Source organism: Podarcis liolepis, assembly GCF_965112155.1.
Source record: "Podarcis liolepis genome assembly, chromosome: 1".
Lineage (NCBI taxonomy): Eukaryota > Metazoa > Chordata > Lepidosauria > Squamata > Lacertidae > Podarcis > Podarcis liolepis.
Window position 1 is genome coordinate 135,982,567 of NC_139554.1, and position 144,179 is coordinate 136,126,745.

The 144,179-nt window shown below is 43.5% G+C and overlaps 3 protein-coding genes and 2 long non-coding RNA genes across 6 annotated transcripts in view; 1 reads left to right on the forward strand and 4 right to left on the reverse strand.

Annotated features, from left to right (window-relative positions):
- The window catches only part of LOC310693607, a 107,963-nt gene extending 81,190 nt beyond the window's left edge, over window positions 1-26,773 (reverse strand). The window contains exons 1-2 of the long non-coding RNA XR_014519269.1: window positions 26,179-26,773; window positions 25,828-25,930 (exon numbers count right to left, since the gene is read on the reverse strand). This is a non-coding gene — a long non-coding RNA (uncharacterized lncRNA). The remainder of the gene's footprint in view (window positions 1-25,827; window positions 25,931-26,178) is intronic.
- LOC310693481 lies at window positions 1,434-3,010 on the reverse strand. The gene is made up of 3 exons (XR_014519194.1): window positions 2,842-3,010; window positions 2,395-2,443; window positions 1,434-1,910 (listed from the first exon to the last, which is right to left on the reverse strand). It is a non-coding gene; the product is annotated as an uncharacterized lncRNA (long non-coding RNA).
- A 7,374-nt stretch (window positions 26,774-34,147) lies between the features above and the next one.
- Window positions 34,148-64,688, reverse strand: UBE2F (ubiquitin conjugating enzyme E2 F (putative)). 2 transcript variants are annotated; one of them, XM_083475361.1, is made up of 10 exons: window positions 64,534-64,688; window positions 62,908-63,041; window positions 56,391-56,420; window positions 56,001-56,066; window positions 53,668-53,735; window positions 46,817-46,887; window positions 44,708-44,765; window positions 44,121-44,153; window positions 41,337-41,399; window positions 34,148-36,137 (listed from the first exon to the last, which is right to left on the reverse strand). In XM_083475361.1, the coding sequence occupies exons 2-10, from the start codon at window positions 63,023-63,025 to the stop codon at window positions 36,087-36,089; spliced, it is 558 nt and encodes a 185-aa protein (XP_083331487.1). In that variant the 5' UTR covers window positions 63,026-63,041; window positions 64,534-64,688; the 3' UTR covers window positions 34,148-36,086. The 2 variants fall into 2 exon arrangements, with proteins under 2 accessions (XP_083331487.1, XP_083331488.1); XM_083475362.1 differs by lacking the exon at window positions 56,391-56,420.
- A 3,362-nt stretch (window positions 64,689-68,050) lies between these two features.
- MREG (melanoregulin) lies at window positions 68,051-107,130 on the forward strand. The gene is made up of 5 exons (XM_083475206.1): window positions 68,051-68,319; window positions 77,682-77,841; window positions 103,266-103,356; window positions 104,224-104,387; window positions 105,628-107,130. Exons 1-5 carry the CDS (start codon window positions 68,213-68,215, stop codon window positions 105,760-105,762), a joined length of 657 nt encoding a protein of 218 aa, XP_083331332.1. The 5' UTR covers window positions 68,051-68,212; the 3' UTR covers window positions 105,763-107,130.
- Window positions 90,148-100,340, reverse strand: LOC310693467 (UDP-glucuronosyltransferase 1A1-like). The gene is made up of 5 exons (XM_083475643.1): window positions 99,237-100,340; window positions 98,025-98,156; window positions 95,562-95,649; window positions 92,656-92,875; window positions 90,148-90,803 (listed from the first exon to the last, which is right to left on the reverse strand). The coding sequence occupies exons 1-5, from the start codon at window positions 100,143-100,145 to the stop codon at window positions 90,506-90,508; spliced, it is 1,647 nt and encodes a 548-aa protein (XP_083331769.1). The 5' UTR covers window positions 100,146-100,340; the 3' UTR covers window positions 90,148-90,505.
- Window positions 107,131-144,179: the final 37,049 nt, after the last annotated feature.

A 144,179-nucleotide genomic window follows, 5' to 3' on the forward strand; every position in this document is an offset into this window, starting at 1 on the left:
AGTACTAGCACAAGGACACGGGGGGGGGGGGGTAACTTGCAACATGGGAACAGGCGTTTGTGGTGGTGATTGCGTTGGCAGTTGAAGCATCAAGGGAGGTGCCCGTACTATGTCTCCATGTTGTGATTTGGCATTAAAAGAGATTTGATTAATGTGGGAACTTCCACTAGTACTTCCAAAGGGTGGGAGGAGTGGGAAGTGGGGAAAGATCCTGTGCCTTTAACAGCAGGATTGGATATGATCCATGCTATTAAAAGCCCAAAAGCAAGCCAGGAGGCTCGCCACCGCCTCACCGCCATTGCCTGCAATTGGCAGCCCTTCAAAACAATTACTTAGTCCCATTGACAGTGTTTTTCTTAAAGCAATATGATTGTTATAGATTCTGACCAATAAAACTTGCTAATGAGAAGTAAGCTGAATCGCTACACAACACTGACTATAGATGTACTCAACAAACATAATTCAACTTTATTCTCAAAGCAATTAAGAATCTGTGCGATTCACAGACACTAAATACCTACCTATGAAAATTCATTTGCTTCCAGGGTAAACTGGAATGAACCAATCTATGCCTTCATACTTACTGATTTGTTAATCAGTGACAAATGAATCCAACTGCAACATTGTTTGCCACCATTACGAAAGCAAAGCTGTTGCACTAGAATGACCACGAGAACCATTATGCCCATTAACTTACTTTTTCTACGTTTCAGACTATTTCTTCCAGAAAGATGCCTGAATTTCCCTTTCCCTGTCTTTTCTCTAGGGAATTTCTCCAACATGCTTTTTAATTTTCAGTAGTGCAGGGCAAGAACAAAAATTAGGGCAATGCAGAAAGTATTGGTGCTATGCAGGGCTTTTTTCCAGCCCAAACTTGCCAGAACGCAGCTCCGGCACCTCTCAGGTGGGCACCATTGCCAATATAAGAGAACAAGGGAGGAGGCATTCATGGTGAGCCCCAGCACCTCTTTTTCTAGAAAAATAGCACTGTGCTATGTGATTCTGAGTAGTTGAAACAGTAAACACTTGCACTAGTGGCAACATCCAAACTGTCTTCAAGTGTGGCCCCATGCAGAGCACATTACAGTAATCTAACCAGGAAGAACAATGGGAAAGGAATAAACTACGCCAGATCTGGTGTAGTGTGCTCCCTGGTTTGGAGAAATGCCAGGGAATAGAGATGGAATTGTTTGGCCCTGTGGACATTGCAGCTCTGACTAAAGTGCAATGGTCACAGACATATCCATGGCAGCGGGAAGGGGAAGTCAGATTTCCCTCTCCAGTTTCAGCACTTCATATAAAACTGTAGAGAGTGAGGTTGGCTATCGCTTATTATCCTGGGTTGCCCTCAGGACCCAAAAAAATGAGCCCCTGCAAAAATTGCAAGTGATCTATTGTGTTATGGAGAAACCACAGAAACTCAACACTGAAACTGGGTGTCGCTTATTAATTTTATGTGACACCAACTGCTATGGTATCAAAGATGTAAAGCCTGCCTTCAATTAGCCTGATTTATGCTATCATCATCTGTAGAAGAAATAAAGTAACATAGCAAAAAACAAAACAGGATAAGACCAAAACAGTATCTGCCTCTTCTAAACGACACTGGTTTTCTTGCCTCCAAAGAATGACATGGGGCAGAGCAACTGCCTTGCCTTCATCTTCCACTCCATTGGGCTGTGTGTCAAGGAGCACCTTCTTGGGAATCACAGTTCGCTCCCCTCCAGAGGAAAGGTGTGGTTGGCTTCCTGGACTGGTGGCTCCCTGCACCACTGCTGCCATCCCTGCAGGGAGGGCGGAAGTCTCAGCTCTCACCCTCAGGGGGTTGGTATTCTGCACGCTGCTAGCAGTGGGAGGGGATGGTGTGCTGGACAGTGGCTCCTGGGGATGTGGAAGAGCAAACTCTGGACCTGAAAAGATGAAAAGCGCTCATAAGACCATAAGAGCCCAATCTGGTCCAGCAGCATGTTTCGCACAACAGTGGACAACCAGATGTCCCCAGGACACAAGAGACATAAGCTCTCTCCCTCAGATCATTCACATTCAGAGGCATACTACTTCATGAGTGTTGGCCATTTGATAGCCTGACCCATTGTGAATTTGTTTAATCCCTTTAAAGACCAGTGAAGCCCACATCTTGGAGCAGCCAATTCATGGCTTGACTGGGCACCATCTAGGCTCTCCCACCAATCAGCTTCATGACGGCCTCCATATGATCAGCATAAGACTGGCTGATCCTGTCACTTGCACCACACAGTCATCTGGGTCAGGATCTCAGAGCTGCTTCTGCACTGGTCAGCTCAACACGCAGAAGCCCTCTTCACCTTGAGCGGCTGGATTTAAGAGAATCCACAGACCCCAAAGCAGGAGGAAGCAAAAGATCTGGTTACTCACAGCTCCATGTCTCCAGGCTCTCCTGCTCTTGTGTCCTGGAGGAAAGTGCCTGACACACAAAATTAAAAAGAGGAAGGCATTGAGGGGCAGGGGGAGATACAGAATCTCTTTCTAGTGACCAGGTGTCAGGGCCCTCCGGGCTCTTGTGTGGGCAGGAGATAAACTGATATACCAGCTAAGTGAAGGCAGATTACCTTCCTTGTTAAGGGTGTCTCAGAGCTCTAATCAGAATTTTGGAATATATGCCATCAAAATTCACAGAAGGGAACTGTCATAACAGGAACTTTTTGTGGAAGCAAAATAATTTGGTAAAGACCAAATGACTTCCCTGACTTCTGCATCTCTTGATATGAAGAAAACTCAGTTTTCTAATGTCCACAGATACCTTCCCCAAAATGTATTTCCATACAAAGATGCTAAAAGTAATAATTCTCCCTGGTGTCCTACCTGGTAAATGGCTTGGCCAGTGTATTGAATTAGCAGAGTTGAATGTAGCATACCCTACCTAAATGACTAGTATTAACTGTTAACAACCACTGATCTCCATAAGCTACCAGTTTTTCTGACCTCACCAAATGGGCAAATCCAACCAGTAGCAAAGAGGTGTGTGTAAGGCTGTATCTCATAGACAGCACTGTTAAGTGTGCATCATTCTGACCTCATTGGCTTTCTCCTTAATGAAGTCAGAAGGATGCATGCTTAACAATGCTGCCTATGAGATAAAGACCACATCCACAACATGCATTTAAAGAACATCTAACACACATCTAAAGCACATGGCTTCATCTGAGTGATCCTGGGAACAGTATTTTACCCCTAACAGAGCTAGTATTCCCAGCATCCTAATCAAACTACATTACCCAGAGTTCTTATGAGGAAGCCACATGCTTTTAATGTATTTGTACCTTGGAGGTTGAACAGCTTAGTTCCCGAACGTCGCAAACCTGGAAGTGACTGTTCCGGTTTTTGAACTATTTTTGGAAGCCTAAAGTCCGATGGGGCTTCCGTGGCTTCCGATTGGCTGCAGGAGCTTCCTGCAGCCAATCAGAAGCTGTGCTTTGGTTTTTGAATGTTTTGGGAGTCAAACGGACTTCCGGAACAGATTCCGTTCGACTTCCAAGGTACGACTGTACTTGTGTATGTGCCCAAAGCCACCCTTACCTCTTTGGTGAGGTTGGGAGATTGGTGGCTTCACAGAGTTCTGCACAGGCATTGCTTGAGCTGATGCTGCTGTCAAGAAGCGGCTCAAAGGTAGTCTTATATGACCACATCTAAACACCTGCCTCCCAGGAAGAGAGGGACCAGGAGCTAGTTCTTTTTTATATGCTTGAAGATGTTTCCACTGTCCAGCCCCACCAATTCTGAAAGCAGTTATTTCAATACACAGGGACACAAAACAAATACACATAGAGGACACAACTGAAAGGGACACACAATAGAAACTGAGTAATAAAATAAACCATATCCTGATGATTAACAGCTGAAAAGTGTCATCAATTGTCATGTTCTGTCTTCCAATACAGTATGAAAAACGTTTATTCAAAATAATTGTGAAGCACATATTATGAAACACATACTGCACCAAAGTCAATTTACTTAATGTTGCTTTATATCTCATACTTTAATATTCTGTGATAATTAAATGTGGCTGCTCAGTTGCTTAGAGCATGGTGCTTATAACTCCAAGGACGCAGGTTTGGTCTCCCTAAGGCAGTGTTTTTCAACCACTGTTCCGCGGCACACTAGTGTGCTGCGAGATGTTGCCTGGTGTGCCATGGGAAAAATTGAAAAATTCGAAAGATTTTAAAAAAAATATGTCAAATTTCCGCCCACTAGGCGGGCGCCGGACTGTGTCCACCCTATTTTCTATCCATCCTGGGTGGGGATCAGATCGGATGGGATCGGATGAGAGCGGACAGGCGGTCCGCTCTCATCCGATTCCCCATAGAGAGCAGCGGGGCTCTAACATCTCCCTCTCCGCACACAGTGGTGGTGTGCCTCGTGATTTTTTTCATGAAACAAGTGTGCCTTTCCCAAAAAAAGGTTGAAAAACACTGCCTTAAGGGACGGCTGCATATTCCTGCATAGCAGGGGCTTGGATCAGCCTCAGGTTCCATGAATCTACATCCAGCTGGTCCTCGCTCTTCTCCTTAAGTCTGATACTCAGGAGGTTTGACATCATAAGGCTTGGGCGTTCTTGTTCTTCCTCCAGTTTTAAGGAGGGAAATTAACTACAGCCATAGTTTATGCAAATGATTTCAAGCATATTAGGTTAATGTTATTATTATATACTTATCGTTACAAGTGTTATAAAAGGTTTTACAAAACAGATTTGTAATTTTAAATAATACCACAAAAGCCCAGCGCCTGCCCCGCTCTCTGCCAAGCAGTGGCCAGAGCGCATGGGGTCACAGGCACACATACAGGGTCTGTGTCCCTTTGGAGAACAGAAGACACATGGAGACCCTCATGCTTGAAGAAATAGGGTTTGGAGGGGGTCCGCATCTCACAGCATGGCCCGAAACATTGCAGGCAAGCCTTCCTTCTCCCTCACCAAGATGGAGGCAGATGTTGGTCCTCACCATGGTAAGTTCCTTCTCTGTAGGGAGAACTAGGATCCATGATGTTGGTTTGTCTTTGCCCAAGAAGAGGAGTCTCCCGAGGGGGAAGGAGAGGGGCAGCTCTCCTCCTCCTCCCTGCCATCCTGCTGGTCCCCAGCCCTGCTTGAACCAGGGGGGCTTTCCTGAAGGCCCCCCTTCACTGCTGCCCTTGGCTGAAGGGGCCCTGGTGGGTCCTAGCCAGGCATTTCCCGTCCAGGGGTCACTGTGGGCATCCCAGGGGAGGGCGAGGCAGGGGCCACCCCCTTTCCCGGCTTCCCAGCACTTTCTGAAGGGCTGGAGCTGCAGGATCAGACCCCTCCACAGGTCGCCCCAAACCTCCTCAGCCTGGACTGCTGCTAAATTCAGGGGGATTCCAGGTTCCCCCCCAGGACTCAGGAGAAAGGTCCATCTCCCAGAAAGGAGAACCCCTTTCCTAGGCTTCCCTCTCAAGTCCAGAGGCGCCCAAAGGGCTGCAGGCCAGAAAAGAGGCCTGGGGGGAAATCAGAGCCGAGAGGAGGGAGAGAGAGAGAGAGAGAGCGCAAAAGCCTCTTATGGAAACGGAAGGGAGCTGAAAAGGGGGATCCAAGAAACAAAGAGAAAGGAATAACAAAAGAAAGAAAACTCCCTTCCAAGATGGCGTCCCTGCCTTTTCCTTTTGCTGTGCCCAGAGCAGGCAAGTGGCAAAGGCAGGAACTGGAAGAGAAGCAAAGAGCTCACCCCCCCTTCCTGCCAGGGGTGAGATGGGCAGAGGCAAACCCATAGCATGGACCCCCATTTTCCCCTCCAGAAGAACTCCCCTCCTCCCTCCTCCTTCTTCTTCCCAGAAGCCCCTTGCCCCCCTGCAGCTACCCTGGCAACATTCCCAGTCTCTGGTCACACCTGGGGGGGGTGTCTTATTGAGGACCCTCCATGGCTTTATGTGGTAATAATATAAAACAGCCCTGCTCCTCAGCCAGCCAGACTCGTTTGCATAAGGCAGCCCAGGAATCCCATCTGGAACAGCCCCAAAGTTTATGTTTTTTAATGCATATCCAAATCAAAATCCTAGTCTTTATTTGTTCCTAGTGTTTAGGGGTATCCCCCCTATTTCTATAGCACCTACAAAACAGATTAGTGGAGGATTTGCTCAAAAAGCAAAGTATAAATCCCTCAATTGAAATTAAGATATTGTGCTCAATTCATTCCTAGCTGACCATTCAAATACACTTTGTAGCAAAGTAGCTACACATAATCCAGGTGATCAACTCATCATCCAAACACCGCACTATCTTATCATCTGAAAGACAATGTCGTTATTAGATGCACCTCCTGGCAAATAGAAGGGGAAGAAATGGAGGCAGTGAGAGATTTTACTTTCTTGGGCTCCATGATCACTGCAGATGGTGACAGCAGCCGTGAAATTAAAAGACGCCTGCTCCTTGGGAGAAAGGCGATGGCAAACCTAGACAGCATCTTAAAGAGCAGAGACATCACCTTGCCAACAAAGGTCTGTATAGTTAAAGCCATGGTTTTCCCGGTAGTGATGTATGGAAGTGAGAGCTGGACCATAAAGAAGGCTGATCACCGAAGAATTGATGCTTTGGGGTCACGAAGAGTCGGACATGACTAAACGACTAAACAACAACAACAATTCTCCTTCCCCTTTTTAAAAACAACAGGGAAGCTACTTCAACCACCTCCAAAGAGGGGAGCAACAAACCTAAGTGAAGTGACTGGAGAACAAAATTAAGACATTCCCAGGTTGGGCTCAGTTACAGAAGGCTCAAGAGTTTTCATTGAAGGCAACCAATGAATGTCCCATCTGCTCTTGAGGAGAAGATAACACCCTTAAATATGGCCACACCACTAGTGCCACATCTATTTTCCATTTCCTTACTGCTGAAATGCTAAAGTTCATTCATGGTCACCAAGTTATTTTCTAAATGGTTTCCATACATGTGGGAAAGTCAACATTAGTCACCAATTAAATTTTTATTCTGGTTTTTATTGCCAGCTGGGTGAACACTTGGAAATTGCAGCAACTTGTTCATTGCCTGGATACCCTGTTAAGATGTGAAGTTTTAATTATTCCTGATCAAGGTGATTGCTTTGCTAACTTATTGCCCTGAAGTAGCTCAATAAAGCCAATACACAGACAAAATATTTGCCAAAGTCAACACTGTTTGGCAGTGCTGCAGCAAGAGCACATTAGCAGATTGAAATTGTTGATAAGAGACGGGTGTTAGCAACTGTGTGCTTGCCTAACGTACAAGACAGAGGTCAAAAGCCCCTAATTCCCACGGATAATTGCTCACACAAGCAATCTGCATGACCATGGCCCTTTAAAGGGATAGAGTGGCATAAGGGGGTCTCTGGGGGTACTTGGCATGGTGAGAGAATCTATTATTTTGCCTCTCTTCTAAATTGCATACTTGTAATTTCCTGACGATTTCATAGCCTGTGCTCTGGAAGTGCAAATGGGTGCAAGGAAACAAGCTGCCCTCTTCCTGACGCAGACTGCCCTGGGAATGAGGCTTCCAGGAAAACAGCTGAAGCAGCCGAGTCACCACTCCAAGCAGTCAGATGCCATCAAGCAAGCAAGATCAAGGCGGGGTGGGGAACCTCAGGCTCGGGGGGCTTTTGCCCCCTGGGGCAGTCACTGAGTTTGCTGCCCCCTCACTGTTCCTCATCCGGAGCCCCCACTTCCCAAGGGGTGGGAAGGAACTCAGTTTGTGTCACCTCAGATTCCACCTCTTCTTCGCTCTATTTAATGCCTCATCATGTAGTTTGTTCCCCTTGCTTCAACCACAGACAGAGCTCAAGCCATAATGCTGCTCAAGTACGGTGGATTTGGGTCAGGCAGAGGCAAACTCTGGACCTCCAGATGTTTTGGGACTACAACTCCCATCATCCCTGACCACTGGTCCTGTTAGCTAGGGAAAATGGGAATTGTAGTCCCAAACATCTGGAGGGCCGGAGTTTGCCTCTGCCTGAATTAGGTAGAGTCATAGGAGCTGGGCCCCACCCCCCAGGAGTGGAGGAAGGGGGGTGCGGTGGGGTCGGGCTGCTCCAGGTGTCTTTGCTGAGGGGGGTGACATTTGGAGTGTTGCCTGCCTGCGACTCCCAAGTCTACCCCGAGCCATCAGGGCAAGGGGGGAGCTGCGTTGCTTTGCCGGCAGCATTCCCCCCTCCCCCCTTCGTCATCAGCGGCTTGCTCCGCCCCCGTGGGCAGTTCACTCCTCCCCCGGCTACACCCGAGCAGCTATCCCGCACCTGGGAGGGCACCCTCTGTGCCCCTCCCCCTCCCTTGGGAGCGCGCCCAGCCTGGGCAGCGTGGGCATATGCTCCGCCACTGCCACCCCCACCTGCAACAAGCCCCATTGGGTCTTTTTACAGCCCACCGCAGGTGCAGACAAGCCCAAGCACAGGAAGGTCTGGCAAAGCCCATTGCAGCGAGGCCTGGCCCCTCAAGGGGGGGGGGTGGGGGGCTCAGCCTCATCCCATTTGGAGGGTTGAGGTTCCCTCAATGGGAGTTGGCGCCAATGGGTGGTGTGGTCAGATGAGGGCTGCCATTTTAAACTTCCCCAAGTTTAAGTGCTTCACACAAAAAACCCCTGAATTGTAGCAAGTGATGCAGGAGCCCATCAGAAGGGATTTGTCTTTCTGTTCTTCTAAGTCCCACTAGTCCCTTTTCAGCCTGAAACAACCAGCTGCACCAATATAAAATGGGGGACACTTGGCTTACCAGCAGGACATGTTAAAAGGATCTAGAAGTCTTTGTAGACCACAATATGAGTCACCAATGCGATGCTGCAGCAAAAAGAAAAAAAGGGGGGGAGCTAATGCTATTCTTGGCTGCATCGACAGTTTAGTCTCCAGATCCAGTACTGCTCTATTTTGCCTCAGTCAGGCCACACCTGGAATACTGGGTCCAATTCTGGGCACCACAATTTAAGAAGGATGTTGACAAGCTGGAACGTGTGCATAAAAACTCTCCTGGCAAAAGCTTAATCACTGGACAGAATTTGCATGAAATTATATATGATGGCAGCACTCAGGACTCAGATTTGATCTGGATTGATTGATAGTTCATGGATAGTTCATAGCTACATAGGACTGGAAAGGATGTAAAGGCCACATAATTTTGCAAACTGGGTGAACCAAATGCCCTGAATCATAGAATCATAGAATCATAGAGTTGGAAGAGACCACAAGGGCCATCGAGTCCAACCCCCTGCCAAGCAGGAAACATTTCCCTGCGCTCGACATTTCTGTTTAGGTCTGGCACTTCTTGAAAGCTGTCTCTCAGGTTCTGGCTGTTTGCACATGACCATAAAACATTAATGTTAAATCCTTGGGACAAAGCTTATGGGGGTGGGTGTCAAAAAAATTACCAGAGAAGGTGGTGGTGGCCCCAGTTCAGAGAAAAGGGCTCTGAATTCCCAGTGGTATTTCTTAAAGTTAGCCAGATCTAAAGAAATCTAAAGCAGATATTTCATTACTTTCCTTTCTCAAAATAAAACTTGGAGACCCTCCCCCCTCTTTGTAACTCAAAGACATTCCCTTCCCATGCAATGAGCTATGGGTTCCCAACGCTCTCTGGACAACTGGGCAGTCACAGTTCACTCATTTCATGTCAGCTCTTGATTAGTAACATTCGGCTGCCAAATTGTGGGTTATAAATTAGATCCTGATGCTTTCTCAAAATAACATTTTTTCCAGCTAAAACATTTTTAAATTCCTGATCAATAAACTACATTAAGATTAATTAAGGAGTTTTGCTGTGAGGTTATTTTTACAAGCAGCACTGAGGATACCTTTTAAGATTTTCTATTTTTAGAAGTGTAATCATTTGCAGTTGTTATTCATTGCTTCCAAGGATCCGGGCAGCTTCCTGTGTGAATAATATGAATCTGCCAGAAGGACAGCACATTTCCACATAACTCAAATTGCAGTACTTTAAGCCTAGGAAAATGAAATGTTATCCCCTCATTTAGCCTGTCATTTGCAGCAGTCCTTTGCAACTGACTGGCATGATATGCTTAGTCAAAAACCTATTCGGCACCTATTTGTTAGTTCCCGTGATGCCATTAGTGACACAATTGACCCCCAATGCCTCCTCCATTTTGAGACTTGTCCTCCTTCTTCTTCACAGTTCTTAGGCAATAAGCCTAATATGGGAACAGTAATCTTGCCATATTTTAACTATCTTCACTCAGGAACACTATCTGGTTTACAATTTTGCTGCTTTCACCTTCTTCTCCCACATTATTTCAATTTATTTCTCTTTTAGAAATAGGTTATAAGTTTGTGGGTGCCACTAAATTTCTGGGTGCCAGATACTCCCCTAAAATTTATGGTGAACCACTGGTTTGACTCAGTATATTAAATATATTACTAATGCCTGTGCGGAGTAAGTAAAACCCTATTAACAGCCTCTGACTTTTGCATTCTTTTTAAAGTAACCGTTTCATTTTACGAAAGCCCAGATGCAGGGGCGTAGGAAGGGGGATGCCGGGTGTGTGGGCTGCCCCGGGTGTCATCCTTGAGGGGGGTGACAAAAGGGCACACCGTGAGGGGCAGCACTTACCACAGGGCCTGGCCTGCAGCACGCCCGAGCCACACATCTCTCCTGGGAGTGACGCAGTGGCTCAGGGCAGCGTGGGGCTTGCGTCCACCAGGCGGATTCCATGGGTGGCTCGCTGCCCCACCCCTGCTGCTCCGGGTGCCAGAGCAGCTAGCTACACCCCTGCCTAGATGACAATTTTCAGTTGGAGGCTGAGGCGTTAACTCCAGTTGCCTCAAATCTCCAGGGCCTGATGAGCTGCCTCCAAGGGTTCTAAAGGAGCCTGAGGATGTAATTTCAGAGCCTTTGTCTATAATCTTTGAGAATTCTTGGAAACAGGTGAGGTCCCTAGATACTGGAGGCAGGCAAATGTTGTTCCCATCTTCAAAAATGGGAAAAATGAAGACTCAGTTAACTACCAGCCAGTGAGCTTGACATCAATACCAGGACAGGTCCTAGAACAGATAATTCAACGGTTGGTTTGTGAGCATTTAGAAAAGGATGCTGTGATGACTAAGACCCAGCATGGGTTTCTCAGAAATATGTCATACCAGACCAATCTGATTTCCTTTCTGTCCTGGGCCCATTTTTGTTCAATGACTTCATAAATTACTTGGATGAAGGAATTGAGGGGATGCTCATCAAATCTGCAGATGACACCAAACTGGGAGGGGGAGTTAATGCCACAGAAGACAGAATAAAGATTCAATATGACCTTAACAGATTGGAGAACTGGGCCCAAGCTAACAAAATGAATTTCAATAGGGACAAATGCAAGGTTCTGCACTTAGGCAGGAAGAACCAGATGCACAAATATAGGAAGGGGGACACCTGTCTTACTAGCAGTACATGTGAAAAGGATCTAGAGGTCTTGGTGAACCACAAATTTAACATGAGTCAACAGTGTGATGCAGCAGCAAAAAAAGCTAACGCTATTCTAGGTTGCATCAACAAAAGTAGTGTACGGATCAAGGGAAGTAATAGTCCCCACCTGGAATACTGTGTCCAATTTTGGGTACCATAATCAAAGAAGGATGTTGACAAGCTGGAACGTGTGTAGAGGAAGGCAACCAAGATGATCAAGGGTCAAAAAAACCAAGCCTTATGAGGAGCGCTTGAAGGAGCTGGGTATGTTTAGCCTGGAAAAGAAGAGACGGAGAGGCAATATGATAGCCATCTTCAAATTTCTCAAGGGCTGCCACAAAGAAGAGGGAACATTCTTGTTTTCTTATGCGCTTGAGGGTAGGACTCAAGGCAATGGCTTCAAGTCACAAGAAATGAGATTTCAACTACGCATTCGAAAAAACTTTCTGGCAGTAAGAGCTGTTCAGCAGTGGAACTGTCTCCCACGAGAGGTGGTGGACTCTCCTTCCTTGGAGGTTTTGAAGCAGTGGTTGGATGGGCATCTAACATGGATGCTTTACCTGAGATTTCTGCATTGCAGATGACCCTTAGGGTCCCTTCCAACTCTAAGATTCTATGAGTTGGGAGAGATTGGAAGGTCTTGAGACAGTGAGAAAACTTCTGTTCAGTGATTGCATAATGAGTACAGTGGTACCTTGGTTCTCAAACTTAATCCGTTGCAGAAGTCTGTTCCAAAACCAAAGCATTCCAAAACCAAGGCACGCTTTCCCATAGAAAGTAATGCAAAACGGATTAATCCGTTCCAGACTTTTAAAAACAACCCCTAAAACAGCAATTTAACATGAATTTTACTATCTAACGAGACCACTGATGCATAAAATGAAACAATAATCAATGTAATAAATAAAACAGTATTGTAGATGATAAAAGTTAAAATTTTCTTACCTGCACTGATTATAGTCATTGTTTGGATGGGGGGCTTTTATCCATTTCTGCAGTTACACAATCAATCAATCAATCAATCAATCAATCAGTAGCTGAACTGGGATCCACAGTCACAAAAACAAATTAACTGAAAAAGCCTCAAAACAAAAAACGCAAAAGAAATAGCAAAAACAAAAGCACCAAATCTAAGCTCCAAATATCATCTCAGAACACTGCAATCAGAAACAGAAGGTTTGAATTACAACAGGGAGATGTAAATGAACAGCACAACAGGAATCACAGGAGGACCCAAAACGGAGCATGTTCAGCTTCCAAATAAAAGTTCAAAAACTGGAACACCTACTTCCAGTTTTGCAGCGTTCATGTTCTAAGTTGTTTGTGAACTAAGCTGTTTGAAAACCAAGGTACCACTGTACTGTATATAGAGAAATGTTGCTATCCTGTCTTTTTTAGCAGAGCAGGGTATAAGTTCAGTTGACTGATAGCACACAGATGTATGTACTGTATATATGCACAAACAAATGTAGTACTGCCACCTTAATGTATCAAAGGAATAGCTTTGTTTTTATGGAAAGACCAGTGCACTGCAGATTTTATGTGCTGAGTCGATTCCTCTGCACAGTTCATGTACTAGCTAAGCAGAGATACCATTTTCTCAATGGAATGGGGGGGGTGTGGATAACTAAGCATCAACTTCTTCCTAGGAATGTTTGTTATAAAGCACCGAGAACACACAAAAATCTGGGGAAAGGAAAGCGAGTTAAAACCTTCATAATTTAATTCTGAAATTTGATGCAAGGTGGAAGACGCTTCAGATTGACTGATAACCTTGATACACAAGGAGGTGGCTGGTTTAAAAGACTCTCTGAACCACATAACTTCTTCCCTGGAACCAGAGGAGCCAGCCTTGGAACCTTACTTCCATTGTCACCTGAAGTTGGGTTCCAAGGTCTCTCCAGGCCTTGAAGATGCTGTCCAAGGCCTTGTGAAACCTCGAAGGTTGTGTTGTGAGCCCTGCAGTGTGGGTGCTGAGCACCCACAACCATTTTTTTATGGGTGCTCAGGCACCCAGAGCCCCCTATAGTTGGCGCCCCTGCCTGGAACTAGTATAGGTTTCCACTTAATGCTGGAAGTAAATGATGAGCCCATTTCTAATGGCTAGAAATCCATGCTTTTAAAAGCCTGGCTGGAGGAAAAATGAACATGTTTCACTGCCTGCTGTTGCTTCCTAGGATGCACATCCAACACCATGCTGCTGCTCTACTTAACTGCAGCTATTTTTTCCTAGACTTAACTGCTTGCATCTGTCAATTGGTGCTCATCTTCTGTTCTTAGAATACTTCAGCCCCTGGCTGGACAGCCATCGGTACACAAATAGACTTGGCTCCTGCTTTTCAGAGCTATAAAGGAGGTTATGATTTCAGCCCTCACACCAGTGGAAGACATCTGTTCTTAGCTTCAGCAAAGCACAACAATTTTTGGGCGGTGGTTTTATTCCAGGTCGTATTTAGGATCATCATCCCTCCCTTCCCTGATGACTGGCAATGGCAATTTCCAGACAGATGTCAGGTTCAAAACCTGCAAGAATAAATATGTTATAGTTCTAGCCATTCCTCGGCAGGACCAGCCTGACCACTTAGTCCATGCGCTGGTAACCTTGAGGCTGGATTGCTCAATGCGCTCTGTCTGGGGCTGGTGTTTGGTCTGGTTCGGAAACTCCACCTGGCACAGAAGGCTGCAGCCTGATTGCTGATGGGAGATTATGGTTGGGAACATGTGACACCACTGTTGAAACAGCTGCACTGGCTGCCCATCTCCTACTGAGCCGGGTTCAAGGGGCTTTGATTGATTTACAAAGCTCTGAACAACTTGGTTTCCTGGATATCTCAGGGATCACCTGAACCCGTCTACCCCAGCTCTGTCACAGAGATCAGGGAATTAGGCAAAAGAAAAATCGCTAAGTTTTTGCCATCCACTCCTTTTTTACCCTGCATCTACATGACAACAGCACCATGTTGCTTTTGTCCTGTGTCCCCTTGTGGTTCTGCTATTGCTTCGGAGGCACAACCTCCACAGAAATAAAGGCATGGCGATAGGTTCACACACCTAAAATGTCATTCACTGCACATCTCATTTTGAAGAAGCATAGAGTGCTTCTTCAAGCATACAGTGACATCTTAGATCAGGCACAGGCAAACTCGGCCCTCCAGATGTTTTGGGACTACAACTCCCATCATCCCTAGCTAACAGGAACAGTTGTCAGAGATGATGGGAGTTGTAGTCTCAAAACATCTGGAGGGCCGAGTTTGCCTTTGCCTGTCTTAGGTAGTTGAACGTATCATCATACTTCTGTAGCAGGGTGTGGTACCCTCCAAATGTTGCTAGCCTAGAGCTTTCCTCATCCCTGACCATGGGAACTGGAGTCCTGCAACTTATAAAATGTGTCATGTTGACTATACTCAGGTGCCCCTCCTTTGTTTAGCAGTGTGTGTGTGTGAACACACACGTGAGCATGCACACAAACGTGTGTTCAAATCAGTCTTTTTATTTAAGCTAAATGCTGTATTGCCTACATTTCTTTTTAAAAAACCAATATAACCACAGTGCTTAAATAAAAGAAGTGTCTGAGTGCAATCATTAGAATGGCACATAAGGTTAAATTGAGGGAAGATGGAAGTTCTGTGAGATCACCTGCTTCAGAAGCAGGTTTGTGGTGATCTATGGTGGCACCTCCCACTCTCCCACCTCCAAGCTCACAGTGTGGGGCAGGTATTGGCTCTACTAACCTGGGAGGTCTTGGCAGGGCAGGCAGAAGCACGTTTCACCAGCTTAGGCAGGTATATCAGCTGTAACCCTATTCACAAATCATTTGAGCACTATACAGAGATTGCTTGATCACTTATCTGTAGCTTTCCATTTTTCCTAATGGGAGCTGCTCTTGCTGATATGTGCTGGTTATGTAATCCGTTGCAGCGCCTTTGGAGAAGTGGCTTGCCTCAGGGCCGGCCACAATGCTGTGTCTTGTCAAGTTCATTTTCAGCCTCCATCTGTTTAAAGAATGTTCATCCACATGGAATATCCTGTGCACCCAGGAATGCTGTCTCATTACAAACTAATTGAGGTCAGGTCTCTGGGTCCATTAAGCACTGATGGCTTTCAAACAGCACAGATGATTAATTCTTGCCTGCAAGGGACACAATGAACAGTATCAGACTGAGTCATGCTTGCAGTTCATTTGAGGGAAGGACGCACAGTGAGGTGCGGCTTGTAGTCAGAGAAGTTTAAGGGATTCTGCTCCTCTGCCAACTTTTCAATCCTTTTCTTTTTTCCAGATAGGCTCTTTATATACTGGAAGGAACTCAGCTGCCAAGAAGGATCAATGGTGGAAGCATAAACTGCCTGTGTGGCAGAGACTCAAGCACCATTAGTGGCCCCAGATGGCCTTGCTATAGCCTCTAGATACGTGACTTAGGCCTGATCTACTCCTGTCAGGTGGTAGAATGAACGGCATCACCTCAGACTGCAGGTAGAAAATAGGATTCCTTTTTGTTGTTGTTGTTTATTCGTTTAGTCGTGTCCGACTCTTCGTGACCCCCTGGACCAGAGCACGCCAGGCACTCGTGTCTTTCACTGCTTCCCGCAGTTTGGTCAAATTCATGCTGGTAGCTTTGAGAACACTGTCCAACCATCTCGTCCTCTGTCGTCCCCTTCTCCTTGTGCCCTCCATCTTTCCCAACATCAGGGTCTTTTCCAGGGAGTCTTCTCTTCTCATGAGGTGGCCAAAGTATTGGAGTCTCAGCTTCAGGATCTGTCCTTCCAGTGAGCACTCAGGGTTGATTTCCTTCAGATTGGATAGGTTTGATCTTCTTGCAGTCCATGGGACTCTCAAGAGTCTCCTTCAGCACCAGAATTCAAAAGCATCAATTCTTTGGCGATCGGCCTTCTTTATGGTCCAGCTCTCACTTCCATACATCACTACTGGGAAAACCATAGCTTTTACTATACGGACCTTTGTTGGCAAGGTGATGTCTCTGTTTTTTACGATACTGTCTAGGTTTGCCATTGCTTTTCTCCCAAGAAGCAGGCGTCTTTTAATTTCGTGGCTGCTGTCACCATCTGCAGTGATCATGGAGCCCAAGAAAGTAAAATCTCTCACTGCCTCCATTTCTTCCCCTTCTATTTGCCAGGAGGTGATGGGAACAGTGGCAATGATCTTCGGGTTTTTGATGTTGAGCTTCAAACCATATTTAGCACTCTCTTTCACCCTCATTAAAAGGTTCTTTAATTCCTCTTCACTTTCTGCCATCAAGGTTGTGTCATCTGCATATCTGAGGTTGTTGATATTTCTTCCGGCCATCTTGATTCCGGCTTGGGATTCATCCAGCCCAGCCTTTCGCATGATGAATTCTGCATATAAGTTAAATAAGCAGGGGGACAATATACAGCCTTGCTGTACACCTTTCCCAATTTTGAACCAATCAGTTGTTCCATATCCAGTTCTAGCTGTAGCTTCTTGTCCCACATAGAGATTTCTCAGGAGACAGATGAGGTGATCAGGCACTCCCATTTCTTTAAGAACTTGCCATAGTTTGCTGTGGTCGACACAGTCAAAGGCTTTTGCATAGTCAATGAAGCAGAAGTAGATGTCTTTCTGGAACTCTCTAGCTTTCGCCATAATCCAGCGCATGTTTGCAATTTGGTCTCTGGTTCCTCTGCTCCTTCGAAATCCAGCTTGCACTTCTGGGAGTTCTTGGTCCACATACTGCTTAAGCCTGCCTTGTAGAATTTTAAGCATAACCTTGCTAGCATGTGAAATGAGTGCAATTGTGCGGTAGTTGGAGCATTCTTTGGCACTGCCCTTCTTTGGGATTGGGATGTAGACTGATCTTCTCCAATCCTCTGGCCACTGCTGAGTTTTCCAAACTTGCTGGCATGTTGAGTGTAGCACCTTAACAGCATCATCTTTTAAAATTTTAAATAGTTCAGCTGGAATACCATCACTTCCACTGGCCTTGTTATTAGCAGTGCTTTCTAAGGCCCATTTGACTTCACTCTCCAGGATGTCTGGCTCAAGGTCAGCAACCACACTACCTGGGGTATACGAGACATCCATATCTTTCTGGTATAATTCCTCTGTGTATTCTTGCCACCTCTTCTTGATGTCTTCTGCTTCTGTTAGGTCCTTACCACTTTTGTCCTTTGTTATGCTAATCTTTGTACGAAATGTTCCTTTCATATCTCCAATTTTCTTGAACAGATCTCTGGTTTTTCCCATTCTATTGTTTTCCTCTATTTCTTTGCATTGCTCATTTAAGAAGGCCTGCTTGTCTCTCCTTGCTATTTTTTGGAAATCTGCATTCAATTTCCTGTAGCTTGCCTTCTCTCCCCCGCTATTTGTAAGGCTCGTTGGACAGCCACTTTGCTTTCTTGCATTTCCTTTTCATTGGGGTGGTTTTCGTTGCTGCCTCCTGTATAATGTTACGAGCCTCCATCCATAGTTCTTCAGGCACTCTGTCCACCAAATCTAAATCCTTAAACCTGTTCCTCACTTCCACTGTGTATTCATAAGGGATTTGATTTAGACTCCCCAATTCTCCCTGCAGGTAGAAGGATAGCATATCAGGGGGAAATATTCTAGCCAACCCCACCCCCTGCACTGCTAGTATTCCTTCTGCCACTTCATTATTCTGTCACCACATCCTCATATCATTGTGTTGCATGTATAGAATTGTCTGAATGTTTGTGCAGATACTTTTTTATATAAAGGAAAGCTACAGAAGCTGTAGAAGTCATAGCTCAGTTGGCAGAACACGAGGCGCTTCATCTCAGGGTCATGGGTTTGAGCCACACATTGTGCACCAGATTCCTGTATTGCAGGGGGTTGGACTAAATGATCCTTGTGGGCCTTCCAACTCTACAATTCTAGGATTTTATGTCAGCCCCCACCTGCAGCCTGAAGTACCGTAGTTCCCTCCAAACACATGTTTACCTCCTCAGTGAGCACTTGAGACCAGCACCATCAGATTAAAAGACTAGATCATTATCAGCCTCCTGTAGTGCAAAACACATTTGGTATTGTGTATTGTGTGGTGGTTGCCAAACATGCCCTGATGTCATGGCATGCATTCCCTGCTCCCATTAGCAATGTGGGGAAGGAAGTTAAGTAAGACCATGACATCAGGCCCCATGTCACTTGTCCTTTAAAAGGGAGAACTGCAGTTCAGGCCATTGTCATCCTTGTGAAGCAATGGCTGGGTATGTTATTTACAACAAAGTCTGCAACTAGCTGTCTTGTGAAGCTCATACAGTGCTGGGATAGCTCAGAGCAATATTATATTCCTAATTTGATATGAAGGCAAGCAGTGCAGGTATCCAGAGCCTCTGAAGGATTTCTTTGGGTAAGTCAACACCATAAAGAGCAGGATGCCTGCAAATACTGTAAATAAAGCTCCTACCTGAGCTAGTAAGATTTAGCACAATATTTTGCAACGCATAGTGTTTTGCTGGTGATGGCTTGCTGCTGACAGATGCAGTTTGATTTTAGAAGTCCTACTGACGACTGTGGCTGTAGGCCATAGCAAGGTCCCTGTTTGACCAGCTGCTGAACACCAGAAGCCCACAAGGGCTCCTTTATCAAGTTCATGAGCTCTCTCAGTCTAGACTCCAAAGCCATCTTGGGAACAGCGTTTTATAGATAATATATTATTATTATTATTATTATTTCAGGAAGTTTTTAATGTTTTTTACATTTTACATGTTACGTTTCTATATGTGCTGAAAGGCGCCCAGAGTGGCTGGGGAAACCCAGCCAGATGGGTGAAGTGTTAATAATAAAATGTTAATTATTATTCTCAAGAGCAGAGCTTGTTCAGAAACCAGATAGAGGGTATCTGTTTCTTAACATTAAAAAGTCAAAATGGGCCAAACTAGAAATGGTGAGGGCAGCCATGTTTGTTGCTTATGGGTCTGCCCCATTCACACATTATGTGTGAGTTCAAAAGTCTAACATTTACCACAAAAAGTGCAGGCTGGTAAGGGGAGCTGAACTCTTCCCACTGCCCTACTATAATTTTCCGTGTTCCATTAGGACAGGCACTGTGCCAATCAGTGCCATCCCAGTGCCAGTCAGAGGCTGGGCTGCTTGTTCCACATAGTCATTGGCTGAGCTGCTGTTACAAATACATCAGTTGCTCTCAGCAAAAAAATCATGAAAATTAAAGAAGTCTGGCAGGCTGTGGAACGGACATGTAAATAGAATTTGTCAGCAGTGCCCCATCCTGACTGTTTACATCAAATGGCAGACTTAGGTGTTTTCTTACAGTTATATCGATGCCCAAGTAACCACTACATTTCAAACAGCCTGAAGAGGGCATAGCAAAGAGGCATCCCTAAGAAAAAAAGGCTGCTATCCTAACCCACTTACTTGGGAGTAAGCGCCATTGACCTCTGTAGGACTTACTTCTGAGTAGACATGGTGAGGATTGTGCTGTTCATAATTCAGAGACACTGAATCCTCCTAAGCAAAAGTTATTTGCACACAATGAAGAGTGACGTGTTTCTGACATTTACTGCAAACTTTCCTCTTGCTCCGGCATTTCCTGATCATTAATGCTGAATTCTAAAGTCCTCAATTTCTTGATCATCTGATATTTTCACTTTTTAAAATCAATTTAATTTTTCATCATTATGAACTGCTTCAAGACTTTCTAAATGGTAAGTGGCATACAAATAATTTTAAACAATCATAAAAGATGGAAACACCCCTCCCCCCCTCCTCTGCTTCCTAATTGTTTAAACCAATCCATAAACCAATAATTTTTACATTGACCACGCATAATGAAACATATGGTGTAGATATGTGTCAGGGGTTCAGGAGCAGAGGCAAGGGCAAGGGAGGAAACAGAGAGCGAAGGGGAGGAGGCAGAAGAAAAGATGAGTGATGACGACGACCCGAGATCTCCGAGTCTTTCCAGTGAATCAGAAGATTCACAGAAAGGAGCACCAGTGGCCAGGGCAAGGGGGGAGTCTAGGGGGGCACCCCAGGAAGATAGAGCCAGAGGGGACTCAGAGGAGAGCAGTTGGAAATCGGGACCAGCGTCACCGCCAGAGAGCAGGGAAGAGGAAGGGAGCCAGGGGGCAAGCGCTGGCAGCTCACAACAGGAGGGAGGGCATGAGTCAGGAGTGGCCACACCTCCATCGGGGAGCGAGGAAACGGTCAAACGGAAAGTGGAAAGTTGGGCGCGCGCGCCAAGTTCAAATGCACAGGAAAGTGACGCAGTGGGCAGCCCTGGAAGAGAGCCAGGTCCTAAAGCCCGGCGCAAGGAGACAGGAGGGTCCGGGGGGTCGGCGTCAGAAGAATCCAGGAAGGAAGAGACCCCGGGGGGTAGAGGGACCCAGAGGAGGACAGTCAGGCGGAAAAGGTGGAGCCGGGCTAGGATATTAAGTTGGTGCACAAGGGGCGGAGACTCAGACGGAGCTTCGCCGATCTAGCCACTAGATGTAGAGTTGCACGCAGCAGCTTGAGAATGGAAACTGTAACTCAATAAAGACTTTTACTTAATGATCGCTGGCTAGCGTGATCCTCTGTGAGCTAGGATCTTTAAGCAGCTCTGACAATATGTTTCAACATTTATTATGCTATTTTGTGATTTACAAGTGACATTAAAAACTTGGTATACTTATTTGTAAAAAGGACGCGGGTGGCGCTGTGGGTTAAACCACAGAGCCTAGGACTTGCCGATCAGAAGGTCGGCAGTTCGAATCCCCATGACAGAGTGAGCTCCCATTGCTCAGTCCCTGCTCCTGCCAACCTAGCAGTTCGAAAGCACGTCAAAGTGCAAGTAGATAAATAGGTACCACTCCGGCGGGAAGGTAAACGGCATTTCTGTGCACTGCTCTGGTTCGCCAGTAGCGGCTTGGTCACGACAGGACCTAATGGTCAGGGGTCCCTTTACCTTTTTATACTTATTTGTAACATTATTCTTGTTTATAAAACCCAGTAAAATAAAATAAAATAAAAATAAATAAAAGATGGAAACAAAACTTTAACCATGAAAACATCCAGGCCAAATGTGGACTGAATTTCTGTTTTGGGTATGCCCTCCTAAGTTGCACCCCAAGACACAACAGCAGCTGCTCATGTATGCTAAAAGACTGAGGGGCCAAAGGAACAGCTGCCTTGACTCCAAATATGCAGACAGTTGAAGCTTCACCTCCAGATGCTGTAAACAAGTAAGGGAAGAGGGTGTTCAACTTATTTGCTTACCTTTTGTTTAGAATGTTTAAATCTATTCTTGGGCAGGAGGCTGGAAAGTAGGAGGAAAAGCAGGCGCACAAAGTTCACAAAATGAGGAACCAAAGAGACAGTGGGGATGGACTAAATCTCATGTAAGATCTACTAACAGAAGGATTTTGAGATACATAGCAGAAAGTTCTGGGACTTCCGGGGAGGCATCATGGCTGGTTAGTCATCTCGGTTGACAGAAATAATTAAGTGGTGATTAACGATAGATACCGTTTATCATATTATCCCTGAGGAACAGAGATAATGGGGAATAACTTCCAAATGCTCTGGAAGGATTGCTCCCTGCCGTGGGAGAGAGCCTCTGCCAGTCAGTGTTGATGATAGAGGGTTAGATCAGGGGTCAGCAAGGCTTAACGGGCATGGGCCAGATCACTTCCGCGGAGATACTCCGAGGTGCAGCATGACGCCAAAAGTCGCGTCTGCACATGTTTGTGGTGAAAATTGTGCCTGCACAGAAGCGATTTTTGGCATCTGGGCATGCGCAGAAGCGATTTCTGGCACCACGAACATGCGCAGAAGCGATTTCCGGAGCCACAGAAAAGAGTCTCCGTGCCGCGCTGCACCGGTTTCGCGCAGTGTGTGGGGACTCACCGAGTGGGCAGCTTGGTTCGGGGGTGGCTCATGGGCTGGTTAAGCTTCCGGCCCATGGGTCTTAGGCTGCCTACCTCTGGGATAGATTAACAAAAAGACTGTCTTAGTAGAAGGCAGCTTCCTGAGTTTCCTAATGTAGGATCACTCCACCTCCCTTTGTTGATTTGGAGCATGTTTTCCAGGTGAAATTCTATGTATATTTATTTAGGTGAAAGTCCCACTCCCCTCAGTGAGGCTTACCTTCAGGTAAGAGTGTACAGGATTGCCGGCTTCAAGCAATCAGGAGAGGGAAGTAATAAAGAAACAGTAGCAGTTTGGGCACAGGCAAACTGTGAAGCTAAATGCATGCTTCAGATATATTATTGCGGTAAAAGAGCTGCCAAAGAGCTGCCACATGCTGAAGGCAGCCTAGTTAGCTGAAGAGCTGGCAACAACGATTAAATTCTGATTTTTAATAAGTACAGGCAACAGAAAATTTACTGCAGAACCTTCTATTTATGGAACCTTTCAAATTCTAGCAACAAAGGATGGAACCGTTGTGAATTCAGGGAAGCTGGAATGTTAATGAGAAATTAGCATGACAGAGGACAGATACAGGTCAGAAAGCTCCGGAAAGGAACGGCTTGTCCTTTTTAATTATCCTATTTACAATTTGTTTAACTGATTTAAGAAAGACTTGAATGGAAACATAGCCTAAGATAGGTTTTATTTCTTGCCTCAGGTACACTGAGGCATAATGTTAAGGCTGCAATCCTCTATGCGCGTACCTGGGATTAAGCTCTTGTACATCCCTCACCTCAGGACAACTTACCTTTGTTGAAGTGGATTTGCTGTTTTGCTGTTAAGTGTCTTTGCATCTAAGCTGCCACATTCTTTAAAAAATACAAATTGCAACAGCTGGGTGTATGTTTGATAATTAATGGCATCAGATCAGGTATGGGAAATGAATTTAACCCCTTCCTCTCCTGCTACAGTCTTTGGATGAAATCTCTGTGCTCAAGTGCTCTCAATGACCTTGACGTCTCTCACACCTCGGGATGTGGTAGAGCAGGGACAAAGTTCTGACACTTATTTCACAGCAGAGTCAGTGTTGCTATTTGCCAATCCTATATGTCATTGCTATATGCAATGCCAAATAAATAAGCTTTTCTAGCAGAGAGAATAATAAGCTAAGCAGAGTGACTCTTTTAACTTGAAAAATTCAAACCAACCAAAACCAATCAAGATGTCACAAAACAGTAAGCAAGGGTTTGAGTCTACTTGACCTCTCCAGCAAAGTGTGATGTGGGAGTGAGAAAAAGGCTGCAAAACTAAGGGCACTTATTAGGAAGTAAATCTGACTGGCTTCAATGGGGCTGGCCTGCAAGAAAATATGCATAAATTTAGTTTGCTTAAATGGAGTTATTTTGGACATGATTGCCAATGTGTCTTTAACAGCTGTGTGGTAAGAAGAACTTCAGTTGATGATGCTCATCCTGCTACTTTATAGAATCATAGAATTCTAGAGTTGGAAGGGACCCCAAGGGTCATCTAGTCCAACCTCTGCAATGCAGATGGCCACCCAGCCTCTGCTAAAAGAATCTCCAAGAAAAGAGAGTCCATCACCTCCCGAGGGAGTCTGATCCACTGTCAAACAGCTCTCACTGTCAGAATGTTTTTTCTTGATGTTTAATCAGAATCTCCTCTCTCGGAACTTGACGCCATTGGGTCGGATCCTGGCCTCCAGAGCAGGAAAAGCAAGATTGCTCCATTTTCCATGTTACAGCCCTTGAGATATTGGAAGACGGCTATCATATTGCTCACCAGTCTCCTTTTAGCCTGGCTAGACATACCCAACTCCCTCATAGGGCTTGGTTTCCAAACCCTTGATCATCTGGCACACGTTTCAGCTTGTCAACCTCCTTCTTAAATTGTGGTGCCCAGAACTGGACTCGGGACTCTAGGTGTGGTCTCTGACCAAGCCAGAAGAGAGTGGGACTATTACTTCCCTTGATCAGGATGCTAGCCTTGAGGCAGCCTAGAATAGCATTAGCTTTTTTTGCTGCTGCATCACATTGTTGACTCCTCCTCAGCTTGTGGTCTACGAAGACCCCGAGATCCTTTTCACATGTACTGCTGTTTGAGAACAGCAGCTGGGAAGAGAAGAGAAGAGTTCAGGGATATTTTTTCAAAACAGTTTTATAAGTTGTGTGTCTTTGTTTCTCAATTTGATCTTTTTACATTGTTTTGGATGTTTTGTGGTATTTTATGCATTGTGGTTTGCTGTTATTTTTATTGATTATAAATTGGCAATTATTGTGGTTGATAAGTGTGAACTGTTGATATTTAATTTTACTGTTTACTATTAGGCTGGATCTAGACACAACAAAGAATCATTTCAGTTAAACGCATTGTAAACTCATACAACGAAATCCAGTCTGAATCAGAAGATGGGGGAATGCATTCGCAGGAAGATCAGCTTCTAACAGAAGAGGAGGGGGAATATTCAATACCCCCACCCCACCCCATTTTCAGGGTCTCATGAAGCAGAGAGACAGGCAGATTCCGAGAATGCACAGCTGAGACAGGAACTGCCCAGCTTTGAGATAGTAGCTAAGCAACAGGAAGGAGGGAGGCAGCTGAGCGATACATCAATTGATGGGGGGGGGCAGGTGGCATGAGTGTGTCAGAGAACTAAAGAGATGCAGGGCGGCGGGGGGGGGGGGCATCCTGTTGGAAGACTAAGAAAGATTCCAGCATAGTCATTTTTTCCATTTTTTTGGAAACAAAAAAGCTTCAGGTGAAAATGTTATCTCCCCGCAAGGAGTCCCCTGCCAGAGGCTATCTTCAGGTTCTGCCTATGAACCCCACAGGGTGGGGGCAAAATCCCTGCATCAGTCCCCTTCTCCTATGGGTAGGCATAGCAGTCCTGGGCACAGGAGACAGGCACCCCGGAGGGGAAGCCCAATCTTACATATAGGTGAAAACAGCCTGGGGCCTGGGTGGAAATGGGCCTGTGAAGCAGCAGATGTGAAATAAAACTGTCCCTCCAGCATCCCAGATGTGACTCTCTGCCTTCCTGGACTGTGCTGTCAGGTGTGGGCCCATGGAAGACAGAGAACCTTTGAGGTTCCCTTCCCCTGACATAAAGCACAGGGGTACGTTAAAAGATCAAGATTGGAACTGTGATTGTGTGGAGTTGGCAGTGAACTCTTGGCATTCTAATAACTCTTTAAGACGTGGTAAAGGTTGAAAGGATAAACTTCAGCAATGAACAGATTACACTAGAAGGTAACCCTTCCCTAAACTTCATTTCAGTATGGAGGTCTCCTTCCCCCACTCCTCATGCTATTGAGAGATGGCCTGGGTATGTCGCCAATGGCCAGCCTGTTGAGTGTTATCCAGGGTTGCCATATGTCCAGTTTTCCCCAGACCTGTATGAGATTCAAAGGGTGAAATCACCATCTGGGGGAATTTTTTAAAAATGAGCAAAATGTCTGAGGTTTTGCAAACAGAACCAGGAAGTGTGTGTGTGTGTGTGTGTGTGTGTGTGTGTGTGTGTGTGTGTGTCTGTCACTCTTTCCTTTCCCCATATCTATGGACACACCTGCTCTGTACAGAGACTTGCTTTGCAAGCAGAGCCAGGAAGTGTGCATGCAAGGATCCCTCTTCACCCTTTCCTCTCTCTATGGTGTGCCCCCATGGTGCCTGTTAAGTTGTGGGCGAACATAGCAGATGACACAGTGATTTCTCCAGAGAAGCTCTTTATTGTAAGCTGGACAGAACTGAACCACAAACAGCTCAGCCGGCCTGCTTTTATAGGCAGCTGGCTGTCAACATTGTAGCAACAACAACCCAGGGTTTCCCGCCTAAAATAACTGACGTGGACCTGAGTGAAAACTATCTACACTATTCCCCCTGCTGGCCCAGGGTGAAACTTTAGTACATAACAGTGCCTGCTGGGATGGGGCAAATCAGCTGATGAATGGCTCTCCTGCCAGGTTGGGGAAAGCCCCCCCTCCTGGTTTCATTTCACTACTTTTGGCCATTGCATGATTTTAAGGCAGAGGAAGGCAGGAGGTCTCCCTGGTGAGTTGCATCTGGGGCAGGAAAAGATTCTGCAGCTGTTTTGGAGGCGGCGCTTCAGGATGAGTGGTGGGAAATCCTTCCCCCGCCTGTTTAGAACAAGTCTCTCTCTCCCCCCTTAATGAACCCCCCCACAGTGAAGTTCTGCAGAGTCTGCCTGCTCTTCACCTTTCACTCCTCTTCCCAAGGTGTGAAGGGCCCAGCGTGGCTTCTACACCCTGTTGCTTCTGCGGAGAGGGTTCATGCCTCCCTCAGCGGCTGGATTTGACAGGTCCTACAGTTTGCAAGCGAGGATCAGGCGGCTAGTACACTTAGCAGTCTGGCCGAGAGAGGACCTCTGAGCATGTACAGATGTTCTACCACACCAAAAGAGCTACAGTGCCCATAAACATGTGCAGAGAGAGTTTAAGAACACAGGTAATGTATGTGGGCCTTTAAACAATTGTAAACGCTTATGTGGGTGGCGTTGGGATATAAACCACAGAGCCTAGGGCTTGCCGATCAGAAGGTCAGCGGTTCAAATCCCCGCAACGGGGTGAGCTCCCGTTGCTCGGTCCCTGTTCCTGCCAACCTAGCAGTTCGTAAGCGCATCAGAGTGCAAGTAGATAAATAGGTACCGCTCCGGCGGGAAGGTAAACGGTGTTTCTGTGCGCCAGAAGCGGCTTAGTCCTGCTGGCCACATGACCCAGAAGCTGTACTCTGGCTCCCTCGGCCAATAAAGCGAGATGAGCGCCGCAACCCCAGAGTCGGTCACGACTGGACCTAATGGTCAGGGGTACCTTTACCTTTACTTTACAGTTTGCAAAAAGAAGAAAAGTGGCTTTGCTTTGTTTTTTGAAAAAAGGCAACCCTGGGCAGAAGGGTGTTGTTCTTTTTCAAAGTTTTTTAAAAAAGCATTTTTACCCCCCTCCTTTCTCCCCTTCATCATCTCTCTTTCAATTATTGTGCTGCTGTTATTGGTACCTGCATGTTGCTGATCTTTCGGGTTCTGGCGGATCAGGGCTTGATACCCCAACTGGCAGGAAGAAGCATTTTTAAGAGGGAGACATCAAGGAGTGCAAGTAGGATAGTGATGAATAGTTTGGCTACATATAAAGACCTCCAGCCACGTGGCTAAGGTTTATGCACCGTGAAACAACAGCCAGTGCTGTTTCACGGGTGGGGTGTCTGCGCATGAGCTGTTCTATGGCTGCTTCCCGCATGCACACCCAACGAGCAACTTGCCTTCGCTTCAGGTGGAGGGATGCACCGCCCAGTACTGTTGCAGAGCAGCCATGGGATGGGTAAAAGAGAGGAGAAAATAGGAGTGGGGGCTCAGACTCGGATAACAGAAGAGGAGGGGAAAGAGCCCGTGTGAGCATAGAAACAACCTGCTCTTATTATTTTACTGTGGTGCCTGTACTGCCCCGGGGTTGGACTAGATGGCCCTTGGAGATCACTTCCAAATCTTCAATTCTCTGTTTCTATGAAGTGCATCAAAAAAGGGGTGTTAACATGCAGCTATTTGAATTCCACTACTACTCTCTAGGCACAAGATAACGCTTACTAAACTTAACATGACATTTTTGGTTAACCTTTTCTCTTTAAATTGATTTCTAGCTGTTAATAGTTTACACCTAGTGCAACTTCACCTGGCTCCGCTGCTGCTAATTTCACCCTGCTCTTGTATTCTGCCTTCTGCTATCCTGTATTTGCTGTCAATTTCATGCTGCTGCGGACCTGGCGCTGTTGCTCTGTGATGCTGCTGGTGTTGACAGGGTGCTCTCCTCCAGACTGTCATTTTATGTGTGGGATTCCCAGACATACTGGGAGTGCGCCATTTAAGTGGATGAAAGCACTCTGTCGCCCTAGTGCAACAAATCTACTTTTAAAAAATCCCAAGATTTTTTTGCAGTTCAGAAAGTGAGGGGGAATGCGCTGAAAAGTGCAGGATGGCTAATGGGAAAATCAGTAAGCCCTGCCCAAGCAAATCAAGAGGAATGCTCATTGTTAGCAGAAGAAATGCTCCGTAAAGACTGGGCATAGCCTAGTCCAGTTGTTCTCAAAGGGTTTGTGGTGGGGAGATTCAAGGGCAATGAATATATTTTGGGAATGATCCATGTTCTTCTGTCACTGCCTTGTTTTATACTTTCTGGATGTCCAGTGATCATATTATAAAGCAGTTGTGTTCTTCTATAAATCAAGCACTGCTAGTTGTTGTCACTTTTTGTTTTCCAATGTATTTCTTACCAGTAAAAAAATTGATGTGGCACAAGGAAATTTTTATTCTGAAGATGTGGCTTAGAGAAAAAAGTTTGAGAACCACCTCATGAGCTTTTGTGTGAGTAAATCAGGATGAATAATAATAATAATAATAATAATAATAATAATAATAATAATAATAATAATAATTTATTATTTATACCCCGCCCATCTGGCTGGGTTTCCCCAGCCACTCTGGGCGGCTTCCAAAAGAATATTAAAATACTGTGATACATCAAACATTAAAAGCTTCCCTAAACAGGGCTGCCTTCAGATGTCTTCTAAAAGTCTGGTAGTTGTTGTTCTCTTTGACATCTGGTGGGAGGGCATTCCACAGGGAGGGCGCCACTACCGAAAGGCCCTCTGCCTGGTTCCCTGTAACTTGGCTAACAGATTAACAGATTGTCAGGAGCTTTCATGTCACTTTGATCCCACTGAACTGAGCTTGTGAAGTATGTTGAGCTTGAATGAATTATTTTACTCCTCAAATGTCTTTTCTGTCTTTCAACTGATCTTGCTCTGTCAAGTGGATCTTTTAAAAAACAAAACAATTAAGAGTGTTACTCTTTTGTTTTCTTTTCCTAATGGGTACTGTTAGCCATACTCTTGGACTTAAGTCCACTGATTACAATTCTAATTATGACATAGTAAATATCACCCATTGATTCTGAGAGTATAGAATCAAGCCCATTGACGAGCAAAATTATTTTGATATGTTTTTATTTTGATACATGTCAAAAAGGGAGAAAAAGATATGGAAGAAATGGAAGAGGATGGATGTTTGTCAGCAGAAGGGGTAAGAGCTATATTTTCAAATGTTAAAACTATGAAAACTATATTAAAAAGCTAAAACACAAGTGAGGAAATATTGGAGAAAAATAAGTTTAAAAATTCAGTTCATTAATGGAACTTTGTTAATAATATTTTATAGAAGGTGGTTGTTTTACTGATGATTTATTGTTATTCTGAGTTGGACTAGATGACTCTTGGGGTCCCTTTCAACTCTGCAAATCTGTATTCTAATTCTTTTAAGTGATTTATGTTTTAATAGCAATGTTCTAGTATGTTAGTTATGTATTGTTCATAAGCAGCTTTATGACCGAATGAAAAGCAGCATTGAAATATAATGATTATTTCAAACTTCTTGCTCCCTATATTTTGCAATCCCCCCCCCCAAAAAAATTCTCACCAGTTCAGAATTCCCCCCAAGTCTATAGAAGAAATGCAAGATCTGAAAATTTTCATTGCGTTGCACAACTGGTGACTAAGAAGTGTGGTGGTTTTGTACACAACTGTCAGTTTTCATTTTTTTAAAGTTCCAATCGTAACCATAATCACAAGAAGTTAATTTTATTGGTTTCAAATTATACAGACTGACATGATTATAATCACTGATATTTTATGCTACCTGCCCATTACACCTTACAAGGATTCACAAGCACTGCAATAGTTTTTAAAAACAAAGTAAGGCTTTAATTCTGTGCCCATGTTCTTGACAGAAAGTCCACTGAATGCAGTGGATATTATTTCTGAGCAAATATGCATAGAATCAGGCTGCACATTCAGCTTACTAGTCAAATAAATCAAAGTGATAGAAAACTAAAAAAAATGTACTTGATTGTGTATCTATTCTACAGGATATGAAATTCTGTTCTGGGACACTATTGCTGTTTTTCTGTGTTGGTTGATTGAATCTCCCTTTGGCTCAGGCTTTTAAGTGCATCTTACCTTTTATAAAGCACTTCAGGACCATCTTCCTTGTAATTTCCTCTTCTTTGAAATCAGATCCCACTCATCTTCATTCCTTAATAACTACTAAGGTGATGGTCATCTGTTTCCCTTGCACTTACGCTTTCAGTCTTTGTAGTCCACAACTATGTCATTTCATTTACATACATACATGCATGCTATGTTCTTCTCTGCTCAGGGCAAGACAAAATGTTACAGAGAGCGTATCTGCAAAGCCATTCCAAATTTTGTAAAGATAGAAATACTGGTTAGTAGGGGGGGTACACTGGCCACAACAGTAGGCTTTTATCCGTACCTTTAGAAAGCAGCCGAATTTCTTCAGTGCTGTTCTGTGTCTTTCCAGTTTGGCTTGTTATTTGGGACCAGATTAGATCCATTAAAAACAAAGCTTATTCCCATTTTCTATACTCATACCCTGGATCTCAAATGCCTTGGCTCCCAAACGATCAAAACCTGGAAGTGAGTGTTCTGTTTTTTGAACGATTTTCAGAAGCAGAAAGTCAAGCACTTCCTGCAGCCAATCAGAAGCTTTGGAAGTCGAATGGCCCTCTGGAACAGATTCCGTTTGACTTCCGAGGTATGACTGTAATGGGGGATCTAAAAATGGCTGCAGCTCCATCCACATTTTCACAGAATTGAATGAAATTGGCAGGCATGCAGTCGCCTCTTCTAAGGGACAGAAGCATGACAAATTTTGGAATGAGAACTAGTGTGAATCTGCCACAAGGGCCAGCGTTACCATTCAACAGGTTTGGGGGGATAAAGCCTCTTTTCTCATTGACTTGAATGGGGAAAGGGGTGGAGGAGAAATAGAATAGGCCGTGCCCCCCCTTATTATTTGTTTGTTTGAGCCTGCCTTTTTTCCTGACAGGGATTCCAGGCAGCTTACAGAAAAACTAAGAACAGTTAAAAACATGGAAAAATAATAATTAAAAAACAATCACACACACACTCACTCACTATATATGTATGTATGTATAAATCTATTTAAAACATACAGATAATTGCAATAGAAACAGCATGGGACCAGCCCTTTCATCACAAGCAGTTGGTTCCCAAAAGCCTGTTGCATCAAGAAAGTCTTCATTGCTGACTGAAAGGCAACAAGGAGGGAGCCAGTCTAACTTCTTTAGAAAAGGTGTTTCAGAGTTTGGGAGCAGCCCCCACCAAGAAGGACCTTTCTTGTTATCCCAACGGTCATTTTGTCAGTGTGGGACCAGCCTTTGTCCCCCCCCCCATGGATTTTTGGAGATACAATGGAGATCTCTCAATTTCTTGCATTCAGGAGGGAATAGATTTGCATGGGAAAGTGGTTAATTTTTTCCTGCAAATTGCTGTGAGAAAATAATTGACTATGATAAAAAAACCTAGACCTGTCTGCCATAATAAAAGATCCCCATCTCTCCCCTCTTGAATTCTGGGCTTCACCACCACTCAGCTTTTTTCTCAGAAAACATAATAATTGTGTGGCGTTTCCGAACCATCTTGAAAGGCAGCCCCACGTTTAACATGTTGCAGCAATCTAACCTAGAGGTTACCAGAGCACAGACTACAGAAGTCAGGCTCTCCTGTTCAGATTGTGGCACAGACAGGCCACTGAGGTCCCCTGAGCCTCAGGCAATAGCAGGAGATCCAGACGTGCCCCCAAGCGACATACCTGATCTCATCCAGCCCATTACCAAGGCAAGGCAACGATCCAGCACTTCCACTGCCACATCTGTCGATGTAAAGGAGTAGAGCTGTTCCATCAGCATATTGCTGACTAGGGCGGGGCGATGTCTGGTTTTCCACATCACGATATATCACCAGCTAAGTATCGCAATACCTCAATATATCACGACCTATCTGCGGTGGAGGGCCTTTACTAGTAAAGTTGCATTTGCTTCCCCACTCAGAGGTCTAAGTGGAATCTGTGCATGCATATAAGCCCCATGGAGTTCAACTAAGCTTACTTCTACTTTCCTGGGAGTAAGTCTCATTGAATTCAGTAGGGCTTGCTTGTAAGTAGACGCGCAAAAAGCCCTCATCACACCATCCCTTGATATGGAGGAAAGCTAGGGGGAACCAACCATGTAAACACCACCAGAAAATAAAAACAAAAACTCTTCCTCATCTTTTTTCCACTGGTGGGGGTGAGTGTGAGAGAAGAAGGAAGTGCTTTCCAGTTCTTTGTCTAGTTATTTATTTACTTTGCCTTGTTTACTTTGCTGCTGGATCTTTTCTTATTGGCTAGGAGGAAGAGAGCAAACATAGCAGGAGACAGGGGGCCTGCAAATTATGTGCAAAGTATCTGTAAAGTATCAGTTCAGCTGAGCTACCCCCTGGGAAGCTGTCAACTTTCCACCTTTTGTTCAATGGTCTATTGCCTTGTTGAAACACTTATCACAATGTTATTTCAATATCCAATATGGGGCAAAGCCCTATTGCTGACAACATATTCCAAGACCCCACTCAGAGGTTTCATGTAAATGTTAAGCCTGAGGAATCACACACTGAAGGCTCCACGGAGCCGAAGAGTACTCCCCAAGTAACACCCTCTGGTCTGGAGACAACCATCCAAGTATGACTGGAACCACCACAGAACAGTGCCACCCACCCAGAACTTGGATAGCAGCTCCAGAAGAATACCATGGTTGATGGCAGAGGTCATTTTACAGGGCAACCAAAGCAGTTTCTGTGCCAAAACTGAGCACAAAACTCAATTAAAATGTATCTAGAAAATCGGTTTCCTCCAAAAGCACCTGGATCTGGTCCACAACCACCCACTCAAGAAGCTTGCCCAAGGGGAGATTAGCAACCGGCTGGTAATTACTTATTTCCCCAAAAGGCAGGGACCATCCCCTCTGCTAGTGAGACAATAACCACCTTCCTGGCCCAGCCAGCTGCCCCCAGCCAAGAGGGGCAGGGGTCCGGAGCACGGGGTCACGCTGGCTTACCCAAGGACCCACATCCTCAATCCTTACTAACTTAAACTCATCTAACATAAGACGACTAGACAGTGTGCTGAACGCCTCTCAAGATTCATCAGCTGTAACACTGGAGTCAAGGTCCTGGGCAGATGCAAGTGATTTTATCCTCAAAATGCTTTGCAAAGAAGTCACAGCGAACTACTGTCAGTTCTGTCACTTCCTTTATGCCAGACTGTAACAGGCCCCACACTACCCAGAAAAGCTCTGCTGGGTGGCACAACGAGGATGCAATGGAGGCAGCAAAGTAAGCCTTCTTTGCTACCACTAGGTAGGCTTGATGAGGAGCCCTCACCAGTTTTCAGTTGCATTGGAGTCTTCTTAGACTTGCGTTCCAGCCGTCTCCCCCATCTTGTTTCCTTGGCCTAAGCTCTGGGATATATCAGGGAGCCAAAAGAACTCCATGAAGTGGAAGAGGGCGCTCTGGAGTGATCGTGTCAACAGCCCACATCATTTGGATATTCCAGAGGTCAGCTAGGGCTTCGACAGGAGTGCATCATATCAGATGGAAAACACTCCAGAGCCACCTAGAAACCCATTGGATTCACCAGCCTCTTAGGGTGGCCCATCTTCCTGGGTTCCCCACCTCTGTGGAGGGGGAAAGGGGCTGAAAACCTGAATCTCAACAGGACGTGATCTGACCATGACAAGGGACTGATGTCAATATCCCCCTACTTTCAGATCACCCTCTTGCTGCCCAGTTGAGAAAACAAGGTCCAGAGTGTGGCCAGAGTTTTTTGTTTTACAAAACGAGTATCTGACACCAATACAATATCAAAGAGCATGAATTACTGAGCACCCATTTTAGGATATTTTCTTAAGGTGAAATGTTCCTCCCAGATACATGATTCGATGGTCACTTATTGGACAAATCAGCAGATGGTAAAACTATGGATAACTTTAATCATACCTAAAGAAATGTATTTCCACATTATACATGTTTAACAGGGGAAACAGTCCTTTAGGCTATATTCATGTTACTGATTACAAAGACGAATGTGCAGTGGCTCTTATCTTTCCTGCTGTTTCAGTATTTTCTTTTTAAGAAAGGGGAAAATGCTTCTCATGAAAACTGCCCTGATTAGGAATAATCTCTTTCATGCTTTTCAATAAAATTACACATTGCTTTATAGATTCAGAGGAATATTTTTGAATAATTTCTCAGAGGCCCAACTCTGCACACCAACATCAGTGACTAGAAAAGGTCATTTACCCAAGTTCTGAGTAGCAGCATTGCAAGTTTAAGGAACTATATGTTTTGCAACAGATCTTTAAGACACACTAGGTACAATCCCGCCAAAGGTGAAGTACTTTTAAAGTATCATTGATGGCAAAACTTATGTTTAAATATTTCCCATTCAAATCGATGGGACCTAAAAGCATATAACTTTGGCTAGATCGTAACAATTGCACAGCCAAATGTCTTACACTGATAAAATCTATGAAAATCATGGTGCAATTTCAGGGCTTTCATTATCAAAGTTTACAGCTTTTACAATAATGGCAAATCACAAGCACCTGATGAATTTAAATGGATTCTTTCATATGGCACAGGTAACTGTTGAGGCAGGAAATGTTTTGCACAACATATGCATGAAACTACACAAACATTTATTCATTTCTGGCTTTAGCGGTAATTTATCACAGTAACCCAAAATACATTTCACTTTTATGTATGAAACCTAAATAAAATTTGATGACTATGGCTCTCTCAATTGATTCCCAGGCCAGTTACAGTATCAGCTGTGATCAACATGTCAGGAAGAAGTAGGCTAAAATAATAAACACACATTGTGTGTGGCATTTGCTTTGAACTAGTTCCTGAGGTACATGCACCCTCCCACCCAACAGGCATGCTGCAATCTGATATATACATTCTTTGATATAGAGCTAGCTAGCTAAGAAGGCTTTAAAAGCACTCTTCATAAACTATGCCTTTATCCCAGAAGAGTTGGTTTGCAAGAGTGTGATAATGAAATTGCAGCATGAAGTAAGTTGCTCTCATGGATTAGGTGCTAGAGCTTTGGGTAGTTCTCCCAAGTTATTACTTGAAACTTCATGTCACTTTATTATATAATAGTCTGAAATATCAACTTTCCACAGCAAAATCTAAAATTTAAAAAGATAGTTAAAAAAAACACTTCCCTTTCATTGCACCTCCATGTAAAATATTGGGTTTTAAAAATAATACACTGCATTTATATGTAGGCCATAGAATCAGCCTTGGGTTCAGTAAGTGCTTTGCACAATAAATGCAAACTAAAAACACTGTAGGCAAAAAAAGGAAGAGAAAGCAGCAATTTTAAAAAGTTAAATTAAATATAAGAACTTCAACAGTAGGTATAAACTGGCTTTATGCAATTACCTTTGCTCAAGTGCAGGACTTTTTTTTCAGTTCCAGCAAAGGCAAATATTTATGCGTCTTAAAAGTTCTATAAAGACCAATTTTATTGCCAATTTTTAAGTGTTCCAGTAAACATACCATTAATTTTTACTAGACATGAATAATTTTTTGAGTGAAAATAATCTTAATAGTGATTTCTTCTAAGTTTCAAGCATATCTCAATTCCAGATATACAGTACAATTTCAGAAAAGAAAACATTGTCAAGAGTTAAGAAAACAACCTTTTCTCCAACCAACATACACAATTTTCTTCTTGTATTGACGGTGAACTCACCATTTGACATGAACTATTTTGAAGCTTGTTATCTTCTTCAGAACAACATGGATACAGAACAAGCACATTCCAGGTTTTTTGATGTTTTATCAAGTTACCAATCAACATTGCATACACAATCCATGGTCCTGCCTTCTCCCTTCATCATCTTGCATAGCGCTTAATGTAATCTTCCACTTTAGATCGGAAATCCTCCTACACCAGTGAGGGGGGGGGGGAGGAATAGAGAAAGATTTGTCTGCAGAAATATCGGTAACATTTTTGCTGAAAGAAAGCATCTGCACTTGGAAATATACGCATTTCAGCCTGCCAATACATGTAAAGAAATAGAATGGTATGACTCACTACATTAGATTGTGCAGAGAGATATGAAACTTCAAACATCTGAAGCTTGTGTTTCCGTATTTCATGGAAAGTAGATTTAGGAGGGATTGGGGGGGGGGCGAAGACTGAATGCCCAGGCCCCCTTCTAATTCTTTTAATTGCCAGGTGAGCTTCCTGGTGAGGTGCTGGCCTGGGTGATGGGCCATTAAGGAACGGGACAAAGGAAGGTGGTCTGTGCGGGATGGCAAATGGGTAGTTAGGACAAAAGGCCAGAGTTGAGAGTTGAGTGATGTGAGCTAGAAGCTAGCAGAAAAGCTGCAGATTAGGAAGCCAGAGAGTGTGATGCTTGATTTTTGTTCGAATCAAAGGTTGCGGCTATGGGGGAAGAAAGGTCATATTGGGATGTTGATGCTGTAGGTTCAGGTTGTATATATGTGTAAGTAAACCATATATCATTAAGACACCGCAGGCTCCACTGTGTCTCATTCTGAATGAAACATGAACCCTGGGTGTCACAGACTGGCTTGACGCATACAAATGGTAGGAAGAACCAGCTGGGGAACCCCAAAGGGAAGAAGGCTCAGAGCCCAGGTATTGGTGGTGGGAGAAGACGACGACTGGGAGGAGTTGGAAGCTGAAGAGTTAACAGGGTTTAGTGAGCAGGGAGAGTTTGTGGCAGAGAGAAGTCCAGAATCGGAACCAGAAGCTGAAGCAGGAGAGGAAGGAGGCCAAGAGGCAGAGAGGAGTCCAGCTGGTGAAGAGGTGTGGTTGTCTGCCCCTCCTGCTACAACAAGTTCCCCTCTCCCTGGTCTCCCAGAAGCAGAAGGAGCAAAAATTGCAGGCACAGTCAGAGATTGCTTGGGAAAAGCCCTGGAGAGGAGGGGACTCCAATCGCTGTGGGAAGGTGGGGACCTTCAGTTTCTGCTACTGAAGATGAGTTGCTATGCTCATTAGGCCTGGCATTCCTGTTTTCTCCTAATCAAGAGTTAATTCCACTTGCTTCGTGTAACTAACAGCTGGCTTGCTTCTGTTGGTAAGTGCATGGAACCCCTGGAATCTCATACCACTCAGAATGAGGTGGCGTGCAAATAGTACGTTCCAGTGGTCCTCAACGGGTCCAGACCCAAGATCTACCTGACTCCCAACATGTATTGTGGGACCCAGCTTCACGTATTCATTTTTGATTTAAAACTTAATAGCACTAATAAGACAGTTCACTTCTATTGAAATGGTAATTCACAAAGCAACATACATAGTGCTACTTTGGCATTAGTATGAAATGAAAACCAGTGATTTTTACACTTTTTCTTAGCCAAAAGGCTGAGAAGCTATTGAAAACCAGTGACTGATTGACTCACCATTTCAATGAGACATCTGAGCAAACATTATTTCAGATTTAATTCCAGTGGGGGGTGATACGTGAAAAGCTAACTCACAGCTCACCTTGTACAACCAAATCGGGGTTTTGTTTTTGTTTGGAGGATCACCATTGTTGAGAAGCCTGCTCACAAAGACAGGTGCTACCAAATGGCAATGGGTGAATGACTGCTTCACTTGCCAATTCTAAGTACACTTCACTAACTGGTATCCAAAACTTTGGTAATATTAGTTGCCGAAATTGCACTTTTAAGGTTGTGCCACAACAGAGATCAAGGATTCTTTTCTGCAACTCCTTGTCTTAATTCCTGGCGGCTCTGTGTCCACAGTGGATGCTTGTCTTCACTTAGATACCCTCCCACAAATTTGTTTTTTAGCTTGTGTTCTGGTGAGCTACAAGGGTGGGGTAGATTTTAGCGTGTGGAGGAGGGAATTATTGTTGCTTTTCCTCCGAAGAACAGAAGACCGTTCCTCCTTCTACCCACTACAAAGAATACATCTGCATTATAGTCCCAGCATACTTCCAGTTGTAGAAGAAGTCTAGAAAGCCAGAGAAACAGACCAGAAAGTGAACAGAGCGTCCTTACTCCATAGGGAGCTATAGGAAGGTGGGGCATACAGTTGGCCAGAAAAGTCTTTCTTGTAAAAGAAAGTTCCATTCCTTTTTCTTCTGCCTGCATCTCTCTCTGTTTGCCTCTCTCCTCCCTTCCGCAGGTGATGAAGGCTGGGTTTCTTCTTCCTCTGCCTGGCTCTGTTGCTTCCCCACTTGTTTTGTAGCTGATGGAACTAGGGTTTCTTCTTCTCCAGCTGTCTCTGCTTCCCTGCTCGTCTTGCAGCTGAGAGAGACGGGCGTCTTTGTACTTTCCTGCCTTAATATCTCCCCCTCCTGTGCTGCAACGTGCCAGGAAAGCTGTTGCCACCAGTGGAGTCGAGCAAGTGTAATTGAATTCACTCAAGTAAAATGTGTGTGTGATGTGATTACACTGTACTGTGAAGTTACTGAAAAGCCTTAGAGATGTGGAAAGTGAATTACAGAAAAGTCTTTTTTGCTTTTCATCAACAACTGGCAATTCTTAAGTTCTGCATCTGAATTTCTAGTAGAAAAGCAGTGATTTAAATACAGCAGAAACCCTCATGAAGATGCTGCTGCTGCTGCTTGTGCATAACTTCCTGAAAAGGTGGCAAGTTCTAAGTGAGTGAATAAAAAACAGGGACTGATTCATGCAGCTACTGGACAGATGGTCCCTTTGTGCTCGACTGTCAGGTGTGCAATGCAACCTAATTTGTCCATTAGCACTAACTGTGATTTGTAATGAACTGAACCTTCTGCCTTCTTCCCCACCCCAAAAATATTAATTGCCAAGCAGTAGTACACTTTGCATCACACACAAAATACTGAAGCTGAAATCCAACAAGATATACCCTGGGTGTTCCTAGAGACATAGGCACAAGCCGCGTTTTTCAGGTTGTCCTGAAAATAGGAGACCCCACATTCCCTTTAGTGCCAAAAGCAACATGCCGTACAGCGTGGCAAACAGGTCCTAGTAGACATTAACCCTTTTTTTGGTATCTCAGTCTGATTCAAGGTATTCAGGTTACTGTTCAGGTTTGCATGGTGGTGGCTAGACAGCAAACCTTTATAGTAGCAGAACTGAATTTGTGGGCCCTCCTTCCTGAACAGTTGAGAAAAGGGGTTTGTTTGTTGTTTTGGAAAAGATGTAAGACATGTCTTGATTGCACCTGTGTTCTCAATATTGTTTTCTATTATTCTGGTTATATTGTTGGTATGGAATAATTCTTTCTGCTAACGGAAATGGCTTTGATTGTCCCAGGAAAGTAATACACAGTGGGACCTTGGTTCTCGAACAGCTTAGTTGTCAAACAAATCGGCTCCTGAACGCTGCAAACCTGGAAGTAAGTGTTCCATTTTTCGGAAGTCAAACGTCCAATGCGGCTTCCGCTTGAGTGCAGGAAACTCCTGCAGCCAATTGGAAGCTACACCTTGATTTTCGAACAGTTTTGGGAGTCAAACGGACTCCCGGAACGGATTACGTTTGAGAACCAAGGTACCACTGCAATAAAAACAATTCATAAAATAAATAAAAAAGCAACTAAGTTATAAAGGACACACTAGAAACTCAACAGATGCCTGATCTGTCACCTACTTCTAAGTCCCTGCAACAGCAGAGATCTTTAGATAGTTTCAAAACATTCATTCTCCATTATTTCCACCCATGACTTCCGTTGGCTATTTTAGAAAGGTGGGTGGGGTGCAAGATGGCATGAAGGACTCTACACTGCAACCTTTTGTTGTATCTTGTCCACACCCACACCCATACCCCTTACTTTCAAAATGCATTTATGTCCCATCATTCCTCCAAGCTGTAGGAGATTCTCTCCCTCCCCATTTCATCTTCAGAATAACCTTTTGGGTAGGTTAGGCTGAGACACACAGAATAGTCCAAGGTAACTCAGTGAGGGATTTCAACTTTGGTCTCCTAGGTCCTAGTCCTAATGATAAAACTTGACAATCCAATAAATTAGTCTTAAGGCAAAAGTGCATGCCAGCTGCTGAATCACTATTACCACCGCAAAATAACTCAGCAGCGTGGTAAGGATATACCCAAACCCTGAACACTTGTGCACATTTATGCATTGGGCTGGATTTCACAATGAAAAGGCAGTTTTATGTCTAGTGCTAGAAACTGAAACTCAATCTCAAAAATGTTCTGGAAAGCACAAGAATTGCTAGAGAATAGCATTGCAGAGTCATTCCATATCAAGTGATCCATTTTTTTTTTTTACCTCATGTAACCCAATTTTCTTAATATTTTGTACATTTGTTGAATGATCAAAACTAAGTTTAAATCTAAAAATGTACATTTTTATCTCATCCCGTTTTTAAGTTATGAGGGTTTGAAATTTCAAAAAATTGACCACTTTGGCCTACACAAAAACCTTAAAAGCTCAGCCCAGAATTGAGATATTTCAAAACTAAAAATATCAATCTTCTCAGAACTTCATGGTCTTTAATATGATGTGCCACATCATGGGCTTACATTAACGTCTACATTTAAGTTACAATTTTTTTAAAGAAAGTGATTAAAAAATTAATATGAATAAAAATTTCCCAAAAAAATATATTTTACCATTTTCCAAGAATCGATTTCCGCAGCATGGGCCAACAGTATTGTTCTACAATTGTTTGTGCAATCAGATTCTACCTATGGCTCTTTGGCTATAACTCATTACTGTTCTTATTGTATGACACAATAAACTTTATAGAATTCACAGTATAATCATGGTGGTTTGGATAGAAATATGCAAGTGCACAAGTTGAATATACTTCTGCTCGTAGGGTGTTCCTTCCCCTCCCCCAATTCTTCCCACTCATTGCACCTTGCTCTTGCTCCCAGTCACTGTGGGGGGTCACCGAACACTCTGGCACTAGTGGGGGTGGGGGTGGGCACAGGGGCTTGCAGGCAGAAAGAGTAGACCCAGCATCCTGCACAAACGTTAATGCCATATCATTGTGCAGTGGAGAAGGTAGATCCAAGATCAATTGAATACTTTTTAAATGATGCTTGTTAAATATTGATGCACAGAAATCATTCCCTGTCAAAGGCTACACAAGAGATTAGAAAATTGAGCCGTATTCTCATAAGATAATATATTTAGTACATTGCTACTCACCTTGTCGCGTAAATGATGCTCTGCAGCTTCAATATTCAAAGGATCATCAAAATTCAAGAGATCCTGAAGAGAAAAAACCGGACACTTAAGAAAATGGTTGGCTATAACTATCACACAAATGAACTTTGAAACTAACCCTTTCTACCACACGACAAACTGTTTATGATGTGGTATAATGGTCTGATGTCAGATGCCTCATACAGAATGTACAAGCTCTTGGACTGACTCAATGAGATCTCTGGAACCCCATCCATGGAATTTAACTAAAATTCTTATATATACGGAAATTCATAATACAAATTGAAAATCTAAGCACTCAGAGGCTATATACCAATGTTTTACTATTAAGGTGTTTGCAAAGACCTGGTTCAGATGCCACAACCATTCATGATGCGCCCATTCATGATGACTGAACAAAGATGATCTGTGACACTTAACTGAGCCAAACAGATTGAATTTAACACAGAGCAACAGCTGGATAAGAATTAGATAAATAAATCTGGAACCTAAAGGCAAACCAAAACCCTTACGGAAGCCTACTGCAATTTTTTTACTTTAAGACTTTAAGAATCAGGTTGCTATGCCTTATCACAAACAGCTTATGAACATCCACTCCTCCATTTCTACAAAGGTTCACCATTCGGCAGGTTGCGTGTGCATGTGCACACATGCTGTTATCCAAGAACTGGGTGAACAATACTTCAGTTCCAACAAGTAACCATGTCAACATTACGTCTCCACAAAATAAATATGTCCATAATTCCATTAACTTTTCACTCAATAAAAACAATGATGAAGTTACCCTATAGGAGAAAGCAACACTCCCAATCTAGCTAAAATTAGTTAAAACAAGGCTGCAGTTCTATAAATTTGTACCTGAATGAATTCCTTCAGAATAGATATGTATACAAGTGAACTATAAATCCTATGAAAGCAATAGGACTTAAGTGGTTTCAATGGGATTTCCACTATTTCCGTGAGGCTCAATTCAAAGTGTGTGTAGGATTGCAGTCTCAGATATGACTAATTTTAGCTAGTTTTACTAGACAATAAGGTCCAAAGTTCCAAAATTCTCTCTGCAACAAACACTACTACTCTTTTGCAAGAAGGCTAAAATTTAATCTTGTTCAAATCAAAGCAGCCTGAGAGTTGACAATCTCATTTTATTGAGATGTGCTGGAATCCAGAAAAAGAAGTATCCCATAAGAAACTGGAGAAATATTAGTTTGGGACATTCTAAAATGAAGCGTCATATTGAACTGATTGAGTATCAGAACTGGCAATGTTGGAGGCCTGCAGAGGAAATTTGAAGGAATACCATTAGCAGATGGCAGAACGCTGCATACCACCTGCAGCTAGGAGTTACGATGGAGTGTATCTGCCAAATGTTGGAAACAACTGTATTATACATAATTGGCAGAAAGAAGGTGGAAGTACCTCTCCCCCCTTATTATTTAAGTTTTTTATAGTTTGTTTTGATTAATATTAAATTAAGTATGAGATGAGATAATAATATGATATGAAGATACACACAGAAAAAAAATGATAGAAGAGATCTGTGTGAGAGACAGAATCGAGTGGTTTTTCTCAGGGTGTGAGGCTGATAAAGATGGGAACTGTCCCAGGTGGGAGCTGGGAAGATGTGGATTTATGTTGGTGAACTGAAAATTAAGATAGAAGGTTGAAAAAATATGAAATTTTGTTTTTGTGTGAGAGTGTGTCCCCCATCCATTTCTTTTCCTTTTTATTACTTTGCTCTTTTTGAATATTAGCTTTGTTTGGTTTTTATTATATGTTGAAAACCTTTAATAAAATTGAATAAAAATGATACTGTTTCTTCCTCTGAGTAGATTGTCAATACCTTATAAAATCATTAGATTTCCCAGCGTCAAAGACATAAAAATAAACCATATATCTCCACTTCAGATTGCAAGTTGGATAGCAGAGCAGAAATATGTTCCATCTGATGCTGTAACTACATAACTTTAAAGCATAGCTGTCAATATTTCCCTTCTTAAAAGGGAAATTCCCTTATTCCGAATAGAATTTCCCTTAGAAAAAGGGAAAAGTTGACAGCTATGCTTTAAAGGGGAAAAAGTAATTAAGACCTTATTTATCCTTCCTTTTACTTTCCAGAAAAATAACATGAATGTTTGATCACAGAAATGTTAATTTAAAGAAGCAAGAGTACATAGATTCAGATTTGTTTATATCTTATCATCCCAGAAGTTTACATAAGGTAACTGTTCCCTGACAGTAACATCCATAGAAGTTAACTGAGAGCCTAATAAAACCACAACATAAACTTAAAACGCCAAATTTACAGAAGAGTCGGGGTCAACCCAGGATCCACCGGGACAGCAGATCCCGATGTGGATCATTATTCCTCTTTTTCTTTAACAGGGAGGAAGGCGCCATTTTGGAGTTCACCTTAGGTGCCAGAATGCCTGAGAAGAGTACATACTTTCTTGTCAATGTGATTTGCTAGGGGAAGTAGGCTCCTGATGTTTATAAGGACTACAAAGAGTCTTGTAACACTCTGAAGAGAAATAATTTCATTAGGGCATAAGCTTTAGTACAGTCTACCTAATCAAGTGCATGCAATGAGACTCTAGTTCACTGAAGCTTAAATAAGATGATGATATTTCAGGCCCTACAACACCTTTGATGCAACAAATTCACATGGTAACTCTTCTAGAAGCTGTAAGCACTGTTTTCTTTTGCAAAGGGAAAGTGTGATGAGGCCAACTGAAAAAGATCTCAGCCAGTGCACTTGTTACTTACAGTAAATAATGAATTTAATCCCCAAACAACATCCTGAAAAGAAAAAGAAGTGGATTCAGTCAAAGAAGTTGAACAACGCATTCTTACTTATATTGAATTCTAGCACAAAATGTTCAGTAAATGTTGAGCTTTCCATAAAGAATGTAAAAAACAACAACACCCGACCCTTATGTAAAGCATTTAATTTCAAAGTATCTATGAGGCAAAGCGAACCATTTCCAGCATGACCATACGGTGGAATAGGCTTTATCCCACTTCTCCCAATACTCCCTTCTGCCTTAACGAGACAACCTCTCACATTCACTTCATAGGTGAACAGGGGCATATGCCTCAGGGAAATCAAAACTTTCATAGAACACAAAAAAATACAGCTTGGGTTAAAAAAATAAACAATGAAACCACATTTAGGTCCCATTTATTTATTGGAAGAAGCAAGAAACTAATCTTATTAGAGAGCATGTATTCACCATTCAAATCAAGGTAACAATTTTTTTTAAAAAAATTGCCCTGAAGATTTATACAAATGTTTCTGATTTATGAATGTTTTCACCTGATAAAGATTATCACATTTGTATGTTTAATACTACCTTTAATGTTCTAGTTGGAGCCCAGCCAGTGCCATCAATTGAATGTTCTCTCAATAAACTGAAATAAAGATGCAAATACATATTATTCACTGAATTCATATGTGCTTTGCTTACTCTAGGATTTAAGGGACAAATTAAATGCACAGACAACTGCTTGCTAAGGAATGACAGAAATTTTGATATTAATAGCCGAAAAGTCATTTGGGTATATGTGTACCCTTACATATAGGTGACTGCGCACAAACTTGGCAAATAGTGTAAGCAGCTGGTCTTGTCCCACCTCATATCATTTGCTCCCACAATTTTGTATCAACTGTTGTGATTGCAATTTGTTTTAATCTGTTTTTAATGTTGCATTTGACATTGCAGTAACCAGCCCTGGGCCTTTGTGGTAAAGGGTGGGTAATGAATCTAACTAATATAAAATTGTAAGATGTTGTCACACTGCAGTTCACTTGGCCACAGACAGGTGACGCTGCAAACCACAGTGTGGCAAAGAGGTGGTGGATGGGCAGCCCAAGCAAAGCCACCAGACTGGGTCACAGCAGCAGCCACCCTGCTCTGCTGTCAGTCCTCCTTTCAGCCCTGGGACCTCTGCCTCCAGGATCCACATCTCCCAACTGGCTGGCTCTGCTATCGGTCACTTTGGAGAAGAGAAGGAAATATTATCCCCACCCACCAATTCATTGCAGGGGGGGGGGCTTGCAATCCCCCAAAGGGCTTTTGTCATAACTTTGTGTGTGGTAGTTGGAGAAAGTATTGGGGATGAGTTCCCTGGTCATTTTCTGCCAGCCTTTGTCCTGTTTCAGGCTGTTGTGGATTTGCAAAACCCCAAAAAGTTTTTTATCTTAGTGTTGGAGAAGCAATTGGGATGGTTTACCTAATTGCTTCTCTGTCTATCTGGTAGCCTGGACACGCATTTTCAAGGGAGAGAAAGGTGACCAAGAAATGCAGTTGGGTAGATCGAGAGAGGAAGGGAGGTTTGTGTCTGTCTGCCTGTCTGTGGTGAGTGCATGTGTGACCAACAGAAGGTGAGTTCTGGGTGCAAGTCATTTGATTCCCCTCTCTGATTCTTCTTCACTGTTTGTTTAGACTGGCTTGCACCTTTTCTTTTCTTTTCTTCCTCAGTGAGATTCCCTGCCCACTTGGTAGCAGCAAATGCAATGCAACTGCAAGCCTAAGCCCAGTCCCACTTATTCCTCTGCTGGGCCTTTTCAGTTGATGGAGACCCACCAACCTTTGCTGGCCGCAATATGGTGTGTATCAGTGTCTCACATGTGCATAGGTTAAGGGAGGAAAGTGAAATGGCACCTTTCCTGTGGGAAATGCCTGTGTACATTCAGCTTGGTAAGATGTTGTAGCCTCTCTTCTTTTATTGCAGCAGGTTGAACTTGCTCTTTCATAGTTAGCAAGATCCAAACAACACAGCATTTAAAGCAAACAAAGCTCTTGGCAGAGAGTTGGCTGCGTTAGCCAGGTTGGTTCAGCTACAGACCGTCATAAGACAGGCTTCTGTATGGGTGGTTTGTTTGTTTGTTGTTTTACAAACATTACTGCCTGGTGTGGAGTTTGAGCAAACCAGGAGACACTTTTCATGCATACTTATGCTATAGTAATTCCCACTTGGGGAGGAGCCATTTGACAGTGATATATACTCTTTCTCTTCCACCTACATACAGTGGTGCCCCGCAAGATGGAAAACCCGCTAGACGAAAGGGTTTTCCGTTTTTGAGCTGCTTCGCAAGACGATTTTCCCTATGGGCTTGCTTTGCAAGACGAAAACATCTTGCAAGTGTTCCGATTTTTTCCCGCTCCCCCCCCTTTTTCTAATCCGCTAAGCCGCTAATAGCCTTTTAGCCGCTAATCCGCTAATCCTTTAATAGCCGCTAAGCCTTAAATAGTCGCTAAACCGCTAATAGCACTAATCCGCTAAGCCGCTAATAGGGTTGCTTCGCAAGACGAAAAAACCACTAGATGAAGAGACTCGCGGAACAGATTAATTTCGTCTTGCGAGGCACCACTGTACTCACAAGAAATAGTCATTTCATCTACTGGCATTTAACTCTGACAATAGAATAAGAGAAGTGAGCTATAAAAATTATTTATTACCTTAAACAGATTTCCCCTGTCTCCGTGATGTTGGGATGCCAGATTCTAGTCAAACATTTCACTTTGGGAGGCTGCCAGAAAATAAAACATAAGATTACAAAGCTGCCCAAGCTGAAGGACAAATCAGGAGATCACATTGTACTGGACATCCGCTCTTCAGAAATCTGCACTGTGTGCCCCCCCCCCAGTTACTTATCTAGAGAACAGACAGCACCCATCCTCAGTTTTGTAGCCGATGTCTTTTCCTATCAAGTACTCATATTTTCTAGCAAGGTTTGTGTTGCAGGAATAAGTTCTAAATGAGACGACAACATAATTAATTGCACCAGGTGTGCTTGAGCTGGAACATATGAAATACCTGAGCTGGCTAGGAATTTGCTGACTGTCTCATTTGGTTGCATGTTAGAAATCTGGCTAAGAGAATGGTCCACGAAGCTAAGTGAAAAGATCCCCCTTTACATACAAGAAGCAGGGTACAAAAAGATAGCGAGGGCACTGAATGTTCCTAGAGACACCACTGGAAGCATAGTTCACAAGTTCAAAGTTAAAGGAACAGTGGCCATCACAGTCACCTGACTTGAACCCCATAGAAAATCTCTGGTGGGATTTGCAGCACGCAAACCCCAGAATATTACTGAACTAGAGGCCATTGCTCATGAGGAATGGGCTCAGGCTCCTCAGGAACGCTGCCGGAAGCTGCTGTCTGGCTACGCATCTCACTTGCAGCAGGTTATAGCAGCGAAAGGCTGCTCTACTAAATACTAAAGATGCTTGCCATGAAGGGGTTGAATAATAGTGAGACTGGAGAAGCCAGTAAAAGTTGCAATTTCAGCTGAATTTGGGGGACCCACTTGAAGCAACCACTGTGTTGAGCTATTTCAATTGCTTTTGTCTGATCTGTTCATTGCAAACAGCTGAAAGTCTGTAATTTTTTTATAATAAACCAAATTGGCAATGGGGGTTAAAAATTTTCAATTGCAACTGTAAATCCCCATTGCATAGAGAATATTCACTGCCGTTGGGCTTTATTTGCTGGTTAGCATTCAAGGAGGCAATTTGCAAGTAGCAGAAGCAAAAGTTTAAGTTGCTCTATTGCCAGAGGAAAAGTCAGTACAGTGGTACCTTGGAAGTCAAACGGAATCCGTTCCAGAAGTCCATTCAACTTCCAACTTTCCAAAATGTTCGGAAACCAAGGCATTTCAGGTTCCAAAGAACGTTCACAAACTGGAAAACTCACTTCCGGGTTTGGGGTGTTCGGGAGCCAAAATGTTCAACTTGCAAGGCGTTCAGGATCCAAGGTACGACTGTATAGCTAAACAATTTAGCCACAGGCTCTAGAAAGATGCAGTGCTTTCAATTTTGAGAACGAGGTGAAGATGGCATGCTTGTATAATGCACACAAAAGGACAAATGTATCTTGCCAAACTTCACAATGTAATTATAAACAGGAAGTTTATGTGGATCTTTTATTTACTAAACAAGATAAAAAAAATCGGGGGGGGGGGGGGGATGGACCCCAACAGCGTCTTACATTCTACAAAGTCTCCAAAAATGCAGGGTTGTTTTTTTTAAAAAATTGATCTCCTTATGTTATTATGAAGTGACTCAACTCAAACTGTTTCCCCACCTTTTGTGAAATTATTTTTTTTATTTGCACATCTATTTTCCTTGGCAACTTCTCAGTAGGCATCCATGTACATAGAAAAGAACCTACAAATCATAATACCACATCCCACAGATTGTGTTTTGTTATACAGTCGTAACTTGAATCTCGAACGCCTTGGCTCCCGAACAAATTGCATCCCGAAAGATCGAAACCCAGGAGTGTTCTGGTTTTCAAATGATTTTCGGAATCTGGACATCCAACTGGGCTTCCGATTGACCGCAGGCGCTTCCTGCAGCCAATTGGAAGCCGCACTTTGGTTTCCGAACGATTTGAAAGTCGAACAGACTTCTGGAACGGATTCCATTTGACTTCCAAGGGACAACTGTACAGTGCTACCTTGGGTTACATACGATTCAGGCTACAGACTCTGCTAACCAAGAAATAGTACCTCGGGTTAAGAACTTTGCTTCAGGATAAGAACAGAAATTGTGCTCCAGCGGCGCAGCAGCAGCGAGATGCCCCATTAGCTAAAGTGGTGCTCAGGTTAAGAACAGTTTCAGGTTAAGAACAGACCTCCGGAACAAATTAATTACTTAACCCGAGGTACCACTGTACTTGGTTTACATTTGTGGGGCGAAATCTATTTTTTTATCATCAGCAGCATCATCAAAAAGTGACGCATATTTAAATTTGCCATTTTAGTAACCCTCACTTCATGTTCCTTCTAATCCTTACCACATCAACATTGGCAAACACTAAGTAACATTTATGGCAGATTATGAAGCAGCTACAATCTACAACTACAATCCTTGAGTACACTTAATTCAGCTCTCTAGAATCTCGTTAAAAATAAATGCTCTTCAGTTCATATTATTTTTTTCCGTTGTGTGCATGAAGGTCTGAGTAGGTGCAAGGGTGTGGTTGTAAATGTAAGATTATTATTATCATTAATTTATTGATCACCTTTTATACAATTATCTCAGGGTAATATACAATAAAAACAGCAATTTAAAAGCATGAACAAGGAACAATATGGGAGGAAGAGACACTTAAAATAGCAATATTCGCTCTCCGCTTTATTCTGTGGCCAGATTCAGTCCCAGTTAACCTGCAGCCAGAAACTGCAATACGGATGGATGGAGGAGAGCTTTTTGTTTTGCTGCTTTTTTACTGAAGTGAGTAGCTCTTATAGTAACATTCTGTATTATTATTTTTTAGAAATCAGCTCTGCAAAACTCAGACAAATGTGACTACCAGACATATTTTAAAATAAGATGATCAATTCAAGTAATTTATTTTAACTATTAACCATCTAACTTAATTAGACTCGTTAGATTCTAAAGTCAATCCAATATTTCTATTTTCTCTCTCTTTCATCCCCACAAATCTTTGTATCACATACTTGAACTGATTTAAACAAACGGATTCTTTATAAACACTGGAAAATACAATTATAATATGCAGCTCCAAAATAATCCTTACTGGTAAAAACAACAGCTAACTCTTTCAGAAATTAATTTTATAGCTCTGCCAATCATATTCACACATTCAAACTTCAGCTGCTGTTGTGTATTTGACTGCAATTACCAGGCTTATTTTTTCATCCAGAAAAGGTGTGAAAAACATTAACAAGAATACTTATTTTTCTATAAAAGTTGATTATGCGAGGCAAAAAATACAACAAGAGCCTGGTGAGACTGTTGTAGCAGCTGCTATTTATATAATCCTATTCTCAGAAACCTTAAACCACAAACACATATGTGTACCTTTCACTTGAGAGCAAATCCAAGGGAGGCTAATTTTTTATTTCAGATTTTATCAACAATTTTATTTCTGCTTTCAAAATAATAATTAAAACAAAAACTGTCTAATGATTTACAATGGGCAGAGCAGGAAGCAGCTGAAGAAACTATCTAGTACAGGCACCCCCAAACTCGGCCCTCAAAGTGTTTTGGGACTACAATTCCCATCATCCCTGACCACTGGTTCTGTTAGCTAAGGATCATGGGAGTTGTAGTCCCAAAACATCTGGAGGGCCAAGTCTTGGGGTGTCTGCTCTAGTATCTCATGATTCTGACCTTCACATTTTCCCAGCATAAGCAGCAATGCTTTCCTCTCATTCTCCTTTCAGCACCTCCTGCTTGCTACAATTACCAGATCTTACATAAGGGATCCGCTTTATTAAATAGATCTTAACATTCAATTCAGAATGGTATCTTGCATGCTCTTCAGAAATAAAAAAAGAATATATTAGTATACTTTACGCAAAATAGTTTTCTCTTGATAACTGCAGAATTATACCCATATCTGATGAGATTTAATTCAAGAGAATTGCTCTTCAGTGTTGGAAATTTCCCAAGTATCATACAAAACTCATTCACACTTTTACAAATTCTTAATGGATAAAGAATATGAATAACCTGGGAGTTCTGGGTCTGCTGCAGGCTATGGTGGAAACCGAGGGTCGCTCATCCTGAGCGACCTAATTGCTGCAAGGAGGCAGAAAGGGAGCGCGGGCAAAGCACCTTCTCTAAAAAGCCCAGAAGGAACATTTGGGTTCTGAAGGGTCCAGCGGTGTCAGAGAACGCTCTCTAGGAGGGAGCAGCGAGAGCACCAAGATTGAACACAGACCTCACAGCAAAATGCCTCAAGTGCCCCCATTAAAGCAGCGACTTCTTTAAAAAGTAAAAGGAAATCGGACCAATTTGCACAAGATAATTTTAAAAAAATATATATTTAAGAAGAATTTATCAATTGGATCCACACCAGGGAGGTGAAGAGGATGTCCCCCCTGGGAAGTGGGTATGAATCGGCATGGAATAAAATCTGCAGGGGCTAAGAAAAGAATAAATAAATTACCCGCTAATGATTTTTCTCTTTAAGCCTTCCATTGGATGAATTGAATTAACACTGTGATTTGAGCTAATATTGGATGCATAAGTTTAAGACTTTATAGTGCTTTTCCAGCAAGCTTGCCAAACTGGAAATGAATTTTAGACATTGGGGTGGTAAGAGAAGAAAGCAGGATGTGAACTTTGTGAATTATTCATCTTAATACTTTAAGAAACATATTTATTTCCTTTGCTACTTTTTATGAACTAAAAGAGACAGAAACTGTATTTATGGATTTAAATTTTAAATCAGGACTGGTTTGGAAATATTTTTAGAGCACATCATAATCGGACGGTTAAATATTTTTATTTTTATTATTTGGGTCCAATAGAGATCAGAAACAATTTGGAGATGGGGCATTTTTTTTTTTTAATGAACCTTGTCTGTGTAATTGGTGGGCTTTTTGAAGAAGCTGAAGAAAAGGGAAAAGGAGAAGACTTGGTATGAAAAGATCTTAAACTTCCCCGCTCTCTCTCATAGACACACACACACACACACACACACACACGCATACACACACACACACACGTGGATATTATGAGGGCTTTTTGAAGATGCTGAAGAAAGATACACTGTGGAACAATACCGTTTTAGTGAATGGAAAAGGAGATTTTAAAAACTTTCACATGAGCTAAAAAAAAGTTTGGATTAAAGGTTATTTTATTTTTTATTTTCTTAGATCCTGGGAAATCTTGTGAATATGCTGCGATAAAGGAGGGAAAACAGGAAATAAGAAACCAAAACAATAGATAAGAGGGAAAGCAGAGTGAGAGAACAAGGACAGAAACACAAGCGACACAGTGTGGCTGGAAAAATAATTACAGGGTTTTTTTTATTTGGCTTTTTCTTTTTTTTTAGTACTTTCTCATAAGAAAGGAGAGCTTGCCACCTATTGGTATTTTGATATAAGTATTGATTTTCTTTTTATATAGAAATTGAGAACTGAAGTTTAAAATATTGTTTAAACTTACGGTATTTAAAACTATTTAGTTATTATGTAAAATAACAACTAAAAAATATTTTGCATTTTGAACCTTTTTTAAAAAAGGGAAAAAAACTTTTTTGATAAAATCATGGCTAATACAGCAAAAAACCCACCATGAGGCCCAACTACAACACCTGGTCAAAGAAAAGGTTCAATTACAGAAGGGGACACAAAGTCTGATTTAACGATAATTTTATTAGAAATGAGGAAAGAAATGAAGGAAGGAATACAGAGACTGGAACAGAAAACAGATAATAACACTGCTGAGGTTGCAAATTTGACAACAGAAATTAAAGAACTGTCACATAAAACATTAGAATTGGAAAAACAGTGCAAGAATTAAAGCTTAAAACCTCCAATTTGGATGAATCTTCCAAGAAAGTACAAGTGAAGGCAAGAGACAAAAAGGGAGCAAGAGAAGTTGAAGAAAAAGATAGCATTAAAATAGCATTTGTAAAAAAGAAGAAGCTTTTCTTCTGGGAATTATAGGGGTAGTCCTACCTAAACAGTACAGAAATTTATTCATGTATGAAACTACAGTGGCAAGAATGTTATTTGCCCAAAAATGGAAAGAAGAAGTACTGATGAAAGAAGAATGGATACAAAAACTTATGGACTATTCAGAAATGGCAAAAATTACTGGAAAAATAAGAAATCAAGGTAACAAACTTTTTACAAAAGAATGGAAATGGTTTGTTGAATATGTACAAATAAACTGTGAACAGGTAAGAACATTGGCAGGATTACAGTGGTGCCCCGCAAGACGAATGCCTCGCAAGACGGAAAACTCGCTAGACGAAAGAGTTTTCCGTTTTGGAGGTGCTTCGCAAAACGAATCTCCTATGGGCTTGCTTCACAAGACGAAAATGTCTTGTGAGTTCCTGCGGGTTCCCCCCCCTTTTCTAAGCCGCTAAGCCACTTATCAGCTGATCCACTAAGCCGCTAAAAGCCGCTAATAGCGCTAATCTGCTAAGAAGCTAATAGGGTTGCTTCGCAAGACGAAAAAACCGCTAGACGAAGAGAATCGTCTTGCGAGGCACCACTGTATTGTAATAACCTGCAGTTTCATAAGAATACACAAATAAAAGAATAAGATAAGTTAATTTAGAATATGCAGGAAATGATAAAAATAAATTTAAGGAACTGCAGAAAGATGAGGAAGGAAGTCTAGTTTTGAAATGTTAAAATGACTGTAAAACTATTGAAATATATATAACTGAAAATCATATTTTTTTAAAAAAAGAATATGAATAACCTGGACAATATGGCCATAGTCAAGTACAGTGCCACACAGTTAAAAACCAACTGCTTTTCGAAGCCTATTGTAAAAGGAAACACAGTAAGTATTAAACTGTTCTAATTACTTACCACCATATTATAGGCATCAGGAACTTCAATTTCAAACTGAAATGTTCCATTTTGATAATAACCTTCATCTGTTAAAGGAAAAACAGAAGCTTAAAGGAAATATGCAACAGCACAGAAAAGACAGTGATCTAGGGACGTTACAGGTGAAATCCAATGGTGTCCATCTGCCAACGGAAGGAACGGTGTGTTGGGGGACACTCTGGAGCAGATGTGGAGGGTCGGGGTTGAGGGAGAGAGAGGAAGGGAAAGCCCTGTTGGATGTCACCCTCTGCTCATAATTTTTTTCTAACCAAAGGTGGTGAAAGTCCAAGACAACTGGCTTTAGCACCCTATGTTCTTAAGCATATTTCAGCTAGATGAGGCTTATGGTCAAAGTAGATGTGATGGCAGCAGAACATAAGGAAAGTCTTGCTAGATCAGTACAACATCCTGATCTCATAGCAGCCAACCAGATGGCTACGGGAAGCCCAAAAGGCAGGGCTGGGGAGGGAGGGAGGGAGTTCAAAGAAGGACGAAGGCAGACTAGAGTCAACTGGGATCATGGAACCTTGGAAGAATTAGAATGGACAACTGGGGAAACAGGGTAGTTCTGGGCAAGTGACCTGGGAAGTAAATGAATATGCATCTAGAATCACCACCCATATTTGTTTGTTCTGCCATATTGTGTGTTCTGCCTCCAAACTTTCATGACTTGAGAGGGGGAAAAGACAAAAGAATTGAGAGTTCTACTGCCAACACATCACCAGCACAACAGAGTTCTTCTACCAGTGCCATCTAGTGTCCACATCTATGAAGTTCAATAATTCCCAACTTGTCAAAACTAGTGAAAAATATTTTGGTCTATTACTCACTACACACTATAGTAGTGTAGTGTAGATGGCTTTCTAGCCATCTAAAAAGGAACCAAAAATTATACAGATAAAGCAACTACACTGACATGGTACCAAACCACATAATTATTTTTCATGCAAGCTGAACACTTACTACTTATCCTGCAAAAGACTCAAGAAATATGATCTCCAACCAGCATGATCAATGTGGCAGTACTAGTTAAACTACGCATTCTCTACATACTATAGAATATAGTATATGTAGAATACATATATTCGATACGTAGAATATAGTATAGAATATAGTATATGTAACAGAAAAACACAATAACCCCCGAAATAGTTATCTGGAAGAGTCAACTGAATTATCAGCAATTTATCTTTTGTTAAGCTTTACAGCTAAAGATTTTTATTTACACTGTGTAGCAAATGAAGTAGTATGGGGCTGATTTCCCTATTTAGATGGTCTTGTATAGATCTGTAACTCGTGTAAAGACACCTTAAGACGCTTTATGAAAACTTTGTGAAGACACTAATTGTATAATAGTACACAGAATGAGGTGCTGATTTTGAGCAATCAACGGACAAGATTTCTGAGTCAAATGTGTAACGGGGGACATCTGGATTTGGAGGACTACATCTACTCAAACTTGTTCAAACTCATCCAAAAAGGTTTTATATAATTTTGTGCAGATGCTAGTAGGCCAAGCTAAATTTACACCAGAATCAGCAAAAGGTGCTGGAGATGTGCTTGTCCATGTTCTGATACATACCATGTACTGTATATTGTCCATGACCAAAGATACCAGGTTTTTGGAAAACAGCTTGCCATAAGATCAAGAACATTAACTTTTCTTGTGATGTCATAGAGCCAGTGTGGTGTAATGGTTAGAGTGTTGGACTATGACCTGGGAGACCAGGGTTTGAATCCCACCCAGCCATGAAGCTCACTGGGTCACCATCACTTAGCCTGACCTACAGCTCACAGGGTTGTTGGAAGGATGAACTGGGGAGGAGAACCATGTTCATCACCTTGAGCTCCTTGGAAGAAAAGGTGGCACATAAACCACAGAATCATAGAATTGTAGAGTTTGATAGAATTAAAAAAAGAACATTTGCTCTAATTTATAAATTTGTTGTTTATCTTATTATATACCTAGTCTACTACATTTGATTTTAAAACGTAAGCATTTTTTTTTTTAAAAAAATGGTACCTTTTTGTTTTGCCACTTGCTTTTATTGTATTCTTGATTTAGTGTAGTTCTTGGTTTTTTTTGGCATTGCATAGCTTTGATGCATCAAGTATGGCTGCAAGTTAACCATCAAAATATAAATATATCTATCCTCTTACTCTACATTTCTTTTCAAATAACAAATGTTCACCTTCAGTTTCCAAAGAGAAGGCTGAAAATTGTGTGTGCACATTCACAAACGGATTTGAGTGTTTATAGAACACTCTGCACTTAACATTAACAGTTTCAAAATACATTCTTAAAAGATTACCTGGGTTTACAGTTAGGAGAAAATAATGGAGTTTATTTGGGTCAGGAAAGTTTACTTCACATGTACCTGAAAAACAAAATTTAAAAATCTGAAAATAACCACCAATTGTGACATTTCTGACAAGCTGTGGAGGGGAAGGCAACAAACATAGGAACGAAAGAGAAAAAGGCCTCACAAGTGAATTTATTGTGCAGTTAATATTTACAAAAGATAACTACAATCTGAGCTGAGTTCATGCATAAATCTATTAATTTATTAAATAAATGTATATCCCACCCTTCCTCCCAAAGGAGTCCCAGGTTGCAATATCTGCATCTATCTGAAAATGATATATATTGGAAAAGAAGAGTTTGTACACTCCTCAGAAAACCTTCTGAACACTATACTTACAAGGTAAATTTACTTCAAGTTCTGCAACTTCTGTTAAAAATGAAATAAAAATGTGAGTCAATGCCAACTTTATTTATATAGCATCTTTCTATATATAATACTCAAGATAATTTTGGCTTACATCTAAACTGACAAAGCAATAATAAAAAGTCACAGCAAAAACAGTATCTTAATATAGAGGATATTACGATATTCATGTTAAAATATAAGGTGCAATAAACAATACTAAGGATATAATTAAACAACTGAATTATAATCATGCAAAATGATTCAATGAAGTCAGTCACATAACTGCTAAAGGATAATATTGAAATAACACTACCCTAAGCTTATTGACAATGCAATCCTACATATGTATACTCAGAAGTAAGCCCCAGATTTCAGTGGGGCTCACTCCCAGGGAAGTAAGTGTAGGACTGGAGTCTAAAGCACTTAAATCACCTTAACACAAAAATACGAAGTTAATCACAACAAATTTTCAAAAAGCAAGATATTACCTGTATTAATATTCACCTTTATATTTTACAAGAGTCAGTACAGAGCAATGACTTCCATATGGAAACCGTCTAAACAGTAGTTTGTATAAAAGCCAATTACCCAACAGAGCCAAAGGCCAGCTGCAACTTAAACGGTATAACACCCTCCGCAATTCAGTCAGTCATTATTACCTAGGTCCCATAAAAATTAATGAAACAAGATGGTCACAATCCCACTGTTTTCAGAGGGGTTTAATGGTGAAGATTTTTCCTGGATTGGACCCTAGGTATAATTTTGCCCATTTTAATAAGGCATTTAGCACATATACAGTACTTCTCAGTTGGGGTTGAAAACTCTGTTAGGGCTGCAGGCCAATGTCAGGTGTGTAAGTGGGTAGAGCACCCCTTTCCTCCCTCTCTGCCACCCCTTTCCTTCCTCATCAGCATGAAATTAAGCCCAGGGTGACATGCTACAGGTTCTTCCCAACCCTGCTCTAAACGTGTCCCTACAATTCTGCTCCTTAAATCGTGTCAAGTGATCCACAGACTTTTTACCTTACCATTTTATATTGCTTTCAGTTTCAGTTTCCTAAAAGTAGTACAGTGGTACCTTGGTTTACGAACTTACTGTAATCTGTTCCACAAGTCTCTTCTTAAACCAAGGCTTTCCCATAGCAGTGGGGGACTCAATTTACAAATGGAACACACTCAACAGGAAGCGAAACATGTTCTGCTTCGAAGGCAAAGTTCACAAACCAAAACACCTACTTCCGGGTTTGCAGCATTCTTAATCCAAGTTGTTCATAAACTAAGCTGTTCTTAAACCAAGGTACCACTGTATAACAGAAGGTCCCAGATCTCTGTTTTTAATTTTTTTTATCTCATTTTCTTTTTGAGTTAGGAGGATTTGCAATTTCAAAAAATTGAGTTTTGGTCTTGCTCAGCCCAGAATTAAGATATTTCAAAACTAAAAATACCAATCTCTTCAGAACTTCATGGGCTTTGATGTGATATGGCACATGATGGAATAAATTTTAAAGTTCAGTTACATTATATAAACATTAAAAATATTTTTTTAAAAATTAAATGTCAAAAAAGTACCCCCCCCAAAAAAGCACTTTTAGGGTTTTTGTGTAGTCCAGCAAAGCCAAAATTGTCAATATTCTGAAATTTCAAACTCAAAAACAGGATGAGATAAAATAAATAAAATTTAAATTTAAATTTAGTTCTGCTCATTAAACAAGTGTACAAAATATTAAGAAAATTGGACATGAGGTAAAAAAAGTCATCAAAAATTGGACCACTTGATCTGGAATGAACCTCCAGATGTATGTTGTAAAACATATTTTCAAGCCTCAAATAAAGGTTAGCGGTTTGCTTTTAAAAAAACCTAGTCAACTCAATGCAAAACTGACAGCACACTTTAAAGCAAGCACCCCCAACCTTCGGCCCTCCAGATGTTTTGGACTACAATTCCCATCATCCCTGACCACTGGTCCTGTTAGCTAGGGATCATGGGAGTTGTAGGCCAAAACATCTGGAGGGCTGCAGGTTGGGGGTGCCTGCTTTAAAGCTTAAGAGACAAAAGAACACCAAGGCAACCTGATGATCCTCTTTCCACTAATGTACAACCTACTTTTTCCTCTCCTGCTTCCAGTAGCTTATATTTTCCCCAACCAAGGGAAAGCCAACTATTCTCTGTATCTTTTCCATCATTTGTATTCTCTTCAGCTTATCATTATTCTTGCTGCAGAGCTGATTGTGCTTAAATGAATGAATCTTAAATTTTACATTCCCACATTTTTATTTCATTTTATTAAAGAAGCCCGGTCTCTCTTGCTCCCTGAGCAATACTAGCAACAACCCCCTTCCCATTATTGATGCAGAAAATGGATTTAGAATTCCTAGTATTTGGCATATGAACCGTATTCTTATTCAGCCTAGTGGAATGGGCCAACTGACCACTTTTCCTGTCCAAGAACACACAATTAGTTGTAAATGCTGACAAATTCACAAAGCACTCTTTCAAAGTGAACGAATAGGATTCAGATAAGAATTTAGGTACAGCACTGACAAAAATGCAGTGAGGCAGACGTGCAAACAGCAGCATGCTCTACAGCCACATCTTGTGCTATGATATACTATGATGTGGGTCAAACAGTAGCCATGGAGAAAAAAATTAGACTTATTACAGCAGTCATAGCCTGGTGTAATTCTTCAGAAAAGCCCATTTTCTTTTCAATGCCCTAGAATACCTGGCAGCTGGTTTCAAGCTTCCTCTATGCTTAAAAATATAGATTGGCTGGTTTGACCTGGATGCAATTTCTCATGAGACTCATTCAGTTCATATCTGAGGATGAATTCCATTTCCTTGGAACTTTTACTGTTAAATATCTGTTCAGCACAGATTTGATATGCACATGGTACAGTCCTTTCCAGAGATATGAAGACTTATCAAAGTTCAGAAATAAAGTATTTTTCCCCCTGAGGATTTTTTGTTCTTCCTCTGCAGACAGTATTTCATATACAGTGGTACCCCGCAAGACGAACGCCTCGCGAGACGAAAAACTCGCAAAACGAAAGGTTTTTTCGTTTTCGAGTTGCCTCGCAAGACGAATTTCCCTATGGGCTTGCTTCGCAAAACGAAGCTTGCCCCGGGGACAGCGGGTCTTCTCTTTTGAAGCAAGGGGCGGCGGGGAGATAGCGATCTCCCCGCAGCCCCTTGCAGCAAAAGATGTCGGGGGAAGCGGGAAGCGAAGCGCTTCGCTTCCCGCTTCCCCCGCACCTCTTCTAAAGCAAGGGGCTGGGGGGAGATAGCGATCTCCCCCCAGCCCCTTGCAGCAAAAGATGTCGGGGGAAGCGGGAAGTGAAGCGCTTCGCTTCCCGCTTCCCCCGCACCTCTTCTAAAGCAAGGGGCTGGGGGGAGATAGCGATCTCCCCCCAGCCCCTTGCAGCAAAAGATGTCGGGGGAAGCGGGAAGCGAAGCGCTTCGCTTCCCGCTTCCCCCGCACCTCTTCTAAAGCAAGGGGCTGGGGGGAGATAGCGATCTCCCCCCAGCCCCTTGCAGCAAAGGGGGAAGCGGGAAGCGAAGCGCTTCGCTTCCCGCTTCACCCGCACCTCTTCTAAAGCAAGGGGCTGGGGGGAGATAGCGATCTCCCCCCAGCCCCTTGCAGCAAAAGATGTCGGGGGAAGCGGGAAGCGAAGCGATCTCCCCCCAGCCCCTTGCTTTAGAAGAGGTGCGGGTGAAGCGGGAAGCGAAGCGCTTCGCTTCCCGCTTCCCCCTTTGCTGCAAGGGGCTGGGGGGAGATCGCTATCTCCCCCCAGCCCCTTGCTTTAGAAGAGGTGCGGGGGAAGCGGGAAGCGAAGCGCTTCGCTTCCCGCTTCCCCCTTTGCTGCAAGGGGCTGGGGGGAGATCGCTATCTCCCCCCAGCCCCTTGCTTTAGAAGAGGTGCGGGGGAAGCGGGAAGCGAAGCGCTTCGCTTCCCGCTTCCCCCTTTGCTGCAAGGGGCTGGGGGGAGATCGCTATCTCCCCCCAGCCCCTTGCTTTAGAAGAGGTGCGGGGGAAGCGGGAAGCGAAGCGCTTCGCTTCCCGCTTCCCCCGACATCTTTTGCTGCAAGGGGCTGGGGGGAGATCGCTATCTCCCCCCAGCCCCTTGCTTTAGAAGAGGTGCGGGGGAAGCGGGAAGCGAAGCGCTTCGCTTCCCGCTTCCCCCGACATCTTTTGCTGCAAGGGGCTGGGGGGAGATCGCTATCTCCCCCCAGCCCCTTGCTTTAGAAGAGGTGCGGGGGAAGCGGGAAGCGAAGCGCTTCGCTTCCCGCTTCCCCCGACATCTTTTGCTGCAAGGGGCTGGGGGGAGATCGCTATCTCCCCCCAGCCCCTTCCTTTAGAAGAGGTGCGGGGGAAGCGGGAAGCGAAGCGCTTCGCTTCCCGCTTCCCCCGACATCTTTTGCTGCAAGGGGCTGGGGGGAGATCGCTATCTCCCCCCAGCCCCTTGCTTTAGAAGAGGTGCGGGGGAAGCGGGAAGCGAAGCGCTTCGCTTCCCGCTTCCCCCGACATCTTTTGCTGCAAGGGGCTGGGGGGAGATCGCTATCTCCCCCCAGCCCCTTGCTTTAGAAGAGGTGCGGGGGAAGCGGGAAGCGAAGCGCTTCGCTTCCCCGCTTCCCCCGACATCTTTTGCTGCAAGCGGCTGAAGGGAGATCGCTTCTCCCGGTGCTCCGAAGCCGGGCGGGGGGCAGGGGACACCTCCCGCCGCAGCGGGGACACCTTTTGAAGGCAGGCGGGGGGGAGCAAAGACTTTGGCCCCCCGCCCGCCTTCAGAAGAGGTCCAGGACCTCTTCTGAAGGCTGGCGGGGGGCAAAAGTCTTTGTCCCCCCTGCCTGCCTTCCCAGGGGCTTTTAAATCGCCCCGGACAGCGGAGAAGTCCTCCGCTGTCCGGGGCGATTTTATAATGCCGCCCGCCAGCATTTTAAGATCGCCCCGCACAGCGGAGAAGTCCTCCGCTGTTCCGGGGTTTTTTAAAATGCTGGGGGTGGGAAGAAAAGCCCTTGTCCCCCCCCCAGCCTTCAGACGAGGTCCGGGGACAGACTGTCCCCGGACCTGGTCTGAAGTCGGTTTCCCTAGGAACGCATTAATTGATTTTCAATGCATTCCTATGGGAAACCGTGCATCGCAAGACGAAAAAACCGCAAGACGAAGAGAATTGCGGAACGAATTAATTTCGTCTTGCGAGGCACCACTGTACAGTGGTACCTTAGGTTAAGTACTTCGGTTCTCAACCTGAAACTGTTCTTAACCTGAAGCACCACTTTAGCTAATGGGGCCTCCCGTTGCTTCCACGCCGCCGGAGCACAATTTCTGTTCTCATCCTGAAGCAAAGTTCCTAACCCGAGGTAATATTTCTGGGTTAGCCGAGTCTGTAACCTGAAGCATATGTAACCCGAGGTACCACTGTACAGTGGTGCCCCACAAGACGAATGCCTCGCAAGACGAAAAACTCGCTAGACGAAAGGGTTTTTCGGTTTTGCGTTGCTTCGCTAGATGAATTTCCCTATGGGCTTACTTCGCAAGACGAAAACGTCTTGCGCTTTTTTCTTAAAGCCACTTGAAGAGGTGCAGTTGCGACGGACCGTGCTTCGCAAGACGAAAAACAATGCAAGACGAAAAGACTCGCGGAACGAATTATTTTCGTCTTGCGAGGCACCACTGTATAAGGGACACATTTTAAATTCTAACAGTATAATAAAATGTCTATTTTAAACCACAGAGGGCAATTTTGTGGATGTTCAATAAAAAATAAAACAAACCAAGTAACTATTCAAGTTTTATTAGAACATCAGATAATTTAATTCACTCAATTTAAATAGTGCCAGTCGGTTCCAAATCCCAATCCCATGCACGTTTAGTCATAAAAACAGGACTTACCTTCTCTGTTCTTTCATCAACATGTTTTGTCACATAGTAATACAGGCATGTACCACAGTCTCTCCATTCTTCTACACTTTGTAGTCTTTCATTCATCATCTGCCCACCCCAATATGCAACCTATCCTTAGTAATATATGCCCTTCTTTCTGAACCAATGCAAAGCATACAGAGAAAACAAGAATGTCAGTGTTCAACTAGCCAGCCAATACCACAATGCTGTTAGTTCAGTTGTCCCCCAGCCTGAAGAAGAGGACTGGGGCCAAAAGACTGAAGGTGCATGGAGGCTAAATTGTACGTGAGAAGAATGATGTAAGATTGTGCCATCCTATGCAGAGTTATCTGGAAGTAAACTCTATGGAATACAGTGGTACTTACCCCTAGGTAAACATGTACATGATTGCTTTGCACTAATTGTTTATATGACATAGAAGTTAATGTGGATCCTTAACTTACAGTTTTAATGCTTTTTGGCGTGTTCATGAATTTGTAAGCATCTTAACTTTTCTCTTTAAAAGGGTTTTTTATACTCTGTTAACCTCTGCACATTTAGTTCAATTATCAGACAGTGCATTAAATTTTAGGAGAACAGTGATATTTCATATAGAAAGCAGCATTACCTTTAACAAGTAACTTATCTCTAACAGACACTCTTCGAGTTGAATCAGAACCTGGGTTGGATGAACGGGGCCCCTTGACACCATCATCCCGTTTTAGCTTGCTTGCCAATGTTAGCATTACTGCTATCTTCCGTCTAAAGCATACATGAAATAAAAGTAAATTAGTCTTTTTTGAAAATCTTGTTTGTATTTTCTTCCAAATGTAAGGTTCAGTTACATGAAAGCATAGTTATCCTTGTATAACCTATGCACAGCAATAGGCTCAATACCTGTGAAATGCATAATTCCTTACATAAAATTATCTGTTTTCATTAAGTCGGTCTTATAAACATAGAAATGTGCATTCTGGTAAGTGAGGCTATTGCTCCATCAGCCCAGTACTATCTACTTTAGCTGGGACCAGGTGTCCAGGGTTTCAGGCAGGAGGCTTTTCCAATCCATACACCCAAGACTCTAGTGGAGATTGAACCTGGGGCCTTCTGCAGGCAAAAGCATGTGCTCAACCACTGAACTATGGTCCCTTACCATAATCATTATGGACACTGCTGTCAAAGCAGCCTTCTTATTAGCTCGTAAGAAGTACAAAGGTGTAGCATCTCAAAAAAGAAGAGTTAGAACATTCCAACAACTACCTAATAAGATTACAGAAGAATAAAAGTCAGGATATCTCGGTTCAGGCAGAATGCTGAGTTAACCCATGGTTAAGCATGAACGCACAGGTATGCACAAGAAAAATAGTGTTTGCATTGCTAGTCCCTGGTCACCCTGCTGCCATGCTACCAAAAGGTAAGCCAAGATTTGTCTGAACATGAGCTCATGGTTTGTTTTGCTCCAGACAAACCACTGGCTGTAGCCAAGGTTTGCTCTTGGCTTACCACTTGTCTGGTGGGAGACAACCCATGAGTCCAGGAAAGCCGTTTCAAGACAGAACACCACCGCTGCCCCCAATAACTACACAATGCACTTACAGAATTCACTGGGATGTGATGCGGTGGCAACTTAAATGGCTTTTTGAAAAACAAAATAAGAAGGTTTGGCAAATCTAAAGCTAGACCTTAGACTCTCCACCACAGTGCCCATTGCTTTCATGCTCTGCTCCTGGAGCTTCCCAACCAGTTGCGGGCTCCTTGGGGTGGGCAGGCACAGAAGAGAGTCCCCGGAGGATCAGACCACCTAAGCCAGCAGAAACTTCCCCGTGGTGGCCAGCCAGCTGTCCCTCACAATGCCACCAGCCAGGGCAGGAGGGGAGCCATGCCACCAGCACCATCGGTTTCACCCCAACACCTGGTCTACGGAGACGCCTCCACGGAGCTGCCCTGCGCATATCACTGGGAGTGGGAAGGGGAGAGGCAGCCCACCAATCCCCGCGACCCGTTTCCTGAGGCGTCCAAATCCAGCGGCCGCCCTCAGATCCTGCGGCAGTGAGTCCCTCAGGTTAACCAGGCGCGCCTGCGCTCCGCTTGCACGGCCTCCCTCGGGGGGGGGGGTGAGGGGAAGCTTCGTGCCTCCGGCGTGAGGGAGCCAAGGGCGGCCGGGCCGGGCGCTGAAGGGGGCTCTCCGGAGGGAAGGAGGGAGGCCGGCGCGTCGGCGCTGAGGAGACGTCGGGTCGCGGGCGGCGCTGCTCACCTGGAAAGGCCGTCGAGCCGCCCGGAGAAGCCAGCGCTGCCAGAAGCACCATCCCCGGCGAGGCTCCCGCTCCTCCGGCAGCTGCAGCGGCGGCGGCGGCGGCGGCAACACCGCCCCCTTCACCCCTCCCCCCTCGTGAACCGGAAGTGGAAGGAACGGGGGCGGAGCTCCCGGGACGAACGCTTGACAGCTGCGCAACAAGAACTTTATTGAGCCGCAGGGAGCGGACCAGGGACACGCACAAGACCCGCGGGGACGAAAATCCGAGTTTGCGCGTGCGCACTGGCCCTCAGGCGGCGGGAGGGGGGGGGCGCTGAGAGGTTGCCCCAGACCCGCCACCATTTATCCCGTGGAAAGAGGGACGTGCCCTTGCGCAATGAGCTTCCAACATATATAAAAACAGAATAAAACCTTAAACCTTTTTTTTAAACTTCCCTATACTGTACAGGATTGTCTTTAGATGCCTCTGGGGTCAGAGATCTCCATACTATCCACCATTTCTCCAATGAAAATAGGGACATCCTGAAGGAAAGTGGGACCTGGGGATCAAATCAGGGGTGTCCCTGGAGAACGGGCGCTTGAAGAGTCTCTTGCAGTGTTTTTCAAAGTTAGGTCCCCAGCTGCTGAACTACAACTTCCACCCTCCCTTGGTATCAGGGATGATGGGAGTTGTAGTCCAACAACAGCTGGGAAACAGTGGAGGGGAACCACCTCTCCCTCCTCCATTGGAGTGAGCCCTGCATTTGACAGACCCCAAAATATTGTATGATATTGAGGCAGTGGCTAGTTTATCTTTGCTTGTAGCTTGCCTTCATGGCTGGCCCACCCATGAAGTAATGTGAGGCGACTGCCTCAGGTGGCAGGATCCGCAGGGCAGCAGATCCTGATGTAGATCTTTATTCCCGCATAGCCTTGTTCCTGATGCAGATGTTCACTCACCCCTTATTCCCTGTTGAGGAGGGAGGTGCATTTGGTGGTTCTAGACGGTCTAGGGGTCAGTAAACTTTTTCAGCCCACTGTCCCTCAGACCTTGTGGGCTGGACTATATTTTGGAGGGGGGGGGGATGAATGAATTCCTATGCCCCACAAATAACCCAGAGATGCATTTTAAATAAAAGCACACATTCTACTCATGTAAAAACATGCTGATTCCCGGACCATCCGCAGGCCAGATTTAGAATATGATTGGGCCGGATCTGGCCCCCGGGCCTTAGCTTGCCTACCTATGGGTTAAAGGGAACGAGGCAGAGGGCCTTTTCAGTAGTCGCACCCTCCCTGTGGAATGCCTTCCCAACAGATGTCAAACAGATAAACGGCTATGTGATTTTTAAAAGACAGCTGTCTTCCCTGTTCAGGGAAGTTTTTAGTTTGGTGCTATATTGTGTCATAGTGGCTCTATACCACTAAACGTGATCCACCTGGAGCAGGAACCAGCAAGCCACTCCTGTATCCCTGCCAAGAAAACTCCTTGGACAAAAACAACAGGCATATAAAACTCCATGGACAAAATAGCCCATTACCTAAACCCACCAGGAAGCTAGCCTACCTAACTATTCCAAGAATTAGAAGGGGCCCCAGGCATTAGCAGGGTCATGGTATACAGACTACCCACCCCCCACAAAATCCTCATAATAATATGATTACATTTATCTTCATGGTGCAAGAGTTTCACACGCTAATTTATTCTGTTATCAGTGGCTGTTTCTGGAATGAACCCCCCCAACCTGATGCCATCCAGATGTTTATTTCATTTCATGCTTCCGTTGAAGCACTTCCAAGTGATTTCACAATGAATAAAAACTATATTAAAAAAGGTTAAATAGAAAAACAATTTTTTGAATTACAACTACTATAATTCCTCTCACTGATTGTCATTCTGTCAGTGAAAGCCTGTGTGGTGTAGTGATTATAGAGGGCTGGACCTGGGAAACCAGGGTTCAAATCTCCACTCAGCCATAAAACTCATTGGATGACCTTGGACCAATCACTGCCTCTTAGTCTAACCTACCTTGTAGGCAAAATAAAAAAATTCCTTCCAGTAGCACCTTAAAGACCAACTAAGTTAGTTCTTGGTATGAGCTTTCGTGTGCATGCACACTTCTTCAGATACACTGAAACAGAAGTTGCCAGATCCTTCTATATAGTGAGAAGGTGGGGAGGGGTATTACTCAGAAGGGTGGTGGGAATGGGAGATTGGCAGGTAGCTGAGATGAGCCTGTTGACGACTCTTAACGACTGCCATAGGTCTTACAGGAAAAGGCAAGGGGTGAGAAGGTGAAAAATGGCTTAGTCATGTATAATGAGATAAGAATCCAATGTCTTTGTTCAGACCAGGTCTCTCCATGGTTTTAAGTTTGGTAATGAGGCTCATCTCAGCTATCTGCCAATCTCCCATTCCCACCACCCTTCTGAGTAATACCCCTCCCCACCTTCTCACTATATAGAAGGATCTGGCAACTTCTGTTTCAGTGTATCTGAAGAAGTGTGCATGCACACGAAAGCTCATACCAAGAACTAACTTAGTTGGTCTTTAAGGTGCTACTGGAAGGAATTTTTTTTTATTTTGACTATGGCAGACCAACACGGCTACCTATCTGTAACCACTACCTTGTAGGGTTGTTGTGGGGTCTAAATGAGTAGGAAGGTGGGAAACCATGGATGCCATCTTGAGCTCCTTGGAGAAAGAGATGGGATTTAAATGCAATAAATAAATTCTGATCAAATATACTTATAATGTAAATGACACCCTATTATGCGCAGGCTGCATCTTTCCTACTATGTTTCAGTTGTTATATTTTTGTATACTTTTTTTCTTATGATAAAAATGAATGAAAATGTGATTTTTTAAAAGTAAAAACATTGTGGCAGGACTATTAACTTTTAGAAAAGCAGCTGTAAGCTACCCTGAGCCCATGGGATGGACGGGAATGTATCTTTAAAAAAAAATCTGTGTGTTTGCATCTGTCAACGATGAATAACACCTCATACTTTTGACACAATAGGATGTAACCAATGAAAGGTTATGTAAGAATCTAATAAGAGCCCTTCTCGGTAAGAGCAAAAGACCATTTAATACAGCATTCTGGTTCAGATTGTGGCCAGCTGTTCGCTGTTTTTGTGAAGCTGGACAGGGCCTCCGAGTAACTGGCCTTCAGAAGTACATTGCCTCTGAACAAGGAGGTTCCATTCCATGGTTAATAACCATTGCTAAATTGCTTCTGTTAGACCCGAGACGCCAGACAGCAGCCATTGTGGCAGAAATGGAAAGGTCCGATTCTGTGCCAGGTGTGCGCTGCTGTTGCGTTCACCCCCCCCCCGCCCCCATCGCCAAGCCGTGTGAGATTCCGGGGGTCCAGGCGCTGACTCTGGGCTCATGTTTCCTTCCAGTTCGACCTTGCGCGGCGCAAATTAAAGCCCGGATCGTGAGCAGCGCCCGAGAGAGAGAGGTGCGTGGGCGCGGAGACGGTGGCGTTCGTCAGCCTCTCCGGTTTCCCCCGGGAGGTGGCAGCCGCGAGAGCGCGCGCGGCCGCGGCCAGAAGGAGCCGGGTGCTCACGCACCTCGCCGAGCGCGAAGGGGATTTCGGCGAGCCTGAAGCGGGCAGCGCTGCGCGCTCGGGCGCCGAGGAGCTGAGCGAGGCTGTGGCGGGCGCTGGGTGGGGGGTGTCTCGGCCGCTCTTCCATGGGGCTGAGCGACTGGCTGGAGGCTTGGTGCTGCTGCTGCTGCGGCTGCCTGCGAGGACGATGCCCGGGCGACGCGGCGCTTCCCGAGAAGGAGCCCCTGGTCAGGTAAGCGGGCAGAGAGGAGGAAGGGGGCAACGGGCCGAGCCGCCATCCTCCAAGCATTTGCTTCGCGCCAGCCCGAGGCTGCCGGGGGCGCCTTGGCCGAGTGGCCCCTGCCTGTCCGGCGACGAGGCTCTTGGCTTCCCGGCGGGACCCGGCGCGGTGGCCGACGCGCGCCTCTGGGTCTCCTCAATTGCTGCGCCTGGTCAGCATCCTCTTTCAGGTACCGCCGAGAAGCCTGCAAACACGGCTGGAAGGCAGCCGTCCTCGGAACGGGGAGCTTCTGGGGAGCTGCCATGTATGTTTCCAGATGGAGGTCTATTAGGGAGTCGTCGTACAAGTTTTTGTACCATCCACACGACGTTTTCAAAACGCCAGCCTGTCCTTTTTTACTTCCGGATTTCCTTTTAGTGTGCCATATCCATTAAGTAAAAAACTGGTGTGCATTTTAGTGCATTTTTAAAGGGCACACTTTGGCTTCTGTCATCCCATGGCTACTTTTGTTTGCCCCTCATCCGAGCATACCCCTGTCATGTTGTTTCCAGCTCCCCAAGCAATATTAGCACCGATTGGCACATGCTGAAGTCGTGTTCAAATTTCAACAACCAGAAGAATTCAATAACATTTGAATTGTTGAGCTGGATGGGCATTGCTTGCTTGAGTCTTCTGTTTGCATCTTTGCCATCTTCCTGGGGTGTTCTGCTAACTGCTTATGATGCACACGGGCATAGCTAGGATTTTTGTTGGGGGGGCAGAACCTCAGTTAGCTGTGTATTTTTATTAATTGGCGGAGCAGCTGCCCCTCCCTGCCCCCCCCTGGCTACACCCATGATGCATGTTGATGATCGGTTGGGTGTCTGCTGGAGAGACTCCTTGCTTGTAACGCCTGTTCATCTAGCCTTAGAAACACCTTTGCACGAGAAGTGAAGCTGAAATGATTTTTAAAATGATGCATGAAAGTGGAATTAAGGGCTGGAAAATGGAGCTCCCTTTGGAATCTGCCCTGGTTTGCTCTGGTTTGTGGAATGACTGGCACACTACTGCCACCAAGCCGCTATACTCCTGGGCCTAGTTTCACTGAGGTGGTAAACCTGTGTTTGGGCAGCAGGGGATACACAGGGGTAAATGCTTCCAAACAATAATAATACTGTCTAGTTTGGAGTGGGATGAGGGCTAGCATGTTTTTATACAGTGAGCCAAATTGTATTTTGTTCTTGCTATTCCATTTATCAGATTAGTTGTGAGTACATGGTGCAATTTGCCTGGCTAACTTGGCTGGACGCTACAGACAACTTGATCCCCACAGCTATTACAAACACCTGTTTGTAGCCATCCTCAATGGATGGAGGTTATTGGTACACACTCTGGGGTTTTAATTTGCGCATGGGTAACTGTGTATGGAATAGTTCAGCAGCCAAGCTCCTGTAAATAAGAATTTTGTACTTTTATGATAAAAGTACAGAATTTGGTATACACAAAAGGCACCCTATGAAGCTCAAATTAAGATAGGGAGGCCTTTCTAAATGCATAGACCGGGGATTTTGGGTCTTGATTCATTGGGGCTTCAGACATACACAGGAGTACACAGTGTTGGTGCTGAGGACTCAGAAACTCTATGTGTGATTACTACAGAACATAACTTGAGGCACTGCTTGTGTGAACAAAGTTGATGTCAAGAAAGCATACCACAATGAAAAATGATCAAAACTAGAATCATCTTGTGCATATCTGTTCAGGGTATGATTATTATTATTTTCAAAAGAGCTTAGAATGGCAGTGTACAACATTTCTAACCCTAGATAATGTTTATTGTGCTATTAGACTGATTCTTGATTTTATTTAGACTTCCAAGTAAGTAAGGCTAGAATTGTAGATTTTGTGGGAATTATTTGTAGCAAACATTTTTGAATAGTGAGGTTCTTGTCTCCTTCAGTTCGTAACTGGAATCCTGTATTTTGTTTTATGTTTTAACTTGATTGCTTTTGCTTTGTTTTTGAAGTGTGCGCATTTCTGTCTTGTGGCCTGTGGGTGAAGGGTACACTATAAATACTTACAATAAAATGATAATTGCTCATTATAAAACAGTGTTGAGACCTAAAGTACTGTAGTAATTGCCCGTGGCTCCATTTGGCCAACATGTCAAACCATGAACAGTGCTGACTCTATTTCAGAACCCAAGGCAGGACTCGAGCAAACACAGTAACTTTAGAGCATTTGATCTGCTTTCTCTTTCTATCAGAACTCAAAACTTTCCTGGCCCCCCTCCCTTGTTCATGGCCTAGCAGCCTGAGGAGACAGTGTGACGGTCAGCTTATGGACGGGGCATCAAACCGTAGTTAAGGTTCCTTAATTGTAGCATGCATGACATGTTATGTGAATAGAGTGTATGAGATGTTTGTTGCTAGGATTGTCATTCATAGTAATTTTAATCCAAGCTTTGGTATGGTATTTATAATACTTACAGCTTACCTTTCCCCCACAAGTGGAACTCACTTGGCTTTCTAAACATTCTCCCCTCCGTCCTCTAACGAGACACAGTTTTGTTACTTCCAGCAAAGTAACTACATCATGTGTTTCCCAACCCAGGACTTGTAGCAGCTTGTGAGCAGGAGTGTTTGAAACTAGCTAGGCATGTTTTGTGACTGGCACAGGTCCAATTGCGGCCATATGGAGATTTCTGGGTGCTAGCTTGGCGACTGACATCTCTGGCTGGCCTCTCCAGCTTTCTTAAACCGGTAAGCAGAAGAGCTTGTATACTACATTTATACCCCACCTTTTTGTTCAGGGAGCACATGGTTCACCCCCTTCCACAGTTAATCCCTACAACAACCTGGCAAGGTAGACTAAGAGGCTACGACTGGCCCAAGGTCATTCAGTGAGATTCCTGAGTGGAGATTTGAACCCTGATCTCCCAGGGCCTAGTCTGACACTCTAACCACTACACCACACGGCTCCCTAGAGTTCACTTAGAGAAGGATCTGAACTGTTTTCCTTGAAACTTGAATTTCTTTTATTCTGGATTATTTTATTTGATGTTTTAATGTGTTGTAAAGTGAAAGTAATAATAATAAAATCTCATGTAAAAAAGTCGCCTAGATATTCTGTTGTGCCCATAACCTGGGTTTAAGGTGCCGTTTGGCAATTATCACTGGACTGAACAATGTATGTGCCGCAATTCTTCTCTAACCAAGGAAGTTTACAGCAAAGAGGCAGAACTTGACTACCCACTCTCCTGCTTGCTGTACAGGATGAAACATGAGCTTATGCTGGGCATGCTCCTATTTGTGCCCATAGACAGCAGCTCTGTCTTTTCACAGTATGGGGTTGTAAATGAAGGCCCTTTGTGAGGCTCAAAGGATATTTGTGCTTCTGGCCAATAATATTCCTGGTTGGTTTGCCAGGGTGGGTGGGTATGTTGCTGCTTTTTTCAGGCAGGAGTTATTGGTACTTTAATAGTGTTTTTGGAAGAAGGCGCTGACAAAATGGAAAGTAACTTGACACTGTGTTGTGGGTTATTTTTTCATATTATGAAATTGTGCGGCTTTCACAAGTATGAGTAATACATTTTTCTACGGTGTCATGCCCCACACCCAAGTGCTATTTGTTCATTCATGTACAGTGGTACCTCAGGTTAAGTACTTAATTCGTTCCGGAGGTCCGTTCTTAACTGTTCTTAACCAGAAGCACCACTTTAGCTAATGGGGCCTCCTGCTGCTGCCGCGCCACCAGAGCACAATTTCTGTTCTCATCCTGAAGCAAAGTGCTTAACCTGAAGCACTATTTCTGGGTTAGCAGAGTCTGTAACCTGAAGCATATGTAACCTGAAGCATATGTAACCTGAAGCATATGTAACCCAAGGTACTACTGTAATTCTGTCACTGATTTCCAATGTTCATAGCTTGCCACTTCTTAAACAATAGGCCTCAAATGCCAACTCATTTGGATAAATCCTTCATAGCTTGTGGATTAAACACATATGATTAATGGTGTCCTTTTAGTAAGTGAGCATATGTATGTGCAGTGCAAGCAGTGGCCACTTTGTGTGTTTCTATTCTTGGCCCCTATGCACATTGGCGGAGTTCGTATAAGCGCCCACTCCCCGTTCCGAGTCCTAAAGGACTTGCCGATCGCAGGTCAATTGGACACACCTAAAATGGTCACTGCTTGTTTTGAAGTGCTGCCATATGTGTACAGCACAGTAACATTTATATTCCACTCTCTTTTTGTTTGCATAAGATTGACCAGCCATCATTGACATATATGTAGCAGGCAGCAAACTGTTGGCTACGGGCGGAGTAAGAAAAACCATACAAACCATCTGTGGTGCCTGTTAGATATGTGCAGTTATTACACCTGGGATTTATTTTTATTTTTTAAAATAATTTTTATTAATTTTCAATTAATAACATTCCAATCTAAAGGATTTACCTGCCTGCAATGCCCTGTGCTGCTGATGCTCATGGTTTGACACAACACCTGTTTTGAGTGTGATGTGTTGTGAGTTAGCTCTGAGCTCTTCCCTTCTCCAGCCCATTCGCACTGTGGCAGACAAAAGAAGCTGCAGTATTCATACAGGAACGTCTGCTCTATAAATTTTAGAGTATGCTGTGCAAAATCTCTTAATTTGCACATGTTGCAGTTTGTTTTAGGGAAGTCTTCCTAGTTGATCTAGTACTGTAGATTTGTAATAGAATATCTTTCCTTAGTAGGGCTTTAAAACTATCAGTGTGAGCTAACTAATAATGACCTTACAAAGGAAATTATGTAGAGGAATTGTAATTTACTACTATGACTAGTGCCGTTTGCAAACTGGGCAAACATTACTGAATGCTGATACAAAACAGTCTCCAAGCAGCACATTTGTTTGCAGGGTCATCACACAAACATTTTAAAATGGTACTTGAAGATAATGTTTATAGGGTAAGTAAATGGAATAAAGTGGTGATGGTAACGTCTTTCCCACCTCTTCCTAAGAGTTAGGCTGCAGCATTTAATTGATATGAACTTTTAATATTACTACTCATAACAATAATATTCTTTCCTGTGTGAGTGTATAGTAGTACGTGCTGCAATAGAAATCTGATTTTTTTTTTGTCAAGCCTTTGCTTTATTCATATGAACCGTTATGCAGATTCGGTTAAATCCTAGAAATATGTACTAAAGCTCATGATTAATTAAACTAGGATTTCCTTGATCACGTAACTGTCCTATTTAGAACCTGTGTGGGGCAAAATATTTCTGCACCTTATTCAGCCTTGTGCTTTCCTAGTGGGTAGACAGGCTTCTTTCATTCCACTTTAGGCCTCTTAAGTGAGTCCTGGTGAAATGGGATTAGTATAATTGGCTTTTTAAAGAAATGTGAACTAGAGAAAACGTTCCTGCCTAATTGAAGTGGCCCATTAAAGAATAACTGTTTCATGGCCTTTATCCAACTATATTCTGGTGTTTTTGGTGGTGAATTTGTCGTGGCAGTGCACCTAAATGAATTGTTTAGTGTTTAACTGAGGTTCTGTAAGTGGTATGTACTAATCCAAACCCATTATTTCTAAAGGCATGTCAATACCTTACTCTGAAAATACAGTTCTCTGTTATTTTATATTCTCCAAGTGGATACTAATGGAAATTACTCATGCTTCTAATTGCAGAATTTATTTTAAAAAGCAACAGAGTGAAACATAAATTCACAACAGCTGTTAGTGAAAGGTTAGCTGTTCAGGGTGTGCCAAATGATTTCCATTTTCTACTATTCTCTATAACAGGCATAGGCAACCTCGGCCCTCCATATGTTTTGGGACTACAACTCCCATGATCCCTAGCTAACAGCACCAGTGGTCCATATTTTGTAAGCAAGTCCATATTTTGTAGGGAGTCCTAAATGGACTGGCAGAGCAAAGCAACTCATCAGAGAAGTGTTGTCTAAAGGCAAAAACTTTTCATTTCTTTTTGTAAACATAACTTACTACAACATTATGAAATTCTGATACCTATTATTTTGATGAAACATACCTAAAGCATACAGGGAGAAAATGTGTAGCAGTCAGTGTCCGATTTGGTCCTGTAAAACCCCAGGTTACATTAACACAATCATCAGCTGTGGCTGAGAGAGACACTTGGGGCCGAACTAGAAGGGACACAGAAGATCATTGAACAGGGTCTCCCTCTTTATAAATTATAAAAAAGGAACATTTTAAAGACATTTAAAGAGCTGGGAGTCAGGAGTTGGATTGGAACCATGGTCCAGGGGCAGATTTATCATGTTTTTAATCATGTTTTTAATTATGCTTTTAATATTCTGTTGGGAGCCGCCCAATAATTTATTATTATTATTATTATTATTATTATTATTATTATTATTATTATTATTACTCTTCTCCCCCCACCATTGTCCTGATTAAAATGGCTGAAGTTACTGTTTGCACTGTAGGGGAAAATGTATTCGCACTTTAAAGTTTTTCCCCTGGATGGTGAATGGTGATACGGAAAATCCTGACTTATAGCTCGTTGGGGTGCGTCCTCCTGAAACCAGCCAGCTCAAGGGGGCTTGAAAACTGCTCCTAGATTGTGGTTTGTTTCACTCCAAACAAACTCTGTTAACCCAAGGTTTGCTATTAGCCTACCAATCATGACCAAAACAGACCATAATCCCCAGTTTGGATGTGACAGTAAGCCAGAGATCGCAGTTTCTTCCTCCTGCTTGTTGATCTCCTCCAGAGATCGCAGTTTGTTCTCCCCCAGAGGAGAGGAGCAAAGCAGAAGCGGATTCCACCATGAAGTGTGAATGAGGCCATTCTCTATGTCTTGCCTTTCCTTTCTCCTTGCCTTTGTTTCTAACTGCTAACTCCCCCGCCCCACCCCATGTGTATTCCCTACTTGCCAGCTTGGGATAACATTCAGTGCATGTGATGAAGCTTCTGCCCAGAAAATATTGTCTTTATGGTGCCACAAGAGTCTTTAATTTATTTGCTGCAGCTACCCTTCTATATTTATTTAAGAAAATGAAATACTGCCATGAAACAGTGGGTCTCAAACTGTTGAACCCAATCCTTCCCTCTTTGATTTATGCTCCTTTCCAGTCTCCTCAGCCACCACTTGCAGCCATTCTTCCCATGTGAATGCACCAAACCAGGCAGAGGCAAACTCAGGCCTCCAGATGTTTTGGGACTACAACTCCCATCATCCCTGACCACTGGTCCTGTTAGCTAAGGATGATGAGAGTTGTAGTCCCAAAACATCTGGAGGGCCGAGTTTGCCTATGCCTGCACCAAACCATTACAGGGGTGCATATGAGCAGTGCCTCTGCATTGTGTGTGTGTGTGTGTAGTTGGCTTGGGACGCTCCTCAAGATGCCAAGAAGAAGAGTAAAACAAGGCATCCTCCTGAAAGCAGCCAGCTCAAGGGGGCTTGGAAACATTACATTGCCAGAAATACACAAAACCAAATGTAAAGGTTGCACGTTTGCAGCAAAATCCCTTTGGATGGAGAGAGTAAGTGTGTGCTTTGTGTAAGATACAAAAGTCAGTTTTAAAGATCTGACATTCACTCAGACTTAGCACTTTCTGTTTCCTCATTTTATAAGCTGCTTTAGTTTGCTAGTCTTAATTAGGCCTGTGCAATATATCAATATATTGTCCAGGGCCGGTGTGAGGTATGACTGTATGACTATGAAGCTGATCAGCTGGGGAGCAGGAGGCTTCCCATGCCCCAGCTGAAGAAGTCTTAACAGAGCCACCACCTCGCCTCCGGCTTGTGCAAGCCAGACACAGGGCGGGGGCTCCTTTAGACTTCTCAATGGAGGGGTGGGGGTACGTTAGACTTCCTCATTCTATTTCACGGCCTGGCAAGGTGATGGTGATTGAGGCAGGCCTGTGTTCTTGCCTTGTCCTCCACCGCCTTGACATGAAGTCAGACGGGCTACCTCCTTCTCCCTGGAAAAAGAGGTAGCCTTTGGCTACCGCCACGAGGGTGCCTTCACCTGGGAGGGTGGACTACATCCCCCTGTCCCTCCAGCTCATACGCAAGATGGAGGGACGTGGGGCTTGCTTAGCTGGGGGCGGGGAGAGCCTTCTGGCACTCCGGCTGAGAAGCGCACAGAAGCCCCACATTCCTCTGGCTCATGTGGCTTGTTCAGGGGGCAGGAGCCCCCCAGCTGAGCAGTGCAAGTTCCCTCCAGGCCAAGCACTGGGCACAAGCTGTGTCGTCCCCATGAAAGCACCTCGGCTCCCTCGAGAGCAGTGGCAGTTTCACCCTGGCGCCTCATGGGGCGGGGGGCGATGCATCGTGGTATATCACCAGACCCCACAATGTTTGGCTGGTGATACATTGTGATGTTGAAAACCTGAGATCACCCTAGTCTTAATTTTGTACGCTTTGGATTTGAGGACCGTGATTCTTCTGTTTGGTATAGCAGTTTGCACACGGTTAGTGCAAACAAACAAACAAAAAAAACAAGCAAGCAAAAAATTGGTGAGTGAACGCTTCTCATTTCAGTATTGAAGATGTTGCTCTCGTGTATTTTCTCTTTGCCTTGGCTCTCCTTGTTTTTCACAAAGTGAGCTCCTGATTTGGACTGGGTTGCAGTGCTAGGGGAGAAAGTTCAACAGCCTCTCCGCCCTGCTCAAGTACCCTTTTCCTGCCATCAGCGTGGTGCACTTAGCCTTTCTGTAACCTCCTTTAGGCAATCTGAAAAGAAGCCAGAGTGCTGGATTTAAAGAACCTTGTGGGAGATGTGATCACAGCTGTCCTGTTGACTCATTTAGTTTGGCCTTCACTGAGGGAAGAAATCTGTTTCTGGGCTGAACCACTTCACATGGGAAATGGTTGGGGGAGAGGTGGTTTGGTCTAGCCTTTGCTTTACTACTTGCAGAGAATCACTCTTAACCCTAATCCCACCTCATATCCCCTGGGCTACTCTTAACTAAAAATCAAAGTGTTGGCAGAGAAGAGTTAGAATTAAGTTTTCTTTGCTTTGTGAGCTTCCCAGAGATCTCCTGCCATGGAGTGGCCGTATAAAGGGAGAATAAAATAAAAGATAAATCTTGGATCTGCTGTGTAATGTGTGGTTTCTAACATAGGATGGGCCCTGCTTAATCATCCGTAACCTCTAAGCAGCATACATAGAAATATTGATAAAGCCAAACATTAAAGGCAAGTTAATCTAAAAATACATTAAAATATAAGTTAAATCAGTTGTTTAAAATATACATAAAATAATAAAACCACATACTAAAATTGCATGCCTTCTTGTAAGCTAGAAGTGATATAAAATATGTGTAAAATATAAGTGATGCTGGCAATTCATATGATTTACATCATTATTTCAAAGCTGCATTGCTAACAGAGCTTCCATTTCTTTCTTTCTTGTATTTCAGTAATAACAATCCTTATGCTTCATTTGGAACAACTCAGGCATGGGATGAAGAGAAAAATTTGTGGAGTGCCCCTCATGACATCTCCCACACAGAAGCGGATGATGACCGGATATTGTACAACTTAATTGTGGTTAGAGACAAACTGGACAAAGATTCTGAGGTAAGTCCTGTATGTGGACACTGAATAAATGCTGAATAAATACATGTGAATGATTATGGTTACGATTTTAAAAAACAAAAAACATGCCCTTATTCTTAACCTGATGGTTGCTGTTAGTTTATTAACTTCATCTAGAAATCTTGAACATAGTTTTTTTTAATGTTAATTTGCACATATCTCTTCAGCAAGAGAAAACACAGCTGGAAAAAAATAAAGCAGCTAATTAGATTAAGCAAAACACTGGAGAGCCAGTGTGGTGTAGTGGTTAAGAGCGGTAGTCTCGTAATCTGGGGAACCGGGTTCGCGTCTCCGCTCCTCCACCTGCAGCTGCTGGGTGACCTTGGGCCAGTCACACTTCTCTGAAGTCTCTCAGCCCCACTCACCTCACAGAGTGTTTGTTGTGGGGGAGGAAGGGAAAGGAGAATGTTAGCCGCTTTGAGACTCCTGAAGGGGAGTGAAAGGCGGGATATCAAATCCAAACTCTTCTTCTTCTTCTTCAAAAGAGTTGCTTAGGAATTTCTAATTTAGGGTTGCTATATTTTGAAGAGCAGATCAGACTGCAGATCAGACCTTTAACCCAACATATGGCAACCCTAGTATGTGTCTGTGTTTGTGTGTATCTATGCACTCATATAAGGGAAGGGGAGAAGGGGAGTGGAACGTCAGTGTAGAGGGAAGAATAGAATGAGAGGATAAAGATCAAAATGAAAAGGAAAAGGAAGGGGGAAGGGAAGAATTGAATGAGGGCAAAGAGTGCAAGAGTAGGAGTAGGGGTTTGGAGGTAAAAGTCAGAGTTCAAGACAGAATCAAGTTAAAAATGGGAGGTGATGTTAAAAAATCAAAATGTAAAGATTCCCCCCCTCTTTCTTTGGAGTTAAAAATGCAAAATCAAGATGCAAATTAAGGTTTGAAGGCAGAGTTTAACCAGCTGCTGTGCGGTTCTCCCTAGCTCTGGGTCCTGGTATACTCAGCTGAAAGTTAACACAGCTCTCTCCTGCCTCCTCAAATTGGAAGAGAGAGGGGACGAGAATTTAGATGAGATAAAACAATAACAAAATAAAAATAAGAGGGATGGAGATGGAAATATCCCATTTAAAAGAGAGGAAATGGGAGGCAAGATGGTGATCGCCACGGCCTCACAGAGCTGCTAGGGACCACCAACACCAATTACATGATTTGGCTGTTCCCCACGCTACCGACACCGACACCACCACCACCACCACCGCTGCAAATGGGGGAGAGCCAGGGGAGCCCAATGTGAGAGCCGAAGAGGCCACTTGGAGCCCCCTGTTCCCCAACAACCTCTGCCCCGGATCGCCCTGGCAGCAGCCAGACAGAGCCCAGAGGTCTGGGGAGCTGAGCAAAGAAACTCACTCCGCTCTGGAGCTGAGGAAAGAATGCAGCGGTGCCTCCCATCTGAGCATCCCTCAACGGCCACCACTGCCATGGCCGCCACCACAGGAGAAAGGCAGGAAGGGACTGGGAGACCCAAGGAGGCCATTCACAGCCTCATGGGTGGCTGGAAACAGGAGCAGGCCAGGGGATCATCCTGGGAGGCAGTGCATACTGCGTGAGCCTTTTCCCTTCCAGCAGAGGGGTGCCGGCAGCAGCCAGTGATGGGTACATCAAGCAGCGGTGGTGATGATCTCAGGGAGTGGGGTTGGGTTACCCAATTCAGCTCTTGCCTTGTTATCATTAGACTTAAATTTAAACAATAACTTTAAATGCAGAGACTTAGTATTTTTTCTATTATCAGCAGCCCAATTAACGATAGTCGGATACTGGAAACAACCTATAGAAATCCCTGTTGCAATCTGGGTAAATAATATTTGGAATGTGGCTCTATCATGACGCCTTACTTGCCACAGAGGGGTAATTAAAGGCACTTCAAGAATAGACACTTTTGGAGACTTGGCTTCCATTCCCTTCATTTATAAATGAGACAAAAGGTACATTTATTCCACCCACAATACAAGAGTCTCTATGGAGAGGATGCTTGAATTGATAATGCATAAATAAACATATTGCTTGCATATTGTGTGCTACGTATGAAACTTAATAAGAATGTACCACTGGACAAGTTACTGTAGTTATATGTTGTTCTTGTATTTACATGAAAACCAATAAAAATTATTTGGACCAAAAAAAAAGTGGCCTTTGTTTTGATTCCCACCAAACAACACTAAAATCAAGGGGAAAGCCTGGAAAAGAGGAAAGAGCCTTGAGAGGAAATATGATAGCCATCTTCAGATATCTCAAGAGCTGTCACATGGAAAATGGAGAAAGCTTGCTTTCTCCTGCTCCAGAGGTTAGGACCCGAACCAATGGCATTAGTTACAAGAAGGACAGTCTGACTAAACATCAGGAAGAGATGTTCGACAGTGAAACAGACTCCCAGGAGAGGTCCTGGACATTCCTTCCTTAGAGGTTTTTAAATAGAGGGTGGATTGTTAGGGTCCCTTACAACTCTGATTCCACAATAACTAGTAAGTCCCATCAGTGAAATTGGGCAAGAGCCTGTGCAACGGGTCTTCCCTTATCCCCCCCCCCATATGCCCCCAAAATTGGCTTGGAAAGAGGTTCAGGAGAACCCTTGTAGCAGCATGCAGCTGGGGGATTGTTTGCCCCAGTAGAATGGTTGCCTTGGAGTGGTGTTCAATGCATCCTCTAGAGGACACATGAATGACACGGGCTGATGTTAAGTGGGGCCAAAATGGATCAGGCGTCTTAGTCTAGACAGGGAAGTTGTAAATTGTGTTCCAGAAAAATGACTTCTGATTCTGTTAGCTTGTTGTAAGCTCCTTTATCTTACAAGAGGCTTGTAACTTATTGTATTCATATTTTAAAATACAACAGCGTTTGAGTGTATTATTGTCTTGATTGAAGTCCCCAACCATGCCCAAGAGAAGAGTGACGGAAAACATGGATCAAATATCGAGTCTCCTAAGCTATTCAGAAGAAATGTATTGACGGGAGTGTTGGAAAATGTTAATTTGCATGTACAAGCATGTCATACTGCTAGACACTGGCAAGATCTCCAGAAATAGATTTCTGGACTTAGATGATGGCTTATAAAAATGCCTAGTACTACTTTTCTATAAAAAGAGGTGCCGGAAGTCACCATGAACATCTCCCTTGTTCTCTTATAATGGCAATGGCACCCGCATGAGAGGGGCCGGAACTGGCGAGTTCTGGTGAGTTCCGAATGAAAAAAGCCCTGCATATGCCAAACACATTTCTGCTTTTCTTGACTCATTCCCCCAGGGAAAACCCACACTTTACCACTGAATTGGAGCAAACATCAGTTGGGTTTTCCATGGACTGACGTTTGCTCAGATTTAGCAGTAAAGAGCGAGTTTTCCTGGGGAAAGCAGCAGGGAAAACAGCTCAGACCCCTGCTTTCTAGGCACGGGACCAGCAGAGGTGTGGATGAGCCTGAAAGGCAGTGCTGTTGAGCTTGCTCAGATAAAAGAATGAAAGCAAGGAACTGAATCAGCAAAGATGTTTACAAAGGATTTCCTGGAATAGAAGTCACGAAACCTCCTTTCCTGTTTCCAGAAATGGCTCCATAATCCCCCCTGTCATTATAGTGTCAACATGGTCAAATAAATCCCTCTTTACGTAGAAGAAATAAGACTAAGATACTTCCAGATTAGCGAGTGATCTTGGAAAGTAAAAGTCCAGTAAAGTAAGTGTGTGTGTGTGTGTGTGTGTGTGTGTGTGTGTGTCGCTTGAAGGCGCTCAGAGGAGGTGGAAGGAGTAGACTAGGAGAGCAGCAAGCTCTTCTATGCAATGACTTTCATCTTCAGTAAAGAGCAAAATCACTTTTCCCACTTCGTTAAAGAGGACTTGGTCCTCTGTGACAAGCAGTGGTTTTAGATGGGAACTATAACGGCATGTGACTGGACATAATCCTCTTAGTGTGGTTACATTCCAGCTCTCCACATGGGTTTAGTATAAGCTGGTAGCCTTTCAGATTCAGAGGATAGGTTTGAGATGTTAGGAAGTGATGGTGTCAGTTTTCCTGGTGAAGGGTAATGCTTGACTGTTAATCCTGCAGCTCAGTGGATCCTGGATCTTCCATTTATGTGGGATTGAGGCTTAGAACTGCAGTGATATGAATGTTTATTTCCTGCAAGTATACCCTAATAATAGAGTAACAGAAAATGTGTGTGGTGGGTATTATTCAAGTCTATCTTTCTCACATATAATCTACCATATTATTCTGTGTATAAGACTAGGTTTCCCCCCTAAAAATAATGTCAAAAACTAGGGGGCGTCTTATACACAGAGCCATTTCCCCCCATTTTCTTAAATCCGTGTCGCAAAAAACAGGGGGCGTCTTATACATGGGGACAATCTTATAGATGGAAAAATACAGCAGTTCTCTGTGTAGGAAACTTTATGTACCTTTATGAGAACTAAGCCCTGAGTTAACTATTTTGGGGGTTCCTTTTGTCTATATGTGAAAGAAAGGGGTTCAGCAGCTAGAATAAGCAGCCATGAAGTTTTGGGAACCTTGCCTTATATACAAAAGTGCTTCCATCTCTCTCTCTCTCTCTCTCTAGAGCAGGGGCAGTCAACCTTTTTATACCTACCGCCCACTAAGGCATCTTTCTTGATGGTGGTTTCCTTACTGCCCACCAGTGCTCAATGGAAGGAGGATTCAGCTCGTGCCATAGAACCCCCGACCGCCCACCTAGAATCCTGAAACGCCCACCAGTGGGCGGGAGGGACCAGGGGGACAATCCCTGGTCTAAAGAATAGAAGACAGAAGTTTGTGCAAAATTGTAGACATACTGACTGAAGGTAACCTTCAATATACTTTCATGTTCCAAGCCACAAGACTGAAAAAGTGAAAGAAAAATCTGTCCCCAGATTGCTTTCACTTCTTTCACTTGCTTTCACTTCTAGGTTTGCTTTCCTGTAATGACTTGGGGAAAGTACCACTGTGCTACCATGTAATCGATTTCCACTAAAACAAAAAACTCTGCCTCATTTAACATTTATTCTTTTCATAACAAAATGAATGCATATAATTTTCTTTTTCTGATTTCTGACTTTTGGAATCTTGCAACGAACAGCTGCAACTTGATTTAAGTACATCTAATAAACATTTTATTTTGAAAATCCAGTTTCATGGCAGTTTTCAGTGTGCAAAGTGCTTGTTGATCCCCACAACAATTCCCACAAACGAAAAAACCTGCTGGATTGCTCAGTTGGTTAGAACGTGGTCCTGATAACACCAAAATCTCAGATTCTATCCCCATACAGTGGTGCCTCGCAAAACGAAAATAATCCGTTCCGCGAGTCTCTTCGTCTAGCGGTTTTTTCGTCTTGCAAAGCAACCCTATTAGCAGCTTAGCGCTATTAGCGGTTTAGCGGCTATTAGCGGCTTAGCGGCTGTTAAAGGCTTAGCGGATTAGCGACTAAAAGGCTATTAGCGGCTTAGCGGCTTAGAAAAAGGGGGGGGGGAGCGGGAAAAAATCGGAACACTCGCAAGACGTTTTCGTCTTGCAAAGCAAGCCCATAGGGAAAAATGTTTGCGAAGCAGCTCCAAAACGGAAAACCCTTTTGTCTAGCGGGTTTTCCGTCTTGCGAGGCATTCGTCTTGCGGGGCACCACTGTATATGTTGCATTGCAAAGGGTTGGACTAGATGATTCTCAGGGTCCCTTTCAATCCTGTGATTTATGGTTTTGAACTGCAGTGGTTAATAAACTGTATGTCTGTGACTCAGATAATTATGTTTGTTGAACTTCACAAGGCCAGCGAAGTGAGAGGCAGCCAAAAGTAGGATTGCAGGCAGAAATTTCAACAATATTAATTTTAAAATGCTCTCAATAAAACATGTATTGCACATGTTTTATTAGATAAAACTTAGATAACTAGTAAGGTGGGTTACTTCATGTTTCAAAATGGCTCCTGACTGATTTCTTTTATTCTACAACATCACAGCCTTTCCCTTTCCCTATTGAGAAGATGGAAGTGTATCTGTCAACTGCTTTCAGGGAGATAATGACATTGGAAAATAAAGTAACCCAAGGACTTGTTAGAGAACTGTGAAAGGCTTTGACACTTGGGTAAATCAGCCACATCTTAAGCGAACATGAACTTTTTCTTTGAGCCACAGCACAGTACACAAACACAAGGGAAAGAGAACCTAGACCCCAATTATTTGGCCTACGTTCTTTGAAAGAAATCCAAATTTGGTGTCCCAATTATGGAAGGAACTGTATTCAGTGCTGGTGGTGCCCTTGCGAGAAGAATGCTACAAAAACTAAGCTTCACAGCACAATGAAGCTGCTCTGCTGGACTGTCACATCCAGCCGTACAAAAGAAGCCAACCTCTTAGTGAGAGAGGAACAGAACATTTGGAGAACAATTATGTACAGTTTGTTGGCATGATGTGTATTTAAGCCTTTGGTTTTGTGTTTAATTTGGCTTCCGTTTTACATGAAGTACTCTCCTTTATGCGTGGATTTGAAATCTTAAGCTCACGGAACAAAAGTTCTAGAAATTTTGCAGGATAGATATTGGGGATGACTGAGAACTTGGTTGTCCATTTCTACTGGGCAGAAAGGCTGGAGACACAGGGCCATCCCACCCATTAGGTGGGGTGAAGCAGCTGCCTCAGGTGGCAGAAACGCAAGAGGCATCCTGCCCCAGTGCCACCACCGAAGCAAACCAGGTGAGGGGGGCTTTGGCAGCCGTGTAGAGTTCTACCCCCCAGAAATGCGGGGGGGGGGGTGGTGGTGGTGGTGGTGGTGGGGTGATTTCAGGTTTGCAAAGCTAATCTTTCTGTTAAGCTCTTGGATTTCGTAATGCTTTTGCCACGATACCTGTAGCCTTAAAGTCTAGAAATGACTGCATAGGTTGCGATAGGATTAAGGCAATTGATAACATACATACATATTTTTCTCACACTCATTTGAGAGCTTTCTGTGTTTGTATATTGATGCTCAGCTGAGACTGTTGTAAATCAGAGGTGGGGAACTGCCTGGCCAAATCTCAGCTGGCCAAATCCCTGAGTCCACTCTCCTCCATAGACCGGCTTTGACAGGGGGGCTGGTGTCATGTGATGGACACCTGTGAAAGTTCAGTCAAGGCTTTGGAGTCCAGCCCTTTATCTTATTCTGCTTCCAGACTGCTCCACAACTGCAGTGCAAAGTCATATTTCAGTTTTCTTAAAGTTGTATATTTTCCCCAGTGCTACTCCTGTTCAGCTGCGTTATTATATCCAAAATAGTGTCAATCAGCTAAGATTACAGACTGAAGAAGGGAATTCAAATGCACCCAGTTGGTATATGACACAATAAAGCCATTCAGTTTTTGTTTTATTTCTTACAGTGTTCTTACAATATTTCTTTTTATGTTGTGAACCACCCTGTGATCTTTGAAGGGCAGTATACAAATTTAATTAATTAATTAGTAATACAATCTGATGTGTTGCCAATTTGGTTTTCCTAATAACTGCTACTTGTGCAATTGTGAGGGGAGTGGTCCTACGGCTGTGGATCTCAAGCATTTTTCAGAGGCCTTATTTTATTTTATTTTATTTTATTTTATTTTATTTTATTTTATTTTATTTTATTTTATTTTATTTTATATACCATCCTATACCTGCAGGCCTCAGGGTGGTTTACAAGATAAAATTACAATAGAAAAACACAAAGCGCATAATCAAAATAAAAACAAAATAAAAATATAAACAAAATATAATCAGGAAGAGCCTCCCCCGCAACACACATAGTTAAAAACAATTTTAAACAATTTTAAAAACACAATTAAAAAGCAGTTTAAAAGAATGTGAGCAGTACTCTTTGCTGGGTAGCAGCAGTCCTTGTGAAGCCTGTCTGGCCCCGTCCTGGGCATGGCGGAGAGCAGGACCCTCAGACTCTGGGCAAGGAAGTCCGTGGTCTGTCAGGCCCTAGGACTTGAAATATTCTTATCTCTCTTCTGGACCCAGTAGTCCGGGAAATTAGACTCCTTTTATTCCTAGTGGCATTTTTGTCCCCAGCAAAGACAATTTGGGACTGTAAGACACTGTCCAAGACTTTTTGTCTTTCAGTCTGCCTGCCTCACTCCATCAGCATTAAACAGTGGAGACTTACTAGAAGTCTTACTTGCTTCTGTCCTCTTGACATTTTGCTAATGCTGCTGTGCTTTGTCAGTATCCCAAAAAAGGTTTTGAACGACATTTTGGAAACTTGTTCTTCCATAAGAATGGTTTGCATATGTACTTAACAAAGGGATAATTTTGTATATCACTTAATTTCTCAAAAGTAGGAGCATGCTGAAACTTGATATCTAGTATGGGCCAGTATTTTTGCTTCCAGTGGAGACCCCACTTAGTAGTTTCTTTTGTGATATTTTGGTGCCCCCTAGTGGGGAAATTACGCAGATCAATGCTATTTGAAGTTAAAAGGAGTAATTGCATAAGTGCCTGAGAAGGAAACTAATTATATGTGGGACTGCTGTTTGCCAACACAAAGTTCTTGTTTCTGTGCCAGGCAACGCTACCTTTCTATGTTCTGTCGCCATCTTCTTTCCTCAAATGATTTAGCTCCAATTACAGCTTCTATGTTTCAGTTTCCTTTAGGGTTGCCATACTTCTGGGAATTCCCTGACGTCTCCTCTTTTTTGGGCCCTACATGCCTGTCGGGGGGGGGGGGATTTTACATTTGAAAGCAAATGTCCTGGATTTTGGTTTTTTTTTTAATGTGGGTGGGTGGCTCTGGTTGGTTCAGGCTCTGGCTCTGGCATGGGCAGCTTGGGCTCGGCAGTGGGGCTATTGGGTCGACTGCCCTAAAAAAGCTTGCCGCTTCCACTTCCTGGCTATAATTATTCATGCAGCTTTCATTGTAAATTGATAATAATGCTACCTCTGGATCTTCAGTCAGCTTTAACCCAGTGATTTCTGTTCTTTCCTTAAACACCCTTTGCCCCCAAAATTGTACATATTTACACCCCCACCACATGTGAACATAATTCCCTGTTTCCTGGCATCCCCTCCAACATAACACCGAATATTCCTTGTCTATTTGATTTAATCTGACTGGTGTCAGGCCATCTCCAAATTAATTTATAATAATTTTCTTTTATCGACTGGACCTAATGGTCAGGGGTCCCTTTACCTTTTTATTCTTATAGACAACGTTTTCAACGTACGTTTCTCCCATATTTCCCCCCCCCCCACAGCTTTGACTATCTATTTGCCCTGATGTCTCCTTTTCCCTCACCTCTTTTAATTGATCTTCTTGATCTTCCATTTCTAGTAATATTTAATAAATTTCACTGGTTTCCCCTTTTATAACTGTATTTTCTTTTTTATCTCCCCTTTTATAATAATTTCCCCCCAAATTTTGTATATTCTTTGCTGTTCTTGTTTTCCCTTAACCACTTCTTTGCCCATTGCTCCAGTTGTATACAGTTATACCATGTTATTTTACTTCCTATTAGAGCATCTCTTATTTGTTCTTTGTTTCTCATTTTCCCTACCCAATCATTTATTTTAAGTATTTTCTTCTCTTTCACTTCTTTTTCAATTTCCTTTTTAAAATCTACTGGGAAGTCTTCTATCATCACCACCAGGGTTAGTGGGGAATTTGCTGGTATCAATTTTCCTTTATATTTCACCCATATCTCAATAATTTTAATAAGGGATTTTCAATATTCTGCCACTATTTTCTATTTGGTTTGATAAAAATATATATTCACTAACTTCTCCTTCATTCCCTGTGTACCACTCTCTAACCATTCTAACTCTCCTTGTTCTGTTGTCCCGTGTATGACATATCATAACTGATTTGCTATATTATATGACTTTATGTTAAGGAGCCCCAGTCTACCTAATACTAATTCCCCTCATCACTGCTTTCATTGTATCCCATATTATTGCTTGAGTACTGTCAGGGAACTGCCATCGGAGCCAGAGGGAGAGGGAGGGCTCCAGAGGGATTCCTGAGAGCGTCCCGGGAGGGAGAGAAGCAGCACATCTTCTGGGGAAGGAAATCAGCGTAGCACCAGTGGAAAAGGGGGGCAGATGAGGGAAGCGGCGAGGTGGCTCCATGACTCCTTGCCGGGGACCAGCGGGGAGAGCAGGGGTCCTCCGCTGCCCACACCCTCCCTGCGCAGAAGGCTTTCGCGCAGGGAGACTAGGCGGAGACTAGGCGTCAAAGAACTTCTTTGCTGGAAGAAGTTCAAGAAACGCCCACTGACGGATTCTGCCAGCGATTGAGACAGCCACGGGCGAGTGGCTGTCCAGACAGAAAGGGTTCACTCAGGCAACCCAGCCAGGTGTGGCGCCGATTTACGCACAAGCAACCCCTAGAACCATTACAAGTACTTTGCCTCTTCTTATTGATCTCCCATACATCTAATAATTCTTTCTCTATCTTATTTACTGTTTGACTATTATTGAAGATCCTCGTGTCTTAACCTCCATCTTCTGGCTTCCTTGTAATCTTTCTTTATTTTTAATACCATATTAACCAATGTGTGGTCGGTTACATTTATTATTCCAATTTCCGTATTTGTTATTTCAGAACACTAAGATTTTTGAAACAAAGATATAATCGATCCTTGAGTAGGTCTTATGCACTGGTGAGAAGAACGAAAATTTATTCTCTCCTCCCCTCATCACTCTCCAAACATCTTTCATATCTTTCCTTATCATAATTTTAGCTAATCCTGTAATGTTATTACATCTTTCCTCTGGGGTGGGATTTGACTTATCCAGTCATTTATCTAATACCATATTGAAATCTCTTGCCATAATCATATAACCCTTTTGAATACCCCCTATTTCCTTAAACACTTTATCAAAAAATTCCCTCTGATTTTCATTGCGAGCATAAATATTAATTATAGTGTATTCTTCTCCCGCCATTGTTTCCTGAATTATAATGTTCCCTCAGGATCTTTCTTCATCTTTAATATACTAAATCCGCATCTCTTTGAAATACTGTTGCTATCCCTCTTGATTCTGAAGTACCATATGCTTTTTTATAATTATTTATACCTCTCAGTCTGAGTTCATTAACCGCCTCTTTCATTTGATGCGTTTCCTGTAAAAATATTATAACTTCTTTATCTTTATTCAGTAATGTTTCTATCCTCCTTTTCATAATCGACCCCAGCCCTCTCATGTTTAAGGTTGAAATCCTTATTTCATTATCAATGAGTTAAATGTACTTCTTAATTTCTGGTCTCATGTCTTATGATACTTATATAACCCATTACCCACCCCATTCAATCCCCTCCCCTCCCCCACCTGTCCCATACCCAGACCTTCCATTTTGTCCTCCCCCCTATTTTCTTAAGTTATTTCACCTCTCCCGTTGTCCTAATTGTTGGGGGGGGGGGAGGCTCCTCTGATCACGGAGCCACAGCAGAACTTCTCCCATTATATTTGTTATGTCTTCACTCTGATATAATTTCGTTCAGCCTTTACTTTCAGTCCTCAATAGTCATTTTTTGTCTTCTGGCACCCCCAGTTCCATGAAAACAGGGTGCTGGATTAAACGGACCACTGGCCTTCTGTTTCTGTGTACAGGAGGTTTCTGAAAAGGGCCCCTTATAGACAGCCAAACTGGCAGTATTAGTAAGGTGCTCACAAGGAGGTTCCCTGTCTTCTTAATATTACAGGAGATGCTGTCACAACAACATTTCTGAAGTAGGAGGGGAAAGAGGAGTTTGTTCTAATGTTCTAATTAACACTTACAGCCAACAAACGCGGCTGCGCTGCCATTCCAAAGGGAGAGGGTCATCTGTGAAGGCATTTATGTTTTGAGAGTGCTTGGACTTGGATTGACTTTAGACACCAGTAGCCCACTCAACTAACACGGGAACGGCTCATGTATACCATTAATAGCCAACCTTCTCAGGTCCACCAGCAAAGCACGTTCCACCTTAAATATATTGCATATGCCTGTCCTCCTTCTCCTTATATTTATTGGCATTATAAGGCCACACCTTGTTCTTCTCTTTCCAGGATGAGGGGGCAGGGGGTTCCTATGGAAGGCGGCATTCCCATAAGCAGCTTTTATCAACCCTGTGCAATGCGCTCCACTTGTCAGAGTCCACTCTCTCACTCCATTGTTAAAGGTAGCCCAGCTTCCTTTCTCTGCTATCTGAACATTTCCATTGTGTTTTCCATCTCTCTCTTCCTGTTAAAATAAACCTCCCTCAGAAACGCTGGTGGCACCACTGACCCCATGTGTGGGCCTCGACCCATCAGTTCAAGATAAGTTATGCAAGCAATTGATTCCCCAACAGATCAATTGACTACAGAACTGTGGGATCTGTATGGAAGTTCACAGGTCCCTTGGCTATCAGATTGCTTGTTCATTGACTAAAATAGTTTGAATTCATATATAGGCATGGAAGTGACCTTGCAAATCATCATGTATGTGTTTTTAAGAGCTCCTGCAAATTGGGAATGAGACTGAGGAAGGATGCTTTAAGACAGGGGTAGGCAACACAGTGCCCGCCAGATATTTTGTACCACAGCTCCTGTCATCTCTGATCATGCTAGCTAGGTCTGATGGGAGTTGTAATCCAAAACCTCTGGAGGGCATCGTGTTGGCTACCTCTGCCTTCTGAACCCCAAGAGCAGGACCCAGTTTCTTCTGTTCCTCTTCATCTTACATGCTCCACCCCATTTCAGTGTGACTTTGATTTGCTTTTCTTGCTCATCCTTCCACTTTTACAGCAACACTTTCTGCAGCAAAACAGGCAGCACTTCAGTGAGATAAATAGGGCAAGGAGTACAACAGCCAGGAGGAAGGCAATGACATCAAGAGAGTGATACTGGATCCAGTTGAGGTCATGTGCTGCCGGCCTCAAGTGGGGCGCCCCCTTGTGCTTCATCACAAACTCCACCCAATGCACCGCAAGGTCAAGAGGTTCAATGGGCCTGTCCAGGTGGAGAGCTGAGAGACGCTGGATGTTCTCTTTATACCTAAAAGAAAAGAACCTCTTTAGGAAGTAAATATTACAGGGAAATAAAACACACAGCATAGAAGCAGATTTCCAAAGCATTTGAAATCCAAGTGGAGTTGATACTGTTCTGAGAGACTGGGGACATGGGATGCAAACCCCTCCCCTGTTCCTGTGTGTGATGCACACACTTCGGGATACTCTCTATACAGCTTATACAGGGTGACTGAGGCCAGAGTTCCGGTGCTTTTAGTAGCTGAACCCTAATTTTTCTCTGGTGGATCTTTCACATAGCTGATCTGTCTCCCACGTGACAGCTGCTGCTAATCACAGGTCCTTGGAGATAAAAATGGAGAATGATGCAGTGTCCAGGAACTTCTGTGGGGAAACTGATGATACTGGTGACCACCAGCAGGTGGCAGTTGGAGGAGGGATGATCTCAGTCAGTGTCTCTTAAACACAGAATGTGGCCGGCTGAGGGAAGCAGGAGCTGGTAGGTAGTCAAGAACGGGGCCACTTCCCAATGTGGAGGGAGGTGCCCCCTGCCTTCACTGCTGCTTCCTGACAGTTCCTCCAAGGCCGTCCTTTTCCATTCCAGCTGCTCATTGTAGGGAAAGTTTTCTTTTACGGAACGTTGCCATTACTTAACTTTGCTTTGATAATGCTTTGATTAGCTTCTGAAAATGCCACGGTCTGACACAAGACATTTTTAAAACCACTACTGCAGAGGACCCAGAGTCCCGATAAAGAATCAAAGCAGTTAAAACAGAGGGGTTGTTAAGAAGAGACTTTCTTCTTCACCTGTCACCAGCAGCCGTGTAGCAACCCCCGCTGATTTCAATGACAAGTATTGGCTCTGCCCCCTTGCAGGGCCCGAATCACCAAGCAACCACCGTGCTGCCCTCAAGCTCCCATCCCACCAGGAAGTCCACCCCCAGCAGCCCCCCTGCCACCCAACAGACCCCCATGGCACCCTACAACCCTCCCCCACGCCCAGTGCAGAACACTCCCCCCGCCCCGTATATTTCCATGGTATACTTCCTTGCATATTCTGATTTTAAATGTACCATATTTTTAGCTCCATAAGACACACCTGACCATAAGACGCACCTAGTTTTTAGAGGAAAACAAGAAAAAAAAATTCTGAACGAAATAGTGGATGTATGATTTTTGTGGTTCATGCTGTGGCCACAGACATGATATGTGATTTGATGGTGAATTTGGGGTGACCCACTGCAAGAATCCTGAGGATCCATGTGGATCTGTGCTTTGTAGCCATGTTTTTGTGCCATTGCGGCCCCACGAAACAGTGGATGCGTGATTTTGGGGTGCAGGCTGTAACCATGGACACCTTATGTGATCTGATAGTGAATTTGGGGTGACCCACTGCAAGAATCCTGAGGATCCATGTGGATCTGTGCTTTGTAGCCATGTTTTTGTGCCATTGCGGCCCCACGAAACAGTGGATGCGTGATTTTGGGGTGCAGGCTGTAACCATGGACACCCTATGTGATCTGATAGTGAATTTGGGGTGACACAATGCAAAAATCCTGAGGATCCATGTGCTTTTACCTCCCCCTTCCCAGGCAGCCTCCTTTATCTCTAGAGCCCTGATCTCCCTCCTGATTGGTTGCCGATCAGCTACTCAGCGGCTTTGTTTCAACACCTCCTTCCCTCTTTCTAAAAATAAAAGCACATCTGCTTTTTGCCGCTGGACAATTTGGCTCCAGGGACCACGCACTCGCTCCATAAGATGCACAGACATTTGCACAGACATAGTTACTTTTTAGGAGGAAAAAAGTACGTCTTATGGAGTGAGAAATACGGTACTTTGGACCAACCCTAAAATGAGTTTTGTACCACTCATTACTCACTTTTTATCATAAATAACAGCCTTCAGTGCATCAGATAAATCCTTGGAAGTCATGTCCACTACATTCAGAGTCACTCCTGCTCCTCGAGATTCCATCCGCTTTGCATTGTCCATCTGATCTCCAAAAAGCGGCATCAGCACCATTGGTACTGCATTGCAGATTCCCTCATAGACCCCATGGGAGCCAGCATGAGTGATAAAGGCTCTGGCCTTTGGATGAGCTGTTGAGGAAAGAGCAGGAGGTGGAGAAATACCAACAGGCTTATCATTCTGCTAATGACAACGTATCTAGGCCAAGTTTTAAAACTGCATTTTTATGGAAGCAGCCAATTGAAGTTCAAATTAAACAGCCATATGATTAAGCTGATCTCCTTGGACTGTTATGTACAGTCTAGCAAAATGTCTTTCAGAAGGATGGTACAGAACTGTGGGAGGAGAGAAGTGGCCCCCTTCTAGGCCATCTAGGCCAGGGGTGGGGACCCTCTGTCAGCCAAAGGGTCACATTCCTTCATGGACAGCCTTCTAGGACTCCAGACCAGTGGTGGGTCCTGCCACTCTCCATCCAGGCAAGGAAGAGGTGCTATCACAGTTCAAGGGCAAGGCAGGTCCAGTTCAAGGTCCAGGCAGGTAGGGTGCAGAGTAGGGCCAGTGAAGGATGTGGCCTGGGGGCATGGCCAGTGTTGAGTCCTGAAGGCCAGATAAAGAGACTTGGGTTCTCCATCCCTGATCCCTCAATTCAATATAAAGGGTGAAGACCCTTTGGCCTGAGAGCCAGATTTGACCCACCAGATTTGGCCTGTGAGGCTGTTTTCTTCAAACCACACCCACCTGCCCCATATTTGACACCACATGTAATATTAGATGTGGGACACTGAACATCAAGTCCTGGGTTGTACCAGGAGTCCTGCAGGGAGTCCTGTCCTCTTGGGACCAAGCGTGCACCTGTAGAAAGCAGGATATCAGCTGCCTCCAGTATCCTGTCTAGTTGGGTGCTAAATTCCATTAAAGCCAATGGTACTTTGGTCAGTCATTGTTTTCCACAGAACTGAATGCAATTTTCACTCCAGCAAGTGGTTATGGGTAAGGATGAGCAAATCAGTCAGTTTTGGTTTCTCCCAGTTTCTCATCTTACCAGTCTTATGTTCAGTTCTCCATACCTCTATGCCAGTTTGCAATTATTATTATTATTATTATTAGTAGTAGTAGTAGTAGTAGTTACCATGAAAACTCGCCAATGTTTTAGTGTGAATTTTTCCTAATATAATGGATTCCTGTAGGTTATTTTTACTACTTTCAGCATTTTTATGCATGCTTCACCATAATATATAAATTTTGTACGTTACCTGCATTGCGGAATACAGAGCTGTGTGAATTTTGAAGAACGGCTGTGATTCAGCTCACAGATTGTTTTGGATAGTGCGAATGAAGTAAGCTTGCCTTTAAATGCGAACTGAATCAAATTTCCCCCTCACCCCTATTTCAAATCAAATTTCCCCCTCACCCCTATTTAAAGGTGTTTTTACTTTTTTCTTGGTTGTACCACTGTGAACAGGGACGCGGGTGGTGCTGTGGATAAAACCTCAGCGCCTAGGACTTGCCGATCACATGGTCGGCGGTTCGAATCCCCGCAGCAGGATGCGCTCCCGTCGTTCAGTCCCAGCGCCTGCCAACCTAGCAGTTCGAAAGCACCTCCGGGTGCAAGTAGATAAATAGGGACCGCTTACCAGCGAGAAGGTAAACGGCGTTCCATGTGCTGCGCTGGCTCGCCAGATGCAGCTTGTCACGCTGGCCACGTGACCCGGAAGTGTCTGCAGACAGCGCTAGCTCCCGGCCTATAGAATGAGATGAGCGCACAACCCTAGAGTCTGGCAAGACTGGCCTGTATGGGCAGGGGTACCTTTACCTTTACCACCGTGAACAGTGGTTTTTATTTATGTATTTTTATTTTGTTCCGTTTTATTTTGGTTTGGGGTTGGATATTGTGTGGGGTGGGGATTGGTTTTGTTTTGGTATAATTGTTTTTGGTTTGTTTTGTTTTTCTATTTTGTAAATGGAGGCTAGTATGAGGCTTGGGATTGCTACCGTGGAGGGGCGAGGGAGGTATGGTGGTGGGGGCAGATGTCATAGGCGAAGGGGATCGAGATCCGGATATGCTCGTACCCCTTCCAATCTGCGCCCCATCCCAAGGGACGAGGGTAGGGTGAGCAAGGATTACTCACCTCCGTCACTGGTGTTGTGCAATGCCAGGTCTATAGGCAACAAAACCGCCACCCTGCGAGATTTCTTTATCTCTCAGGGGGTCGACCTGGCCTGTGTGACGGAGACCTGGGTGCGCGAAGGGGCAACAGTTACCTTACGAGAGATGGCGCCCCCGGGTTTCTCTGTCCTCCACCAGTCGCGGACTGTGGGCCAGGGGGGAGGGGTGGCATTAATCTGGGAAGATTGTTATTTCAGGGCATGTGGCCATAGCTCAAAAACTTGACCTGATTGAGCAAAACCAATGTGATTTTTGGATTCAGCGCATCAGATTCGTCCTAAATCAACTGAAAAAACGCAGACAACAAATTTGTTGTTGACCAGTGTTATTATTATTCATGGCTCACATTTTGGCATCTGTGCCCACTGTCCTTTCAACCATTTCCTTAGTTTTTTTATGCACACTATGAGCATAAAGCACCCGGCAGGGTTTTCTTTTCCTAGCCCAGCTTTTGCAGCCACAGGGCTTTGCTATGAGTGTACATGACCAAGAGCAATGTGGGAGCATGTCCATCCAACATCACATTACTTTACACTTTGCTAAACAGTATTTAGATACACTCTCTCATGGTATTGCTAAGAGGCTAATGGCATTGAAGCAGCACTAAGGGCTGGTTATAGACAACAACAAAATTCCTGCCCCAGACATACCAAGCAGATCATTTTGTGGTAGCCACTTCACAAGCTTTGTGTTCTTTGCAAGATTTGGGGGTGTTTCTCCTGTATATCTCCATAGCACCTTCACGAGGAAGGAAACACATAGATTAGGAAATGTATCTTTTCACTTCACTTACAAAAACTTCAAATTGCACTTGAACAAGCACTCTCTCATATCTCTTACGTAGGGTGCAATGCCTCTTCGAAGAGCCCCATTAGTTGGAAAGGTGGGATATCGGTTAACAACAAATAAATAAGGTACTGCCTGTATATAAAAGAATGAAAGTGCACTTTTATATAAATTTATCAGCTTACCCAAGGTGCTGGAGGGGATGTTCAGAAATTGGGTCATACATCCACCTATGCTGGGGTTGTGTTAGAGTGCAAGAATTTTCAGCAACAGCATTCAGAGAAATGGATAAGATCTTAAGCCGCCACATTATCCTAACATCTCAATTAGCCCTTTTATTTTTACGCTTATATTTGAGGGTAATCAAAATTTGCACCATTTGCACAAAGTGCTGATAGTACAGCTGCTTATTGCCGCTAGAATGACCATTACAGTTTTGGGGGAAAATAGATGGGGCCAATCTTACTGTGTGATATTGCCCTGCTAGAAAAACTAACTAATAAGCTGAGAGTCCTTAGGGGCCAAAGAAAGAAGGAAGATTTTGTATTTGTTTAGTTTGACTTCATTTCAGTTGTAAGCAAAGAGAAACATGGCCTCAGCCTAGAAATGAATATGGCTCAGTGACTCATGGCATTTGAATACTTTAATCACTTTCCCTTGATATAATAGGGTCTACGTTTTGTAACTTTCTCTTGTTTAACCATTATGTCTGTGCTATAAAGAGCTCCAGTCACTACCTCCCACACATTCACTTACCTGTAGTTTATTTATTTTGGTTTTATTTTATGTCCGTTTTTGTCTAACAGTGATCTATGATTTTATAAAGAATTTATATATTTTCATCAGATCCTGTTTGGTAACACTGTATTTTGTAGAATTTTGTAAACCATTTCTTTCCTTTTCTTTTGAAAAGGAAATTCTTAACAATAAATTCTTAACAATAAATTATTTTTTTAAAAATAAATAATAATCCAGGCACTGACAGAGCCTATTTTTATATTACCACGGCAACATGGTTTCTTCCACAGCACCGCGATGCCCTCCCGTTGTTCTGAACTACAGCTCCCATCTTCCCTGACCACTGGCCAGGCTGGCTGGGGCAGATGGGAGCTGTAGTCAAAGGCATCTGGAAGGCACCAGGTTTAGGAAGTCTGAGAAAGGGCAACATGATGGAGGCCGCTAAAGCAGCGATTTCTTACTTCCAAGAAGGATGAGGCAAGTTTGGGAAATCCATTTATTATTGACTCCTTTCACTTCTCAGCAGTGAAGGAGCTGTATTCTCAGAGGAATGAGGAAAGAAGTCTCATGTCATGGTAGCAAAAAAATGCAGAGGAGGCAAAATTTTACCAGTTTCTGGACTGGTAATTGATTAGCAAACATGGCTATACTACAATCTATCATTACTAAAACTTTTTTCCAACAGATGTTTCTAGCCTCTGGATTTGAGGTGGTGTGCATGGATAATCTTTTAGCCCACCCTCCCCAACTTAAATGGGACGCGGGTGCCACTGTGGTCTAAACCACAGAACCTAGGGCTTGCCGATCAGAAGGCCAACGGTCCAAATCCCCGCGACAGGGTGAGCTCCCGTTGCTCTGTCCCTGCTCCTGCCAAGCTAGCAGTTCGAAAGCACGTCAAAATGCAAGTAGATAAATAGGTACTGCTCTGGCGGGAAGGTAAATGGCTTTTCTGTGCGCTGCTCTAGCTCGCCAGAAGCGGCTTAGTCATGCTGGCCACATGACCCGGAAGCTGTCTGTGGACAAACACCGGCTCTCTTGGCCTATAGAGTGAGATGAGCGCGCAACCCCAGAGTCTGTGACTGGACCTAATGGTCAGGGGTACCTTTACCTTTTATCCCAACTTAAAGTCCATATGATCTGAAATTTAGTTGCAGAATGTTGGTTATGAAGATCAGCAGGATTTTCTGCATTGTTCCACTTGCGGTTGCTGTACAATTAGGGGACCCCGCCGAGGGCTCAGCTCTGGCAGCCTTATCTGGAATGCAGCCAAACGTGACAACTGTCAGGGAACTATTCACATCTTGTTCCCCTGTTGTCTTCTTGCAGCAATATCAGCTGTAGCTTTTGAGGAGGGTCTGAGCCAGCAGCTGGCATCTAAATTACCATGGCAATATTTCTAAAGAGCTGTATGTGAACAGCTTCCCGGTTCATGCTGTGTCAAGCTGCAAGATTGCTTGTTGGAGCGAGGCAAAGGGTTGTGTGTCAACTTCAGCTTCGGAGCCACTTTTCAAGCAGACAGCAACACATGCAAAATGAACAAAAATATTTAACATCCTACGTGAATAGAGGTTACCATTTTTCCTTCTTACCGTCTGAGGTATTGTTCCCAACGCTTCAGCAATTTCCATAGCTTTTTTCATTGGAATTTCAGAAACCATTGAACCCAAGGAAAACACCACAATGCCATGTTTGCCAGAACTGTTTACCATGGCTTCAAATTCCTAGGCAAAACAAACAAAGAAACTTTTGGTCAGAATTCTGCGTCACGTGGGAATATTTTCATCTCTCCCCAAAAGCTAAATGAAAAAGTAACCTTTGCAGGGCAAGTGTGTGTGTGTGTGTGTGTGTGTGTGTGTGTGTGAGAGAGAGAGAGAGAGAGAGAGAGAGAACATTAGACCATTTCTAGGACCAGATCCGTCTGGGGTGGGGCAGCGTGGGGTCCAGAACAAATCCTTCTGTGTAGGTCCTCCTGTTGCCCCCATCTCTCCTCTGCCCCTCCCCAGCAGGGACTCTTCCTCTCCCCCCACTTACTTTTGCTGTTGTTGTTTTGCCACTACTGTAATAGTGGCAGCCTCTCCTCTTCCTCCTCCTCCTCCTCCTCTCTCCTCTGCCCTGGCTTACATTTTTCTTTTGCCCCTGAGAAGAATTGTCCTAGACCAGCCTAATGGTCCACCTGCCCTCACATTCAGTCTTAGACATTGGTCAGGCTATTGAATTTCAGGAATCTCTGTAACAACATATCATATGCGTTCATTCATTTAGGATATTTCTAAATTGCTCTTCATCCCAGAAGTTATCACAGAAAAGGTTACAACAGAAAACACAAATGCAATAAGTACAGCAACCAATAAAAATAATAAATAATAATCATATACAATAAAGTTTTCCACATCAGCAAAGCAAGTTAGCAGGCTGACATAAATATGATATAATAAGGCGGTTCGCTAAGCTCAGCTAAGGTATTAGGCATTAGGATTTATAAGCCCAGGGCCTCTGTGCATATTATTTTAAATCATCTGCTTGGTAATTGCATTGTGCCTCTTGATTCCAATATTAAGTTTCCCTTCCAAGTACTAACCAGGCCTGACCCTGCTTAGCTTCCGAGACCAGACAAGATTGGGCGTGTTCAGGGTAGTATGGCCGCAGACGTTCTGATATTATGTCAAAAGGGAGATGGCACCATGCTATTAATTTTTCCAGTCTACTGAAATATCTCAATCCTAATCCCTTTCTCATCCTCCATTTTCAAACTGAAGTTTTGAACCGTCTCAGTAAGGGGGAGTGGAGAGGTGGATTCCGACCTGAGTTAGTGGATTTTCCTTTGCACAGTTTATACCCCCAATGAAGACCATGTTGGGCATGATAGTCCTGGGATATTCAAAAACAAAGTCATAGCGCAGAAGCCAAATTGATGCTTGACTATAAAGGTCTGCTACTGTCACATCTTGGTGCAGGAATTCCTTGTTCAGTGTTCCATAGGGTGAATAAAGAAAATGGCATATCATGAATTCCAGCGAGCCGATTAAAAAATTCTTCACTCTCTGTTTAAAGTTCATGTGATCTGTATTGCCTGAGAAAAATTTTGGGACATAAGAATGTGGGTTTGGACACTGTGTTGCCGCAAAGTCTAAACCACATGGAATTCCCCGCAAGTAGTAAATAGAAGGAAGGGATAAATACTCAGCCAAGATCTGCCCACATGGAAACACTGGATCCATAACTACAATGTTGAATTTGGTTTCTTTAAGGTAAGAAATCAGCTCTTTGTTGTATAAAAGCTGCTTGCAATTATTATACAGAAGCATTGTGATATTTCTTATTCTTGAAAATGTCCCAGTCATTCTTTCCAGGAAAGGCTGACGTGCAAAAATCCTGTGACCAAGCTTTTGGAATTCTGCCTTCAAGTATTCCTTTGAGTAGGGCACGGTAAATGTTTTCAATGTATAATGTACAGATGACTTTATCCATAAGTTCGTCTCAGGAGCAACGACAACTACTTGGTGTCCTCTCTGCTGAAGATGTTCCATAACTGGATGGATACTGAGCCAGTGACTGCCATCATGGGGTATTACCAACACCTTTCCTCCATCCGTAAGGCTCCAGAAAAAGAGAGTAAGCAAAACACAAATGCCTTGACGCATAGAAATCTTCTTGCTGGTTGCATTGTGGCATAATTCCAACCCAAAATGAAATGAATGTAAAAAAACCATTGCGAACAGCACAGGAAACAAAGCCTCTTGTGAGCCTTTAGCCCTATCTTCTTCTGCAAATATTTATTTTCTGTGACACATTTATTAAGGCAGTGTGGAATGTCTAAATCTTGGTCAAAGGTCGGTTTTGCAAACCAACCTGGATTGGGTGATAAGGAGTCTGCAGGCTAACCTGCTTGCATAAGTGTCTCTACTACCACTTCTGTACTCGGCCAGTGACTTCAATCCTGTGGCATCACCAACAGCTTCCCACTTCCAGCACAACGCCACAAACAGAACCAAAAGGCAAGGCCAGCAGCAGCTGGATGAGACCTTGAATTCCTCCTTCCTATCATGGAATCAAGGAGCCCTGAACTCGCTATACGCTTTGTGAGCCTAATGTATGAAAGCAGATGTTGCAGAATAAAACACTGGAGCAGCCCACAGGATCACAGATTCTAAGCATCAAGTAAATGTTTAATTTGTTGCCTCTGCTGTACCTCTTGTCAGGACAAATAGCCCACATATCCAATTATAAGAGCAATGTCAACTGAGTTGATGTTTTAAACGGCTCAGGACGACAGTACCTCAAGGACTGTCTATCTCAGTATGAACCGACTCAGATCCTGCAACCACCCTCTGAGGTCCTTCTTCGTGTGCCGCCTCCACGAGAGACCAGGAGGGTGGCAACATGAGAACGGGCCTTTTCTGTAGTGGTTCCCTGTTTGTGGAATGTCATCTGGTGCCTTCATTATACATTTTTAGGTGCCAGGCAAAAACATTCTTTATCAACGAGGACTTTGGCTAATTAACAGTCTACGTCCTTTTGTGGAATCAGGGTTATTGGTTTGTTTGGGTTTTGTTCTTGTTTTCTTATGTTATGTATTTTTATGCTGTGAACCCCCATGAAGTCTTCAGAAGAAGGGTGGTATACACATTGAATAAATAAAATAAACCCCTCAAAACCCTTTAGCCAGCAAATAAAATTATTATTATTTTTTTTTTAAATCAAATACTCAAACTAAAAAAATACTAAGAATAAGCAGTACAATGCAGGGATCACTTGGGAAATACTCAAGGACTGCTCCACACAGGAGTTTACTGTCAATTTGCTGTTAGTCATATGTGTTAGTAGAGCTTTTTTGTATTTGACATCTGTTATAAGAAAATCCCTATATCCAAATATATCATTTCATTGTTTACGTTCTATCTGTTTTATAACAGTTTCTATGTTAGTTATTTCCAAAGTGTGTCTCTACTTGAGACTGTAATATGAAGCTTTGTTTCTGTATCAATATGATATACTGTATGTATCTTCCTGATCTTACACAGTGACAAGGGATGCGGGTGGCGCTGTGGTCTAAACCACTGAGCCTCTTGGGCTTGCCAATCAGAAGCTCGGCGGTTCGAATCCTTGCGATGGGGTGAGCTCCCGTTGCTCTGTCCCAGCTTCTGCCAACATAGCAGGTCAGAAGCACACCAGTGCAAGTAGGTAAATAGGTACCACTGTGGTGAGAAGGTAAACGGTGTTTCTGTGTGCTCTGGTTTCCGTCACGGTGTTCCGTTGCACCAGAGGCAGTTTAGTCCTGCTGGCCACATGAAAAGCTGCCTGTGGACAAACACTGGTTCCCTTGGCCTGAAAGTGAGATGAGCGCCGCAACCCCATAGTTGCCTTTGACTGGACTTAACCATTCGGGGTCCTTTACCTTTTTACACGGTGACAGTACAGGCTCCTAAACAGAACCACAGCACCACCTACAGGGTCTACAAAGACAACGCTCCAATGTCAGACACATTGTCGCAAGCAGAGAAAAATGCCCAATTTCCTGGTAACCATTATTCCGCAAATCAATAGTTGGAACATGTCCAGACAAATAAAGGGCTTCTCCCCATGTCCGTTTACTGTGCCTTTGCTCTTAGTTATGTGAGCAAGGTTTTTCAATGTGTGCACATCATCCTTAACAAAATGGCAGCCCCAAATTCCTACACATTTAATCCAGATTTTCCCAATCCATGGATAATCCACCGAGGAAAAATGGCCCAGTACAAAAATGTAGTCACTGCTGACAGGGAAGCTTCTTTGATGGAATCTACACACATATAAAAACCGTTCTGAAAATGCTTTTTGAAAAGTGTTTTTTAAAAATACGTTGAATTTTCCATAAGGCTCACTATTGCCATCTAGTGTCACATTGCATATTACACTTAAAACACACTTAACATTTTATTTGCAGCTGTAAAGCTGAGTCTTTGGTGCACTTTATTTTTGGGGGAAGGTAGTTTGTCATGTACCCCTCTGGGTAGGAGGGGCTTTTATTTTCATACCCCTTACCTGTATATGCGGCTCAGCTGAATACAACTAGCCATTTCATTTCCAGTGACCAAAATGCTGCTGCACACTGAAGGCACAACAAGAACACACCTGAAGGCTATAACTACTGTAACAATATTCAACAACAACTCCACCCCCACCCCCCTTTGCAGCCACCACAAATCAAGAGCTCTGTGACTTTGCTGCTGCCACTCTCTGTCCCACCCCCATTCCGCTGAGCTGGGAGGGCACTTCTTTCCCAAACACACAACACACACTGCAAAATAAAAAAATTCCTTCCAGTAGCACCTCAGAGACCAACTAAGTTTGTTATTCGCATTCTGAACCAGGTAACTACAATATCACTAATTTCAAAAGTTATAGCAACCAGTTAGTAGACATGTTTGTTGAAAAAAGTTGGATTTTCAGATTGTCAATTTGATGTAATTGTTTAAGCTGGTCCTCTCTGTGATTTTTTAAAAAATTGCTTTGATTTAAACCAGTCCCCTCTGCATTCAGGTCGGCAGTTCAAGTTTGTGAATAGCTATGTGAGAAGGAAGCAATCCTCCCCATCAAAAATATCCACCTATAAGCAATTGTCCTGAAGCAGAATATTTGGTTGATGAGTTCAAACTCCCTGACCCCTCCCCACCCAGTGAGCATAATTAGAGTGCAGTATGGAGAAAAACTGGCCTCGGGACATGTAGTGCTCCTGAATAAAATTGTGTTTAAAAGGCAAATGTACCTGTGAATGTGAAGACCCCTGGAGATCAGAGAGAGCTGAATTAAGGCATTCAGGAGTAAAGTTGGCTGATCTTCTTCCTTTGCAGGAATGGCAAAAGCTGAACTATGACATCTATACCCTGCGCCAAATGCGAAGGGAAGTGAGAAACCGGTGGAAATGCATTTTGGAAGATCTGGGTAAGCCAGTTAAGCTCAGGCGATTTTCTTATAGTTAACATACAAACAGTATGTATATGTGAGGAAGTGCTCTATAGGACACACTTTTTCCCCTTCAAAAATGAAGGGAAAATGTGTGTGCGTCCTATGGAGCGAAGACACCATAGCCCCGTGACCCTTTCCCAGCTGGAGAGGTGACACACGGCTATGGCAGGAGCCTCTATAGCCGTGCGTCACCTCTCCAGCCGGGAGAGCGCGCGTGGGGCAAAAGAAGCCCCCTGTGACCCTCTCCCAGCTGGAGAGGTGACGCACGGCTATGGCAGGAGCCTCTCCGCTGTGCCTTTCCGCTGCTCCCTGACCTGCTCTTTGGGGCTGGTGGTGGGCTTCCCCCCGCCAGCCCCAAAGAGCAGGTCGAAAGGAACCTGAAGCCTGGAGAGCGAGAGGGGTCAGTGCACACCGACCCCTCTCGCTCTCCAGGCTTCCAAGGTAGCCGCCTGAACGCACCTTAAACGGCACCTTGTTTTAGAGCGGGAAAACAAGAGGGGGGAAATTCTCCCCCTCTCTGCGCAGCGCCTCCTGCCGCTTCGCTGAAGGGGCGCTGGGCAGAGAGGGGGAGAATTTTTTTTTCTTGTTCTCCCCCCTCTAAAACAAGGTGCGCCCTATTGTCCGGTGTGTCCTATGGTGCAAAAAATACGGTATATGCACTCAATTTTGTGTAATAGTGAGATATTAAAAAAACCAAAAACCCCATTACTTATACTGTGCCCCATTTCATTTTACCACTGGGTTTCCCATGTGTCTGCAAGATGAAGGCTACCTTTTGATCCTTTGCAAAGATATTTGCAGTAACCTGCATTTGCTTACATGGGACTTAAAATCCTGCCCTAGGTTTTCTGAAGGAAGCAGACACCCTGTTATCAGTGACCAAACGAAGCATTGTCAGTGACTCCCAGAACATGAGCAAAGCCCGAGAGATCCTCTTGAGGCTGTCTGAGGAGACAGCTATTTTCCCAACAAGCTGGGAGCTTTCAGAGAGATACCTCTTTGTGGTGGTAAGTCTTGACTTCTCTCTCTCCTGTGATTACTTTTTCATACGCTTTCATGGAACTGCTCAGTGTGATTTGGAACGTATATTGGATGATGACCTAGTAGTGCCTGCCTAGCTGCATACAGTCCTGTTCAGGATTGGTCCCGTGACTAGGAATGATCTATTCAGCACAAGATTCTACATCACTGCAAGCTTGCATTAATATAGAAATATAGCAACTTTTGTGCCAAGAGCCACAGATGGCATATTGACAGTTGTCTCTGGCACTGAATCAAGAGTTAGTTTCATCTGGTTGCTTTATAGACAATTCCTTCCAAAGAAATCTGCCCCAGAGTGTGAGCCGAGAAGGCAGTTGCTAGTACCCCAGACATGCAGACAGACCGTTTTACATCTGGCTCACGAAGCTGTCTTTCCAGGACACTTGGGGCTTAAGCATACATTGGGAATTTTACTGGCCTGATGTGTGTTGAGATGTTATATATCAGGTCTTGTGATGTATACCAATGAGTGGGACCTGACGGAGATCATAAGCGTTTCCCGTTGCAGCCCAGAGAGATTAATGGGGAACCATTCACTAAAACTGGAATAGATATTATTGGCCCAATGCCACAAGCCACAAAATTGGCAAGAAGTATAACTAAACTGTTATTGATTATTCTACTTGTTTTTGTGAAATGATTCCATTATCACAAATTAGTTCCCCTTTTGTGGCAAGAGCTTTATTAAGTGTTTTTTTGTCGCTGGGGCTTATCACAAACTGTCGCCAGTGACTTAGGTGGAGCTTTCATGTCCCGGTTAATGCAGCCTATTTTTGAAATTACTAAAATTGAACATAGGACAAGCCCGGCTTATTGTCATTGGATCAATGGGTTAGTTGAAAGGCTGAATAAATCTATAGGGCGCATGTTGCTAAAATAGCTCATGGAAAAGAATGGGACCAACACCTTATGTTCTTGATGTGCGTGTATCCTGATTCAGTGCTCCTCAAACTAGTATATGGGAAGTCTCTGTGCAATCCATTAAGCTTGTTAAAACAACAATGGGAGGGAGTGTTGTAAACAAGTCCTTTGTCTGTTTAAGATTATATGCAGAAGCTACGAACAACCTTGAGTGATGTTTGGAAAACTTCCCAAGAGAGTCTTAAAGTTGCCCAGCAGGGGCAAAAACGTCACTATGATAGAAATTCTACCTGGAGATAAAGGGTTGAGTTTGCATGGAGTTCAGCTGCTTTTTCTCTCATGCAGGATCGTCTCATTGCCCTTGATGCTGCTGATGAATTCTTTCGAATTGCCAGTGCGACCTATCCAAAGAGTGAAAGATGCACAGTGAAAGAGGAAGTCAATCTGATTGCAGTCCAGTTCAGTTCTTCTCTGTCATAACACTGATCACCTTTGGATGGACTTTTGATTTTGAAGGGATTGGCCAGAGTAATGTGACTTCTTCCTTCAGGAAACTAGTATATCTCAGAAGTGCAGGATAAATCCAGGATGATGTACCTGTTGTACAGCGTGATGCAATAGAGACTCACCTTGACTCAGGAGAAAGTCTGTGATTGGAGTCTGCTATAAGCTTTGGTGCTAGATTAGATGCCGGCGGTAGTCTTACAGCTGCAGCGAATATAAAAAGTGCAGTGACAGAAACCTCCTGTACTGCTTTAGATGTAATGTTTTTCTCTTTGACAGCTTGGTACAATTGGTACAGTTATTTCCCATAACTGACCATTTTCCTGTGTTCCTGTTTAAGTAGGATTTTAACAGGGTGGAAAGTTAACTCCTTTTAAAACTGCCATTTCATCAAGTTCCTTCTCTCTTGAGAATACACCATGTATCGTGCCAGCAAAACTCCTCATATCCATCTATGCAATTAGAGATTCTCTGTCTGGTAGATGTGGGTGACGTATTCATCAACAATGGCAGAATGTTGTGAGAACCATCAAAAACCACACTGCAAATTACTTCCTAGCAGCAAAAGAGTCTTACTCTGTCTTAATTAGCATTTTTAGACGTGAAGAAATCAAATCCTGCTATTCTGAGCTGGTTTTGCCTCAAGATTCAAAAATCTACAATGGCTGTTACTGAGCTTTCCTCATCATAGCACGAATCCATTGTTCCACTGTGAAAGATTATTGTGTAAGCATCTTTTTAAAGATGTTGTATTGAAAACATCTGCAAGCCTTCCTTTTGTCCTAGATCCTTATGCAGTAGCTATTGATTCCAGTTGCCTCCTTTGTTCCGGCTGATATTTTTATCACATACTGAACTTGGACATTACGGTGTCCTGCGGTTTTGCTTGAAATGGAACATTTACGGTAGTAATTGAGGGGCACTTTTTTTTTGCACTTGCATCTATTTTTCACCAACCTGTTGGAACAAATGTGTTTATTGAAATCTATATTGTGTTACAAAAGCTAATGATACAAAATGTTTTAATATAGCCCAAATAGTATCTTGCTGTTTTGGTCTGGTAATGAGCAATGGTTTTAAACTACGGATGTGGTGATGGTTCATTGTCACTACTACTTTTTTAAAGCAAAAAGCTGGTGCTCTCACCAGATGGTATTTGGTTTTTGTGGTTGCAGCATACCTAACAAAATGGCAAGAGGTATTTTAAGTGTTTGTACCAGTGATGTTAAAACAGTTATATGAAATGTGTGCTTTGTCACTTCCGGGGGGGGGGGGGGATGTATTGAGTCTATACTTTCATACCTTAATTTAATAAATAAAAAGTCCCTATGTGATTCTTCCCTATTTTGAAGTATGTTTTGTCTTTGTAAAGCAGATTAATGAATGCTAGACATATTGAGGTTCCAACCATTTTTCTAAGGCAATTTAGAAATTGTAGAAATCAAAAAACTATCTGGTCCTTGCAGATTAAAGGTAAAGGTAAAGGTACCCCTGCCCGTACGGGCCAGTCTTGCCAGACTCTAGGGTTGTGCGCCCATCTCACTTAAGAGACCGGGGGCCAGTGCTGTCCAGAGACACTTCCGGGTCACGTGGCCAGCGTGACAAGCTGCATCTGGCGAGCCAGCGCATCACACGGAACGCCGTTTACCTTCCCGCTGGTAAGCGGTCCCTATTTATCTACTTGCACCCGGGGGTGCTTTCGAACTGCTAGGTTGGCAGGCGCTGGGACCGAACGACGGGAGCGCACCCCGCTGCGGGGATTTGAACCGCCGACCATGCAATCGGCAAGTCCTAGGCGCTGAGGTTTTACCCACAGCGCCACCCGCGTCCCTTCGCCACCCACGTCCCTTTGCTTTATGAAATTTACAATGTAGTTCTATGCATACTTACTTGAGAACAAAGTCCCATTGTGATTTATTGGTTACTCTCTAGAAAGTATGTTTAGGATTGCAGCCTAAGCATCATGCAGAAGTAGAGCTGCGCTGCATGTTGTTCAGTTTCAGTATTTGGGTGAGAAATTACACACTTTCTCTCCACCCCCCCCCCCCCACTGTTCATGGCTCCCTTGCCTCAAAATATTTTGTTGGAAGTTGCTACCTGATAGGAAGATACCAAGGATGCTGCCCAGGTAATCCTGATTCATTGTGGAGTGCCATTTATTTTCTGTTCCTGTGCTATATTTAAGGAAATTTTGTAAGCTACTGATATCCTCTTGGGTTTATATAGCAAGATATACATATTCTACCTAATACAAAAAGTCTTGTGGCCTGTCTCAGTAACATTTTTATTGCAGCAAGTGTTCTAATATCAAACATGTGTTCAACAGGTTACCACAGAGGTGGTGAACTTGTTTCTCTCCAAATGTCGCTGGACTCCAGCTCCCATCATCCCTGGCTATCAGCCGGCTGACTGAAGTTGTTGAACTCCAACTCACAACGGCATCTGGGAGAAGCACAAATTCCCCATCCCTAGGTTGCAGTGATTAGGGCTGCAACCAAAGGTTTCCCTTTGCTGACCGAAGGAACTTATTCTGCCAGGAAGACTTACTCTATCCACAGAAGGGGACCTTTTGAATTTGAATGCAAGTCTTCCAATGAGTAGCTGTTGTTGTGCACCTAATGTTGTGCACCTAATATCAACATTTATGCTCCAGTTGCCATCTCATTCTTTTCTGAATCATATCTAACAATAACGCTGGTAGGTTCTGGGCTGTGGGATCTGATAATGGCAGCTAGCAGATTGAGGTTGAATTCTGACAAGACAGAAGTACTGTTTTGGGGTGACAGGGGGCAGAGAGGTGTTGGGGAATCCCTGGTCCTGAATGGGGTAACTGTGCCCCTGAAGTCTTGGGTAGGGTTGCCATACATGAGGAATTTTCTGAACATATGCAGAATACTGCAGTCAGAAGCAGTGTCTGGGCAGAAATGGGCAAATCCAGACGTATGACAACCCATCTTGGCAGTGTTGGATTTGCCGATTTTCCTTTTAAAAAAGCTCAAAAACGGCAATTTTTTTTTGCTCAACAACTTTGGGCAAAACTAAAAACTCAACAACTTTTGGGGCAACCCTAGCCTTGGGGTCATTTTGGACTCACAGTTGTCCGTGGAGGTGAAGGTTAATTCTACTAGCTCCACCTGTTATGCCGGCTGAGACCCTCCCTGCCCGCAGACCGTCTCGCCAGAGTTGTCCATGCTCTGGTTATCTCCTGCTTGGACTACTGCAATGTGCTGTACGTGGGGTGTGATCACTTTGGTGTGATGGTTGCAGATTCAATCCCTGGCATTTCCAGTTAGAGCTGGGAGGGTCCTGGTCTGAAATCCTGCACAGTTGCTGCCAGTCCGTGTAGACAATACTGAGATAGATGGAGCAATGGCATGTCTCAGCATCAGGCAGCCTCCTGTGTTCTCCTCTCAAATGTACTCTCACAGGCTGCCGCGGCTCCACTATTGGAAACAGGGCTTAGAAAATCAGAAAAAGTTATTTGCCACTATAGCCAAAGAAGTGGGGCAAAATTTAGGGGTAGCAGATTTTGGACAGATTTATTCAAAATATGCCCGCCTTGAGGCTCAACCTTGCTGTTTCCTTAGATTATTGTTGTAGCAACAGCAGGCAAGTAGCAGCAAGAAGGAGCTGGGCGTTTGCATTGGGGCCGGTTCAAGATGATGCCACCATATTGTAGTCTAGTAAGCTTCTTGGATGCCCATTATCCCCCACTGCCAAGAGGAGATGGCTAGTCAAGGAGGGCAGGGCCTAGTCAGGGCCACTGATTGGTAGTCCTGTTCCTGCTGTAGTTCTCTGGCATTGTCAACAAGGTTCTCCTCGGCATCTTTCCCCCTCTGAATTCCACAGGGTGGCAACATAGACTTTAGAATGCCAGAATGTGGAGGTTGCTGTTAGCTGTGAATTCTTTCACCTCCATTCACTCACCTTTGCCGTGTGTTCTTTAAACCTGCTCTCTGTATTCAGGAAGTATGCAGCAGAGAGAGAAAGAGGCACTTTACATTTGAAGGTGCTGGTAACTGAATTCCCACCTTAATTCTCAACTAGGTTTTTTTATATATATAAGGCAAACACCACAATTCTATGATTCTATGGAATGTGAAGTTAGGGAGAGAATTGGTGGGGAAGTAATATAGTCAAATAAATAGTCCCTGCAAATGTGTTCTCCCTCCCTGCTGCTAGTTTTGCCCCCATATGAACCTGCCTGGAGCCTAAGATCATCACCCTTGAGAGTGGCAACAAGACTCCACACTCTGTTGTGGGGTGAGCCAACCTTGTCATCTGTTTGATGCCAGGCAAAGGCATTTTTTGTTCCCTCAGCATTTGGGGATAGCGCCCATGATATTGTATTGTTTAGCCTGTTTTAAATAGGTTCAGACGATTTTATTATTGCAATTTTTACTTGGTTGTAAGTCACTTGTGGCTCAGACTTATCCCCTGAGACTTTGCTGGTCCTGAGCTCCTTCACTTGTCAAAGGAGCAACCTCTCTCTGGCGATTCCTTCTCATGTTTGCTTTCTGCAAATAGAGCTGGGGGATATATTGATAGAGTTTGTGGGCCCCCCCACCCCAAACCTGGCAAGCAGAGACCCAGATTTGCTTTCTTTTCTTTTCTTTTTTGCTGACATGAGAATTATGCTTTTAGCTAATTGTCGTGCTGTGACAAAAAGTTTTGTCTGCCCATGCCATATTTACACAGCGACATTATGTCTGTACTATATTAGTATAAGAAGCATCTCACAGCACAGCATTTAAAGGAAAAGAGACATATGGGTTAATGTAGTGAATCTCATCATGGGGGGGGCATCTTGTGGCTGATTATAGCTGAACTGTGCTGAGTGTGCAAAGAGCCAGGGGGCAAGAGAACTGTGGGCAGCATTCTGGGTTTTTTTTGTGGGGGGCTGGAGAGTTGAGCAGCTGAGCTCTGATCCCTTCTAGTTTAGAACACCATCCCTCTCAGCCCTGCAGCTTGCTGAGCGCTTTGTAAACTCCAGGAAGTCTCACAGAACTTAGCAGCATTTACTGAGTAAAGCTGCTGTTATAAGAATTGCAGGTAAAGGTAAAGAATTGCAGGTAAAGCAGATTGCAGGTAAAGCAATCAAAACAGGATTTCTGCTGTAGACCGCCTCCTTCTGTGATGTATGTATGATGTTTTGGGGGGTGGTCTTGGACTACAGGGTGGGCAATTTCAGAAATCTATATAAGGGCTTGCACACCATTGTTCTGGGTTCCTCCTCCTGCCTGCGTGTGGTGAGTGAGGATCCTGTTGCAGCAGTTTAATAAAGATCAGGCTTACTAGCTGTTTTGCTTCTCAGTTTTCTCTGGTTGGCCTCTGTTATTTTCTCCTACTGATAGAGTAGTCTATATGGGCCCTTGGATAACCCATAAGGGAAAAGGAGCAGTTTTTTCTTATAACACCTGCATACTATAGGTTAGACTGACAAGGTCACTCATCTACGCAGACTACATCCTTTCACGATTCTTTAGGTCCTGTTACTTGGGAGGCAGTGGAAGACAGGAGTGCCTGGCGTGCTCTGGTCCAGGGGGTCACGAAGAGTCGGACACGACTAAAGGACTAAACAACAACAAATGGATTAAAGTACAAGCTGTAGAGCTGTGCCAGACAGGGAATTCCTGGGCTGACTTATGCAAACCAGCCTGGCTGGATTAGTGAAGAGCAAACCTGTTACCATGACAAAGGGTCTTGATGGGCCATGGGGAGAGGAATCATTTAGCCCGGGGAGTGAGATGTTACTAAGGTGATGGGATGTGAGTTTGAGGGGATAGGAAAGGGGAGTTTGGGGGCAAGCATTGCTGGGAAGGAGAAACAGAAGGAAAAGCTGAGATCCATCTTGGGTAGGCTGGCTGCAAGCAGCTTGTTTTGTTGCCTCTTGAAATAACCATGCAGTGAGATCTGGACTCCCTCCATGCAGACTGAGGGTGTAAATAAGTGAATAAACTATATTTCTTAAAGCCACAACAGTCTCCGCCACGTCTTCAGTTCTCCAAAGGAGCACAGGTCCTGTATCCATGAGGCCTGGGACCCCATGGGCTCTTGCCACCACTTGGCAGAGAGAGGGGCAGGCACCAGACTTTTGTAACAATATTAATAAGACCTCAGATGATTCTCCTCATTCTTAGCTGAATACATTTGTTTTATTTCCAACCCACTTTTCTGCAAGCATGATGGATAGAAGTGATGCTGTTGGATACAAATGTTAGTACAGTTGTACCTCAGGTTACATACGCTTCAGGTTACATACGCTTCAGGTTATAGACTCCACTAACCCAGAAATAGTGCTTCAGGTTAAGAACTTTGATTCAGGATAAGAACAGAAATCGTGCTCCGGCGGCATGGCAGCAGCGGGAGGCCCCTTAGCTAAGCCAGTGTGGTGTAGTGGTTAAGAGCAGTGGACTCGTAATCTGGTGAACCGGGTTCGGGTCTCCGCTCCTCCACATGCAGCTGCTGGGTGACCTTGGGCCAGTCACACTTCTCTGAAGTCTCTCAGCCCCACTCAACTCACAGAGGGTTTGTTGTGGGGGAGGAAGGGAAAGGAGATTGTTAGCCGCTTTGAGACTCCTGAAGGGGAGTGAAAGGCGGGATATCAAATCCAAACTCCTCCTCCTCTTCTTCTTCTTAGCTAAAGTGGTGCTTCAGGTTAAGAACAGTTTCAGGTTAAGTACGGACCTCTGGAACAAATTAAGTACATAACCTGAGGTACCACTGTAAAACGTATAGCTGGCTCAGTGCAACTAGATTTCCAAACACTGCAGTCCATGGGTCTGTCTGTCTGGGAACCAGCTGCATTTGGACAAGATAAGGACCTAGGAGACCCCAGTTGAAATCCCCATTCAGCCAGGGAGGTCACTGGATGACCTTGGGCCAATCGCTATTTCTCAGCCTAGCCTGCCTCATAAGGTTCTTGAGATGGTAAAAATGAGAGAGGATAATGTAAAATTTCAATATGTTATAGTTTTGATGTTAATTTCTATAAACTGCAAAATAAACATGTTATAGAAACGTAAGCACAACACAAAGCTTATATTTATTACATTTTGAAATGTTTTGAAAAGTTAAAACATAAATGTAAAATGTTATGAATAGTTTACTCTCAAGTAGCATTCATTTCTCAAATTATATAGCATAGTACTACTGACTATATTTCAAAATTTCCACATTTAAGGAGAAATGTGAATTCTCACTGATAGCTCAAGTAACTGAAATGGAAATGGTTGCTTACCCATTCAGAGTGGGTGATGGTTGCGGCCCAGCCTGGCTTCTGGGGACGGAGAGTGGGGAGTGAGCGATGCCTCCCTTCTTTGCAGCTGACCATTGGCTTTGGCCCTGGCCAGCTGTGGGTAACATTGGGATGGCTCACCAAAGGCACAGTTTAAACTGGCCAGTCGTGGTCTTCAAGGTGGGCAGAGCTTTGACAGTGGAGCAGAGGGAGCAAGGCTTCACTCTGGTTTGCTGTGGCAGTTTAAAAGGTTGGCTACACTCTGACCAAGTGGCACAGTTGGTGGCAGATCAACCTGCCGACCCACTAGGTACCATGGGCTGTGGGTATTGCATTATTAAGATGTGGTTGCCATATTCAGGGCCCGCTGGGAAGAAATTTGCCTGCAAATTGGGCCCGTCGGTGGGTGGGATTTGCCTGCCTCATAGCAGTTCTCACAAATTTGGGTGGAATTGAGTTGAGTCCTGTACATCAACATTGGGTACAACCTAGCCAGGGGGTCCGTGGCACCATTCAAAAACTACCATGGAGATTTCAACTCGCAACTTGAGGTGGCCCTTAACCCAGGCATGACCCTGAAAATCACCAGTCAGCAGGCAAGAAAATTAATGAGGGTGCACACCAAAGGCCTAAGCCTAGCTACATCTGCAATCAGTGGACTGGGCGTAACACTAGATGGAGAGAGATGCCTCTTCTGCCTTAACCACTAGATGGCAACGGAAACCTGCACCTTGGTTTCTATGATCAGTGGATGTTCCACAAGTCTACTCCAATCCATATTTCTGTGCTCAAAGCATAAAATGCACATCTTTTTAAAGGACTGCTGTCGCTGTTATTCTTTTGTAGCTCTCTAATATCAATTTGGTGGATGCTAAAAACAACCACCCTATTATGATAAGAATCCCTCAGTTGTGCCCTTTGTTCCTTGCATTTTTCAAATGTTTTACAATATCACACTCTTTGCATTGCAGATTAATTCATCTCAAATCACTGCTCTGCTGCCTTTTGAGCATTCTTTAATAGTTACTAACATTATACTTCCTGGTCCACTTTAGGCAAAGTCTATACACGACAAGCCTGGGCTCTTGACCAACAGATTCCTTCTTTCAAATATCCAGACACAACAGCCCGAACGATTTTGCCCACTCCTGGTTCATATTAGCCACTGTCAGAGCAGATGTAGTTTCTGAAACCTGAAAGAATTTGCACCAGCCTGAGCAATGTTTTTTGGCTGGAATCTACCACGGCAGGGGAACAGTTAAAGAACTTGTCTGGACTTCAAAGTTCTGATTCAGGAGACCTAAAGCTCCCTGAAAGTTATTGTTTTATCAAATTCTGGCCCAATGACAGCAAACCATGAATCAAGGGAAGCCGCTCTATTGGAGAGTTGACTTTTTAAGGAAAACGCGTCTGAGGCTCATGTCAAAGGACTGTACACTCTGGAAGCTCTTATATTACTCTGCACTCTTGCTGAGGATGTAATGAATACCAGGCCTATTTTCCTTCAGTATTCACATGTCTAACTCTTCCCTCTTTCAACTCCCTCTCATGGGTTCTGAACTCCAGGGAGATTTCACTTTTCCATGGATAACAATACCATAGGAGAAACTGTGCAAGCAAGTCTATGACCTCATCATTGTCATCTTCTGGAAACCAGCCCCTGACAGAACTTTCCCATTGTGTTTTTCCATTTCTGCATGCAGGGGATGAAGTGGGTTTCCTGTAAATGGCTCGTGTGAACTCTACCAAAAGCAGCAAGGAAGCTTCATTCCTAAAGCTTGATGATATAGATTCTCCCCAGGGGAAACCCAGCCTTCTGAAACTGTTGTGCCCAGACTCTCTCTCCCCCATATAAGGAATTCTGATTTATTAATCATAGCTTTTCCAGGAATGTGTGTCTTTTTTACTGGGTTTTCACATTTGGATATATTTGCTTTTTTTGGGGGGGGGGGCAGAATTTGCTGGCTGCATTTTGTTGAGAGTACCAAAACTTGCTACAGGTCCCTGTCCCTTAATGGATTTCAGAGGCTTTCTGGAACCCAGTATGTTCAGGAGTTGGGGGAGGTGGATTTCGAGGGCTACCTGTCCCAGATGATATATGGCATACCCTCTAACACTTCTCTGATGAAAATAGGGACATACATCCTAAGGAAAAGTGAGACACTTTTGAGAACCTTGAGGAGGGATTCGCAATGAGTCAGAGTGGTGGGTGTTCTAAGGGGAGTTCCAGGACTTTGGGGAAGCAAGAAAGAACCACAGAGAAGAGCAGAAGATACTCAGGCAACTGAGGGGAAATCCTGTGGAAGGAGATACTGGGGTGTGCGGTCAAAGGGGGTCACAAGTCCTCCTATTTATTTTAGTCTCACTATTTTGCTGAAGTAGCATTTTCTCCTGTCTGGTCTGTGAATGACACAGACTAGAATGGGTGTGGGGCTAGGGTTATAAGACTTACTCACCAGTTAGTCATCAGCCACTCGCTCTTGGGGATGATGGGTTCAAACGAAGTTCTGAAAGGTGACCCAATAAAACTGCTGTAAAATGTCCCAGGTGAACGAAAACCTGGCTTGAAGTCTGGATCCTCCATCATATGTGGTTCGAAATGAAAAAGCAGCATCCATTTCCCCTAACTAAGCTAAAAGCCATATGGACAGGCTGAGCCACAACATTAGTTAATCTGTAGACTGAAACCTTATTTTTCACAAGTGTGACAGCGATACCTTCAGGAGGCTGTTTTTCAAAAGGGAAGCCTGAATCCCATGAGCACTTGGTGCCTGAATGCAATTGTAAATGTCTTGTTGGATTATTCCAGACAGAAGTGGCTCCACAGCTCACAGTCTGAAGGATCAAGTGAATGTATTCATGCCCACTGTTCACTCTGGTAAAACATGTTCAAATTGATCCAGGCAGACTATGATGTGTGGGAGTCCATATCAGAAAACAGGCATGGCTTTTTAAAAATAAAAATAAATTCTGGGACTTAAAATATCTTCCAAACAAACTGATTTCCTCAGGAGCAATCAAGTTTCATAACCAAGTTGGAATAAGTTCTTGGGATCCAGGGGCCTCAGTGCACTAGTTGGGAGGGGATAAAATTCACATTGAGTCAGAACATTTGCTTTTGATAAACACATAAATAAAAATATCTGCACATTAGTTTTCCATTGGTTTCTAGGCTTGGGATTACCCACTGTGTGCAGGGGAAGGGGTGGAGGAAGACGGGGCGAGGAAGACTCATCCATTCTTGGATAGCTTTCAGGAGGCTTGGCTGAAAGCTGGTTGGTTTCCAGCAAGAAGTCAGAATTATGTATTTATCAGATTCCTCCTGCTTTCTCCTTGCCTTTAAAGCCAGAGATGCAAAACTTAAAATATCACATTTCTAGTTCTGAAACCTGGCATTGATTTGCTTATTTGATTTTTAAATTTTTCTTTATCAGAGTAAAGTGTGTCCTACATCCTTATTTCAACTGCACTTCTTATTCTGTAAGTACTACAGAGTGCAATATAATATGACCAGGAAACCTTTCTTTGTGGGGTGCTGGATAATGTACTACAGAATTTTTGGGTTTTTTGCTTGCTTGAAATAGTAGTTCTATAAAAACCTGCTCAAATAGTTAAGGCGTACTAGATACACTCTGATGAATATTCAAGTAGATATGAAAGCCATGGGAACTGATTCCAGACATCTAAGGTACCCTGGTGAGGCTGTAAGACAAACAAGTACCTGCTAATCTTTTCCCCAGAAAATGAAGAACTAGAGAGAAAAATGTGAGTTTAGCATTCTTAAGATCTGAGACATTTTAAAGAGAATTTAAGGTACAGTATGATCACATCGTATGCAGAATTTCAACTCTGGTTGAAGGCAGGCTAGTTGAAATTCTGCAAGTTAAATGTAAGCAAGGCAAAAAGCTTAAAACCTATTTTTGTGCTCTCTGACTTGGTGTCCTAGTGTCTCCTGATATTTTCCAAAGAAATAGGGATGATTCATTTCAAGGTGTGTCACATTTTGGTGTACAGTGAAACCTTGGTTGTTGAACATAATCTGTTCCGGAAGAGAGTTCGACTTCTGAAACATTCAGCAACCAAGGCGCAATTGCCGCCCTGCAAAATCCATTGAAAAAATGGAGAAACGCACCTCAGAAGCTGTTCCACTTTCAAGGCATGTTCAGAATCGGAAGCACTCACTTCCGGGTTGTCGGCGTTCAGGTTCTGAATTGTTTGGCTTCCAAAGCGTTTGACAACTGAGGTTCCACTGTACCTTGATAAAATCCTGATTATGAAAGAACTGAAGTAGAAAGCTTACGAGAGCAACCAGGATGTATGTTCCTTGGAGCAGGTCCCTAAGGATGCTAATAATGAAACTTAAATGCATTTTCTTGCAGCTAGTTATGTACTTGGGAGGTACTGTAGGTGGCTGACACCCAGTAAGTAGGAAGAGAAGGTATTTAGCATTTCCAAGGCATCCCCATCAGTGTTGCAATCTCCTACTACTACTACTACTAATTTATGATTTATATGACGCCCAGCCACTCTGGAGAGCTCCCAACAAAAAATAGTAAAAGCACAATACGTACAACACCACACACTGAAAACTTCCCTGAACAGGACTGCAGCAGCAGATCCACCGCTTACCCCCAGTTAATAGTGCGGTAGGCTCACCCACTAACTGCCCCCAGTTATATATGGCACATACGCCTCACTGTATGCCATTTACACCAAGTTTTACAATTTACCATGGGCTATCATGTGGGGAACTTGTGTGAGGGAAAACTTTGCGATTAGAGTCTCAGGCAGGAATTGATCAAATGAACAGGAAAAGTTTTATTAAACAAAAGAAGTTTGTGAGACAAAGTGGGTCAGGAAATGCATTCTTTCAAGTAGAATTTAACTTATTACTAAAACTATATATAAAAGTGTCACAGGCTTAAACACAGTGTTACAGTCACAGCTTCTCTTAACCTCTCTTTGCTCAAATTCAGTTTCTGTTACTTAGTTAGGACAGTTAAATACTTTTAACACCATACAGCTTCCTTCACAGATTAATACCTTGGTTCATGAGCAAGGGGCACTCAGTTACCCACTCTTCACAATCCTACTCCTGAGGGTTTCCAAACAGTATAACAGACGTAGGGGATCCCCTCACCCTTTGCGACTGGTTTGGGAGTCTTCTCTACCTAGAAGAGCCCTCCCCTCCTGGCTAGAATGAGACCCAGGTGTCGTCTGCAGTCTGTCTCTCCCGGCTCAGACTCGGCCCTCCAGGTAACTCCTGTCTGTGCACCTTCCCCAGACCCTCAACATGGTATCCCTGTCTAAGCTGCAAGGCTCTGTCCTCTTGCCATAGGTCAGTGTGGATGTTTAACTGAAATCTGAACCAGTTCTCCCTATCTCACAACTCAAATCAAACCCTGTCCAACTTCTCAAATCCAGCCCTATCTAACTCTCTCCTTTTATTCTCCTTTTTATGCTCCTCTGCCCTCTGTGGCTAGCTGACTTTGTAGCCAATCAGCAACAGGCTCCAGCACGCTGGTGGGATTTCAGGGGCATCACAGCTGCCTTCAGGTGTCTTAAAAATCACATAGCTGACTACTGAAAAGGCCCTCTGCCTAGTTCCCTGTAACCTCTCCTTTTGCAATAAGGGGACCACTTGAAGGCCCTCGGAGCTGGATCTCAGTGTCTGGGCTGGACGATGGGGGTGGAGATGCTCCTTCAGGTCTACAAGGCCAAAGCCATTTAGGGCTTTAAAGGTTAGCAGCAACACTTTGAATTGTGCTTGGAAATGTACTGGGAGCCAATGCAGTTCTTTTAGGACTGGTACTGAAATGCTTTTTAGGATTGTTAAATTATTGTGGTAAACTCTTACTGCATTGCCAACTTAGTATTAGACCCATTACTCAAGTTTTTGCAAATGGGAGCAAGGTTACAGTTGGGTTGTGAACAAGGTACAGCTTTTGTGGAAGCAAATAAATTATTGAGGTTGTTTACAAGACACGATGAAGAGTCCCATGGCACTTTTAAGACTAAATGAGCAGAAACTACACAAGCACACTGAGGCACACTCTAGCTGTATTTCATGTCCAGATATATTTTCCTTCTGAATGCTCCCCCCCCCCATGTTCACTTTCAAATGTGTTTGTTCAGGGCTGCTGCCCTGTATACAAGCTCATACCTTTAGCTCTTATTAATTAACACAGAACTACAAATTATTTCTTGGTTCTATATTCACAGTCACTAAAGTGAATTAGATGTTCCAGTTCACTTATCAGCACTGACTGAAGTGGAATATCCATTCTTTTAGCACCCTGTAAATATAAAAAGATGGTTAAAGGGTGCTAAGGGAGATTTACTTCTGTTTATCCAAACAGCTGCAGCAGCACGATACATTCATCAGGACCAAGTGAAAGCTGAAATTAATGATGATACAGCTAGGATTCTGCCCCACCCCCACCCAGTGAATCGCCATGGCTGCCTGAACTTTTGGGACCTTGACTATGAGTCCTTCTTTATGAAGATGTACGTATATATGGGAGGGCCCCACCTTACTTTCATAAGACTTGCTACACAGAGTACATCTGTTTCCTGTTTCATAAACCACAATTTAATGCTTGCCATTTTTGAGCAAGCTATAGTAACAAAAAATTGTTCCCACTTCCATCTGCTGCATGAATGTGCAAATCTGGCAGATAAAACTCTGAACGCTTTGTGTCAAAATCACAGTTTGTCTTCCTGTATTTCAGATTCTCCCTCATCACAACCTCTGGGACTTTTAGAGTGTTATGCTGCTCTATAGAAGCACAAAAGTAAACTGTTGTTTACGTACCAACAGTTTTAATTGATTTCCCCCTCATAATAAATACATGACTAAAATGCAGTTTGCAGCATACATATTTTGACATTATTGTTGAAGTTATTACTATTTTATTTTTATTAAATCGCACAGCAGCATCAATACATATGCCTTTTTAGTTTATGGGAACTCTTCAAAATGCTATGTCTAGCTAAACCACACATTACAGAGAATTAGGTAGTGGACTGATGTGGTACATTTCTAGACCATGTTGGCTTCTGTCCTCTTGCTAAAATTGTTGCTTGTTAGTTTGCTTGAGCGGAGGAGCTTTCTTTCTTTCTTTCTTTCTTTCTTTCTTTCTTTCTTTCTTTCTTTCTTTCTTTCTTTCTTTCTTTCTTGGTGCCTATAGATGTTTTGCATGTTGCTTGGAAGGAGATGTTTGTGGTGCCCAAAAAATTCTCTTTGTGGCAATCTATGTTCCTGGGTCCCCAAAGGCTCCTTTTCCAGACCACACCACTTCTGACTGCAGGTGGAAGCAAGGCTGAGTGAGTCATACTTGCACACACGCTTATTGTTTAAAAAAGGAAATAAAAAGTAAATTGCCTGTATTAAAGCTACCGCTTTAAAGTTTCGGCGTATCATTCTCTCATATGTGCTACACAGGAAGGGAGGTGTTTTGTCAGAGCATTCAAAAAATATGATGTCCTCCCTACTCATGGAAGTGACACAGTCCAGAATCAAGCTACCTTCACCGTCCACCTCACTCTGTCTGTCTGGGATGGGGATCCTGGGGCCCTCCCGAAGTTGCTGGACTTCCAACTCCCATCAGCTTCAGCCAGCATTGGCAGTGGCCAGGGATGATCGGAGATGCAGCACCCAGAGTTGCAGCTCTGCTAACTACTTTCAGTCAAGTATTGCCATTTTCATTTCTGCCAAGGCTCCAGTGTGTTTAGCAGTCACCAGGCATGTAAAAAGTAATTTCCTATTATTATTTATCTTTGTATCTGCATCTTTGGCTCTCCTGTCCATTGCCCCATCCCCATCCTCCTGCATGTCCTCTTACCACATAAGGTGGGCTGTTGGTGTGTTGCACACCACAGAAACATGCAGAATGCCATAGCAGAAACTGCAGGTGACACTTATGCAAAAAGAACCAGCTGCACAAATGTGAGATGGGGGACACCTGGCTTTCTAACAGTATATGTGAAAAGGATTTAGGGGTTGTAGACCAAAAGCTTAACATGAGTCAATAGCGTGATGCAGCAGCAAAAAAAGCTAATGCTATTCTAGGCTACATCAACAGTAGGAGTAGTTGTTATTGGGATGCGAATGGCGCTGTAGTCTAAACCACTGAGCCTCTTGGCCTTGCCAGTCAGAAGGTTGGCGGTTTGAATCCCCATGGTGGGATGAGCTCTCGTTGCCCTGTCCCAACTCCTGCCAACCTAGCAGTTCAAAAGCACACCAGTGCAGGTAGATAAATAGGTACTGCTGTGGCACGATGAAAAATGGTGTTTCCATGTGCTCTGGTTTCCGTCATGGTGTTCCATTGTGCCAGAAGTGGCTTAATTGTGCTGGCCACATGATCCGGAAAGCTGTCTGTGGACAAACACCGGCTCCCTTGACCTGAAGCAAGATGAGCGCCGCAACCCCATAGTTGTTTTTGACTGGACTTAACCGTCCAGGAGTCCTTTACCTTTACCTTTTTAGTATAGTGTCCAGATTAAGGTAAGTAATGTTACTTCTCTTTGATCCTATTATTCTATGATTTGAGGAACAGTATTGAAATCCTGTGTGTTAGTGATGATGGCCCCGAGTTTAATCTTTTCTTTGTATGCTGACACTGGAGATTGTTATCTGGTGGTGAAAGAGTTAAATGAAAATGCTGCAGTATTTTGTACTGTACAGTATTTGTTTTCATTCTGGATGCCACAAGGAAATGTGGTTGAACCCTCTGGAACTGTGCAGGCCTTTAAAATGTTTAAACTGCAGAAGAGGGCATTGGTTAAGTTAAGCTGTGATCATGGGAACAAGAGATAAAGATAGTCCCTCTGGGGCTGGAGTGAACTTTGTGATGGTGAGTCTTGAAATGCAATTGCTATGGAATTTCAGTTACAACTGCTATGAACCACCTGTGGATCCTTCTGTTTATGACAAAAACTTTTATTTCTGTGTTGAAGAACTGATCTGGAAAAGGGAGCGGTGGTGGAGTGGTAGAGGAATGCGAGGGAACATGGCTCCAGGACCTGCCATATTTCAAAAAGTGGAAATCTCCAAAAAAGAGAGCAGTTTTAAAGTTATTTTTAAGGGAAAAATAAACACTTCCAACAGCATTTTCGACGGACGAATCCCGGCCGTGTCCAGGAAATTCCAGAGGCATGGCAGCCCTACCAGAGCACCAAGGCAATCAACAGACCCCACCTCACGAACTTAATCCTTATCTTTCCTGTGTGTTGTGTTTCAAAGTAAATGAAGCAGCTAAAGAATGTTCCATCTATTCTGTTACCGCTGAGCTCCTACTTCCATTTCCCGTCAACTCATCAGTGTATTAGTATGCTGGTTACATACAGTTAAAAGCACTGTGGAAAAGCCCTCTCCCACTAGTTTTATTTTATTTAATCTATGAAAATGGTGGAAAGCTTATTTCAGGTGTCCTCGACCTTTGGATGACTGAAAAGCTAGTAGGGTAATGATGTCACTGCACTTCATGCTGCTGTAGCCTCAGTAACAGATCTCATGAAAGGATTACTTTCCCTCAGGAGAGGAATTCATTCAGGTGTTTAACTTTCAGTAAACATATGCATATTGCTTCCCAAAGTGAATTGAGGGCTTTCTCTTTAGGCTGGCTAAAACATTTTTCCTTCTTCTTTGGTCAGACAGAGTTCTTTTTATTTTCATACACTCCCTTCAATTAAATGTTCTGACATTTCTGAGTCACCCTACATTCTCCCTAGGAAAAGAAGGAAATTTCTGATAGCTCCATGCTGGAGGCAGGGTGGGAACGCAAGCAGAAAATTATTTTGCAGTTGAGAGCAGAGGAGGAAGACCTGGAGGTTTGTTGGCCTGCCTTCACATTTCACTCATTTTACCACTTGTTGATAAACAGAATGGAGTGATGACCATGCCTGATTCTGATGTATTTTTTCTCCTTCCATCTTTCATTCTTCAGTTCACAGAGGACCTCTTGCATCACCATCATGAAGATCATGATTATTTATTGGATTATTAATGGTCTATTTGCAGCAGTTGTTCTGAAACAAAGGTTTGAGGACTGGGCAAGAAACTGGGGGGATATGATATTCCATTTTAATCCTACATTGTCTTCTTCAGTTGACGGCTTTGGCCAATGAGTTATGTCCACAAGTATAATTCTGATTATCAGGTCACTAAGACAATGGCCACCACTGAGGGCTTATCCATGCTTCCTCTTGTCCATTTGCTTTCCCTCGGGGGGAAAACTGCTCTTTAGCATTCACTTGGAGCGAATGGTAATTTGGGTTTTCTAAGGAAAACCATTCAGACCTATGCTTTCTAGGCGGTGCGGCAGCAGTGGGAGCGAACCTCATGTTAAGAATGGTTTCGGCTTAAGAATGGACCTTTGGAACGAATTAAGTTTGTTCTTAATGTACTGAGAATCATTCTATCTCACCTCTTCAGCCATCTGGCCAGAGTAACAGTCTCCACACCACACACTCTCTCCTGCAGAGCATGCCTTATAAAGAAGTCAAGGGGAACCCTGTTACTGGGAGGGGGGTCTGCTCACCTTCTGGGATGGGCAGTGTTGCGGTCTGGCCCCGAACCATGCCAAGTGATCAGACAAATGGCAGGCCAGATTGACCAGCAAATTGGCCAGTGCTGGCAGACATTAGCTGGGAGTTCCCTTGGTGGCAGGCCCAACCAACCAATGGTGATGCTTGGGTCTGCTTCCAAAAGAGGTTAAATTGTGGCATGCCTGGCACCCTTTCTCAGCCCTTTCGTTATCAGATGCACTTCCAGCAAATGGGCTGGAGGGGAATAGCTATGGCTTTACCCAATGCCTATGCCAAACTGTTCACTACTGTAATCAATAACGTTGTGGCCTTATTCAAACCCCAAACCCAATATGCTGTTGTCCAGTGTGGTTATTTATCTCCCCAGGGAACTGCGGAGTCACGGGGCCTTGGCACACAAGGCCTGTTGCTAGGGGCAAACTTGTTGCTAGGGGCAAAACTTTTCAAGGATCATTTCAAGTCTCTTCTGTGGAAATTATGTTTCTCCTTTTGTTAAGGTCATGGTATATACATCATTCTAAACTTTTCCATTACTGCTATACAGGGATGACACTTTGACTTCCAAGAGCATTTGTTTATAGCATGGAGGGGATAGAGGATGATTCAAGTCTTTAGGGCATAGTTTATTCCAAGTTTTAAATGGTTCCTCAAAGTGCTCAGCAAAAATGTTATGATTCAGATTTGTACTTGAGGTTTACCTTAAGTAACAACAGCCCACTGTTTCCAGAAATCCTCAACCAGTGCAGAGAAAATATTTATTTATTTAAAGCATTTTTACTCCATTCTTCAGCCAAAAAAGGCTCCCAGAGTAACTTACAAAGAAATACTTGTATGTGTGTGTGTTTGGGGTGGGGTGGGAATTGGAAAAATATTCCTCTAGCTGGTTGGATAATATCCTTCTAGTTACTGCTAGGCAGATTTCCTCCTGAGGTCTACATGCATGCCTATATGCATAGACCGTGCAAACATCTGTAGCAGGGAGGTCTTTACAAATACAGCTGTGTGCAGGAAGGTTACCATGCAGTTAGGAACCCAATGCAATTAGGGTTCCCAGTCATGCAACCTTTGTGCAAACAGCTGTACATGCAAGGGCTTCTCAGATGACTGTGTTGTTTCAAAGTTATAACAGCTGTTTTGCCTCAGTTAACTGAATGATGAATACATACAGATGTCCTCAAGGCAAACCAAACGTTGAAAAGCAGTGGTGCTAATGAGCTTCCCATGGAAGAACTGTCTTTTACTCCTTGCAGCCATGTTCTGGGATCATTTTCCCAATTCTGCGATGAAGCAGTAGTAAAATAACTTGGATGATTTTCATGAAACATGAGCAGTTCCTCTTCCATTTTTATTTTATCAGAAACAAGGCCATAAGGACTTGCTGGAACTGAGAAGGTAAGAGAGCAGTAGAGGTGACCAAATCCACCAGCAAGTTCCATTCCCACCTCACCATAAAGCATAAACATTCATATGACAGTAATTCACCTCTCTCATGATAGTAGAACACAGAGGTCACCCTATGAAATTGGTTTTCAAGTCAGTTTAGGCCAGACAAAAGAAAATGCTGGTTATACAACATATAATTATGGAATTCACAACCACAATATCTGATGATGATCACTAAACTAGATGGTTTATTTAAAAGAATAGACATATTCATAGATGGTAGACCTCTCAACGGCCTTGACAGCAAAATGAGATGCTGTAGTCAAATCATAGGGGATGATTTTCATGCCTGTCTTATAAGCAGGGCTTTATTCAGGGAGAACTCCCAGGAACTCACTTTGAGCACCTCTCAGGTGGATGCCATTGCCATTCTACGAGAACAAGGGGAGGTGTTCATGGTGAGTTCTGGCTCCTCTTTTTCTAGAAAAAGAGCACTTCATAAGGTTTCAGAGGCCACAGTCTCTGAAAGGCAACAACCATTCAAAAATAATGCTAGACTATAAGGATGTTTACCTATTTTTTTCTGGCAAGGAATATTTGTATGGGGAGCAATTAAATCTTTGGCCCTACCAATGTGGTTCCTTCATCTAAATGCTAACCAGAAATAGATGGAAAGAAGCCACGAGGAAGTGATTTCTGCAGTAATGTGTGCGGACACAGAGCAGGCTTTGCTATCAAAAATGATCTTGTGAAGCTCTTGTCAGAAGTCCCTGCTGGCATTAATGAAGAACTTTCAACCCTTCGAATACAACTTGCCAAAAGCCAGCAGGCAACTATTTTAAGTGCTTATGTACCAACCCTGGATGCTGATGAAGACATTAAAGAAAAAAAAATATTCTTGGCTGGATGCCATCCTATCAGAGACACCTAAGGAGGATAAAATTAGAGTTGGGTGATACTTCAATCTGTGGTCAGGGACTATTGGGAAAGAAGGAATTGGCAATAGCACAGAAGGGAATCTTACTTTTGACTATATGTGCAGTGCACAACTTATTATATAAAAGGATGTCACATAGAGGAGGGAGAAAGGTTGTTTTCTGCTGCTCCAGAGAAGCGGACACGGAGCAATGGATCCAAACTACAAGAAAGAAGATTCCACCTAAACATTAGGAAGAACTTCCTGACAGTAAGAGCTGTTTGACAGTGGAATTTGCTGCCAAGGAGTGTGGTGGAGTCTCCTACTTTGGAGGTCTTTAAGCAGAGGCTTGACAACCATATGTCAGGAGTGCTCTGATGGTGTTTCCTGCTTGGCAGGGGGTTGGACTCGATGGCCCTTGTGGTCTCTTCCAACTCTAGGATTCTATGATTCTATGATTCTATTACCACCAACACACTCTTTTGACAAAAAAGTAAATTAAAAATATAATGGAAGCACCCTCAGTCGAACCACTGGCACCTCTTAGAGTATGTAATTCCCCGAGCTAAAGATCACTGTGATGTGCTCCTTACCAGAGCTATGACCAGGGCTGTAGCTACGGGGTGGTGAGGAAGGCCCTCGCCAGGGCTGCAGCAGCAGCAGGAGGAGGGAAGGGGCTCCCACCGGTGTTCACACCATGGTGTTCGCACCATGTCCCTGCCTCCTCTATTGTCCCTGCTGCTGTCCCCAGCTCCAGTATCTGCAGCAACCGTCTCTGCCAACCGCGGGGGCTGCCAAAAAGTTGGTGGCGCCCCCCTCGCCCAAGCCAAGCCCCCTCGGAAAGGTCACGGCAGCGTCCCTGCAGAGTGCCTTCTCGAGCTCTTGGCCCAACACTTCTCTCCCAAGGCAGCTGCTGTGCAACAGAGGTGCCCCAGCCGCCAGGAACCCCCCCCCCACGACAGCCGCCCTGGCCATGGTGGCGCCTCTGGCGGTGTGAGGCCACTCGGTCGTGGGGCTGCCATGCTCAGGCGTGTGCTCCAGTGACAGCCTTTGCGAGGCATTGCAAGTGGGGTGTGGAGAGGCCGCACTGTGCTTCATGCTCAGCCTGGAGAAGCACCAGCAGCAGTGGACACATGGGAGGATGCTCCACTCTCTCTGCCTCCCAGGACGCCGCAAAGCGCCCCCTGGCTGGGCGCTCAGCCACCGCTGGCAGGGACTTGCGCGCCCGGCTGCAGGTGTCGCTGCTTAACGAGCACCACCGCTATGATGATGTGGAGTACAAGGACGACGTAGGGGTGGCCAGCGCCCCGGAATGTGGGCAGCCAATGAAGTTTTTAACGGAATTATGTCTGAAATGAAAAAAAAGATCTCAGGTATATGATACATCAGATTTCAGTTTTCTAGCAGGCAAAGTTTAAAATGAAAGTCCATTTTGAAAAATGTGCCGCAGATTTTGGTACCAAGTACAGCCGAAGAAGGGTTTGAATTTGATATCCCGCTTTATCACTATACATCCCTTAACCCATACTTGGTTATACATTTCAACATATCTAAATGGGAAGCCGCACCAATGTTTTCAAGTAGTTTTGCTGCTTGAAATTTGAAAGAAGCTACTTCATTTACCAGTTCCACTGTATCAATGTCTCGTAAATGTGTGATGATAAAATGGGCAAAAGATCTGAGATATAATATTCAAATGAATGATGGAAAAACTTTGGAAGGTGGATTTGAAATTCACTGCATGTACAACACTGAAAGAGACCTATATGAAAATGATGTACCGTTGGTACATAACACTGGTAAAACTTGCCAAAATTTATAGAACAAGTTCTAATAAGTGTTGGAAATGTAAAGAAAAAGAGGGTACCTTTTGTCCTCTACAATTTCTCTTTGAAATCTGGATATTGTATAACTAAATCCTGTCTTTTTATCCTCCTTAAAAATCTCATTTAATTGAAAATATTGCAACCAATCTGTTATCTTATTTCTTCAAATTTTCTTAATTTTAATTGATTTTCCACTTCAATTAGGAGCTCTCTATATTTTGGCCAATTTGTCCTCATATTTATCTTTTTGAGAGATTGCTTTCGTGGGTGACAACCACCATGGTATCTTTTGTTCTATTAATTTTTTTGTCTCTCTCCTTTAGCAAACCCTCTCCTAACTATATCTGAGGATACCCTTCGTGAATCTCCTGAATCTCCAAATGGTTTCCGACAGTGGATATGATTCTCACTGCCTGACAGCTTCAAGAAAAATGCAGAGTGCAAAACCAACCCCTGTATATGGTGTTTATGGAGCTGACTAAGGCATTTGGTACTGTAAATTGTCCTGCCCTGTGGGCTGTCCTTCTGAAAATTGGCTGCCCGGATAAATTTGTGAAAATCCTTTGCCTCCCCCATGATAATATAACGGCAACAATCACTGATAAACACCAGGTAGAAATTATATCTCAAACAGATGGAAAGCTCTTTAACTTGAGTAGGCTGAAAGCAAAGAGTAAGGTTACCATAACTTCCATCATAGAGCTTCAATATGCTGATGACAATGTAGTGTGCGCACACTCAGAAGATGACCTCCAAACCATCCTAAATATCTTCGCAGGAGCTTTTAGAAGACACATGAAGGCAGCCCTGTTTAGGGAAGCTTTTAATGTTTGATGGACTACTGTATTTTAATATTTTGTTGGAAGCCACCCAGAGTGGCTGGGGAAACCCAGCCAGATGGGCGGGGTATAAATAAATTATGATGATGATGATGATGATGATGATGATGATGATGATGATGAAAAGCTTGGCCTATCACTCAATAGCCAAAAAATGAAAGTGCTGCACCAACAAACACAAAACAACCCCTCCGCAGCACCACAGATCCAACTTAATGCTGTAATGGTGGAAAGTGTTGATCACTTTTCCTACCTGGGCAGTTATCTTTCCACAGGGGCTGACATCAGTGCTGCAATCCAGCATTGTCTGAGCTCTACGAGTGCAGCTTTCTCCCAATTGAAGCACAGAGTGTTTCAGGACCGGAACATTCACAGGGAGACAAAAATACTTGTTTACAAAGCTATTGCACTGCCAACTTTACGGTACGCTTGTGAAACATGGACCACTTATAAACGCCATCTGATGGATAGATTCCATCAACGGCGTTTCTGAAAATTTTTACATATCACTTGGGAAGACAGGCGAACTAATGTCAGTGTACAAGAAGAAGCAAAGATCACCAGTGTCAAAGCAATGATTCTTCAACATCAACTTTGTTGGACTGGTCATGTTATTTGGATGCCTGATCATTGTTTTCCAAAGCAACCACTTTATTCCCAACTTAAGAATGGAAATTGAAATGCTGGTGGACAACAAAAGAAGTTTAAAGACTCTCTCAAGGCAAATATAAAAAAAATACAGTATAAGCACGTATAATTGGGAAACACTGGCCTGCAAGTGCTCCAGTTGGAGAATAGCCTCTACCAAAAGCGTCATGGACTTTGAAGAAGCTCAAACTCAGGAATAAAAGGGAGAAATGTACTAAGAGGAAGGCATGTTTGGCAAATCCTCACCGTGACCAACTCCTGCCCAGAAACCTATGTCCTCAATGTGGAAGGACATTTGGATCCAGAATTGGCCTCCATTGTCACCTATGGACTCACTGTTAAGACCATATTCATGGAAGACAATCTTACTCGGCTATGAGTGATTGTCGAAGAAGAAGAAGATGAAGAAGAAGAAGAAGAAGAAGAAGAAGAAGAAGAAGAAGAAGAAGAAGAAGACAGTCTTGCTGTATGGTGAAGATAGTTAATCTGTCCTCCCAATTAGCATGGCCATACAGCCAATCTTCTGGATATTTCTGTCTTTAAACTGCTCTGCCACTGTAGCCATGACACTTTGGATATGGATGGAACTATGGTGGCAGTCATTTACTTATACCTAGAATAGCCCTCAGCTAGTGAAAATAAGTCTCTCACTGAAACCTCTGCTGTGTGGTATGTTGTCTTCCTGCTTTCCCGATTGAGTCACAGAAAGTGGCCTCAGTATACTTCTTGGTCTGAGGTGGCGATGTTTTGCTTAAATGGAAAAGTCCCAATAAAATTCTGGGGCAAGGTCAATTCTCTGAGATAGCATTGCTGTCAAAATTTAATTTGCCATCATATTGAGGCCTTGGTGTAGTGTTGATTCACGGGGCAGAGGAGGTACACCACCTGAACTGCCAAACACCACGGAACTGTGGTCTTTCCTGGCTATAGATCTAGGGAGAATATACTTCTGTTTCTCTTTTGCTTTTTATTTATCCTAGGTTATTTTCCATCATGCTAGACTTCCTTGAGTTCTTTCACTGCTGTGAGATGTTTGACTACTTGTCTAAGATTTTGTTCAAGACATAACAACTGGTGTTTAATCAGTGGCTGAAACTAACCACACAAAGAGAGAAGTGAATAATTCCTTTTGATGTGAAGCTGCCATCCAACCCACATGACATCTCTTGTAAATACTATTAGAGATGGAGTCTTTTGGTTATTTGATGTCAATTCTATAATTGGCAATTTCGCAGTTGTCTCATTTAAGAACAGAAAGTTCTTCTCATATTAGCTCCTGAGAATGATATCGTTTCAGTCAAGTTTAATCAAACTGTGGATGGGGAGGCTTTCCATGTACATTTCAACCTACAGTGAGATGCACCCAGGTTTTCTCCTTATCCTTTTCCTGTATGTGTGAGTTGGGCAGTGCAAAAAGAAAGCATGCAATACACTTGTCCTGTGTGTGCTCAACCCTATATTTGGCATTCATGTGTCAGTGATTCTTCATTGCCAGACCCTTCATGGCCCCAATCAACTGCAACCACTGATTAGTTTTCCCCATGAAAAGTAGTCCCATTCCTTCTAGTAATACTGATGTTGCCATGCTGTCAATCATGCATGATGATGTCACTGAGGGTAAATGAAGTTCAGAGTGAGGGTACTGTCTATGCAAAAGTTGGCGTCATTTGTTCTTGGTGAAATAGTCATATTACCAAATCTGACTGGCTGTATGACAAAACTAATAGGGAGAAAGAAGGCGTACTTTTAAACAAAAATGGTACTGAAGTTAACTGCTAATTGGGACTGTGAGCCTATGAGCAACAGCACATAGTTCTGGGAAAGGTAATTTTTGGGGGACCTTTCAGAAATCTCTGACTGCAGAAAGCTCTTATTTGTATCCAACATGTTCACTGGAGAAATTCTGCTCACTATCCCTATTGATGGAAGCTTCAAAAAAGAAAACCAGACATCCTTCTGATGGTGTGATAGTATGCAAGAATTTGAAGAAACTGTGGTAGGCTTTTTCGTTACTTCTAATTTAAGGACTGATTTAAAATGGTTTATATAAAAAGCACCATTGATAAGATTAAAAAGCAGAGCTAAAATAACTCTATGTTTATCCAAAGATGACTAAATGTTCCCAAATTAAAATAGTCTTACACTGAACATTTCTTCCAGATCTGCTGAAAACTCTCCAACTCTCATATTGCAATGAGCCCAAAAGAGAACATCTTCACTGACTTCTAACTATGGGTCATGGTGATGACTCTCTTTTAAAATGCTCCTACTATATGTAGGCTATAGAAGCTGCAATATATTGCTAGTAGCCATGTTCTTGACTTTCCATGACAGAAGAAGAAGAAGAAGAAGATGAAGAAGAAGACGAAGACAGATATTTGTATTTATGTGATGGTGTCAACATGGGAAAGGAATGAGAGATCAGGAATTTGTAGTGCAAGTGATCATATTGGTTGATGTGTAATCATCTTACAAGGGTACCTCTGACCTTGAAGCCTATGTGAAAATATCCATATGCTGTTCATGTGATTTTTTAAAATGTGAGGTTGAACCACCTGTCTTGGAGGCTTGAGCTGAGATTCCTGCAAAGCGGGGGGTCTGCATTAGATGAGGCTTGAAGTCCCACCCAACTCTACCATTCTATGATTCTATGAATGCTGGGGGGGAGGTTTAAGAATCATATGGATGAAATTGAATTTGAACTGAACATGAACCAAACTACCAAACACACCAGACAACAACCACAACGAAACAACAGTGAACAAATGGATGACATTAAAGAGGAAAAAGAATATAGGTGGTACATGACACCAGTCAAGCTTGCAAAAATTTACCATTTGCCCGATAATAAATGTTGGAAGTGTAAAGAAACCGAGGGTACATTCTTTCACCTTTGGTGGACGTGCCCAAGGATTAAGGCTTTCTGGGAAATAATATATAATGAATTGAAAAAGGTATTTAAATATACCTTCCTGAAGAAACCAGAGGCTTTCCTCATGGGCATAGTTGGCCAATCGGTGTTAAAGAAGGATAGAACTTTCTTTATGTATGCAACAGCAGCAGCAAGATTACTCATTGCGAAATATTGGAAGACACAGGAGCTACCCACACTGGAAGACCTGCAGATGAAGGTCATGGACTATATGGAATTGGCAGAGATGACTGGCAGAATCCGTGACCAGGGAGAAGAGTCGGTGGAGGAAGATTGGAAGAAGTTTAAAGATTATCTGCAGAAGCACTGTAAAATTAAGGAATGTTGAAATGACGTTTGATTGAAAATAAGTGGTACTGGTAAAGAGATGCTTAAGAAAATGTAAATAGGGAATGATAATTGGAAATGGATATTTACAATAATAGGTTAATATATGGAGTAAGGATAAATGCTAGAGGGTAAGGATTTGCTGAATTTAATATTTGAACTGGAATACAAAATGGGAGGTGTGAGGAGGTCAAGAAACTAGTGAAGAAAATATAAGACTTGAAAATATTAATTCATTTTTAGCTTTGATTTTTGGCTTTTCTTCTTCTTACTCTCTTTTTTTACTTTTTTTTCTCTCTCTCTTTCTTCTATCAACTGTTTTTCTACTGTGTATTTTTATTTGTCTTGTTTTTGTAGTTTAAATGTTTAAACATTTAAATGTTGGATTTTGTTTTTATTGTTTGTGAAATATTAATAAATATCATTTTTTAAAAAAAAAATAAAGAGGAAAAAGAATAAGCAGAAACGAAAGGACAGCACAAACCAACACAGCCAAGCACTGCTCACAGAACAGTCCGGTCAAATATATGACACAAAACTATGAACTAACCTCAGCTAAGCCCATACACCATAGATTGACAACCCTGCAATAACTACCATTGCGTACGAAGCAGCTGGAAACCACCTTGATCTGACAAACTCTACCCCCTGCTATTATTATCACTATTACTGTTACTATCTCCCCACCCCTTCATAGGGACCCCACAACTCCCACCCTCACCCGAATACTAACCCAGTTGACACTCTTCCTTTCTCTCCAATCCCACCAACACCTTCCCCACCCCCACCACACTGCCCCACTGAAAAAATAAGCACACAAATAAAAAGAAAACTCACCTCTGCCCCTTCCTTCAACACACGAATGCAACAAACAAAACACACAGGTAAAAAAAAGAAGACAGAAAAAAGGAAACTCATACTAACGAAAACGATACCCCCAATCTCAATAAAACAACCAATAAACAGGCTACAATCTGACACACAACAAACATAGTGATAGCACCAGAGCATGCCAATACCTATATCCCCATCCTAACATCCCAAAAAACCAACAATGTTGGTAGCTATACTGCCAACATTGTTTATAAACCTTGTACCCAACACAAGCACCACAACGGCACTTGACACCACCTCACTGACCCTCCCCTATCTCAAGTGAAAGAGAGAAGTCCTGTTCCTAAACAAGGCCCTCCACACTGGCTGAGACCTAGCACCAACTGGTTGGAAGCCAAACAGTCTAAAATACCCCTATATAACTACATATAGGCTACTTTGTGTAATCTACCCCCCCCCCACTCCCCAGCCCAACTCTAACTCTAATTTCCCTCTTCCCCTACCCATCACACTTTAGGTCACAGTTGGTTCGATAGACAATATAAGGTGAGAGATACAGGACAACCCAGATGGGTTTGCAGGGAATCATCTTATACAGTAGATATGCAGAATGGCTACCTTAAAAGCAATCACACTAAATGTGAGGGGGTTGGAAAACCCTATCAAAAGAAAATGCATCACCTCATACATAAACACCATGAAACCACACATAGCCTTCCTACAGGAAATACATAATCCACCCAAAGGAAGCAAATGCCTAAGTGAATCCCCCTTCAGTAAACAATGGGTTGCATCTGGCTCAGGAAAGGCTAATGTAGCCATAATACGCAATAAAGGTAAAGGGACCCCTGACCATTAGGTCCAGTCACGGATGACTCTGGGGTTGCGGTGCTCATCTCGCTTTATTGGCCGAGAGAGCCAGCATACAGCTTCCAGGTCATGTGGCCAGCATGACTAAGCCGCTTCTTAGTCATGAGAACCAGAACAGCGTACAGTAGTGCCCCGCAAGACGAATGCCTCGCAAGACAAAAAACTCGCTAGACGAAAGGTTTTTTTGTCCGCGATTTGCCTCGCAAGACGAATTCCCCTATGGGCTTGCTTCGCAAAACGAAAACGTCTCGCGACATTGTTTCCTTTGTGTAAAAACCGTTAAAACCAAGGGTGCTTAGCTTGAGCAGCTGCAGTTGCGACTTGGCTTCGAGGAGCAACTGTTAGCACGTGGTTTGGTAGCCTTTTATCAGACTTTGCTCACTTTTGAAGATTTTCCAAAACTTTTCCAGAACTTTTCCAGAACTTCTCTTTCATCCATTTGGTAAGTTAAACTTTTAAAACTTTTTGGGGGGGTTTTGGATTTTGGGTTGGGGTGTTTGGGATTCAAGGACTTGGTGTTGGGAAGGGGTTTGCGATAATCTGGGGGCTTGTGGGCCTTTTTGGGGAATTTTTATGATTTTCTGTGACCATTGTGCCAGGTTGCTTATTTTTGAAAATTTTTCTGAGTTTGAATTTCTGAGTGCTGGCTGGCTAGGGGAACAGTGGGGGAGGTTTCTGCAGAAATCTGGGGGCTTGTGGGTTTTTTTTGGGATTTTTTATGATTTTCTGTGACCATTGGGCATGGCTGTTTTTTTTTGAAAATTTTTCTGAGTTTGAATTTCTGAGTGCTGGCTGGCTAGGGGAACAGTGGGGGAGGTTTCTGCAGAAATCTGTGACCATGTGGGGGTTTTTTGGGAATTTTTATGATTTTCTGTGACCATTGGGCATGGCTGTTTTTTTCAAATTTTTTTTTCTGAGTTTGAATTTCTGAGTGCTGGCTGGCTAGGGGAACAGTGGGGGAGGTTTCTGCAGAAATCTGTGACCATGTGGGGGTTTTTTGGGAATTTTTATGATTTTCTGTGACCATTGGGCATGGCTGTTTTTTTCAAATTTTTTTTTCTGAGTTTGAATTTCTGAGTGCTGGCTGGCTGGGGGAACAGTGGGGGAGGTTTCTGCAGAAATCTGGGACCATGTGGGGGTTTTTTGGGAATTTTTATGATTTTCTGTGACCACTAGGCATGGCTGTTTTTTTTTGAAATTTTGTTGTTATTTTTTGAATTTTTTTTTGTCTGGGTGGGGAAGCAGTTGGGGAGGGGTTTGCAGCAGTAGGGGAGGGGCTGGGGGAGCAGTTGAGGAGGGGTTTGCAGCAGTAGGGGAGGGGCTGGGGGAGCAGTTGAGGAGGGGTTTGCAATTTCTGTGTTATGGGTGGGTTGGTGCGTGTCTGTGGGAGCAGTTGAGGTTTTTGAAGACATTGGTGATTTTTGAAGCTTTTCCTAAACTTTTTTTACAGCCATTTGAGGTTCCTGAGGACTTCGGTGGTTGATTGCTGAAGCTTTTCCAGAACTTCTCTTTCATCCATTTGGTAAGCTCAACTTTTAAAACTTTTTTGGGGGTTTTTGGGATTTTGGATTTGGGGTTGGGGTGCTTGGGATTCAAGGCCTTGGTTCTGGGTTTTAATTTCTGTGTGGTGGGTGGCTGGGTGCTTTTGTATTTTTTGGGTTTGAAGCACATCACTGATTTTTTTTCCTGTTTCTTAGTTTACGAAGGTAGGACCTGTGCTGCCATGGGACCCAAGAAGACTGCTCCTGCGGTGGCCGGCGAGAGGAAGAAGGAGAAGGTGACGCTGGAGATGAAGAAGGACATCATTCGGAAGCACGACGGCGGAATGCGTGTGACGGACATCGCCAGGGAGTACGGCAGGAACCCATCGACCATCGGGACCATCCTGAAGATGAGGGAGAAGATCATGGCGACTGATGCAGCCAAGGGAGTCACCAGGATCGTGAGGAACCGCCCAGCTGTCCTGGAGGAGGTCGAGAAGTTGCTGCTCATCTGGATAGAAGAGAAGCAGCGTGCAGGGGACACAGTGTCTGAGGCCGTCATTTGTGAGAAGGCCAAGGCCTTGCATGCTGACCTCATCCGGGATCAGCCAGGAACCTCAGCCGAGCCAGAAGTCTTCAAGGCTAGCAGAGGTTGGTTTGACCGGTTCAAGACGAGATCTGGCATCCACAGCGTGGTCAGGCATGGAGAGGCTGCCAGTTCTGATGTTCCTGCGGCTGAAGACTTTGCAGCGGAGTTCCTGGAGCTTGTGAAGACGGAGGGCTACGTTCCGCAGCAGGTCTTCAACTGCGACGAGACCGGGCTGTTTTGGAAGAGGATGCCCAAAAGGACTTTCATCACTCAGGAGGAGTCCAGGCTGCCTGGCCACAAGCCCATGAAGGACCGTCTGACCCTGCTCTTCTGTGCCAACGCCAGCGGCGACCTGAAGATCAAGCCCCTGCTGGTGTACCACTCGGAGAACCCACGGGCCTTCAAGAGACACAAGATCGACAAGGAGCGGCTGAGTGTCATGTGGCGATCCAACAGCAAGGCTTGGGTCACACGTGTGCTGTTTGTGGACTGGGTCAATCTTGCTTTTGGCCCTGCTGTCAAGCAGTACCTGCTGGACAACGACCTGCCGCTGAAGGCTTTGCTTCTGATGGACAATGCTCCTGCCCATCCCAAAGGCCTTGAGGTGGACTTGTTGGAGGAGTTCAGCTTCATCAACATCATGTTCCTGCCGCCTAACACCACGCCACTGCTCCAGCCGATGGATCAGCAGGTCATCGCCAATTTCAAAAAACTCTACACCAAGGAGCTTTTCAGGCGATGCTTCGAGGTGACTGACTGCACCACCATCACCCTGCGGGAATTCTGGAAGGACCACTTCGACATTGCCACCTGCTTGAAGATGGTCAACACGGCCTGGAAAGGGATCAGCCAGAGAAATTTGAATTGCGCTTGGCGCAACCTGTGGCCGGACTGTGTGGCACCAAGTGACTCTGATGCACCAGAGTCAACAGTGGTGCAGGACATTGTTGCCTTGGGGAGGACCATGGGCCTGGAGGTCACGGAGGAGGACGTCTGCGAGCTGGTAGAGGGGCACGACGACGAGCTGACCACCCAGGAGCTGGTCGAACTGCAGGCAGAGGCTGCGCTGGAGCAGGCCTCACTGGAAGAGGAGGAAGCAACTGGGGAACGGCTGTCCTCCGAAAGACTGAGGGACATTTGCCAGAGGTGGAAGGAGGTGCAGACTTTTGCAGATCTACACCACCATGAGAAGCACGTGGCACATGACGCTGGGAACTTTTATGATACGAGGGTCATGTCGTATTTCAGGGAGCTGCTGAAAAGGCGGATGAAGCAGCAGACAATGGACAGGTTCTTGACCAAGAAGCAAAGAGTGGAAGAGGAGCCTTCTTCAAGTGCTCCCCCAGAGTCTTAGAAAATGTCTGTATACTGTACTTTGTTGATTTTTAAATGTATTTCTGTCATGTTTATAAAGTTTATTTATTTTCCCTTCAATTTTTGAACTGCTCTTTACAGTATGTGTGACTTTAAAGAGCAGTTAATAAACTGTTGTTGTACCAAATTTGGCTTTGTTTGGACTTTTTTTGACCATAGGAACGCATTAATTGATTTTCAATGCATTCCTATGGGATTTCGTGCTTCGCAAGACGAAAAATTCGCTAGACGACAAAAATTGCGGAACGAATTAATTTCGTCTTGCGGGGCACCACTGTATGGAAATGCCGTTTACCTTCCCGCTGGAGCAGTACCTATTTATCTACTTGCACTTTGACATACTTTCGAACTGCTAGGTTGGCAGGAGCAGGGACCAAACAATGGGAGCTCACCCCATCATGGGGATTCAAAATACTCAGTAGAGACCTGAATTTTAAAGCCACAACAGTGCTAAAAGACAAAAGAGGCAGATTCATTTTTGCCAAAGAGTTTTTTTGTTTTGTTTAGTCGTTTAGTCGTGTTCGACTCTTCGTGACCCCCTGGACCAGAGCATGCCAGCCTCTCTTGTCTTCCACTGCCCCCCGCAGTTTAGTCAAACTCCTGCTGGTAGCTTCAAGAACACTATCCAACCATCTCGTCCTCTGTCGTCCCCTTCTCCTTGTGCCCTCCATCTTTCCCAACATCAGGGTCTTTTCTTCTCATGAGGTGGCCAAAGTATTGGAGCCTCAGCTTCACGATCTGTCCTTCCAGTGAGCACTCAGGGCTGATTTCCTTAAGAATGGATAGGTTTGATCTTCTTGCAGTCCATGGGACTCTCAAGAGTCTCCTCCAGCACCATAATTCAAAAGCATCAATTCTTCAGCGATCAGCCTTCTTTATGGTCCACTCTCACTTCCATACATCACTACTGGGAAAACCATAGCTTTAACTATACGGACCTTTGTTGGCAAGGTGATGTCTCTGGAGGGACCTGTCAGAATAAACATGGAACACTGGTATCAGGTAGTATGGGAAACAACCTTACTAAAAAAGCTAGTCAATAGACTGAAACTGACACAAGGACAAATAGAAGAGGACACCTTCATTCCAGTATGGCTCCCCTTTATCACATACACAGTCCAACAGGACAACAACATGAATCCACTGACATAATATGATTCAAAATAGCTAACTTAACAAACAAATCCCACTGCAGCCAACCAGAGACAATCAACCACACCCTAGGCCAACCCAACCTCTCCTGCCATAGGAAACATAACAAGTGACTAGAAAGAGAACCTCCCCAAGTGATGCTGATACAACCCCCCCCCACATACACTAAGCAAAAGAACATAAGCTTTACCACCCCACCCCATTGGCCCGCCCCCTCTCTTTTCTTCCCAACCCTATACAGTGGTACCTCGAGTTACAAACACCTCAGGTTACAAACGCTTCAGGTTACAAACTCTGCTAACCTGGAAGAGTTACCGTATTTTTTGCACCATAACACTCACTTTTTTCCTCCTAGAAAGTAAGGGGAAATGTCTGTGCGTGTTATGGAGCGAATGCCTGCGGGTGGCGGAGGGGATCTGCTGCAGTCGTGAGCAGAGGATCCATGGTTCCCCTTCCTTCCCTCCTCCGTGGCTCGCTTTGAAACAGCAAAGCGGGAGAAGAGCCGCAGAGTGGGGAGGAGAGAGGGACAGAGAGCCTGCTTCTTTAAAGGAGCAAAGCGGGAGGGAAGAGGAGCCTTCTCCCCTTATACCCCTCTTCTTCATTATTAGCAGCATCCTTCTCCACCCACCCCACACGTGCTTCTTCTCCCCTTAAACCCCTCTTCTGCTTTATTAGCAGCATCCTTCTCCACACACCCCACACATGTTCCTTGTCCCTTGAGTGCTTTTCCTTCCTTCCTTCCCCAATTAAAACGTGGTTACAAAGCACGGATCCACATGGATCCTCAGGATTTTTGCATTGGGCTACTCCAAACTCACTGTCAGATCACATGTCTGTGGCCACAGCATGAACCACAAAAATCATATATCCACTGTTTCGTTTAGAATATTTTTTTTCTTGTTTTCCTCCTCTAAAAACTACGTGCGTGTTATGGTCTGGTGCGTGTTATAGAGAGAAAAATACGGTACCTCGAGCTGAGAACTTTGTCCCAGGATGAGAACGGAAATCGTGTGCCGACAGCGCAGCAGCAGCAAGAGGCCCCATTAGCGAAAGCACCCCTCTAGTTAAGAACAGTTTCAGGTTGAGAACGGACCTTCGGAATGAATTACGTTCATAACTAGAGGTACCACTGTACTACATATAACACCAATGTCTCACAACAAATGTAGAAAACACGACCTGAAGAAAGAGACAATGCATGTGCTTTTGTAAACAAGGAATGTCTTTAATAAAATCTCTCTCTCTCTCTCTCTCTCTCTCTCTCTCTCTCTCTCTCTCTCTCAAAAGCATGAACCAAACTAATTGTTTTTGTAAATGGATGAACATGAATTTGAATTAATTCCTTTTTGGACATGTTGAACTAGCTCCTTTTTAAGAATAGAGCTTTCCAAGAGCCTGCTATTTGGCTTTTAGGTTCATTTCCTCACTGCCCCGCACCAGCCAGCTGTCCCCGCTTCCCGGTCCCCTCATGCCCTCCTGTGCTGGACGACAACCATGGTCATGAGCCTGCATGACTTTGGCCCACTGCAACTGAGACAGCGCAAGCTCCTGGCTGCATCATCGTCAAGGCAGGGAAATGAACTGCCAGCTGTCTGCACGCACGTAAGTGTTCCTGCGCATGCCTGCTCTCTCTACTTGCCCCCCAGCCCCATGCACTCTGCAGACCCGCTGCCATGCTCAGCCTCTCTCACTCTCTTGCACCCACGCCTGCCCACTCGCTCCGGCACCATGGCCACCAAGTGTGCCATCGGCCCGGATGCACATCCGGAAAATAAGATTACACAGGGCTGGACGTTTCCTGCAAAATGAAAAAAATGTGCCTGGATGGCCGGGTTGGATCTAAAAAAGAGGACAGGTCTGGGAAAACCTGGACTCAAGCTGTCTAACTAAGGAGCTTTGTTGGGCTGAATGGTGGGATAAAAATATTTAAAAAGAATGAAATATTGGATAAAGTTAACAGTAAAGGAAATCTTGCAGGTGACTGGATCAAATACACTCAGAAGGAGTGGGAGATTTTTTTATGTTTTGCAAATCTGGACCTCCCAAGGAGAATTCTTTTGCTGATGTAGAAAAGAGGACCTTGTGTAATTAAATGTTTTGTTTAGAAAGGATTCTTTAAAATTTGGGCCTAATTAACTCAAAATATGCAAACTGGTTCTTTTTTATAAAAGAAAATGGCTAAAATACACTAAGGAACTGTTATGGTTTGCATTAAAAAGATTATTGTGCTAACTTTCATGCCAACATCTGGTAAGGCATGGAGTAGAAGTCCTCTCTCTCTCTGCCAGATGCTAGTATGCCAAAGAGAGCATGGAAAGTATTCAGTATCAATGCGTATCATCATTTTCCGTTTAGATGATTCTCCTGCTGCTGCTGCTTACCTCTTTTTCTTGCTAGTAGAAAGGAAGAAGGGTTCATATCTCAAAGATTCAGGGCTCTGGCAGGATCCTTTAAACCTGGTGGAGCTTTTAGCTCTGTGTGTGATTCTGCATAATTCTCCATTTACCTGGTATCTCTTCTGGTTCCATTTTCACATTTTACAGTTAAATCATAAATCTAAATTTACACATCAAAACATCCAATCATCGGCCCCCTCCCCCCTTTCTGCGGTTACGTATGTTATATCTTTCCCCATTGCATATCCAGTTCATATATATTTACTAGTCGTCCTTTATGTTCTGTTGAAGTTTTTCTCACTGCACATTTTTATTTCAGTCCTGCTAGTGATTTAAGTTGTTTACAATAATTATTCAGATAATCAATAATCTCCCCCCATTCTATATTAAAGCATCTCTCTTACTGATTTCTTAATCTCCCGGTGAGTTTCACCATTTCTGCACACTCCATCAGTTTATGTTGCCAATCTTACTTAGTTGGAATTGTTTCTTCTTTTCATCTCTGGGCATATAACGTTCGAGCAGCCATGGAAGCACACATAGCGTAAATAATTTCCTTTGTTCTTTGGGTATCTCTGAACCTATTATTTCTAAAAGAAAAGCTTCTGGATTTCTACAAACATTATTTTCAGCATTTTTTTCAACTGTATATATCATTTTCCAGTATGCTTTTGCTACCTTGCAAGACCACCATATACAGTATTTGAAAAGTACCCTCTTTCTCCTTATACTTCCAACAGGTATCAGATTCTGACTTATACATTTTTGCTAGTTGGTATCTGACTCCTAGTAAACTATACATCATTTTCATATAATTTTCTTTTATCCTGTAACATGCAGTAAATTTCATGTCAACATTCCACAATCGCTCCCACTCAGTTATTTCAATATTATGACCAATATCTATTGCCCACTGTATGCCCATTGATGATCTATTGCCCAGTGTGTCATTGAAGTGTGTCATTGAAGATTTCACCTGTTCATCTTTTGTTTGCCATTCTAGTAGCATCTTAAACATTTTAGACAGTGGTTTATTATTATCTAGCAGGTCTCTTTCCAAGGACTCTTTTGAGTCACAAAACCATTCCTCTTATCCAATATGAATACCTCATTAAGCTGATGATATTGCAACCAACTTGTTACTATTTCTGCAGCCTCCTCAAACCTCTTTAGTTTAATCTCACCATCCACTTCTGTTATTACATTTCTATATGTTACTCAGCCTTTTCTCATGTTCCCTTTTTAACCTCTATGGCTTCTAAAGGTGAGAGCCAAAAAGGTGTTTTCCTTTCCAGAAAGTTTTTATATTTATCCCATACTCTATATAGATTTTTCCTAACTACATGATTCATGAAACTTTTCTACATTTTATTCTTTCCATACCACACATATTCATGCCTGCTATATATATTATAATGACCCTCTAAATCCAAAACCTATGTGTACACATTGTTGCCTGCCGCCCCAATCTCCAAGTGGTGTAAGGTTCCAGGCACTTACCCAGGGTTCATTTTCCTTGGAATGAGGGACAGCAGAGACTGTGATGTCTTTTTGATATATGGTTTATTTACACATATATAGAACCTGAGCCTACAATGGAGTTGCTCCCAGAATCAATACCCCAAGAAGGTCTTGCTTCTCCTTTAGTTAAAGCCTTGGATTCGAGCAGAAGTCAAGGATGACACTTGTTCTCTGGTTTCTGCCCAGCTCACACAACTCAACTCTGGCCTTTGTCCTTCTCACTACTAGCCAGGTGAGAGAAGGGGCCACCCATCTGCCATCTGGCACAAAGCCATTTCCTTTGTTATGGTAAGGAGCAGACTTAGGCCCATTAACTCAGCAAGAAACTGGCCGGCTACGTGCACAACTGAATCCTCCATTAGATTTTAACCCTTGCGGGATTCCAAGAATTACAAGGGACTCAGGCATCATGCAGACTAACCCTTCAAACTCACAACAATATACAAATTGGCTCCTTGGCATCTGTCTGTCTCGAGAGACACTGGAAGAATGTGTGCTGAAGTCAAACTGTACAAGAAGCAACCGCTCCCCCCTCTCCTTAGATCTACTTATAGTCCACATCCACCCTTACATTCACGTAGAGAAACTGCAGCAATGCAGCTCTGGGATTTTAATGATTTCTTGGGACTATAACAATTTCATTTAGAAATACAATAAAAGAGCTTTAGCATAGCAGAGTGGCTAATAGACTGAGCTGCATATTAGGATATCCCCAGTTCAGATCTCAGCTCCACTTTAAAAGTAATGTGATGCACTTAAAAGAAGTGTATCCATGTGAGGTTACATCATACCCTCTAACATTTCACAGATGAAAACTTTGACATTCTCACAACATCCCTATTATCTCAAAAAGGGTCACTCTGCAAGCCCCACATTTCCCACTATGACTCAGTGCTGAAGGTGCTAATTGTCTGCTGTAAGTCATGTGTTCGCCTGCTCTGCAACAGCCTGTCTTCCACTGATCTAAAATATTTTGGTTAAAGATACACTTCAAAAAAGCAATTTGTCCCATGAAATGGTATCAATAGTTCAAATATACTCTGGCAGCTGCAGTATGTGAAATACCAGGCTGCACATGCATAGTGTTGCACGGTGCCTTAGCGTTCATGTGCATATATTTACTTGCACATCCACCTACCTCGTCAGAGATTTAATTTATAGAGACTCTAGAGGAAGGAAACCAGATCCTGAAAAATGACAAGGCTGGCAACTCACACTAACAACAACAAAAAATAGCAAGGAATTCCCCAAAGGCAAAACAAAAAGCGCAGGTACTGGAAAATAGGGATTGTACCTGGTGAAGAGAGGCTGCTGAAGCAAGTGCAGTAGTTTCATTTTAATATCAAGTAAAATTATCACATGCCAGGAACCCCCACCTTGAAGCTTGTGGTCAGGGCCGGATTGAGGTTTGATGAGGCCCTAAGCGCCAGAAAGTAATGGGGCCCTTTATATGTCCAGCTGTACTGTGTCAACAACAAATTGTCGCTGTTTTTTATATTGAATATATGCTATATGGTAAT

Excerpts from the sequence above, each read along its gene's own strand:
- UBE2F (XM_083475361.1), bottom strand. The coding sequence starts at position 63,025 with ATGCTAACATTGGCAAGCAAGCTAAAACGGGATGATGGTGTCAAGGGG. Across the intron at positions 56,067-56,390 it reads ACTTGAAGTAAATTTACCTT|GTACATGTGAAGTAAACTTT; the intron begins GTAAGTATAGTG and ends TTTGTTTTTCAG. Across the intron at positions 44,766-46,816 it reads ACAGGGGAAATCTGTTTAAG|TTTATTGAGAGAACATTCAA; the intron begins GTAATAAATAAT and ends TCTTTATTTCAG.
- MREG (XM_083475206.1), top strand. The coding sequence starts at position 68,213 with ATGGGGCTGAGCGACTGGCTGGAGGCTTGGTGCTGCTGCTGCTGCGGC. Across the intron at positions 77,842-103,265 it reads AACTGGACAAAGATTCTGAG|GAATGGCAAAAGCTGAACTA; the intron begins GTAAGTCCTGTA and ends CTTCCTTTGCAG. Across the intron at positions 103,357-104,223 it reads ATGCATTTTGGAAGATCTGG|GTTTTCTGAAGGAAGCAGAC; the intron begins GTAAGCCAGTTA and ends ATCCTGCCCTAG.
- LOC310693467 (XM_083475643.1), bottom strand. The coding sequence starts at position 100,145 with ATGGTTTTTTTACATTCATTTCATTTTGGGTTGGAATTATGCCACAAT. Across the intron at positions 95,650-98,024 it reads TGGGAACAATACCTCAGACG|GTGCTATGGAGATATACAGG; the intron begins GTAAGAAGGAAA and ends TTCCTCGTGAAG. Across the intron at positions 92,876-95,561 it reads ACCACAAAATGATCTGCTTG|CTCATCCAAAGGCCAGAGCC; the intron begins GTATGTCTGGGG and ends TTTCCTCAACAG.